The sequence below is a fragment of the Adiantum capillus-veneris genome, chromosome 13 (assembly GCF_014529385.1).
Source record: "Adiantum capillus-veneris isolate H3 chromosome 13, ASM1452938v2, whole genome shotgun sequence".
Taxonomy (NCBI): domain Eukaryota; kingdom Viridiplantae; phylum Streptophyta; class Polypodiopsida; order Polypodiales; family Pteridaceae; genus Adiantum; species Adiantum capillus-veneris.
In genome coordinates, this window is record NC_140943.1 from 154,576,214 (window position 1) to 154,720,392 (window position 144,179).

The window sequence follows — 144,179 nt, forward strand, 5'->3', positions numbered from 1 at the left end:
CTGTTATGCAGAAAACAGTACTGACAAAAATTCTGTACAAAATGACGAAATAGCATGTGCAATACTGCCTATAGACTGATACCAATTGTTGGAATTCGGGTTGCAGAGAAATGCACACAACTTGGAGAAGACGAAGGAAGCTTAGGGCACACAATAGAGAGTGTGTTACTTAGTGTCCAATGGAAAGATTGATAGCCCTAGAGTAATGGACGTATATACAATGCATGGGGAAAAAACCTCCCTAAAGAGGGAAAAAAATGCCCCGACGGTCCTAGTGTATATGGTAACAAAGAAAAGGGCACGTGAGACCTCTTCATGGGTGGAGGTGCTCACCCGCACCAAGAAGAAAGTACCATAAGTGGACGAATGGATCCAAGTGGCAAAAAAAAAAAAGTAAACATGAAACCCTACTCCTACCTCTATCATCAACACACCCATTGAGGACGAGCAAAGGTGGAAGGCATGTGCTCTACATGTATGAGTCATAGGTGCCCATCTCAATAAGGTATCTCCCATGCTTTGTAAATTCTATGATCAATAAGGTATCGTGATAGTGCAATATGTATCTCAGATGGCATTGTGTTGCTCGATGAAAGACACAAATAGTGTAAGTAAAATCTACTGCAAAAGTTTTACGAGCATGATCTATAGCCACTTCAATAGGTTTGGTGCGAGACTACTAAGCCATGAATGCGATGTGCCACATCACTTATGCCACGCATTCATGGCTTAGTAGTCTCGCACCAAATTTTTGAATATATTTAAATTGTAGAGTATAGAGGGGCACAATTGTCACGTACATAAATACCTCTATTTCTTTATGTCAATGTTATTGTGCTTATTTCAGACTCTGCAGAGGGTAAGCAGAGACATCTAGATGTGTTAAATGCTTACACACATGATAGTAAATCAAGCTTGGAAAAGCCAAGGTGATGGTATTCAAGACTACATGTCGTGGGTTAGGAGATCAACACCTATTTTTACATATGGACGAGAGGTAGTGGAGTATGTAGACTCCAATACATATCTTGGTGTTGTATTGGATCTACTCTCTCTATGAGAGGTGCTACAAAGGCGAGATTGAAGAGGGGATATGCAGCATTATGAGGACTTGAGAGGATATGTTCAGAAGTGTAGTTTCAACATCAACACATGAAATCGTTCTATTTGACACTTTGGTCACTTTTATCATGCTTTACGTAGTGCAGATATGGGGGACTAGCCATGAACCAATGATAGATGGAGATCCATAAAGGGACCACTCAGGTTGATCCAAGCAGAAGCCTCGGTGCCACATGAGATTATCAGAGCTGACATGATAGATATGCACAACTAGCCCTTGAGTCATCACAACAATTGGCTAGTGAGGGTGATACTTCATGTTTGTTTGCATAGATCCATGGAGAGACCACTCCAGGCTGATCCAAGCAGAAGCCTTGGTGCCACATGAGATTATCAGAGCTGACATGATAGATATGCACTGCTAGCCCTTGAGTCATCACGACAATTGGCTAGTGAGGGTGATACTTCATGTTGGTTTGCATCGATATCATCATGGCTTGAGCTACATGGATTTAGTATGGACAAGCTGCTCTCTTTTCTCACCAGCTGGAGATAGAGACTTACCAAAATGGAGGTATACCCTCAAAGGAGAGATTGTGCTAAGTTTGCCAAAGAAAGCCAGAGACAGAGGAGCATAATATGTGTCGGTGCACAACATACTATGAGATCTCATTAATTATTCAAAGAGGGCTTTGGGCCCTCCTCCTGCATCATGGACTATAATGGTGACTAGGTCTCTTCTTGTTGGAGACCCGTGGACTTAGAGACAACCCTCAAGAGCAAAGGACCTGCACATAGAGGATCCGTATAGAGAGTTGACTAAGGAGTACATTGAGGCAATACTACAAAGACCCATGAGAGAGTTATGGGATGATCACCATACACCTCATTAGCATGTTATTGTAACCCTCCCCATATGTTTTGAGGTGATGTGTTATGTGATGCTGATGTAGGGTAGACTTACATACCTACCCACTCTAGGTACCCTCATTTATTTTTAATTTTATCTTCCCCAAGCATTGTACTAGTGTCAAACATGGATGTAACCTTTTGGTATCATAGGTCATCTTTTCCTTTTGAAGATATCAATATAACATTTCATTTTCTCTCAGCGCAATTTCCATGTCTTTATATGATACCTCTCTCTACTCTCTCTTTCGATGTATTACATGATTTTTTTCTCTATTTAACTTGTCACCAGGTCGGGGGGTTGAGTCCTCCGTCAAGGTCGAGAGTCGGGGGGTTGAGTCCTCAGTCAACTTGTCACCAGGTCGGGGGGTTGAGTCCTCAATCAAGGTCGAGGGTCGGAGGACAGAGACTTTGAACCGCTCATTTGCAGCTCATTCTGCCCAAAATTTCTGCTGCAGCCATCAGATGCACAGCACGTCAACATACGGAATCCAAGCCATGAGCCTCCAATGGGGTGACAATAGGTCAGCATGCGGAACGTGATGCAGTGTTGACACCTCAGCGTGCGTAATGCCTGCAGCCAATCAATGGCGTCATAATCAATAGCAAGCTCTGAGCGACTGTGCAACTCCCCACCTCATAATCATTGGCCCCCCCACCTCTCTACCATTGACGGTCGGGAATGGTCGCCTACTGATAATCAGGGCTCCCGGCCTCCACCGGTCGCCAATGATCAACGGGAATGGTCAGTAGACGACCATTCCCTACACCATCTACTGTCCATTCTGCACACGATTCCCAGCCTGCAATTGATGGATGGCCACCATGTCAGCACCTGTAATATGTGTAGCGTGCAAGCCAATCATGCCACTCCAGGTGAGCACACATAATGCAACGAGGTGTAGACACCTCAGTGTCTGGAAGCCTGTAAGCCAATGCTAAGTGTCCAGATCAGCGTACACTACTCTACAGCTCTGCATGGCGACTGGATGCTCCCCCTGGTCTATTTACTATCTTTTGTCAATAAATCGCTCGTCACTTTGGTCAATAATCCTACTTCCCTGTCGAGTAAGACGTCTCCAGTTCAGATGGATCTTTGAGGTCTCTAGGGTTTGTTCCTACGGCATTAAAACTTCTCTTCTTCTTTCCCCTGTGTTTGTTTGTCACCTGTCTGTCTACTTTCTCTCTTTTGATGTGCTCTGTACGTGCTAGAGCTTTGGTCATTTGTTTTACCCCAGTCCAAAATTTGATGACTTATATCAATAGCTGGAATGTCAGCAGATTCCTTCGCCCAATATTCTTCCCCTGGAGACCAAAAGTATCATGGGGTAACAGAACGAACTCGGGTGGATTCAGCAACCCTCTCACCTAACCACCCGACCAAGAGTGTTTCTCCATAATGCACAAGTATAAAAAAAAACGATTGTCTGCCCTCCCCCAGCACCTGCAACTCCCTCCGTCCCTTGCCCTGGAGCACATGCACCTCCCGCCATCTCCTGCGTCGCTGCCATGATTCTCAAAGTGCTCTCAATCTTCTTTCTTCAACATAAACTGCAAACCAAGACATGAACTCCAAACCGAAATCGCACCCATAAAACTCAAAGGGAATCTGATGAGTCACCTACTAATACACTCCAAATTAAAATCCTACCCACCTATTTTAGGTGACTCCTAGTGCATAAGCCCGTTCCCAAAAGCTTTGGAGCTTTCTAGTAAACCTCCAACCTATCCAAATATTTTACCTTAAACCAACATGCATATTCAGAAGTAGACCACTGAAACATTAAGAGGTCTCTTTAATAATGGGCAAATGAAACATTGGTATGTGAGTCCAACAGACATGAGCATGGTGAATTCACCATAGTCAACCTTTAATGGGCAAATGAAACATTGGTATGTGAGTCCAACAGACATGAGCATGGCGAATCCACCATAGTCAACCTCAAAGAACAAAACCATCTGTTGCATAAGTATACTTTCCAAGATTTCTTTGTGTTCATGTGATAGAACCACATGCGAGAGCAAAGTACTAGCTAAGCAAGATTTTGTATATGCTTTCTCTTTGTCATCAATCCATAGACAATTGAGCGCCTTGTGACCTGTACACGTCCCTAGTATGCTGGTTTTCATTTCACCCCTGTTGCTTGTATGTGTGACAAAAATATACACCATTAGCTGACAAATGACGCTCAGCAACCTTCATTTGCAGGCAAGAAGTACCTTCACTTTCGAGCTCTACAAAACAGGCTTTGATCTTCTTACCCAAAACTGGTACAATATGTTAGTTGAATTTACTGCTTTGGATCACCCAGCAGAGACGCCTCAATCTCCTCAAGAGACCTGCCTTTTGTTTCAACAATACCTTTTCTGACAAATATCATCCCAGAAAAGCTCACAATGGCAAAAAAAGAGAATAGAAACAAGTCCCCACAGATGTTGAGGACCGGCAGGTACAGCATACCGATCAAGCCGCTGGTGATCTGTGGTTCATAATCATAAGCATAGGTAATGGGTTTCATCTAATCACAATAAAATTACCATGAGGCCCTTACCCAAAGTACACTTAAAGAAACGGCCATAGCTTTGGCACGAATGCGACTCGGGAACATTTCTGGTAGTAAGGCCATAGGAACGGGTCCCACACCAATAGCAAACATGAAAACATAGCTGCCACAGAATTGAAATAGAGATCCATCATCAGATCACACCATGTCATGCCATGCCACACAACCTTGCACTAACATAATAAACTTACAAGATCATTCCAAACAGAAGAACATAGGTCCTCGCACTCTTGAAGATGGGCAGCACCACAGCACATGCTTGGATTGCCATTCCCATTGACTGGAAGATCACCATTTATTGAGTCTCCTTGAGTAAGTCAGATCCTATTTCAAAGCCCCAACACTTACCATGCCCAAGAAACTCCATGAGAGAAGAGTTTTTCTTCCAAGCCTGTCAATAAGGCATGCTGCAATGCATGAAGCTGCGCAGTCATATGAGACACCTAAATTGTGTCAAAACCATATCCCTGAGACTTTCACCTTTCCAAAGTTGGATAGAGAGCAAGGCTCTTACCAAAGAGATTGACAAATCCTATACACACACTTGCAGCAAAACTTGATGTCAATCCAGCATTCCTGAAGATAGTTGATGAGAAATAAAATACAGCATTGCTTCCTCCAAACTGTTGAAACATGAAGATAGCAGCTCCTTTTATAACAACTGCAGATCGACAAAAAACACACTTGCAGATAAAGTTCCAAAGAGATGAGCCTCCAGGAAATTGTTATTATAAACCATTAATAATCTCATTAAAGAGTGTTAATAAGATGCAACGCATCTGGCAACTGCTGTATTCCACAGGCAAAGAAGGCACCTTCAGGTATGTGCATACATGAAGAATTGAGACGTGCTTATATTAACAGAGAACCAAATCTGAAAATGGAGTTACCTTTGACAAATTGTTTACTACATAGCTCAGCATACGTCGCTGGCTCAGTATTTTCTCCTTGGACTAGGTCAGCAATGGCTGCTTTGATATTTCTAGTACCCCATAGCTTTTTCATCGCACTCTCCGCCTCAAACCATCTAGATTGCTGGCACGTCGTACAATCAAGGTTTAGAAAATTCAGAACCAATTATCCCATGTATCTACTACCACATACATACGAACATTTGAGGAGAAGACTTGTTAAATGCTTCTGTGCTGCACCTTCACAATTTCATTTCATTCTATCTCACTGTCCATTGATTCACCGGGTCCCGTACTCACACCCACTACCACATACATCCATGCCTCCTTACACCCCTCTCTCTCTCTCTCTCTCTCTCTCTCTCTCTCTCTCTCTCTCTCTCTCTCTCTCTCTTCCCAATAACAGGTCTTGAGTTCAACTCTCGTGGATAGATCTTTGAGGTCTCTTGGGATAGTTTTCTACGACGTTAAAATCCTCTTCGTCTGACGGGTGTGTGTGTGTGTGTGTGTGTGGGTGTGTGAGTGTGTTAATAAAAAAAGGAAAACGGTATAACCTTTCTATCACCCAAGTGTGGTAGATTGGTTATGCCATTCCCTCTTCAATAACAGGTCCTGAGTTCAACTCAGATCTTTGAGGTCTCTCGGGATAGTTTCCTAAGACATTAAAATCCTCCCCTCTCTCTCTCTCTCTCTCTCTCTCTCTCTCTCTCTCTCTCCAGCACACTCCATCGAAGGAGACTCCAGCAGAGGATCAGAGGCATTCTAGCACGACACTCAAGAGTGTCATTGAGGGCCTACTCTACTTTTTCACATTTCACATTTCACACCTCATTTTCAGTTTTCATTTTTTACATTCAGTGCTTTTTGTACTTGTACTTCAGACATTGTATTATATTCACCACTTTGTATCTGATGGTCTCATAGGTCATTTTGGCCTTTTGAAGACGTTAATATTTCATTTCATTTCTCTCTCTCTCTCTCTCTCTCTCTCTCTCTCTCTCTCTCTCTCTCTCTCTCTCTCTGTGAAAGGGGAGATGCAGGCTCTAATGCAGGCAGAAGTGAATGTAATGGAATGTATTAGTTGGATGAGGCAATTGCTAGCTTTGAATCTTGGAAAACCAATGTGGAAAAGTGCATGAAGGAAAAAGATGCAGTGATTGAAGAACTTTAAGGGGAACTTGAAGCGTGCAAAATTATGCCCAAAACGGAAGGGGGAAATCAGCCCTCGATGTTAAAGGAGCTCGAAGATATTAAGGAGCAGGTGAAAACTCTGCGCGAAGGGGAAGAACTAAACTTGAAAGAGGCTTCCTCATGGGCGGAGCGCCTTTCTAAAACACAGGATATAGTTGACGAAGCAGAAAAATGGATTGAAGGTGCAAAGAAAGGAAAGGCCCGGATGCCAGAAGCCGCACAGACTTCTACCATCATCAATATGACCATTGAGGAGGAACAGAAGAGGAGGACTAGAGCCCTCCATGTGCGTATTACTGGTATCAAAGACACCGAAAATGTAGAAGACGAAGTGAAGGAACTCTTGCAGCGCATGGGCATCCCGGAACCTATGCACACAGGTGCTTGGAGAGTAGGAAAGAAGGGAATGGATTGGAAGGGAAACTTCAAAGAGAAAGCACTTATTTTGCGTTTCCCGACTTTGGAAACAAGGAAGGAATTCCTGAAGAAGAGACCAGCACTTAAGAAAACTGGAATATTTATGGGGGATGACCTTACTTTAGCACAAATAGCACATATGCAAGAGTTGATGCCAGAGATCAAGGCAGCAAGGGAGAAGGGAAAAATTGCCTTTTACAGAGGAGGGAAAGTAGTGGTTTTGGAAAAACGCACAGCATGACGGTGCGAGACGTATGGGACCTCACTCCGGATGGCGGCATGGAATTGTAATGGATCATATAGGCTGGATGTGGGTGCCTTTGAAGATAGCTTCAGAGATAGAGACATTGTCTTTTACTCGGAGACACATCAAAAATCTGGACAGTTGATGCCAAGTGTGACTGGCTATCTATGGGAGACAGCTTGTCGGCAAGACGCTAGATCCCAGCATGGAAGTCAAGGTTCAGGAGGGGTAGCAGTCTTATTCAAGGAAGAGTTGCAGCCGCTATTACAGATTGTCCGGAGAGATGACCAGGTGAGATACATGTGGGTGAGACTGAGAGCTGAGACAAGCAGATTCTTATACATTGCTATATGTTACTTTCCCCCTAGCACATCAGTCTACACCTCACCTAGAGGGCAATCCCCTTTCTCTATACTTGATGATGACATATGGGAGTTCTCTAGAGATGGAGATATCATTCTCTTGGGAGACTTTAATGCCAGGACGGCCAACTCCCAAACGGTATTTTATGGTACCTCGGAGGAGATGCTTAGAGAGATGGATATATCGGAGATGGGACTTGACAGACACTCACCGGATAAAGAGCACACAGAGTATGGGAGATATCTCATGGAGATGACAACTACGCATGGTCTGGCCATACTTAATGGTCTAGAGATTTTTCCTTCGTCTGGGGGATTCACATGCTTTCCACACAGACATGGGGCCAGTACAATGGACTATGTCATGACTTCACCGAGCTTCATCTCTCATATTCAAGATCTCAGTGTGGGCCCTAGGCCTGTTGGAGTAGCAGTGGACCATGCTCTCCTGACTTTTTCAGTCTCTTTCCAGTATAGTGTCTCTCAGACACCACGGAGGATTGCACACACACGGTATACTTTTACACCAGAGACGGATTCAGTTTGTGGAAGAGATTTACAGACGGATGGGGGCAGCCGAGCCTGTATATACAGTGGAGGAGATCACCACTTTATTGACGGAGATCTTGCATGGGGCAGCAGCAGAGGCATACCCACACACTCAACCAGATCAGAGAAGACGTTCTGGGAACATGCCTCAGAATAGTTGGTATGATGAGGAGTGCAGAGAGACGAGAGTTCAGATTAGAGCGAGCTTATACTTGGAGTCATTACATATAGACAGTCTCGGATTGCCCTTCGGCGTTTAGTGCGACGGAAGAAGCGGGCCTTTTTAGCCCAGATGGAACGTGATTTGTATCAGCTCTTTTTGAGCCGAGATTCAGGTGAGGCCTGGCGTCTCTTCCATGAGCACTCACCTCCTCTAGTGATTACCTCTCCCGAGATTTGGGGTCAATATGCAGCATCATTATATACAATACTTGGGCAACCACCATTACCAGACCCTCTAGAACCATGTCCAGCCACTAGTACCTTCTTTACCACTGAGATGGTGAAGAACGCCATTGACAGGATGAGGACTAGGAGAGCATATGATCATGATGGTTTGGTGGCAGAGCACTTGATACATGCTAGAGATTTACTGTCAGAGGTTCTTGCGCGGTTGTTTAACCGTGTCATGTGTGAGGGACTACCCGAGTCCTGGAGATTATCTACTATTGTACCTCTTTTCAAGGCAGGACCCCACGGTACCAGGGAACTACCGTACTATTATGATAGGGCACACATTGGCACGGTTGTATGCATCCATTCTTGAACAGCAACTGAGTAAATGGGCAGAAAATGAGGGCATACGAGCAGCAAGACAGGCTGGGTTCAGAAGGGGTTTCTCCACTTTGGACCATATTCTTACACTCAGAGCCATTATTGAGGAGGGTCGGGCACATGGGAGACGGATGTATTGTTGCTTTGTGGACTTCCGCAAGGCATTTGACACGGTGCCGAGGGCCAGATTGATGCAAGGCTACTGAAGTTGGGAGTACCCACAGAGATCATATGGGGGATCATGGCTTTATACGGCTCAGTGACTGGCCAGGTACGCACTCCTGAGGGGATTTCTGACATTGTTCATTCCACTATTGGAGTGAAACAGGGGTGTCCTTTGTCCCCTACACTTTTTGGTATGTAGTAGATGAGGTCTCTGACTACATTGACAGAGAGGGTGACAGAGGCGCTCAGCTGGTAGGGACATGGATCCCTTTATTATTATATGCTGATGATATTGTGTTAATGTCAGAGTCGCCAGAGGGCATGCAAAGACACTTGGATGCATTGCACAACTTTGCAGAGGATAGTGGACTATCTGTGAACCTTGCTAAAACCAAGGTTATGGTGTTTAACACCACACCACAGTGGGTCAAGAGATCGGCACCTACACTCGTATATGGCCAGGACACTGTGGAGTACACAGATGAATATACATATCTGGGGGTGGTATTCACGGGACCGAGGTTTACCCTGAGGAGAGCAGCAAAGACTAGACTATCCAGAGCCTATGCGGAATTAGGAGGGCTAGAGAGGATGTGTTCGCAGGTTCAGTTTCAAGAACCACGAACAAAACTATGGCTCTTTGATACTTTGGTTGCTCCAGCTATGCTTTATGGGGTCCAAGTTTGGGGACCATCTGTGAATCATGACAGTTGGAGGAACATGGAGAGACCCTTGCTATTTATGATATCCCGGATGATTAGAGCCAAGGCTTCAGTACCACATGCGATTATTCGAGCGGAGGTAGCCGCCCCTCCTATAGAGATTGAGGCTCTTACCAGATCAGTGTCCTTTATGCACAGTCTATGGGATACACATAGAGGCAGATATACTAGACTGGCTCTTGAGTCCTCTAGACAGTTAGCGATGCAGGGAGATGCATCATGTTGGTATGCACAAATGACCTCATGGTTTCAGCATGGATAGATTGCCTCCCTTTCAGTACTCCCTGGACGCACCCTCCCTGCCAGTCACACGGACGGAGATCACTAGACTCATTCGTCAGGATCTTGTACAGTTGGACACCAGGAGGACATGGGTAGAGCCGATACAAGAGTTGGGCACGAAGATGGCTTTCTACAAAGAGCACCTTCTCCAACTTTCAGGGGATGGGTTTGTGACTCGTCCGAACTACATGGACACTCATTTATTTCATGGTCTGCGATGTGCTATTGGTCAGATTCGCACATCCTCACACCAGTTGGAGATTGAGATGGGTAGATTCAGAGGGATACCACCAGAGTCTAGGATATGTCAACTATGCGGTAGGGAGCCAGAGACAGAGCTACACTACATATGCCACTGCACTATGTATTATGAGATACGAGGGCGCTTCCATTGCTTATTCAGGGAGGGTTTTGGACCCCTAGATAGAGTCATGAGATATCAGGACCAGAGATGCCTTGGCTTATATCTACTTGAGCTACACCGACATAGAGACAGTCTGTTGGGGAGACATGGAGTACGACAGTCGCAGAGACAGATCACAGATTTCTTTGGATCGAGGGAACCAAGAGACCAACCACCAGCACAAGGTTGTACCCGCATTCATACCAGAGGCACCCTCATTGACAGGGCGATTGAGCTCGGGAGATCGAGACGACCACGACCGAGACACAGGAGCACACTACATCGACGAAGACTTCAGCAGAGGATCAGAGGCATTCTAGCACGACACCCAGATTGTCATTGAGGGCCTATTCTACATTTTCACATTTCACACTTCATTTCAGTTTTCATTTTTATTTTTACTTTCAGTACTTTTTGTACTTGTACTTCAGACATTGTATTAGATTCACCACTTTGTATCTGATGGTCTCATAGGTCATTTTGGCCTTTTGAAGACGTTAATATATCATTTCATTTCATTTCTCAAATGGCGACTACACATGGTCTGGCGATACTTAATGGCCTACAACATTTTCCTAGAGCGGCTGGTTTCACATGCTTTCCACACAGGCTGGGGCCAGCACAGTGGACTATGTCATGGCACATCCGAGCTTCATTCCCTGCATTCATGATTTCACAGTAGGACCAAGACCAGTGGGTGTAGTAGTGGATCATGCTCTCTTGACACTTTCCGTCTCCTTTCAGTACAGTACAGCCCAGGTGTCAAGAGGGAGGACACATACCCGCTATACATTTACACCAAAGACTGATTGTGTTTATACACAGGAGATCTATAGTCGTCTATGTACAGCAGCCAGGCCAGGACTCTCAGTGGAGATCACCACTTTATTGACTGAGACATTGCATGATGCAGCAGAAGAGGCATACCCACGCACTCAGCCTAATCAGAGACGCCGTTCTGAGACCATGCCTTAGAACAGTTGGTATGATGAGGATCTGTTTTGCAGGCGTAATCGAGGGCGATTATAATACTTCAAGAGGGGGGTATGTCACAAAACGGTGACGTGACTGCCTAGTACACACACACACACACACACTATCTGCCCTGATGATGTGGCTGCCCTGGGAAACCCCCGGAAATGACCTGAAAAGCTGACGTGGCTGGCTGTAAGGCAGCTCCGGAAATTGCGGAAAACTTGCCACGTGTGATGCTGTACGGACGCCCGCGTTCTGCGGCGTAAATTGTGGAAGTGTGGGCTGCTTTTCCTACGCAAGAGGAGAGAGAGAGCCTTTTCTCTTTTTTCTACGCAAGAGGTTCAGAGAGAGAGAAGCCTCTTTTGCTTTATTATTAAAAGCTTTTAATTCTCAGCCTTTTGGGGCTCTGCTTTTAGCATCCCTTGTAATCTTTAAATATACGGGTAGGCCTCTCACAACTCAGAGCATCTAGACGCAGAGTCTGAGAGTGAGCGCCGGCCTGCACTCTTGTACTTTGAACACAGATTAATACAAAAAGAATTATCGAAAGGGGCGCCAATCTTTGGGGCCAATATCTCTAGGCACGGAACTCCGCCGGCCAGTGTCGAATCAATTGTGAACTGTGAACTGTTTTGAAGTGAATTGTTTGGGGTGTCGCGGTAGATTCTCGACTTGGAGTGTCCAAGTCTGTTACAAATATTGTGTTGATCTCTGACTCACCGGAGGGTATGCAGCGACACTTGGATGCATTACATAGCTTTGCGGAGGATAGTGAATTGTGTGTAAACCTAGGTAAAACCAAGGTTATGGTATTTAACACCACACCACAGTGGATCGAAAGATCAACACCTACATTCACTTACGTTCAGCAGACTGCGGAGTACACAGATGCATATACTTATCTTGGGGTAGTTTTCACTGGGCCAACGTTTTCTTTGAAGAGAGCAGCAGAGACTAGACTGACCAGAGCGTATGCGACCTTGGGAGGATTCAAGAGTATGTGTTCGCAGGTTCAATTGTAACAAACTTGGACACCCCAAGTCTAGATTCTATCGCGACACAGCAGAGATTCACTTCAAAACAATTCACAATTGAAGAGAGAGTCGACAGCCCGCCGGCGTAGTGCCATGCCAAGAGAGATTGGCCCCAAAGACTAGCGCCCTTTCGGTATTTCTTTTATATTAATCTTTGAGCAAAGTACAACTGCGTCCAGATGCTCTGAGAAGTGAGCCCCCTTGGGTCACTTATAAACATTACAAGGGGTGCTAAAAGCAGAGCCCCAGAAGCATGAAACTCAAAAGCAACTCAATCCCAAAAGCTTGCAGCCAAATGCAGACAGCGCTGCCTGCGAAAATCCGTAATGTCACGTCAGCACTGTCAGCGCGTTTTGCGGCCATCTGTACAGCAGTCAACGCAAATCACAGCCGTCCGTACAACAGCCATGTCAGCAGGTCCTTCGCTTGAATTTTAATGCGTAGGTGTCCTTAGGCCCCTCGACAAGAGTCCATAAGTTGGAAACAACTTTTGAAGAGGTCATGCTACGTCATTAGTTTGCGACATACCCCCGTCTTGAAAGAAATGTAAACGCCCTCGATTACGCTTGCAAAACAGACAGAGGAAATAAACCCATTCAGTAGACACTGACTCGAAGTACCGACGCACTAGACGCGACACATCTAGTACTTGTACTAAGACAACACTCACATCACTAGACATCACATGACAAATCAATCACAGAAAAATTCATTCCAAATCTCAGACCATGACTGCCAGCAACGTATTTAGCAACCGCATGTAGATCCATCTGGGACCTCATTGATGCCGGATTAACTAATCCTTATTGCGATTATGTCTATAGAGCTTTATGAGACCGAAATGCTACAGTCATTTCGTCTTTCAGTTCCTGCACTCAAACAAGTCAAATGAGAGAGTACAAATCAATCATATTCAATTTCGGGAATTCCGTTCATAAAGTCATACACCAGAATACTGTCAGCCCAACAATATCCCTGAAACCCAAAGAGGACATCAGTGACCTTATTCAATCGAGGTAATCTCTTGGCAACGGAGCGGAGTGACTCCCCTCTTGTGCAATCCCTCTGCTCTAGATTCAACCTTGCTCATCTATGGGATCTATCGGAGTAGACGATGCTAAACCGAATGCTTCAAGGTAAAGTTCCAAAATCTGAGGAGTATCTGCTAGGTCCTCCTCCACCATCCACTTCGCATCTAATGCCGAATAGTTCTTGAATATAGCCAAGAATTGCCGAAAACCTTTTTTTCATTTCCCGAGAAAAAGATCCTTCTATTAGTTAATGAAACTGTCCATAGGGCTACAACAATCAAGATGGGGAGACTCTCCCAATGAAAAAACAGCATATGTACAGTGAGGCTAAATCAAGAGATGGGAGGAGGGAAAAGCCACATAGGTGGACGGTAGTGCCATCTGAACACACCCTGGACCATGGTGAAGAAAGGCCTAGGACGCCAGAGTCGAAGGAAAGCCTCTCTGCGCTCCCGCATGCGGTCGGAACTACCCTGGAGTCTCTCGAACTGTCCTCTAAGAGTATGGATCAGCTCTAGCCAAAGATCCCGAACAGTCTCTGCTGGTGGTACAGGGCGAGCCTCGAAGATGCGGGTGGAGCGGGCCCGCCAGATGAACCAGAGTGTCAAGCCACTGATGAGCTCCCAACACTCCTCTCTCTCACTGCACAACTCCTATGGAGTAAGCTCTATAGCAGGTTGGAGTGTAGGCCGACCCCCCTGCACCACTATCATCCTACTGTGGAAGATAGCTCAAACTGAAGTGCCGGGCCCGTGAGAGTGGACCAAGCAGCTACCCCCCAAGTGTACTACCGAGCTGTGGAAAGAGCTGGCATCAACCGAAGGACACGAAGCCACACCTGCTGTGCCAAAGGACAGTCACACTGACTCCACAGGGTGGTCACAAGCTGCACATGCAGCCAAGAGACCACTATGTACAAGCCAGCTCCCAACTGCTGTAGCTCTGTGTGCAACCAGCCACTGGAACAAAGTGACTTGTCTTGGTTGTCTGGAGTCCCACAACCTCTCCCAAAAAGCTGCCAAGAACTCAGCTGTGAGACCCTCCTGCCAATGAGGTGCTGCAACAGGACGAGCCTCTCACTGTGCTGCCAGTATGTGACGTCCCAATCGAACAATGAACTGAAAGAAAGGGACACATGGATGGTCTACAGAGCAGAAAGGGTCCCTCCAAAGCCACTCTCCAAGATCCCACTGTACTCGTGCCAGTGGACAACTCTCCCAAGCCCGCAGTCTCCAGTGGCCAGTTTCAAGAGTTGCTGGGTCGAGATCTATGACACAAGTCCTCCCACAGATGCCCACCACGTGGATCCTCTGAAAACAGCACTTTGCCACCTGCGGGGCCTCTACTGCAACTCCATGTAAGCGTCCCTCACCCTGTAGCTCGAAAAATAGGGAGGGTATAGTCTCTGAGCAAGCCCGAACTAAGATGAAAACCTCCAGTCGCGTGAAGGCTCCCATTCATTTGGGCGTTGCTGACTCGAGAGGTGTGAGCCACTCAGCTGGTACTGCCTCTGAGATGTCCTGACACATGCTTTGCACCCCTCTCATGCCCTGTAGTTGAATGCCTGAAGCTCCTCTAACAAGCCTGAAAACTGTAACTATACCTGCCAAAGAAAGCCGTGCGGAGCTCCAATGTAACAACTTTCTCCTGATAGACAGGAGGAGAGAAGCAATCTGCTGCAAAGGAGACAAGTCCAAACCAACCTGACAGCCCAAGTACTGAACTGCAGTCCCCGGGGGAATCCACCTAAAACCGTCACCTGGCATCCAATCGGGCGGAGGAGCACTACCAACCGAGAAAGCCATTGTCTTTCTCCAATTGATTAGTGCACCAGATGCACAACAGAACGTCTCAAGAGCCTGCTCACACCTGTGTAGGTTTGCCTCCTGGCCATCCAAAGTACAAGGCTGAGGCATATGCAAACTCAGCGTCTAGTAGCTCATCTCCCCGAATAGGGAGCGCTAAGCCACGTAAACCAACCTGCTCATCGCCTCAGCATAGAACAGAAAGAGGAAGGGGGCAAGAGGGAACCCCTCTCTGACTGAACGTGTGGGCATGAAACGATCACCTCTACCTCCTACAAAAGCACCTAACTGTGTGCCCGTCTATACAAAGTTGACACCCCTCTGATCCAAGCATCTGAGAAGCCCATCTTGTGTAGAGTGCCCTCCAAAAAATCCCAGTCAAATCTGTCGTAGGCCTTCTCAAAATAGAGAAGAAGAAGAATCACCAAATCCTCACCATGGAGCCGCGCGAGGGCAGAAGCCTCCCAAAAAGTAAAGATGTTGTCAAGGATACTACGCTCCTTGACAAAACCTGTCAGAGTCCCATGTATAAGGCTCTCTAGAAGTGGTTGAATCCTCAAACTCAAAGCCTTGGCAAGAATTTTGTAGGCTGAGTTGAGGATGGTGATGGGGCGCCACTTTCGAATCTCATCCAAGGAGCCACCCTCCTTGGGAATGAGGTAAATCAGGCCCTCACTCATGCTGTCAGGCATCTCACCTGTGTGCAGGATGTACTGAAAAGCACTACAGAGAACTGAGCCAAGCAAGTCCCAGTACTCCAAGAAAAAGCTGGGAGTCAAGCCATCCTCACCTGGACAGCTACCACGGGGGAGTGCAGTGTGCACTAAGAGCCGTGTGCAGCTCCTCTAGCTGTAGAGGCAGCTCAAGCCTCTAACGCATCTCCTCACTCACAAGACAAGGCGTGCCCACACCTGCTCTCTGCATGCATCCTGACGCTCTGACTAGGGCTCTGCAGACAGTAAATCACGCTAAAGTCGGTAGCAACTGCACGTATATCCTCTAGCTCTGAAGCAACTGACCCGTCGGGCCTCCTCAACTGACTGACCTTGGCATGCGTATGCCGAGGTCCCACTGCCTCAAAGAAAGCGCCTGTCACTCTGTCACCCACCTGGGTCCCCTGAGATGCCTGTCGATGGAAAGCAAACTCATGGCGCCTCTCCTCTATGCTGACGAGCTCTTCGCGAGCCTGCTGTAACTGCTCCTCCAACCAAGGACTGTCTGTATGCTGCTCATGCATCCTCTGCAAGGAAGAAACGCCCCGTCGCAGACGCTGCTCCTCCTCTCTCGCTGCAGCCAGGCGAGCCGAAGACTCCTGAAGAAAGAGTCGACTAAGTTGAGCAAGTCATGAGGCCACTCTGTCAGCAGGAGACTCCTGTATGTCTAAGCTATCTATCCAAAGAGCCTCCACTAGCTCTCTAAGCGTTGAGTCCAGCAGGACCCTCTCTGGGATGCGAAGCATCGTGCTCCCCCTACTCTGCCTATCAGTCATGTAAGGAGCATTGGAGCATGGTCCGAAACGGAGGTCCCTACCAGAATGCCAACTGTCCCACCCAAGTCACAGAAGTGGTCACTAGTGTAGAAGCAATCTATCCGAGATAGATTCACGCCTCCCACTTTGCGGTCCGAACGAGAGAAGGCCAGGCTGTCAGGGGGCCTCACAAAGTTGGAATGCTGCCACACATCTGAAACCCGCAGTCATACAAAACCTCAACTCCATGCACAATAGTATGGCTACCACCAATCCTGTCAGAGGGTTCCTCCAGCATGTTGAAGTCACCTCCTATGCACCATTGCTCTGCCTGCGGCAGAGACTCAACAATCTGAGACCAAAACTCTGCACGTGCACTCGCCGCATTGGGTGCATAGATGTTCACGAAGCCCAGGAGACAACCCTAAACCTGCACAGTGATCCACTCAACCCTCCCTGGCACAATAATCCCTCTGCCCACAATGGCCTATTGCAAAGAATCCGCAATAGTCATACATACCCCACCCTGGATGCCTCCACATCCAAATGCAGCTGACCAAAAAGTCTCATATTGTCCACGCAAAAGCTGACCACAACGTCTAATGCGGCTCTCACACAGATGATGCTCTTGTAGCATAAGAAGGTCAATCTCTCCTCCCACAAGGAATCGCTGAAGCTCCTGACGCAGTCAGCCCCTCTGACACTGAAATTGGGGCCCGCCTAATCCCTACACGTTCCATGAGACGATCCTCATGGGGAGCGAGAGAGAACTGATGCTGCAGCAGTAGCTAACCGTGCTATCTTCGAGGCTGGCTTGGATGGGGAGTAATCAGCATCCGAGCATCCTCGAGATAGACCCGACTGCAAAGAGTGCCTAGCCCAAGCCCAAGTAGACCGAGCCGTGCGTAGAGCAACCTCCTCTATCCAGAAGTCCTCATGTATGTGTACATAGCATGGCGGGCACTGTGTGTCAGCAAAAAATTGGACCACAATGTGTCTACATCCTGCTGCGTCTGGAGGTGTCACAACAAACTTGGCCAATGGCCAAACAGTCTGAAGCAAGTCTGTAACCCCTAGGTCTCCCATGTGGTGAGGGAACTCTAGGGCCTGTGTCTGCACCCACTCCAACACTGAGTCTATGGTCCACTCTGCCTGGTCCCTGCCGCATAGGGGAAACGAGAATCCAACCGCTGAGTCCAAGGCCCCTATCCCCCTAGCTGCAAGGAACAGCACATGAACTCTGAAGCAGGCTGCCTCAAGGTCTGGTGAGGGGTCGTCGAGAAACCGTGTAAAGTCGTAGGCAAAGAAATCCCAACGGCGACGAATGTCGAAACTCGTTAGACCACGAGGAACTGCTGCAAAGGGAGACATCTGTACCAGAAGAGGGGGTCGCACGAAAGGTTGTCCCTCTCTCGCTAATCGACTCGTAGCAAAGGCGCTGCCAAGAGATCGCCTAGCAGCTGAGGTAGGCCCTGCCTCCTGAGACGGCTGCGGGACTGGAGCGGGAGGAGGTGAGGGAGCACGGGGGGGAGGAGGGGCGAGGGGGATCGATAAAGGTAGGAGGGCAAGATGGAGAGGCAGAGGGAGGAGGAGGGGGAGGGGGGGAAGAGGGGGGGAACTCGGAGGAAGGAGGGGCTGTCGAGGGTGAGGTGGAGGCTGGAGCAAGGACCTCGTCCTACTGAAGAGGATCGAATCGGTTCCCCGTGGGAACCCACTCCTGCTGGGCAGGAGCCTGAGGACCACTCTCAGTGTCAGGTTGGCACGGTGGCCCCTGCCGACGTCGATCACGAACCTGCTGCCCTCCTCCGCTTGAGCCCCAGGCTTCGAAGGTGGCTCTATCTGCGTGCTTTGTGGCTCTACTTGCTGCTGCTGGCTCACCCTTGTTGGCTAGGGCTCGGACTGGGGCTGGGCCTTGGTGTAGGTCGGGGTCGCGGACAGGCCTTCGGAAGATGACCCATCTGTCGACAAATGAAGCACTGATTCGGGAGGCCCGAGTACTCCACGCTCTATCTGAACCAACCCCCACTTACCCGAGCAAGAAGGATAACCTTGGGGAGAGTGTGAGTATCCCTAACCAGAACTCGGACTGAGGGAATGCCCACCGCCTTGGCAGCTACCGGAGCTGCCGTGCGAGGTGTCTCCAGGACAGTCCCAATCACTGAGCCTATCCTGGACAAAAGTGGTAAGTACTCCCTCCTCAAACCAAGAAAGCAGACGGTGATAGGAAGGTCTGTCACCTCTACCAAAACATCTGAAGCTGGGTCAAAACCATGTCTCCACTATCGAAAGTGGGCTTGAATTGCTCGGATGGTCAGGGGGCTCATCGCAATGACCTTGGACAACATCTCGGAGGTCTCAGACTCTATTTGGTAGTAGCCGTGAAACCGGCCCGTAGGGCGGTAGGCGTTGGCTTTCACCCGAAATTCTTTACTTTATACACACACACAGAGCACTTTGCAAAGAGAACCTGTAATGGGAATTAACACTTAATCACACACACAGCTCGGAAGCTAGAATGCTCCGAGCAGACGCCGACAACCTGTAGGCCCCAAAATTGGCGCCCCTTTCGGTATTTCTTTATTCTTTAGGAGGGTAAATTACAAGGTAAGGTCCTGGGAATCCTTCACGTGTATCCACCTAGATACCATTTGATTTGGCCAAATTTCGCCAGCATAACAACCCCAAAACTTGCGCGAAACCAATTCCCCTGCTGGAACTCGCTTGCACTGTCGTATACCCTCTGATTTCTGTCCAAAAACAGTAAATTCAGCACGCTGTATTTACTGGTTTTTGCCCTGTTTTCAGCCCCAAACAGTCCCCCTAACTGTCCTTTGCCAGTGGGGCACAATTCCCAATGATCCTGGCGTCCGTACGGCTGAAAAACAGTGAATTTACAGCGCATACACAGCGCTGATTTTGCACCTGTACGGTGAGGTTATGACCCTCACCAGTGCCTGCTTTGGAGCAGCAGTTAGCTACCCCTGTTCCTGCTCAAGGAGGCTCTTGCCTCAGCACAAAAGCATGAACCCACACAACTGTACATCAGTCAAATGAGTAGCCCTCTTGTGGGGCATCACATAACTGCACGTAGGGGAGAGAGAGAGCAGTGTGTAGTGTGCAGGGCATCACTCCTAGCACCACACTGTACATGAGAGGGAAAGAAAGCACTCCATAGCTCTTAACCTGTGACAGGTTGCAAATGAAGTCTCTCCCAGCTTAAAAATCAGCGCCCATTTTTCTGCAAGAGGAAACTGCATGAAAAGTTGACACTTGGCGCATTTACAAGCATTTGCTCGTTTCGGGTTCGCCGCTTAAAAATATCCTGACCGGTTGCCCAGTTGACTTCACGGCAGAATTGTAAAATGTTCCCCTAGTCATACCGGAGGTAATGACGCGAACACATTTCACGGCCCAGAATAGCAGTTCCCTAAATTTTAGGAGATGCTTCCGTTGGGCTCCCACTGGTCTTCTGACCATCTATCCTCATTGGAGCCGCATCCAAAAGTGCAATGTGGCCCAACTGTCGGATACTTTTTGTTGGTAGTCCCACCTTGACTTTACGCCTTAATTGAGTTCACTTCCTAGTATCCACCAACTTGCTAAGTGCGACGGGGGGACCTATATGATCTTGCTCTGAGCCTAGACATCCACTTACCATACGAATTCCAGTGCCGACCACTTCCCGTCTGCGGGTGAATCTACCGTTCACATTGGCCATACAATGTCCAACCGTTTGCTACTTCAAAAAGAGGGTCTCAAAACAAATAAAATAAACCCCATTGGAAAGAAACCAACAACCAAGGTTAGCAGTTGCCACATCTCTGTGACATGGTTAATAACTGCCACGTCCTCGTGACAAGCCGCGTCCGAGGAACTGAACGTACAAGATCTTGCCCACCTCTACAAGAAGGCGAGCCTAGAGAAGATCACGCAGCTCTCCTCTGCTGGGTCTGGTGTCGAGAATCTTGCAGATGACGGATGTCGAGGCGTTCCACCTCTGCGGCTAGACTCGCTTGCTCTGTTGGTGAAAGAGCAAGTCGAAAGGTCGGCTCAGCGGGGTCGGGCGAGGGGACTTCATTGGAGTTCCTTTGTGGCGGAGCATGAGCCTCCATCTGTGTCTGTTGCTGTGAAGAAAAGGCGAAGAGCGTCGACGAAGGGGGAAACTCCTGCTGGACCGAGCACGTCAAGGATGCTGGTGAGGCCCGACAAGCAGGAGTGGTTGAAAGTAAAATGGAGGCGGGCGGGGCAATGGCTAAAGGTAAAGTGAAGGAAGGGGGGCGCGGCAAAGGGACGGCACGCGGACAGGGCAACGACAGGGGACAGCAGGCAACGGGACAGGTAGCAGGAGAGGCTCGCGACAAACAGCGGGCAAGTGGTGGGCAGCAGGTGTGGCTGGCGATAGGCAGCGGGCAGGCGACTGGAGGGGAGACGGGCAGCAGGTGTGGCAACGGGCTGGACAAATCGTACAGGGGGTGGGCAGGGGGGCTACTACGCGAGGGCAGTAGCGAGCGTTCTCTCTCGAAGTGACCGATTCTTCGAGACTGCCGAGTCACTTTACCTTTCATCTTTCTTTCTTTGTGTGCCAAAATCAGTTCAAGAACGAGTATCTCCTCGCTCTCTTCCACTTCGGGTTGCTCATCAAGATCCCCATCAACTCGCACCTCAGCTTTAAAAGGTTTCAAGAGACTCACATGGAATTGCATTGTGAATCTTCCAAGTATCGGGCAGCTTGAGTCGAAAGGAGACATCGTTTATCTTCTCATTAATCTGGAAAGGGCCATACCTTCAGATCCCGGCCAAGGGGCCTAAACCCTAAGAGAAGCAACAGAAGAAGTTTTACCAACTTGCAAAGTCTTGCCGAGTGGCCTCTGTTTAAAGAGAAGTTTCCACCAACTTATGGAACCCCGTCTGATGGGACCCAAGGGACCTAAAGGCATAAAAAAATTAAAGCGGGACCAACACACACACACACACACAAAGTGTAGCAGATGCTGACGTGGCATATCTATACAGATTTCCACAATTTGTGCTGGCTGTGATTACGTGGCAGTAGTACGAATTTTCACAATTTGCGCTTTTGTGTTAACGTGGCACCTGTACAGATTTCTGTAAAACGCGTTGGCAGCTTTTTGGGTGCAACGCTTTTCAACCAGATGCTTTTGAGTTTACTGCTTTTATGTAACTGCTTTTGAGGTCAAGGGCCTTTAAATATGTGCAAAGGGCTCATTCTCTGGCATTCTTCGGTGTGAAGGTCTGTAGAATTGGAGTACCGGCATTGTACTCAATTGAAGCAATATAAAGAAATACCGAAAGGATGCCCACGTTTGAGGCCAATACTCTCTAAGGTGGAATTCCGCCACTCCGTGGCACGTGTGCTCTCTCTCTCTCTCTTTCAGTTCAATTGTTATTGAAGTGCTAAAAGTCTGTTCAGTCCGTTTTCTGTTGGCACATGGTGCCCGTCTCGTGACATAGATAGATTATTACAATGGGAACAGGGTATACTTATATACTCCTTTGGGGGTCTTAAATACCCCTCACACGAATTGACAAACCCCGATTCATGTCAAATAAGTTAAAAAATACCTAAAATGACAAAATAAATAATAGGATCACATTGGGCATTTACTTGAGATGCATAATTAAACAATACCCCCTACCTCTACCGCCCTGATAGCTCTTATGGAGATAAGATCTTACTGTGTTGATGACGGACACTGTATAAGGAGAAATTTCAGCCTCTTGTATCTGATTAGATTGTATATGTTAGGAGATCTGAGAGGCTGAAAAACAAGAATTAGTCTTGTTTACAATTGATGTATATCGTTTATTGGATTACCCCTCGAATGTAGTCATCTTTGTGTATGTTCTATCTTGGGAAATGTCCCCTCAAATGTTAAATTGATAGAATATTGTGTGTGTGTGTGTGCGCGCGCGCGCGTATGGGGGGGGGGGGGGGGAGGGGGAAAGAGAGAAATGAAATGAAATGTAATATTAATGTCTTCAAAAGGCCAAAATGACCTATGAGACCAAAAGGTTACATGTGGTGAATCTTATACCAGGTCTGGGTACAAAAAGTACAAAGAACTGAAAAGAAAATAGTGGGTAGGGGTGGGGTGAAAGCTGATACAAGGGGAATACAAAAGGTGAGCTGATACAATGGAGCTCTCTGACAGTCGAGGCATTATATACATATACATCAGTATCCAAAAGGCTATAGAGATTCAATGTCCTACAAGGTAGGCACTCTGTCGCGACGGCTCCTATGTCGCGCCAGTATGGTATGGATCGTCTGTCGCAATCTGCGTCGATGTCGAGAGGGCCCCCTCATCCGTGGGCGACGGGACCACCCCAACTTTATCGCTCGATCAAGCAGTATGCCTCTGGTGCCTCTTGTGTTGTTATGTTGTTGGGGCTGCTCGGACCCTCTGTCTGTGACTGAAAGAAATTTGTAATCTTCCGTTGTTGCTGGATCTCTCTCATTGTGCCCCTCTTCAAGAAGTCCTCTCTATGTTTGCGAATCTCCACTAAGTAAAATCCGAGGCATCTCTGATCCTGGTATCTCATGACTCTAGAAAGTGGCCAAAAACCATCTCTGAATAGACAGTGAAAGCGGCCTCGTATCTCATAGTTACTGGGCAGTGACATATGTAATGTAGCTCCGTCTTTGGCTCTATCTGGAACACCTGACAAATCCTGGACTCAGCGGGCACTCCTCTAAATCTGCATGTCTCGATCTCTAGCTGATGTAAGGATGTGCGTATCTGACCAATAGCACATCGTATCCCGTGGGATAGATGAGTATCCATTTATCCTCGTTTGAACAAAAAACCATCCTCCGTGAGTTGGAGAAGATGCTCTCTATAGAAAGTCATCTTCGTACCTAGGCGTGTAGGTTGTATCCATGTCCTCTTCGTATCCAGCTGAATCAAGTCCTCTCTGATGAGCCTAATAATCTCTGCCCTAGTGAGGGAGATGGAGGGTGCATCCAGAGAGTACCGAAATGCGAGTAGCAAATCCATACTAAAGCCATGTAGCTAAAACCAAGATGCCATCTTTGCATACCAACATGATCTACCTCCTTGCAATGCTAGCTGTCGCGAAGACTCTAGTGCTAATCGAGCATATTTGTCTCTAGGGAGAGCCCAAGTGCTATGCATAAATGAAACTCATGGAGTGAGTGCCTCCACTACCAATGGAGGAGCAGCGAGCTCGCAGCAAGCTCTGCCCTAACAATGTCATGTGGTACTGAGGCCTTGGCCCTAATCATCCAAAAATCATAGACGCCAAGGGCTTCTCCATACATCTCCATCCATCAGTACTGCCAGCTCTGCTATGATGATCAATTGAGGGGCCCCATATCTCCACTCCGTACAGCATGGCCGAAGTGACCAAAGTGTTAAAAAGCCAAAGCTTTGTGCGAGGTTCCCGGAACTGAACCTGCGAACATATCCTCTCAAGTCTTCCCAATGCTGCATAGGCTCTGGTCAATCGCGTATCTGCTACACGCCTCAGAGAAAATACTGGACCACTGAAAACCGCCCCAAGATAAGTGTATGTATCTGCATACTCCACAATCTCTCGATCGTATGTAAAAGTGGGGACGAACCTCCTTACCCACTGCGCTATGGTGATAAACACCATTACTGTCACGAGGACGTGGCAACTGCTAACCTTAGTTGTTGGTTTCTTTCCAATGATTTTTGTTTAATTTTTGAGACTCTCTTTTTGAAGTTGCAAATGGTCGGACATTGTATGGCCAATGTGAACGGTAGTTTCGCCCGCAGACGGGAAGTTTGTCGGCACTGGAACTTGTAAAGTAAAAGGATGTCTAGGCTCAGTTCAAGATCATGTAGGTCCCCCCGTCGCACTTAGCAAGTTGGTGGATACTAGGAAGTGAACTCAACGAAGGCATAAAGTTAAGGTGGGATCACCAACAGAAAGTACCTGACAATTGGGCTACATTACACTTTTGGATGCGGTCCCAATGAGGATAGATGGTCAGATGACCAGTGGGAGCCCAACAGAAGCATCTCCTAAAAATTAGGGAACTGCTATTTTGGGCCGTGAAATGTGTTCGCGTCATTACCTTCGGTATGACAAGGGGAACATTTTATTACTCTGCTGCAAAGTCAACTGATGCACCAATTGAGAGATTTTTAAGCAAGAAGCCCAATGCGGGGAAATTGCATGTATGAGTGCCAAGTGGCACTTTTTGGTCAATTTACCAAGTTTGGGAGAAGAGAACTCGTAACTGACTTTTTGGAGCAGTTTTGGAGGCTGTTAACTATGATTATCAGCCATTTCTCTCCATTTTTGAGCTTCCCATGACTCCATCTAGGACCAAGGAGCTCATTTTCAGCATTGGAAGGCATCATATGCGTGTTTACAGGGCTGTTTTGCTACGTTTTCAGCGATACGCAGGTTTTGGCAGCCATGGAAATCTTCCCCTTTTTGCATCTATTTGTTCACAGATGCATTACAGGTTAAGGGCAGAAGAGGGGCCGCTCGATTTATGCTTGGGGGATGCTTCATTGAGAACCTGTCACACAGGTTAAGAGCTATGGAGTGCTTTCTTTCCCTCTCATGTACAGTGTGGTGCTAGGAGTGATGCCCTGCACGCTACTCACTGCTCTCTCTCTCCCCTACGTGCAGTTATGTGATGCCCCACAAGAGGGCTCTTCATTTGACTGATGTATAGCTGTGTGGTTTCATGCTTTTGTGCTAAGGAAAGAGCCTCCTTGAGTAGGAACAGGGGTAGCTAGCTGCTACTCCAAAGCAGGCACCGGTGAGGGTCATAACCTCACCGTACAAGTGCAAATTCAGCGCTGTGTATGCGTAGAAAATTGACTGTTTTTCAGCCATACGGACACCAGAACCATTGGGAATAGTGCCCCACTGGCAGAGGACAGTTAGGGGACTGTTTGGGGCTGAAAACAGGGCAAAAACCAGTAAATACAGCAAGCTGAATTTACTGTTTTTGGGCAGGAATCAGAGGCTTTACGCCAATGCAAGTGAGATCCAACAGGGGAATTGATTTCGTGCAAGTTTTGGGGCTGTTATGCTACCGAAATTTGGCCAAATCATGAAGTATCTAGTGTGATACAGGTAAAGGATTCCCAGTACCTTACTTTGTAATTTACCCTCTCAAAGAATAAAGAAATACCGAAAGGGGCGCCAATTTTGGGGCCTACAGGTTGTCGGCGTTTGCTCGGGGCATTCTAGCTTCCGAGCAGTGTGTTCAAGTGTTAATTCCCGTCGCAGGTTCTTTTTGCAGAGTGCTCTGTAAAGAATTTCGGGTGAAAGCCAACGCCTACCGCCCCACGGGCCGGTTTCAATTACCTTGGTCTTACCAAGGTTCACAGACGATCCACTGTCCCATGCAAATCCATGCAATGCATCCAAATGACGGCGCATCCCCTCTGAAGAATTGGAGATCGGCACAATATCATCAGCATATAATAGCAACGGAATCCATGTCCCTGCAAGCTGGGCACCTCTATCACCCTCTATATGTACATAATCTGAAAACTCATCTACATATATCCCAAAGAGAGTCGGAGATAGGGGACAACCTTGCTTCACCCCAATGGTGAAGTGAACCATGTCGGACATGTCCTGAGTAGTGCGTACCTGTCCTACCACTGTCCTGTATAAAGCTAAGATCCCCCAAATCAACTCTGTGGACACCCCCATGTCTTGCAATCTACGTATGAGTCTGGCTCGTGGCACTGTATCAAAGGCTTTGCAAAAATCCACAAAGCTACAATATATCCTCCTGCCATGGTGTCTACCCTCCTCAATAATGGCTCTGAGTGTCAAAATCTGGTCAAGAGTAGAGAAACCTCTCCTGAACCCTGACTGTCCTGCTGCCCGTATGCCCTCTCTCTCTGCCCATCCACTCAGCTCATGCTCAAGAATTGATGCATATAGCCTAGCCAGAGTGTGACCAACCATGATGGTTCGGTAATTCTCGAGAAGCATAGGATCTCCCGACTTGAAGATAGGCACAATAGTGGACATACTCCAAGTCTCAGGGAAACCCTCATACATGGCTCTGTAAGCATAGCTCTGGCATGGATAAAGTGCTTTGCTACCAAACCATCATGATCCTGTGCTCTTCCAGTCTTCATCTTGTCAATGGCTTTCCTTACCCTCTCAGCAGTAAAGAAAGTACATGTTTCTGGGCATGCCTCTGGAGGGTCACGCAAAGGTGGCTGCCCCGATGTTGTGTAGAGAGATGTAGCATATTCCCCCCATGTCTCTGTGGAAGTGATGGCTGGCGGTGGAGAGTGCTCATTGAAAAGCCTCCATGCCTCACTAGAGTCCTGACTCATAAACAATTGATACAGATCACGCTCTAATTGAGATAGGTAAGCCCTCTTCTTTCGTCGCCCTAGGCGGCGTAAGATAATCCGTGGCTGTCTATGTGTAGTAGTATCAGTGGGTGTCCATGTATCTAGGCCTCACACAAAACCGTCCCCAGTGAGCTGGAGCGGTCAACCAAGGTGAGACAAAAGGCCCGGCTCCGGTATTTCTTTTTATATCAATCTGTGTTCAAAGTACCAAGAGTGCGGGGACACAGCCGACCCCTCTGACGCTAGAGGTATGGCGACTCTTTCATGAGCACTCCCCTCCAGGGAAGAGAGGAATACCTAGGTTTAGTGTAGTCCCCCCTCCCCCCCCCCCCCCCCCCCAACCCACACACACACGATCCTCATCTCTCTACACTCCTCATCATACCAATTGTTCTGAGGCATGCTCCCAGATCGTCTGTCTGTAAGCTGGTTGTGGGGATATGCCTCTGAGGCTACATCATGTAGCGTCTCTGTCAGAATTTGGGTGAGCTCATCTAGTGGTCGTCTTGGCTCCTGAGTGCATAGTTGCTTGTATATCTCATCAGTGTACACGTGATCCGTCTCCCTCGTGAAGGTATACCGAGTATGTGCGGAGGCCTCTCCCAATGGAGCTGTGCTGAACTGGAATGATATAGTGAAAAACAAGATAGCATGATCGACTGCTATCCCAACCGGCCTAGTTCCCACCACGAAATCCTGAAAGGAAGGAATGAGTCCTGGCGGAGCCATAACATAATCCATTGTACTAGCGCCATGCCAGTGTGGAAAGCGTGTAAAACCACCAGCTGCAGGGAATCTCTGTAGGCCATTCAAAATGGCCACAGTCCCCATATCAATCAATTATCTACCATACTCAGTATGCTCCTCATCCTGTGATAATCTAGACAGGCCCATTTCTGTAATATCAAGCTCCCGCATCAACTCCTTTGAGGTATCATAGAATATTGTCTGGTGATGGGTAATCCTAGCATTGAAATCCCCCAAGATAATAATGTCGCCATCTCTGGACAACTCCCATATATCATCATCTAAAATAGAGAAGGGGGACTGTCCTCTAGGTGATGCATAAACTGACATACTAGGAGGGAAATAGTAAATAGCGATGTAGAGATATCTGCCCCCTCCGAGCTATATGTATCAGAGACTGTAGCTCCTTCCTGAATAAGACTGCAACTCCTCTTGAACCTCGTCCACTGCGCTCTGATAGAGTCTCCTGTCTACAAGTTGTCGCCCATCTGTATCCGCTCACATGAGGCATGGACTGCCCCGGGGCCTGATGCGTCTCAGAGTAGAAAATGATGTCTCTCCCTGTGAAACTATCCTCAAAGGCCCCTACATCAAGGCGCAAAGATCCATTACAATTCCATGTAGCCACTCTGAGTGTGGTCCCATAGTTCTCGCACCGTCATGCGAGACGCTTCTCCAGAATAACCACTCATCCATCTCTGTAGAAGGCCACTTTCCCCTTCTCTCGAGCTGTCATTATCTCGGGCATAACTTCTTTCATATGAGCAAGCTATGTGAGTGTGAGGTCATCTCCTAAAGGGGAGGATCCGGGAGCACAGCAGAAGCGGAAGAAGAAACGCACACACACTCACCACCATAGCCACACACAAGTTGGAGGGGAAGAGCCAACACGTACTATATACCCCCTTTCCAAAACGCTGGGTACAGCCGTACGGTACGGTTCCGTACGTACGAATAGATAGTGTTCGTGGTTTTTTTTTTTCTTTTAAAGAGGTATCTTGCCCCATTGGGCAATGACTAAAGTTTATTGTATTATATAGTGTATTCCCGTTTTTCTGTCTTTTTGATGGTAGAGTCTAGACTGGTCACTATAGTATGATGTATCCATCTTTGTATGAGGATTGATAATCAGTCCTCAATCTTGACTCTTGATGTTTTATGTATTTTGATTCCGGTATCATGGTATGTTGAAGTTCTAAGTTTTAACTTTTCACAATCGTGACTCATGTTTAGTGCTATTGAAATTTGACTAAGTGATGTATTCTAAGAGTTAAGTACAGATAACATTTGAAGCAGTATCTAATGGACATTGAAGCAATATCTATGTCTAGACTCTATGTAGTTCCTAGTATGTATAGGTTGAAAAAGGCTAAAGTCACTATTCTTTTTGTTGTTACAAATGTTACGTACTGGCACGTACCTTAAAGGCCGATCCGTACAGAAGTACGTACCTTACGTACTGATTACGTACCGTACACTCCATACCTTTCCACCTTGATGCTTCATTACAGTTTCATGTACCTTTGGAGTTATGGTCAGCACATAAATTGTCTTATGAAAAACTCCGCACATTTGGCTGTGAAGCTTATGCACATGTAGTATGTACCCAAGGAGTTGCGTGCTAAGCTAGATCCTAAGTCCAGGAAATGCATCTTCATTGGCTATGGTGTAGATGGTCAATTTGGCTATCGTTTATGAGATCCAGAAAGTCGATCAGTGATCCATAGCAGTGATGTTGTCTTTAATGAAACTAAGATGCATAGACAACCAGTGAAAGAGGTTGAATTTTGGAAAGTGACATTTTCCAATGTATCACCTCCTATCCACACAGCTCCCGAGCCAATTACTACACAGGCTAGTACGAGTTCTAATTAGCCGCGGAGATCTCAAAGAGTCTCACATCCGCCAAAACGTTTTGTTCCAAGCGTGGATTTTGTTTTGCTGACAGATAGTGGTGAGCATTCTTGTTACAAAGAGGCTATGCTAGCCGATGATAAGGTTCAGTGCGAAAATGCTATGAAGAGGGAGATGTCCAATATTGCAAAGAACAAAACATGGGAACTTGTTCCATTGCCAAAAGGTAGGAAAGCATTGCCTTGTAAATGGGTTTACAAGAAGGAGATTGACAATTACAAAGTTCGTATAGTGGCCAAAGGTTTCAAGCAAGAATATGGTGTCGATTTCCATGAAATCTTTTCTCTAGTGGTCAAGATGACCACACTGAGAATGTTACTTGCTTTGGTTGACATTGAAGATATGGAGCTTGATCAAATGGATGTCATTACAGCTTTCTTACATGGTGATCTCGAGGAAGAGATTTATATGCAGCAACCTGAAGGGTTTGTGCTAAAGGGCAAGGAACATTTGGTCTGTAAGCTTCTGAAAAGTCTCTATGGCTTGAAGCGATCATGCAAACAATGGTATCAAAAGTTTGATGCATTTATGCGTTCCATAGGCTATAAGCACAGTAATGAGGATCCATGTCTTTACGTGAAAAGACAACCAAATGGACAGCTTATTATGTTTATCCTTTATGTAGATGACATGCTTATTGCTGGTCATTCCAAGAAGGATATTACTGACTTGAAAACCAAGCTGAAAAGTCAATTTGACATGAAAGATTTGGATCAAGCCAATCACATTTTGGATATGTGTATTACTTGTGGCCGTAAGAAGAGGTTGTTGTACCTTTCTCAAAAAGAGTATGTGCACAAGGTTCTTGATCGTTTCAACATGCAGAAGGGGAAGGCTTTGAGTACTCCATTGCTTGCATATTTAAAACTTAGCAAGAACGACTGTCCCAAATCTGCTGAGGAAAAAGCTGCAATGGCTAAGGTTCCTTATGCTTCAGCTTGTTCAGCCCAAAACGCTTGCAGTAAATTAGCTTGTGATAGCATAGACATAATCCGGTCTTGCATGGGCCTATTCATTCGTTCCGCAACACCATTTTGTGCAGGGGTATAAGGAGCTGTAAACTCACGCTTAATTCCCCTACTTGAACAGAAGTCTGTAAACTCTTTGGAGATATATTCTCCACCATTGTCTGAGCGCAAAGCTTTCAACTTATGTTCAAACTGAGTTTCAACACTAGATAAGAACTTCTTGAAGCAAGAAAAGGTCTCATCTTTAGACTTCATGGCGTAGACCCAAACATGCCGTGTTGCATCGTCAATGAATGTAACATAATAGGACGCACCATCATGGGATTTAGAAGGCATAGGCCCACATAAATCACTGTGCACAAGCTCTAAGGGTTTTCTTTCTTTGTCAAAAGAATGTGTCTATGTTTGCTTTCCATATTGACAGTGCTCACAAAAGGGACAAAGACAGTAAGTAGCCCAAACGAGAGAGTGTCTCCATTCCCTTCTTTGACATATGTCCTAACCGGCTATGCCATAAAGCAACGGTTGGCAGCTTGGTTACAGAAAGAACACTGTTTTTATCAGATACATAAAGAGAATAAAGTGAACCAACTTTAGAACCATGGGCTATATAAGATGACCCTTCGCAAAACGCCAAGACTGTTGATGAAAAGTGACTTTGTAACCCAAGTCATCAAGACGTCCAACCGAAATCAAATTGCGTATCAAGGCTGGAACATAACGCACATTATGGATGATAAACTTCACCCCATTTGCCATAGCCATGGCAATATCACCTACGCCAACAATGTCACAAGAGTAACTGTCACCAAGTGTAATAGCCAATGGTTTCCTCATATGTAGTAAACCAATGCCTATGAGGTGTGGCATGCAACAAAGCACCCGAATCAAGAATCCATGTATGGGATACTTCACTACTAACAAGAAGTTCAACTAGCATAGAACTCTGCAAAGATAGAGTTTCTTGTGCATCATAAAAGACATCATTATTTTCAGTCAACATATTAATGTCTTGCGCATCACTGTCATCTTGAACTATGTTCAGTTCTTCAATCTTAACCGAACTTTGGTTTCTCCTCTTTATCATCTTGATCTTTACCTTTATCTTTGCCATTCTCTTTGTCACGCTTCCAAGCATAGCAATCCTTCTTTATGTGACCAAACTTGTCACAATAATGGCATTGAACATTGCGACGACCACAAGACTTTGATCTACCCTTTCATGCATCTCTATTGCCCTCTTCTTGGACTCATGTTGCGAAGAACGGCCCTTACGTTGCTTATCATCCCTTTGCACATAATGAGCTTCGTCATAATGCGAGCTAGTCATGGTTTTCCAACGCATCTCCTCTGACAAAAGAGCACTAGTAACATCATCGTACTTTAACGTACCATTAGGAGCAGAGTTATTAACAGTTGTGCAAAAGATATCCCAAGAGGGTGGCAACGAACAAAGCAAAAAGATTGCTTTCATCTCATCATCAATGGTCATGCGTTGTGCACGAATCTCAGCAAAAAGAGAATCAAAATCATTGATATGGCTGGCAACACTAGCTGACTCCTTCATACGAAGGTTGAAAAGTTTTCGCATCAAGAAAACCTTATTGCTAGCCGTATCCTTTTCATAAGTGTCACATAATTTCTGCCAAAGCATAAACAGTCTCGCATTCTAACACTGAAAAGTACACCGACTCACCAAGGTACAGTCTAATCGTAGACCTGCATAACTCATCAAGCTCCTCCCACTGAAACTGAGTCATGTGCATATCTTCAATTCTAGCCGCATAGGCAATAAGCAACTTTTGTTTCTTTTGGACAAGCACATCATGCATTTAATTCTTCCAAAGCTGAAAATTAGTGCCACCAAACTTCTTTATGTCATAAAGGTCACAGTCTTTGCTAGTAGACATGGTGACAAAACTACCAAAAGATTCTGGGAAAATTTCGACAAAGTCTCCTTTGTATTTGGGACTATGTCAACCAAAATACAAGACAAAATGACCAAGTATGTCACTCACAAAGCATAAAAGAGGACAATGCCTCTCAAAAGCACACTGTATAGAGACCAACTAAGGCGCATAAACTGTCAAACTAACCATAGACCTCCTTCCATTGCGTACCTTCGTTGAGGAACATTTGAAGAAGGTTGGCCTTCTCCTTCCACCATCCTTCCATCTCTGCTTTCCATTCCTTCATCTCCCTTTCCACACACACAGAGAGAGAGAGAGAGAGAGAGAGAGAGAGAGAGAGAGAGAGAGAGAGAGATGGCCATATTGCCACCTCTAGCTCATGCACGCTCAAAGTTGTTGTCCCTACTCAAGGATGCTCTGCACACTCGCATTCTCCCTTGTTGTGGGACTACTGTTGTCGTCGTCTACTTTGTTCGCGAATCCTTCGACAGCAACAAGTCGCTCCTCCCCTGTGACTCTTCTACAATTGGCTAAGGGCATCTTGTCCTACGACATGGATCAAGGGGTAAGCCTCCATGGGCATACGTACATGTGATATACATTTTCTAGCAAGAAGTCTCCATTGGACAAGAGCAAAAGAGGGCTCAATCCCCAACATAGACTTTCCTTGTTTCAGAGTGTTCTCGCTCGAATTAAAGTTTGACTACAATAAAGTTGAATAAACAACCAAACTTTGACTTTCTCCAAAAATGGCAACACTACATGTATGGTTCAAGAAAAAGACACATAAACAACAAGAAAAGAATATTAACATAAACATTTCAACCTACCTTATACAGCCATCTAGGGCTTTCCGGACAAAATTCCATGCCCAAGAGGAGAAGAGCAGCTGGTATTGAAGATATCCAGAAGCATGCACGCCACCTGAGCCAAAGAACCAAAAAATAAGAGCTGTCACAAAAGCTGAGTGAAAATTCAACTTCTTAGCTGAACATGCGCTCATCACCAGCCAGTGATAAACGCCACTGGTAGCCCAATAGCATAGGAACCTAGCAAACCAAGGCATCCGGCAATTTGGCAAATTGCTCCAAAAGTTCCCCTTAATGGTGCTGGTGAAATCTACATGACTCAAACAAAACTTCAAGGAAGAAGAAAGGAACTTGCTTAAAATCATCCACCAAAAGGTACAACTCTTTTCAATGTACCTCTGAAATGTACAGGGTGGTCGCTGATGCACCAACGCCTAAGCCAATTCCCACCAGAAAACGCCCAAAGATCATAATTTTCAAGCTTCTTGCGACTGCACTGGAAGTTGAAGGAAGAGAGTTTATAGGAGAGCAGCGCAAACCTTACGACATGGAAATAGCACTTGCTTTTTCCATAAAAGGGAAGAGCTATAGGAAAAAATATATTTTTTCAAAAACAAGAGCCACAAATATTTGCTGTACCTGCAATAGATGAGCAAAAGATGAATAAACTTGTGCACTGTCATAAGAAACACAAGCATATGAACCTGACATGTTTAGCTTAAAATCAAGCAAGTAAACCCTCATCACCTGAAACATCCTCCTACAATAATAGGGACAGTGCTGAGTTGGGCAGCACGACGCCTTCCCACCTCATCTGCAAATGTACCACTCCAAATGCAACCAAGCAAGCCCCCTACAAGGCATATGCTTACAATCCAACCTGAAATTTATCTGCTCAGTAAGCACACTATACTGCATGTTGCTGTGTCCTAAGTGGTATATTAACAAAATCCGCACCTTGAGCAAGAGCATCATCAACCAGACCAAGATCTCTTGCAACGAACTGTAAGGTAGCATTCAACACCCTGTCAAACAAGAATTACAGATATGGATCAGCCTAGCATGTCCTTGTTAAGAATCTGGCTTAGCTTACATCCCATCTCGTATACTACTATTAGTCAAGTTCTGAAGGCTGGAGATCTACAGCCTTTTGGGCAGCATAGCACAAGGTCACTTCGAAAAAGTGAGGCTTGGTGGTGTGCTCTTACTGGCATCCTCTTGGCCCAGCAGTAAGATGTTGCCAGAAGTAAAAACTTCACAGCTATTTACCCGAGCCCCACCTTTGGTGGTAACTAGACTTGAGCTTGTCGATCTTTCAGGCATATATGGACTGGTAGGTTACCTATATATTTATTGCGGGAGAGGACATTCCAATCGTGTGGTAGGTGGCCTGGTGGTGTGGTCTTACTGGCATATCCTTTTGGCCCAGCAGTAAGTGAAGGAGTCCGAGTGGAAGTGCGACGCGAGAGAGCACGACGATATGGTGAACTCGCTCTACTGTAATGTGTAGAGCATAGCAAGTTCTTATTAGGTTTTTACAAAAGAATATGTGTACATACCTGGCGGCCCGCCCACTTACCTGGGCGACCACATTGGCCTTTATACCCCAACAACCTCCCACGTAAAGTCTAATGTGGTACTTTAAGTGTGAGAGAAGCTACTATACAAGCTAATATACAAGAGAGGTAGAGAAGTGATGTACTACCCTACACCTAACTGCTTGCGAAAATGCGCAAAGCTCTCTGAGGGAAGTGCTTTTGTAAGTAGATCACCAGGATTTTCTATGGTGTGAACTTTGACAAGCTGAAGTTGCTTATCCTCGAGCATTTCCCTGATGAAATGATACTTCACATCCACATGCTTTGTCTTTGAGTGATAAACTGGATTGTGAGCCAATTGTATAGCACTTTGACTATCACAATATAACACAGGCATCTCTTCTTTGATTCCCAAATCTGTTACTAGTCGATTAAGCCAAATTGATTCTTTGCATGCCTCTGATGCTGCAACATATTCAACCTCTGTAGTAGACTGAGTAACACAATCTTGTAATCTAGAACGCCATGATACTGCTCCACCAACCAATGTAAAGACATACCCTGACGTAGACCTTCGGTTGTCTAAGTCACCTGCATATTCCGAGTCTGTAAAACCCTTTACACTTAGCTCCTGACTCCCATAGCATATGCGCATACTCTTTGTAGCTTTCAGGTATCTCAATATTCCTTTCACTGCCTCCCAATGTTTCTTGCCTGGGTTTGACATGTATCGACTTACTACTCCCACTGCAAATGCAATGTCTGGGCGAGTAGCAATCATTGCATACATCAAACTACCCACTGCAGACGCATATGGAATCTTATCCATTTCAGCATGTTCTTCCTCAGACACGGGACAATCTTGTTTGCTAAGTTTCACATATGGTGGCAATGGAACACTCCATGCCTTTCCCTTCTCCATATTGAAACGTTGCAAAACCTTGTCAATATACTCTGTTTGAGATAACCAAATCAACTTCTTTGATCTGTCTCTCTCAATGCGCCTACCAAGTATATGACTTGCCTCACCCATGTCTTTCATGTCAAACGATTTTGCCATCTTTGACTTCAAAGCTGAAATTTCTTCCAAGTGCTTGCCAGCAATCAACATGTCATCCACATACAAAATAAGGATCAGCCAACTGCCATCCTTAGCCTTCTTTGTATATAGACAGTGATCGAACTCACTACGTTTGTAGCCTTCAGAAAGCATAAACTTGTGGAACTTATGGTACCATGCCCTCGGTGATTGTTTTAAGCCATAAAGACTCTTTAACAACTGGCATACCAAATCTTCCTTGCCTTTCTCAACAAACCCTTCTGGCTGTTGCATGTAAATTTCCACATCTAAATCACCATGCAAGAACGCTGTCTTGACATCCATTTGGTGCAACACCAAATCTAATATGGCAACCAATGCAAGAAATCATCTCAATGTAGTCATCTTGACCACCGGAGAGAAGACTTCATCAAAGTCAATGCCTTGTTCTTGCTTAAAGCCCTTGGCAACAAGCCTTGCTTTGTACTTTGGCTGACTATCATGAGCGGTGATCTTATACTTGTAAACCCATTTACAAGGTAGAGCCTTTTTGCCCTGTGGTAATTTAACTAGCTTCCATGTCTGGTTTTTATGCAGAGCTGTCATCTCTGACTGCATGGCCAATTGCCAATTCCCGGAGTCCTTCATTTGCACTGCTTCCTTGTAACATGAAGGCTCATTGCAATCAGTCAACATGACATAGTTCATAGATGGAACAAACCTATCAGGAGATCGCGTGATACGTCCAGATCTACGCACAATAGGTGGCTCAAGTTCAACCACAACCTGTGGTTCCAATCTATCCTGTCCTTGCTCCTCTTGAGCCCTGACATTTTGTCTTGCACGTGGAGGTCCATCTTCTTGGAAGACAACTCTTCTAATCTCCTCAACCCTCTCTGGTTTAGAATGATATTTGGCTTCATTAAAGTGAACATCATTGCTGCGGATAACCTTTCTGGATTCGGGATCCCAAAGTCTGTACCCCATCTCACCAGAATTACCATAGCCTAGAAAGATGCACTTTCTACTCTTTGGCTCAAGTTTGTTCCTAAATTCCTTTGGAACATGAGTATATGCCTCACAGCCAAAGACTTTGAGATGCTTGTATGAGGACATTTTGCCTGACCATACCATCTCTGCCACCACTGAATCCTTCTGCAAAACCTTGCTAGGAGATCTATTTATAAGATGAACAGCTGTTGATACAGCTTCAGCCCAAAACCCATTTGGCAGTTGTGCATTAGACAACATACTTCTGACCTTCTCTTGTATGGTCCTATTCATCCTCTCAGCAACACCATTTTGAGGAGGATTGTAAGGAGCTGTAAGTTCACGTTTTATACATTTTGACTCACAAAAGTCCTGAAAGGCCTTTGAAACATACTCTCCACCATTGTCAGTACGTAAGCATATAAGCTTTTCGCCACTTTGATTCTCCACAAGTGTCACAAACGTTTTGAAAACACTAAACGCTTCATCCTTGTGCTTGAGAAAGTAAACCCATACTTTCCTCGAGTAATCATCTATAAATGTCATAAAGTAAGAAGCTCCCCCTAGAGATAGGTTAGGCATAGGTCCACACAAATCACTATGAACAAGTGCCAACTGTGTATCTCTTCTACTACTTCTATGCTTATGTGGCTGCTGTGTTTGCTTACCATACAGACAATGTTCACAGAATTCAAAATCATTAAATGAAAAGCCAGGCAAATAACCAGAACGAGACAAGATTTCCATTCCCTTCTTGGACATATGTCGTAACCGGCTTTGCCACAAAGAAACGTTCGGCTACTCGGTTACATTGATTACATTTTTAGAGACATTTGATACATAAATCATGTAAAGTCCTCCAGACTTTACTCCATGTGCTACTGTCATAGAACCCTTGGATATCTTCCACATGTTCTCTCCAAAAGTGGTGACGTAGCCAGCATCATCAAGTAAACCTGTGCTGATCAAGCTCTTTGTAATTGCGGGAACATGTCTCACATTCTTCAGCGTGAAAGAAGAGCCATTCTGAAACTTCAATTGAACATCTCCAACACATAAGATCTCACATGTCTGCCCATTGCCTAGCCGAACATGATCTTTAGTGGTCACATAAGAGGTAAATCACTCTTTGTTTGGAGACACATGAAGTGATGCCCCTGAGTCTATAATCCAGTCACTCAGTGCATTTCCATCAGATGCTGTAAGAAGAGCTGAGTCCATTGTATTCTTCAAGAAGTAGATGTCTTCTGACACTAGACTGTCATCCTCTGCAACAATGTTTGTCACATTTATTTCTTGAATCTTCACTGAGGACTTGTTCTTCTCACCATGGTCTTCAGCTTTCCCTTTGCCTTTTTCTGCTTTCCATTCTCTGCAGTCTCTTTTCATGTGACCCTTCTTGCCACAATGGTAGCATTCTATGTCACTCTTACCTTTAGCACTGCGGGACTTGCTACGAGACTGATCCCTTTTTCCACATTTGTACTTTTCTTTGGTCCCTCCCCTGACAACTAAGGCTATTCCTTTGCCTTTGTCCATTGCCTTTCTATTGGTTTCTTCAGTAAGCAGAATGCCTTCTACACCTGCTATGGTCAAACCATCTGGAGGTGCAGAGTTACTCAAAGCTGTGCGAAAAGTGTCCCAACTTTCCGGCAATGTGATCAACAGGAACATAGCTCTAACAGGTTCATCAAACTTGACACCTTGAGCTGACAGTTGACTGTAGATGGTGTTGAATTCATTCAGATGATTGGACATAGGTGTCCCTTCTTTCATCTTCAAGTCAACAAGCTTCTTAAGCCAGTATACTTGTGAAGCTGCACTCTGCTTCTCATAAAGATCACTTAGCTTTGTCCATGCTTCATAAGCCGACATCTCGTCTGCTACATTGAAGCAAACGCTTTCTGCCAAAGTCAGCATAATGGTAGAAAGTGCCAATTCACCCATTTCGCTCCATTCATCTTCGTCCATATCTTCTGGTTTTATCCCCTTGAGCTTTATAGGTTTTATCTGCTTCTTTTTTACCAACACGTGCCAAATATGCTTCTTCCACAATGGGAAATTGGTTCCATCAAGCTTCTTGATATTGTAAAGAGCAGTGTCATGTGATCCAGCCATGGTGATTTAGATGTGGAAATTTACATGCAGCAGCCAGAAGGGTTTGTTGAGAAAGGCAAGGAAGATTTGGTATGCCAGTTGTTAAAGAGTCTTTATGGCTTAAAACAATCAGCGAGGGCATGGTACCATAAGTTCCACAAGTTTATGCTTTCTGAAGGCTACAAACGTAGTGAGTTCGATCACTGTCTATATACAAAGAAGGCTAAGGATGGCAGTTGGCTGATCCTTATTTTGTATGTGGATGACATGTTGATTGTCGGCAAGCACTTGGAAGAAATTTCAGCTTTGAAGTCAAAGATGGCAAAATCGTTTGACATGAAAGACATGGGTGAGGCAAGTCATATACTTGGTAGGCGCATTGAGAGAGACAGATCAAAGAAGTTGATTTGGTTATCTCAAACAGAGTATATTGACAAGGTTTTGCAACGTTTCAATATGGAGAAGGGAAAGGCATGGAGTGTTCCATTGCCACCATATGTGAAACTTAGCAAACAAGATTGTCCCGTGTCTGAGGAAGAACATGCTGAAATGGATAAGATTCCATATGCGTCTGCAGTGGGTAGTTTGATGTATGCAATGATTGCTACTCGCCCAGACATTGCATTTGCAGTGGGAGTAGTAAGTCGATACATGTCAAACCCAGGCAAGAAACATTGGGAGGCAGTGAAAGGAATATTGAGATACCTGAAAGCTACAAAGAGTATGCGCATATGCTATGGGAGTCAGGAGCTAAGTGTAAAGGGTTTTACAGACTCGGAATATGCAGGTGACTTAGACAACCGAAGGTCTACGTCAGGGTATGTCTTTACATTGGTTGGTGGAGCAGTATCATGGCGTTCTAGATTACAAGATTGTGTTACTCAGTCTACTACAGAGGTTGAATATGTTGCAGCATCAGAGGCATGCAAAGAATCAATTTGGCTTAATCGACTAGTAACAGATTTGGGAATCAAAGAAGAGATGCTTCACAGTAGTTTACTTTTCTGCGAAAAATTCAGCAGAGTTTCCCCTGTAAACTGACCTCTGAACCAATATCAACCTGTCAAATGAACCAAGAAAGCTTCAGATTCTGCATAAATTTCGGCAGAGTCTCCTTTGTAAAATGGCTCTGGTGTACTCAAAACAAACCAAAAACAGCTTAAAAAACCACTGTCTCTCTAACACTGTAAGCTATGGGTAAACTTGTCCTGCACCTGTACTGTCTCTCACTGTCCTGTCAACTGTCCTGTAAGCATAGACTGCGACAATGCCTCAACGGCAGTAAAGCAAAGATGCAATCCCAACTGTCTAACTCACAGTCAATACATCCTAGCTGCCTATCTAAGGGTGCTCGAGGGATCGCTCCAAGACCTATATCACCGAAATGATCTCAACATTCGAGAATCCCCCAGCTCAATAAAACCTCACTCGACCCTCCACAAAGGCTGCAGTAAATTTGACAGTACATAGACTTCCCACAAAGTCATACATCCACAAATTTCCCACTATATGCTGTAACCGCTGCGGCGGTTGTTTGCTGCGTGACTCACAACCAGCAAACCCTCAACAGACATACATCATCTCTGACAATACATCCCATGTGGAAGTACTTGCAATGTCACGATGAAATCTGGAATATCAAGCAGCAAACACAAGCTACCTGATGAACGGGTGGATGTCGCCTACAGTCTTTGTGTAGGTGCGCCCGTGTCGTATGTGACACGCCTCCAAGAACTGTAAGCCGTTCTTCGTTGTGTAGATAGCCACAAATCAGCACTCTGGAAGTGCAGATATCCTCAGCACTTGCAGTCGTAGGCCGAAACCCCAAAATTGTAGAGTCGGATTTGCACCCGCCGAGACCACGTAGTCGAAAATGGCATGCGCAGAACTTTGTCGAAGCCGAACGGTGGCCGAGGTGACCTCAGAATGAAATTCTGAGAACACTGAGGCCTTCGGGCTCACCCACAGGATTTGGGGCCGTGTCTTCGCCTGTCGAATCTCACTCCAATCTGAGCAGGTGACTCTGGCTACCTGCAAATGCTGCCCCGAGCCTCGATCTGAGCTCTGATACCAGTTGAAGGAGTACGAGCGGAAGTGCGACGCGAGAGAGAGTGCGAGAAGAAGAGCACGACGATATGGTGAACTCGCTCTACTGTAATGTGTAGAGCATAGTGAGTTCTTATTAGGTTTTTACAAAAGAATATGTGTACATACCTGGCGGCCCGCCCACTTACCTGGGCGACCACATTGGGCTTTATACCCCAACAATAAGATGTTGCCATAAGCAAAAAATTGACAGCTATTTATTTAAGCCCTGCCTTTGGTGGCAACTAGACTTGAGTTCGTAGATCTTTCACACATATAGAGACTGATATGTTGCCTATATAACTATTGCAGGAGAGGAAATTCTTATCTTGTTTAGGCTCTCTATATAAGTTTCATGCACAAGATATTGGTGATTGAGGAAACAAGCTTTCTAGAACAAAAACGACCATCTTTAGCCATGGAATGAATTTGAAGATGATTATTCGCATTGGCGCACACTCCTCCATGCACTTTTAACGCCAATCAAGTTATCAACCCTTGGTCAAGGTTGGCCAACGCAAACCTATCAAAAGGGGTCAAACCTGCTGCATTCTTGCTTCTTTCGTCCTTTGCTATCATGTGTATATCAAGTATATATTTCTCTACCAAAAAACTTTTCGATTTGTTTGCTTCTCTCTCTCTTGTGAAGAGATAGAGAAGGAGAGATCTTGAGCTCTTGCAAGCACACACCCTCACAACCAAGAGAGCACACAATGGAGATGGAAATTGAAATTTGACTCTTTCTCTTCACTACTCAAAAAGATTAGATGGTCTACAAAACATAAAAAGAGAAATACAACATAGAACGATAACTATGTACAACGGTCAATGTGATACCGCTCGTGAGTGCGCTAATAAGATAAGTCTCATACCACTGATAAATGTGGGCAAGAAGTCATCAAGGCATACCATGTGTTGAGCTTAATAGATCAACACTCCCCCTCGAACCCAACACCGTCTCCGGGTATCCAAGCATAGCTCAAAAAACCTCAGCTTCTGTTCTCCCACGGCCTTCGTAAAGGTGTCTACAACATGTCCATCCGTCCTCATGTACCTAAGCTCAATGTCACTAGCCAAGACCCTGTCTTTGATTGAAGTGGTAGTGCACCTCAATTTACATCCCCGCATGGAATGTTGGGGGTAAATACCCAGAGGTCACTCCCGATCTCCTCCACACCGTTTCCAGCGCATAGCTCTGCTTGAGAGCTTCGCAAATATATTTTTTGTATATTTTCAGCCCACCATTTTAGGGCATTATACTTCATTTTTTGGCTTTTGGGCCACTTGGACTATTTTTAAAGGTTTCACATTGTCCAAGTGGCCAAATGGCACATTTAAATAAAAGAGTCCCAAAAACCTCATCACTTGAGTTTTTGGACTTCTAAAAGCTTACGTGGCCTCTTTGCATGCAACCAACGCTTCCTCTCTCTCTCTCTGCACACCACCTGCGTGCGCACGCCCTGCCGCCCAAGCTCACCCAACCTGGGTTCGCGAACGTCCTCCTTCAATTGGTATCAAATCCTCCTTCAATTCCTCGCGAGAAGTTTGTCGTGAACAGCTGAATATTTCAGTCCTATACCCTCGAGAAGATTTCTCTCCCATTTTAGGAAGTTTTCATCGCGGGAAGTCTCTCTGACAAGGAAATTTGTGAACAACATGTGATTTTGTCCATTTTGGACAAATTTCAACAATTACAGGTCAATTTCAGCAGTGAAAATTGGGCGTTTTGATACACATAGCTGCCCCATGTATCAATTTGTGATTTGCATCGTGAAATTGTGAAAATCCCCAAATTTTTGGGCAAGAAATTCGAAAATTCAGCGTGCTATAAGTTTTCTGCACAAAATTTCAAAAATTAGTAAATTTCTGCAAATTTTTCAGAATTTTATGAAACTCATAAGGGAGCTTTTAAAAGTGTTGTATTATCTTTGTGGCACTTGTTTTTGCAAAACTTTTGCAAAATTCATTGAAAATCTCTTTGAAATCAACAGATTAGAAGGCACTTGATTCGATTTGTGGAAAGAGAGAATGAAGGGCATTCTTTTCTTAAAAATTGCGATGGTGCACTGCAAAATGCAAAGCCTGCAGCTATGACAGATGAGGCGTGGCTTAATTTAAACAAAAAAAGCTATTGCGTATGTAAAAATGGTTGTTGCAAATGAAATTTTGGTAGACCTTAAGGATCTTAACACTGCCTATGTTGTGTGAGACAAGCTCAAGGCTACTTATGAAAACAAGACGCCGCATTTGATGCGTAAATTGATGCATATGCAATTGGATACACTGAGCACATTCGTGCTTTTACGGGTGTTCTTTCCCAATTGCAAGACTATGGTTTGCTTGCTTTTGATGATAAGTTAAAGGACATATTTTTGCTTATGACCTTGCTTGATTCTTAGGAGGCCTTGGTGATCTCATTATCTAATAATCCGAACCTTACCTTTGATGGAGTAAGGGGTTCTATCCTCAATGAGGAAATTAGTGTAAGGAAAGTGGTGAGGCTAATGCTTCGGCTCACATGGTTAGAGGCAGGACAGAAGAAAGGAATGATAATGTTGGTCAAAGCAACAGGAGCAAGAGCAAAGGAAAGCAATCTGATGTCACTTGTTATCAATGTGGTCGGTAAGGCCATAAGAAGCCAGATTGCAGGTACTTTAAGAAAGAGCAAAAAAGGAAGAAGAATGCGGGTGACAAGCAAAAAAAGCATGACAAGGCACATGTATCTAATAGTTCCAAGAACAAGGAGAAGGTCAATGCAACCTCCAATGTGGTGATTGAGGAACTGTCTGACATAGATGATATTCTGTGATGGATGCCCAGGTTTATAATGCACACGACATGTAGATCACCAACGGCGATGTCATTGACGCTTTGTTGTCTATGAGTGATGGCTTGTCCTAGTCCTGGATAGTGGACTCACGTGCCTCTTTTCAAGTGACCATCTTGGGAGTGTTTTGCCACTTTTGATGTAGGCAATTATAGGAAAGTCTATCTTGGAAATAATCATGCTTGCACGATTGATGGAATAGGCACTATTCATTTGGCCCTTGATAATGGGCAAAAGCTTCTTTTGCATGATGTCAAATATGTTCTTAGCATCAAGAAGAGTCGGCTCTTTGTTGGACACCTTGATATGCATAGTTACAACACCATTTTCAGTGGTGGTTCTTGGAAGCTCACAAAAGGTGTTATGCAAATTGTCAAGAGCAAAGCCTTGCCAGGCAAGTTTGTAGCTATAGCTTGGGGTGTAACAAACTTGGACACCCCAAGTCAAGATTCTACTGCAACACAACAGAGATTCACCTCAAAACAGTTCACAAAGACGACACGGCCCGGCGTAGTTCCGTGCCAAGAGGTATTGGCCCCAAAGATTGGCGCCCCTTTCGGTATTTCTTTTTATATTAATCTGTGTGCAGAGTACAAAGGAAGCCCGCGGGTGCTTACTCTCAGATGCTCTGAGAAGTGAGCCCCTAAGGCCACTTATAAAGATTACATAGGGTTGCTAAAAGCAGAGCCCCCAAAAGTTCAAACTCAAAAGCAATCATCTCCAAAAGCTTTAGTGCTAAATACTGCCAACGTGTTTCGCGGAATTCCGTACTGTCAGGCCACGTCAGCAACCAGCGCGTTTTGCGGTCATCCGTACAATAGCGAAAATCACGGAAAATCGTACGGCAACCACGTCAGCATATCCTGCGCTTTATTTTAATGTCCCCGGGGGGCCTCGTCCTCTGGCCATAAGTTGGGACAACTTACAAGGGTGCCACGTCACCAGTTTGACACATACCCCCCTCTTGCAAGAATTGTAAACGCTCAATTACACTTGCAAAACAGACAGAGGACATAAACTGTCTTAGTAGACACTGACTGTTAGTACCGACACACTAGACACAACACATCTAGCACTTGTACAAATCCACAGTCACATCATTGGACATCACATGACAAATCACATACAAATTCATTCCAAATGTCAGACCATGATTAATCGACAACGTATTTAGTAATCGCATAAAGATCCAGTCAAGACCTCACAGATGTCCGATTAACTAATCCTTATTGCAATCATGTCTATAGAGATTTAAGAGACCGAAATGCTGCAGTCATTTCGTCTTTTAGTTCCTGCACTCAAACAAGTCAAGTACAAATCAATCATTTTCATTTTCATTTTCAGAAGTTCCAGTTCATAAAGTCATACAGCAGAATACTGTCAGCCCATCCGTATCCCTAAAACCCAAAGAGACATCAGTGACTCTATTCAAAATCCGGGTAATCCGTTGACAAAGGAGCGGAGTGACTCCCCTCTTGTGCAAACCTGCTGCACTACATTCACCCATGTTGAAATCGGGGTTCTATCGGAGTAGACTATGCTAAACCGAATGCTTCAAGGTAAAGTTCCAAAATCTGAGGAGTATCTACTAGGTCCTCCTCCATCCACTTCGCATCCAATACAGGATAGTTCTTGAATTAATCACTTGATCTTTAATCTTCCTATCTTCGTGTGCCAATATATGTTCTGGAACGAGTATCTCCTCGCTTTCCTCCACTTCGGGTTGCTCATCTGGCTCCCCATCATCGGGCACATCGCCTTTAAAACGCTTCAATAGACTCACATGAAAAGCATTGTAAATCTTCCAAGTATCGGGCATCTTCGGTCTAAAGGAGACATCATTTATCTTTTCTTTTATCTGGAAAGGGCCATAGTATCTCATGCTAAGCTTTGGAAAAAGCCGCTCCTTTCCCCTTTTTCTTTCTAAGGCATGCCTTCTCAAAACGTAAGAGCACCCAATCGTCTTCCTTTAATTTCAAATCGCGACGGTGTCGACTGCTGCCTTCTTGTGTCTTTCCTAAGATTTCGCTAAAGCCTCTCGGACCTTGGCAAAAGCAGTGTCCAAGTCCCTCGTGTACTTGTCGGCTTCAAAAATCTTATCTTTCGAGCTAAGGAAGGGTGGAACCTTCGGAGCACCTTCAATGATCTCAAATGGCGCCTTCCCCGTCGAAGAGTGGATCGTGTTATTGAAGGTAAATTCCACCAAGGACAAAAAAATTTCCCAATGAGTCCTATAATCAGAAATCTAAGACTTCAATAAATCCAGTACGACTGAATTTGCAATCTCAGATTGCCCATCTGTCTGCGGGTGGAAAGATGACGAGAACTGCAACCGTGTGTCAATGTTCTCCCAAATAGCCTTCCAAAACAAACTCGTGAATCGGGGAGCTCTGTCAGAGACAATTGTCTCAGGCATGCCATCTAATCTGAAAATTTATGCAATGAACAGTCTCGCATGGAATATCCCGCTACTACCTCCCCATTCTATATTCGAGTGAATACATCCGAAAAATCTGGATCTGTGGCGTACTGATCAACCATGTCCTCGAAGCTTCTATGATGAATTGCGGAAATAGCCAAGACTAACGGCTTCCGGGACAAAGCATCTGCCATCAGGTTCTTCTATACCTGAACATAGACAATCTGGAGGTGAAACTGTGACAGGATGTTAGCGTAAACTCTGATGATCAGTAAAGACCGTGAAATCAGCTCTGAGTAGGTAATGTCGCCACTGAATAAGAGCATGGATAACCGCCAAAAGCTCTTTCTCATAAATCTGTGTTGTCAATTCCGGCCTTGAAAACAATCTGCTCTCATAGGCAATGACATGGCCTTCTTGCATTAAGACCGCACCTAGACTACGACCACAAGCATCACAATACACTTCGAATGACTTTTGCAAATCCGGCGAAGTCAATATTGGTCCCGTAGTCAATTTCTCTTTCAGTGTCTGAAAGGCAGTCAATTCTGTGGGTCACCACGAGAAAGGGACTCCTTTCTATGTCAGAATGTGCAAAGGGGAAGCTACCTCTGTAAACTTTCGAATGAATCGCCGGTAGTAAGAACATAAGCCCAATAAGATTCTAACTTCATAAACATTCTTCAAATCGGGCCAATCACGTATAGCCTCAATCTTGGCCGGGTCCATCTGTACTCCTACTAAGCTAAGACGATGTGTCCCAAAAAGTGTATCTCCAACAAGAAAATTTCACTCTTTTTGGCATTGATAACTAACTTGTGATCTCCCAATGCCTGAAAGACCTGAAGCAGATGGTGTCTATGTCCTGCCTCATCCTTGGAGAAGACTATAATGTCATCAAAGAAAGTGCCGACAAACGATCTGTACTCTTTGAAAATCCTATCCATCATTCGGTTAAAAGTCGTTGGAGCATTGGTAAGGCCAAAAGGCATCACCAAAAATTCATATAAACCGAAGCTCGTCCGAAAGGCTGTCTTGTAGACATCTCCCGGTGCAATTCTGACTGATGATATCCGCTTTTCAAATCAATCCTACTAAAACAGGAGGATCCCTATAGTCGGTCGGTCAAGAATATCATCGATCCTTGGAATTGAAAATTTGTTCTTGATGGTGACTTTATTGAGAGCTCTATAATCAATGCACATTCTCCGAGATCCGTCTTTCTTTAAAACCAACAACACCAAAGAGCAGTAGAGTGAAGTACTCAGCTGGATAAGACCCTTTTCCAAAAGTTCTTTCACTTGGTTCATAATGGCTTCATTCTAGGCTCGGCTAACACGGTAAGGTGGCCGGTTCGGTGGTGTGCTTCCAGGTATCAAATCAATAGTATGATCCTCAAGACGAGATGGTGGCAGCTCGCCTCGTAGGCCCTCACAAAAACAATCGGCATGAGTGTAGAGAAAATCTTGGCGTTCTTTATCAAGTTCAGACATGTTTGTTCTGTATTCATCATTTAACTCTTTCAAGTAGATCGAGTAAACAAAGAGACTGGATTTCCTTGATTTGGAAATGGCCAAAGCCGATACAATAAGAACAGACTCGCCCTTCAGTTTTACATCAACTCGCCCTTCAGTTTTACATCAAGTACAATTTTTCGGCCCTTTTCATTTGTCAAAGTCGCTTTCTTTGCCCGATAATCGACCACGGCGTTGTTCCTATGGTACCAAGGGACTCCTAGGAGGACGTCACAACCTTCCAAGGGCATTATATAAAAGTCCTCGTGCCCCCAATACCCCTGACAATGCAACCGAAGTTTGCCAATGACAGGTGTAATGGCTATGTCCCGTCCGGATGCCGCTAGAACTACCTCTGTTGGTGGTCCCATCCGATCGGGTGTAATCTCGAGCCGCGCCGCCAATTCGTGGGTGAAATGAAGTTGGCCCTGGCTCCTCCATCGAAGAAAATCAGGCCTTCTTGATCTTTCACTTTGCCCCAAGCTCGGCAAAGTTTTGTACTTTCATCAATCATGCTTGGGAGTCCTACTTTCATCTTGCCTTTTCTGCCATGTTCCTTTGCTGCTCTCGAACTCTCTGGCTTGTCTTCATGTTGTTCTTGATGTGCCCTTTTGGGGCACTTTGTGGAGAGGTGCCCATGTTCCCCGCGACCAAAACACTTCCCTTCTTTGATGTAATTGGCCCTCTCTCGAAGAGTGAGCCGCCTCGTGTATCCTTGTCTTTCTTTTCCTAGAAACTCTTTCTCTTTCTACTTTCATTGTGAGAGGTCTGTTGGGTTCTCTGAGTCAAGATCTCATCAGTGGGGTAAGTCAAATTTTTCGAATGTATCGCAAAACCCCGTTTCACATGATCCATCACTTCTTGAATAGAATTTGACTATTGTTCCAGGCAGTAGTCTCGGATCTCTGTAGGGAGTCTGCAACAAAACCGCTCAATCTGTTCCTTAAAAGAGACCTTCTTAAATAAAGACGTTGGTAGAAAAGAGTTCCAAAATCTCTCACAATAAGCGTCCAAAGAATCTCCCTTGGTCATCCGAAGATGATTCCAAGCGGTTCGTATATCTTGTTCGTACTCTCGAGTCAGCCAAGAAGAAATAAAGAGCCTTTTGAATTTCAACCATTTAACTAGAGCTTCCTTCCTCAGAAGAAGAGTGGACCACCATGTTCGAGCATTTCCGTTGAAGAAAAATGTAGCCCTCCTAATCTTGGAGTGCTCTGAGTAATGCCCTCCAGAGAAGGCTATGTCAAACTGCTGAATGAAGGCCAAAGCCCTCAGAGCATCTCGGAACCCAGAAAAGGATTCAAATTTAATCGATTGTCTACCTTCTTTGAATTCTTTTACTTTCTTGCTTTTACCTTCGAGAAAGTCATATTGGTTGGCTCTATAAAAATGGTTCTTCTTTGCATAAAACATGTGTCATCGGAGTCCAAACTGTCAGAGGATGACTCCACTGTAGTACTGTCAGAAACTTGGTGAAATCTGGGTTTCTTTGCCTTTTCCTTTCCCTTTTCAAAGCTTTGCTTTTTGCTTCGCTTTTTGCCTTTTCTGTCCTCCTTGCTCAAGTCAGAAGAGCTAGAAGAACTGTCAGAAGAAGAAGAAGAAGAACTGGGTAGTCCTTCAAATCGTACACGCTTCTTCTCCTTTCTTGCCGATGCAAAAGAAGATTGACGACCCAAATAACCACGGAAGTCAGTTCCCTTCTTGTGCTTTTTCTCTTGCTTTTTGGATTGGTTGTTTGCGTCCAAAAGCAGACTCATCTGTGTCTGAACCATCTCTCTTTCTCCCCTACGTACAGTATGTTATGCCCCACTAGTGGGTTTCTCATTTGACCTATGTACAGCTGTGGGGAAATATGCTTTCATGCTGAGGCAAGAGCCTCTTTGCACAGGAACCGGTGTAGCTAGCTGCTGCACCAAAGTAGGTCCACGAGAGGGTGATAACCTCTCGATTGCGCAGTAAATTCAGCACTGTTTGCTTGCTGTTTTTACTCTGTTTTGAGACTGTTTTGCTTCCAGAATCAAGGGGCACCAAGGCCAAGGTGCAGGGAACAGTGTAGGGACAGTCGTGTGCCCAAATCAGGTCAAAAACAGGGCTGAACCAGAAATTACAGCGACCTGCAATTTACTGTTTTGTGCTCCCGATTGAGGGAATGTGTCCGTGGAACAGAGGGCCTACCTTAGAAACTGATTCGGATTGATCTCGGTACCGTTATGCTGCCGAAATTCTGCCGAATCTGGAGCGTACTAGCTGGATGCAGGTGTTATCTTCCAAGGACTCTCTTTTTGTAATTCCCGCTCTCTAAATTAAAGAAATACCGAAAGGGGCGCCAGTCTTTGGGGCCTACAAGGTGTCGGTCTCGTGTGCGCAGTGACATTCTAGTCGCTGGACGCAACTGTGTTCTCTTCCCTTCTCAGTGCTCTGTGTAAAGTTAACAGGTAATTGAAATAGTACCGCCCTCTACGTTGTATAGGCCGGTTATATGGTTCCATCGACGGGATAGTCACTTTTTCTTCAAAAAGTGCAGCGTGGATTGTTGTGGGTGAAAGCAACACAGAGCTTGTCGATATGGCAGAGAAGAGAGACCAAGTACCTGAAGAGGGATCTTCCTCACATGGCATAGAGAAAATTCCTTCAACTCTTCAAGAAGAGGACAGGTTGTTTAGAACTCAACTGCGTTGTTGCATGGACATGTTTTAGCAGTTGGCTAACAACCCAAGGATGAAGGAATTCTTACAGGCTCCGACACAGGGTTTTCAACCTCCTACACAGGGCATGACTGAGCCGTTGCAGGAAAAGGAGATTTCCAATGCGCAGAGGACTCATGATGCTCGAGGGAAAGCCCATGTGGTTGAGCAACTAGCGGTGTCCAATGATCCAAAGCAACTTGCTTTAGCTGGACAGGAACCGTTAGTGAATGGTCAAGGGAGTAATGAACACGCTATGTGTCAGACCCTTCCATTACCTAATACTTATCCTGGTTATTTTGGAGGTGGTTCAGTGTTTCAAGCTATGGCTGGACCTTCCACAGGTTATATGCCAGGGAATGTGTTCGGGACAATGCAAACAGGCATGGGTAACCCTATGTACGCGAACATGGGTGTCCAACCAGGTTTTCAGAGTACCTATGGCCAGTTTCGAGTGCCTGGAACACAATTTGGTATGGCTGGTTTTTCGCAGCCATACATACAAAATGCAGATATGACAGGGAAAACAGTTGATGCGAGTGCTCGAATGAACACTCATGGAGCACCACTGTTACACGCACCTGTTTATGATAATGTGGCTCCTTTGAGTCAGCCTAAGGATTACAAGGAAGGTGGGCAGGGAGTGAAGTTTGAAACTTTCAGAGGAACTGAGGACCAATTAAAGGCTTTGACCTTCATACAGCAATTCGATGCAGCTTGTGCTGGAGGCAACTTCACGGAATCTTCAAAGATACGAAAGGCTGCCACTTTCTTGAAAGGGAATGCGCTTCAATGGTGGACCGCATTGCTGAACCAAGGTCAAGCCCAACAACGTGGGTCCAATTCAAACAACTTTTTGCGCCTGCATGGTTGACAAACACCTTTGAAGTGGATGTGATGACGGAATGGCACGAGTTGAATGCTAAACAGTGTGCGGATCTGGAAGAGTACAATAAACGGTTTTGGGCCGCACTGTTGCCAGTCACCTCTCACGAGTCACAGGTTTGTGCCTTTGTCAGAACAAATTGAGAAGTACTGTTGCGGATTGCCCAAGAAAATCAGGGACTACTGTACAAAGACTACTGTCATGAATATGTTTCAATTGATAGAGAATGCAAGAGTGGCCAACAATCTGTCGAAGGGAGATTCCGATGGATTTAATAGCCACAAGAAAGGGGCCCAGGGCAAACAGTTTTCAGCCAAGGGCAATGTTGCAGCAAAGCCTTCTGAGTCTCCTGCAAAGAAGCCCTCCACTGAAGAAGCTGATACGTCCAAAAGCAGTCTAAATCTTCTTCGGAACAAGGACAAGGACAAAAAAGGCATTTTTCTGGCAAAACTTTTCAAGAAAGGAAAGCTCTTAGGGAGGCCAAGAAATGCTACATTTGTGAACAGGAAGGACACTTTGCAAATGAGTGCCCATAGAAGAAGTCACAGGATAAGGATGACAAGTCAGACCATAAAGGGAAGAAGCCAAAGCCGAGTGCAGGACTTGTTCCAGATTTGGTTGGAGATCAGCCAAACACAGATGCCACGGAGCTGTGCAAAGCTTGGGGCAAAGTTAGAGACCAGACAGTGCTGGTTTTCTTTGATCCAGGAGCCCGTGCAAATTTCATATCACCAGAATTGGCATCAAAGTTGGGCATTCGTGCAGAGGAGATGGGTATGACAGGCGAAGCAGGTTTGGCATGCCCAGGACATTCAGAGCCTGTTACTCCCATTCTGGGAAAGCTTCGTCTGCACATTCAGAGCTATGTGGATGCGGAAGAATTTCATATTATGCCGCTTGAGGGCTGTGATGTGTTATTGGGTATCCCATGGTGTTACAGGTTGCATGCTATGGTGGATACTTGCAACAAAAAGATTACCCTTGTACATAGAGGAAAGACTCATGTCCTTGATGTAAAGCTTAAAGGCGAGTGTGTTCCAGTTGTTTCTGCTTCTGCTATTTCATCTATAATAAAGAATCATCTTTCTGCGTACTTGATCTTTGCAAAAGAAGTACCTCAAGTTGTATCTAACTTGTCTACCTTAGATAAAGACAGGTCAACTTTTTTGAGTGGTTTCAGTGATTGTTTTTCGGACTCTTTGCTAGGGGAGTTACCTCCTGAGAGACCTGAGGATCATACTATAGATCTTGTGCCACGTTCTAGTCCACCGAATAGACCACCATACAGGGTTAGTGCAGCCAAGCAGAAAGAGATTATGGGTCAGGTCAACGAGCTTTTAGAGAAGGGGCTGATTCAGCCCAGTTCATCCCCTTTTTGTTCGCCTGTACTCTTAGTGCAGAAGAAGGATGGTTCATGGCGCATGTGCATTGACTATCGCGCCTTGAATAAGAATACCATCAAGAACACGTTCCCCATACCGAGGATAGATGACATTCTTGATCGGCTTGAGGGAGCGTCATTGTTTACAAAAATAGACCTAAAGAGCAAGTATCATCAGATACGCATTAGACCAGAAGATGTCCATAAGACTGCGTTCAGGACAACATTTGGTCTCTATGAGTTTCTTGTCATGCCATTTGGTCTCACAAATGCTCCTGCCACATTTAATAGAATGATGGACAGAATTTTTAGACCACATAGAAACTTCGTGGGTACCTTCTTTGATGACATGATTGTCTCCTCAAAGTCTGAAGAGGAGCATAGGGATCACTTGACCGCAGTTTTCAATGAGCTACGCAAGAATAGGCTACTTATTAATGCGAAGAAAAGTGAGTTCTTTTTGCAAGAGATTCACTTCCTTGGGCACATTGTTTCAAAGGATGGGGTACGCATGGATTGTTAAGTATGGAGCCTGATTTACCCTTGTAATTTTCTGTGGTAAAAGCGCACATTTGTAAGGCCCCCATTATGAGGAGAAGCCATTGTGCGTGAAGGAAAATCACTCACCGAAAACCAAAATTTTCACGGACAAGAATCAGGGAATATTCTTTTTCGCCGGAATATTATGGCCGGACGACGGCCGGAAAGTGGTCGGAAAACAACCGGTCGGTTGGCCGGTGGCCGGTAGTCAATGGCCGATGGCCGGTGGTCGGAAGTCAATGACCGGTGGCCGCTGGTCGGAAGTCAATGGCCGATGGCCGGTGGCCGAATTCAAAAGCGGACTTGTCTTCTCAAGGGCGGCCACACATGGGCGGATTGGAGGGTCCGATTTGGACTAATTCGCACAAGGGCGGCTACACATGGCTGTCTCTCATAAGAGAGGGCAACCCTTTTGGCCTATAAAAGGAGGCCATTTCTACACACATTTCATAGTGTGAAGTTGATGCAACAAGGTGAGTGCGAGGTGGTGAGAGTGAAGCAAGGCGGGAGCTCCATTAAGGGTATAATCCCTTTATAACCTACTTCTTGTTTTGAAGTACTAAAGCCATTGAGTGGCTGCTTTCCCATGGACGTAGCCCACATTGGGTGAACCACGTATATCGTGTGTACACTCTCTCTCTCTCTCTCTCTACTCTATAATCTCGTGTATATAAATCTGTCTCTCTCCATTAAGTAATCTACTCAATTATCTATTTAGCTACATCTTATTTCCTAACAACTGGTATCAGAGCAAGGTTTGCTCGTAGCTAAATTATCTCAAGGAAAGGATTCCTTGAATTGAGTGGGAGTTATGACGGAGGAAGGGAAGCTCAAGATTGAGAAGTTCAACGGCAAAAACTACCAACATTGGAAGATGCAGATTGAAGACTATCTCTACCAGAAGGACCTCTATTTGCCACTAGGCGGTCTTGCGAAGAAGCCCGCAACAATGGCAGATGAAGCATGGATTGTCCTTGATCGAAAGGCACTGGAAACAATCCGGTTAAGCTTGACGTCAACGGTGGCCTTCAATGTTTCGGAGATGAAGACCACGGAGGACTTGATGAAGTCACTTGACGACTTCTACGAGAAACCATCGGCATCCAATAAGGTATTTCTTATGAAGCGCTTGTTCAATCTAAAGATAGCAGAGAATGGTTCAGTTGCAGAACACCTAAATGACTTTAACACAAACATAAGTCAACTTCGATCAGTGAAAATCGATTTCGATGACGAAGTGCGAGCTCTCCTTATACTATCATCTCTACCGAATAGTTGGAACAGCCTTGTGATGGTTGTAAGTAATTCTATCTCTGGCACAAATACTCTTAAGTTTGATGATGTCGTGGGTGTTCTCCTAAGCGAGGAAATGCGAAGGAGAAGCAAAGGAGAATCATCAAGTGCTGCACTATCAGTGGAAACAAGAGGAAGGCTTAAGGAGAGGTTCAAAAACCAAAAGGGTCGTGATCGCTCAAGACGGAGCAAGTCACACACAAAGTCAGTTCTTGAATGTTGGAACACCACACAAGCAACATTTCCAAGACTACACCAAAGGTAATTTTGGGTATGTATACTTGGGACATGATGAAGCTTGTGAGATTGTCGACAAAGGTACAGTTTCTGTCAAAACTGCTAACGGAAATGAATGGAAGCTTAAAGATGTTAGGCATGTTCCTTCTCTTCGCAAAAATTTGATCTCTACAGGACAATTGGACGATGAAGGTCACAACATTGCATTCGGAAACAAACGGTGGAAGATCTCAAACGGATCTTTGGTGGTTGCCAAGGGTGAAAAAGTCGGTACACTTTACTTGTGTACTGTTAGCACGCAACCTTCAGCTTGTGCAACAACTACAGAAGTTGACAGTGCGGTGTGGCACTACCGACTTGGGCATATGAGTGCCAAAGGAATGCAAATCCTTCAAACAAAGAAGCTTCTACCAGGTTTGAAAGAAGTGGACTTAGAGTTCTGTGAAGATTGTGTTTATGGTAAACAAAAGAGGGTAAAATTTCAAAAATCAGGAAATGAAAGAAAAAATAAAAAACTTGAGTTGGTTCATTCTGATGTTTGGGGTCCTGCAAGTACACCATCACTTGGTGGCTCATTGTACTATGTAACATTCATAGACGATGCGACTAGAAAAACATGGGTTTATGTCATGAAGAATAAATCCGATGTATTTTCCATATTTCAAAGGTGGAAAGCCTTTGTGGAGAATGAAACAGGTACCAAAGTTAAATGCTTCAGATCCGACAACGGAGGCGAATATTCCAGCCAAGCTTTTGAAAGCTTTTGTGCTAGCAATGGCATTCGGAGGCAAAGGACAACCCCAAGGACACCTCAACAAAATGGGATTTCGGAAAGGATGAACAGGACAATCATGGAACGAGCACGAAGCATGTGGCTACATGCAGGCCTACCGCTTGAGCTTTGGGCGGAAGCTGTAAGTACGTCTGTGTACTTAATCAATCGGTCACCCTCAACGGCATTGGATGGGGGAGTTCCAGAAGAGGCATGGACAGGTAAACCGGTGAATTATGCATTTCTCAAAGTGTTTGGGTGTGAGGCTTTCATGCACATAGATAGAAGCCTAAGATAAAAGTTAGATACAAAGTCCAAAAAGTGTTTCTTCATTGGCTATGGAGAAGGAGACTTTGGGTATCGCCTATGGAATCCTGAAGATGGTAAAATCTTAAGGAGTAGGGATGTAATTTTTAACGAACAAAATATGTACAAAGATTATTTGGAAAGAAAACAAACAAAAGAAACAGGTGATCAATACATGGAGCTTGAGGACGGTGAAGACTCAAGGACTGCAAACGGTGACAATGTGCAACAACGTCAACCAAATGAGGAGCCTCAACCTATTCCCCGAAGATCTACAAGAGCAAGTAGACCTCCAGAAAGGTTTGTTCCTTCCTTCAACCATCTCTTGATCTCAGATTCTGGAGAGCCGGAATCATATGAAGAAGCTATGCAACATGAATCCAAAGAAGAATGGACGAAGAGCATGCAAGTGGAGATGGACTCACTACATCGCAACCAAACATGGGAGTTGGTTGAGTTGCCTAAAGGTAAGCGGGCACTTCAAAACAAATGGGTGTACAAGCTAAAGGAAGAAGAAGGTGGGAAGAAAAGGTACAAGTCTAGGCTTGTGGTAAAAGGTTTTTCTCAAAAGAAAGGTATTGACTTCAATGAAATATTTTCTCCTGTTGTAAAAATGAACTCAATTAGGCTTGTCTTAAGCCTTGTGGCTGCTCATGATCTAAATCTCGAGCAAATGGATGTAAATACGGCATTCCCTCACGGTGACTTAGAGGAGGAAATCTACATGCTTCAACCAAAGGGGTATGAAGTAAAAGGTAAGGAGAAAATGGTTTGCAGATTAAAGAAGAGCTTGTATGGTTTAAAGCAAGCATCAAGACAATGGTACTTGAAGTTTGATCGATGGATGTTGGATCATGGATTCACAAGATGCAACTCGGATCACTGCGTCTACACGGAGAATTTGGGAGATGGAAAATTCATCATCCTAATGTTGTATGTTGATGACATGTTGATTGCAAGTGCTAACATGCAGGACATCAAAGACCTAAAAGAGGAGCTGTCCAAATCTTTTTCAATGAAAGATTTAGGTGCTGCAAAGAGGATACTTGGTATGAAAATATCAAGGGACAGGACGAAGAAGACAATAAAGCTATCTCAAGAAGGTACTAGAAAGGTTTGCAATGCAAAATGCAAAACCAGTTTCTACACCTTTGGCTGGTCATTTTAAACTAACGAAGGATATGTGTCCAAAGACACAAGAGGAGATAGCCTATATGTCTAAAGTTCCATATGCTGCAGCGGTAGGTTCTCTAATGTATGCTATGGTCTGGACAAGGCCAAACATTGCACATGCAGTGGGAGTTGTGAGTAGGTTCATGGACAACCCAGGTAAAGAGCATTGGCAAGCTGTGAAGTGGATACTTAGGTATCTAAAAGGGACAACAACAAATGCTTTGTATTTTGGAGGAACTGATATTTTTCTAGAAGGGTATGCTGATGCAGATATGGCAGGTGACAAAGATACTCGAAGGAGCACTACTGGCTATGTGTTCACGGTTGGAGGCACAGCAGTAAGCTGGGCTTCAAAGCTGTAGAAAGTGGTTTCACTTTCTACCATGGAAGCAGAGTATGTAGCAATGACGAAGGCAAGCAAAGAAATTCTGTGGCTTCACAGATTCTTAGAAGAGCTTGGATTCAAACAAGACAATTGTGTCTTGTACAGTGATAGCCAAAGCGCTATCCATCTTGCGAAGAACTCAGCCTTTCATTCAAGGACAAAGCACATTGAGGTGAGATATCACTTCATACGCACTCTTTTGGAAGAGGGACAACTAAAGCTAGGAAAGGTGCATACAAGTGAAAATCCTGCAGACATGTTTACAAAGGTGGTCAACAAGGAGAAGTTGAGCTTTTGCTCATCTTCAATCGGCATTCAAGGATAAGAAGCCAGAATGGAAAGCAGTCACAGGTTTGGTTTGGAGATCAGTCTCCAAGTGGGAGATTGTTAAGTATGGAGCCTGATTTACCCTTGTAATTTTCTGTGGTAAAAGCACACATTTGTAAGGCCCCCATTATGAGGAGAAGCCATTGTGCGTGAAGGAAAATCACTCACCGAAAACCAAAATTTTCACGGACAAAATCAGGGAATATTCTTTTTCGCCGGAATATTATGGCCGGACGACGACCGGAAAGTGGTCGGAAAACAACCAGTCGGTTGGCCAATGGCCGGTAGTCAATGGCCGATGGCCGGTGATCGGAAGTCAATGGCCGGTGGCCGGTGGTCGGAAGTCAATGGCCGGTGGCCGGTGGCCGAATTCAAAAGCGGACTTGTCTTCTCAAGGGCGGCCACACATGGGCGGATTGGAGGGTCCGATTTAGACTTATTCGCACAAGGGCGGCTACACATGGCTGTCTCTCATAAGAGAGGGCAGCCCTTTTGGCCTATAAAAGGAGGCCATTTCTACACACATTTCATAGTGTGAAGTTGATGCAACAAGGTGAGTGTGAGGTGGTGAGAGTGAAGCAAGGCGGGAGCTCCATTAAGGGTATAATCCCTTTGTAACCTACTTCTTGTTTTGAAGTACTAAAGCCATTGAGTGGCTGCTTTCCCGTGGACGTAGCCCACATTGGGTAAACCACGTATATCGTGTGTACACTCTCTCTCTCTCTCTCTACTCTGTAATCTCGTGTATATAAATCTGTCTCTCCCCATTAAGTAATCTACTCAATTATCTATTTAGCTACGTCTTATTTCCTAACATGGATCCCGCTAAAGTGGAAGCAATTAGGTCATGGCCAGACTTGAAGTCCGTACATGACATTCGAAGCTTTCTAGGCTTATGTTCCTATTACGGGAGGTTCATCCGAAATTTTGTTGAGATTGCTTCTCCACTCCATGCACTGCAAGGAAAAGGAGTTACTTTCAAGTGGACAGCCAAGGAAATTTTAGCGTTCAAACACTTGAAAGAGAAGCTGACTTCAGATCCGGTAATTATTTTGCCAGATCTTTCTAAACCTTTTGTGGTTCAATGTGATGCGTGTGGCCATAGTCTTGGTGCAGTTCTAATGCAGAATGGCCGAGTAGTCGCATATGAGAGCAGAATTCTTTTGAAGACTGAAAGAAACTTGCAAGTCTATGAGAAAGAATTGCTGGCAGTAATTCATGCTCTCACTAGTTGGAAACACTATCTGTTAGGGGCTGATTTTGTTGTCCAAACGGATCATCAAACCTTGCGATATTTTCTCACACAGACGAAGTTGTCTGAGAAGCACATGTGATGGGCAAACATCTTGTCAATGTTCCATTTTCAGATTGTGCATGTGCAAGGGAAAAAGAACGTGGTGGCTGATGCATTGTCACGAAAGCCCCAAATTTCAGCAGTGTCAATTCCGTACCATTGTGAACTAGACGAAATGAAGACACAATATGTTGAAGATTCAGATTTTGCAAGGATCTATGACCAGCTTGTTGATGGGCAACATCATGAGCACTATATGCTTAAGAATGACTTTCTCATGATGCATGGAAAGTTATGCGTTACTAAACAGTTACGGCCAAAGATTTTGATGAAAAGTCATGCTCCACCTTATGCTGGGCATCGTGGAATTGATGCGACAGTGAAAGGGGTTGAGGCATTCTTCTATTGGCCAGCTTTGCGTCAAGATATTGACACATTTGTAAGATCATGCTTAGTATAACCAAAAAGTCAAATTTGACAGACAAAAGCAACCAGGATTGTTGCAGCCATTGCCGATCCTTGATAGGCCATGGGAAAGTATAGCAATGGACTTTATCTTTGATCTTCCAAGGACGCAAACAAGAAATGATGGGATTTGGACTATCATTTGTAGGTTCAGTAAGCAGGCCCATTTCATTCCTGTTAAGAAGAAGATACAGCCAGGACACATGGTCAAGATATTCATGAGCAATATCTTTAAATATCATGGGATGCCTTAGTCAATTGTCAGTGATAGGGATCCACGTATGACGAGTCTTTTCTGGAAGGCATTGTTTGAGAACATGGGCACTACGCTCAAGTTCTCTTCTTCGTTTCATCCGCAAACTGATGGACAGTCAGAAGAGGCAAACTCTACTGTCTTGGATCTGCTCAAATGTTATGTCTCAGAGCACAAGGCAACTTGGGAACACCATCTCCCATTGGTTGAATATGCTTACAATAACAATGTGCATACGTCAACAGGTAAGGCACCATTTGAGATAGTGGAAGGAGGAAAGAAAGTCCCGCCCATTTTGCAAACTAAGGACAAGATATTTGAGGCAGACAAGTATGTGCAAGATATGGATGAAACATACAGGAAGATAAAGATTGCTCTTGAGAAGAATCAGGCTAAGCAAAAGAAAGCTGCTGATCGTCACCGTCGTGAACTTGTATTTTCACTTGGTGATTGGGTACTTTTGCGCTTTGAAAAGGCCAGGTTAAGGAAAAGGAAAGGCAAGGAACGCTTGTTTCCTAAGCTCAGTATGCGATATTATGGTCCTTTTCAGATTTCAGAAAAGATCAGCGATGTAGCTTACAGGTTAAAGCTACCAGAAGGCTGGAAAATACATAATGCTTTTCATGTCAGCCTTCTAAGGCCCTTTGTTGGTGATGTGCCAGAGAATATGCTTGATGAGGAACAACACGAAGTGGAAGAATTGGATGAAATCCTTGTTCCTGAACACATATTGGCACATAAAGAAAGAAAGGTTAGATGAAATCCTTGTTCCTGAACACATATTGGCACATAAAGAAAGAAAGGTTAGAGGAAAAGTTGCAAGACGCTATTTGGTGAAGTTCAAGAACTATCCATCGTTAGATGCCAAATGGATGGAAGACTCTGAATTGGTTGATTCACCTCAGCTATTGCAATTGTATCTTGAAGCCTTTCAGATGGAACCCACAGTGACTTGATGCAGCCTTTTTGGAGCAAGGCAAGAGCATGGTTCATGATGCTCAAGAGAGTAGTTAAGCAATTGTATCTACTCTTTCCATACAGAATTTACCTAGAGAAGTTTGTGCTCAAGAGTACACTAGAAGACTTCTATGCTTGATATATGTGTCGTAGCCAGGTTGGTGGGATTGTTTAATCGTCCAACGCTACATTTCCGGAAGCATGTATATCTTGGATTCCCATCATAGAATATATGTGATATCAGGAGATATCCGCATGTATTATTGGCATGCAAGCGAGGTCGCTTGCAGTATTTCAAGGGTGGGGTGTGTCACAAGGAGGTGTATTTTTCCTGTTGCCTTCCGTAAATAAGTATTAGATATATTTATTTTATTTTTACTTGTTTGTCCCGGAACCCTTGAAAAGGTGCAAGTGGACATTGCATGGCTAGTGTGAAACGGCTGCAGCCAAATGGGTTTCTCACATCGGGGATCTAGGTCGGTCAGACAGGGCCTGCCCGGGCCAGTTAGCACTGAATTCTGATGAGTATGGAAGCTCGTGTGCGCCAAACTGGAATTTGGGCCACTCGTCAAGTCACTGCAACTTTATAAGTTGAAAGGGGCCAGTAAATTAACCCACATTGTAGATGTTGGTCAAATGGTAGTCTTCAATGATGGTCAAGAGACCGATAGGGACGCCATGGAAGCATCTCCTAAAATTTAGGGAACTGCTATTTTTGACCGGAAAATGTGTTCGCGTCATTAGCTCTAGAATGACAAGGGGAACATTTTATTGCTCTGCTGCCAAGTCAACTGACGCACCAGTTGAGATATTTTTAGTAGGGAAAGCCCAAACTCGAAAACTGGGCGACGTGTCAGCTTGTGAGCAATTCTGCCACTCTGGGAGGCAAAAACGAGCTGCATATCAACAAAGGGGGCGCCATTTTCAGCCTCAGGTGGATTGTAGTAGGTACAGAAGCTATGGAATGCTTACCTTGCCCTCTATGCACAGTATGGTGACGGGAGTGATGCCCCGCACGCTACATACTACTCTCTTTCTCCCCTACGTACAGTATGTTATGCCCCACTAGTGGGTTTCTCATTTGACCTATGTACAGCTGTGGGGAAATATGCTTTCATGCCAAGGCAAGAGCCTCTTTGCACAGGAACCGGTGTAGCTAGCTGCTACACCAAAGCAGGTCCATGAGAGGGTGATAACCTCTCGATTGCGCAGTAAATTCAGCACTGTTTGCTTGCTGTTTTTACTCTGTTTTGAGACTGTTTTGTGCCCGGGATGCTTCCAGAATCAAGGGGCACCAAGCCCAAGGTGCAAGGAGCAGTGTAGGGACAGTCATGTGCCCAAATCAGGTCAAAAACAGGGCTGAACCAGAAATTACAGCGACCTGCAATTTACTGTTTTGTGCTCCCGATTGAGGGAATATGTCCGTGGAACAGAGGGCCTACCTTAGAAACTGATTCGGATTGATCTCGGTACCGTTATGCTGCCGAAATTATGCCGAATCTAGAGCGTACTAGCTGGATGCAGGTGTTATCTTCCAAGGACTCTCTTTTTGTAATTCACGCTCTCTAAATTAAAGAAATACCGAAAGGGGCGCCAGTCTTTGGGGCCTACAGGGTGTCGGTCTCGTGTGCGCAGTGACATTCTAGTCGCTGGACGCAACTGTGTTCTCTTCCCTTCTCAGTGCTATGTGTAAAGTTAATAGGTAATTGAAATAGAACCGCCCTCTACGTTGTATAGGCCGGTTATATTTGACCCCCTCTTTGCAATACATTATGTTGACAGATAAGGGAGAGCCTCTTACGTATAAAGAGGCCATGTCATGTGATTCTAAGAGCAAATGGGAGCTAGCTATGCAGGAAGAAATCAAGGCACTACATGCCAATGATACTTCGGATTTGGTTATGTTACTCAAAGGTAGGAAAGCCATTCCTAACAAGTGGGTGTACAAAATCAAAACTGTCAATGGGAAACCCAAGTACAAAGCTAAGCTTGTTGCCAAAGGATCTTACCTAGGAATGGAATAAAGTCACTAGTTTCTCCATGAGATTTTAGGGATATTGAGAAGCTGACGGTATTCTGTTGAATGGCTTTATGAAAAGATGTACATTGAACTGGGAATTCCTATATATATACCTTCGTAAGTTCAGAATAGTCTGAACTCACGAATTATAAGAGGATCCAAACTGACTAAAACTTGAAACAAGTACTCAACTTTAAACTAACAAGGATAAGACATCTCAAAGACTTAATCCCAGAAATCAAACTCCACACAACAACTTCTAAAGGAGCACATTCTTAAGTCCTAATGTTAGCTAAATATTAGAAATGAATACTATAAACCTACAAAGAAGAGGCTGAAAATAACCAAAGAAGTACGAAGATCCAAACTTGATAATATGTGACCTCAACTTTGCTGCTTGTCCAAACAGGAAGAATAAGATTATCACCTTTATCGTGCATAGCTTGGACAACAACTATGACATCCCTACTCACGTCGTCAGTGCTCTCTCATATGTGTGTATTGGTTGAGTACATGTTGAAAAAGATGAAATAATTGCAGCATTTTATCTCTTTCACCGGATGGGTGATATGCATGTGATAGTAACTAGATTTAGTGGATCAAGTGAAAGATCGGCGCGGTCTAGGTGTGATTGTTAAATAAGTTACAATGATCATGATTCTCGTCTAAGATCTCGACGGGGATATTGATGTGAATGTTCGATGGTTGTCATCTTTGTTAAAGAGTTGGATGTGTGCAGTCTAGTGCACAGGTACATAGAGTCAATGTCTATTGAGCTAGTTTTTGTCCTTTGTCTGTTTTGGAGGCGATCATTGTTCTTTCAAGAGGGAGTGTATCCCACGAGTTAGTGACATGGCAAGGCCCTTAGGGGTTTAGGGCATTAAAAACCCTACTACTACTCAACGACTGAGGAGCCTAAAACCTTAAAGAGGAACTCCTGATGTGGCCAGAGGTACGGACACCCGCCAATCGCAAGAAGGACAAGCTAACGTGGCACAGAAAGGCCAAAAACACAGAAGTCTGATTACGGCGTCAACTTTTGATTCTAGAGCTTTTCATGTGAACTCCTTTTAGACCAAGGGCCTTTAAATATAGCCTTGGAGGGCTCACTTTGGCATTCCACTTGTAGAAGCACAGGGCACGCCTATTGTACCTTTGTGAAACAGTAAAGAAAAAAGTACTTCCTTTGGGGCCACAGCATCTGGGAGTGGACCTCCACCACTTTGTATGGACTCTCCTCTTTTCTCTCTGTCTATTTCAAGTTCTATAGTTCTAGATTCTCATGTGTGTTGCTATTGATTTCTCGCTTGGAGTGTCCAAGTCTGTTACGGTTGCCCTTCCGAGAGTGCATTTTAGCTTTCATCAACTTGCTGACTTCCAATTCAAGAGCTTCATCAAACTCTACCTGTGAATACATCTTCTACTTCTTTGCACCTAGCTTTGCCTTGGTCTTCATTGCTAACTTGGGCAAAGTGTGGACAGCCTTCTGCCATCTATAGTAAACCTCAGCAATTGGATGACTCTCAAATACTTCGCATAATTCGGGTCCTTGGAGCATTTGACAAGGTGCCTTGCACACACGTGTCAGCATGAAGCTATCGCTTCTACTCAGATCTGTTGAGATCCCCTTGCTGAAGGCTTTCCATGGTCCTCTCCTCATGCTTCAAAAGAAGGACCATCCTCGTTGGAACCTCTGTTGGTTCTCTTTAAGTGCCACAGAAGTCGATCAATTTTTTTGTAGGAGAAGAATCGTTATACCACTATAACAAGTTTGAGCACCCAAGCAAAAAATCGATAGAAACACACGAGCAGAGCAACAAATTGAATTGAAGAGAGAGAGAGAGAGAGAGAGGAGTCAACACAAAGCAACAAAGTTCCACTTTTAAATGCATTGGCCCCAAAGCCTGGTGCCTCTTTTGATATTTCTTTCTTTATTGATGATGACAAAGTACAACTACCGAGAGGACCTCCTCTGAGATCTACAAGTTGTAAACTTGCAGAGAGGGCCCCCAAGGCTCATCTATTAAGGCCCAAGGCCAAAAAGCATCAGATATGAAAAGTTGGCACAGACGGGTCAAATCTCTCTCTCTCTCTCTCTCTCTCTCTCTCTCTCTCTCTCTCTCTCTCTATATATATATATATATATATATATATATATATATATATATATATATATATATATATATATATATATATATATATATATATATATATATATATATATATACACACACCTAGATGAATCCAAGATAAGCCCAGATTCACCCTTGAAGGAAAGTGCAAGGTATAGACCCATGGTAGTTACCCACAAGACAATATAACCATCAGCTCCATCGTGCATAGTATTCACTAAATACCACGACATCATCACTAACGTCGTCAGTGCCCAATAGTGGATGTAGAACTAGGTACTAACATATGCTCCCAAACACAACACACATCACACGCACAGACACATGAGCATACATCAACACAAAGTTCAGCATACTGGGTTTCTGTTATGACTTCGGAGATCAAGGGCAGACTCAGCCATAATGAAGCCTAGCACTAAAAGAAGCATGAAATCGAAAAAATATCTATATATAGCTCTTTGCAAATCATCTTCTTAATCTAGCCAAGCAAAGTTCTCTCTTTTCATTATAATTGTTCCATTAAAGCATCCCCTTTAACTAGCAGTCAGCGCATATGTGCAAATGCCACTTCAACATCATGATTCCCCCCACAAATCACAGGTCACTCCAGTCAGGTTCGGGCTCTTGAGTTCTATTCCAGTCTGTGTGTGTATGTTGGGGGACAATACCACGTCCTATTTTTATGACATTCTCAATCTCTCAAATTGACTACATGTACATTTTTATTATGTCCGACAGTTGAAAAATTATCCTCACAATAACATGTGCATAGCAAGAGGAATCTCATCTCTAATTGAACTCCATGTAGATACAACACTCCCGAGAGCCTTATGAAGTCCTAGAGAAGTAGGTTATATAGTTGGTTGACAAAGAGAAAGGCCTTAAGAGGTCGATCCTATAGAATCGGATCCCTACTTCTATAGGGTAAAGGGGCCAATAAGGAACCACCCCCCAAAAGGAAGATGGCTCCACCCCCAAAAGAGAGACAAAAAAAAGGAATATGCTTGGAATCTTGCTTAGGTGTCCACATTTGATTTGCTAAAAAGTGTACTACTATTGGGACTTGAGTGTCTCTGTTTTCTAAAAAGCCCTCAGAATTACTCTTTTTCAAATAGAGTGCTGAGGCAAAATCAAAAAAATATCAATCTTGATATCATCTAATGCGTCTTTTCATGAGGAATTGAATGCACTCATCAAATTTCAAATCTGGCCGAATATGAAAAATCCCCCCCAAAAATACTATTTTTTTCTTACATGTTCTCATATTGGCCCCTTTACCCTACACCTACAAAACCTGAGGAGTCTCTACCTTTGTTGCTTTCTCCTCCTTTTCTTTGCTTCCCTCCTGCTAGAGCTCTCAGCATCTGACCTTCTAGAACTTGAGATACTTGTTCTTGCCTTTCTTGAAAACTGTCTCTTGTCTATACTTAGGATACTCAACTCACAGCGTGCATCCAGCTACCATATCTTCTGCTCTGCGCCAAACAAAACACTTCCTTGGGATAAAGATGACTCTCCCTTGAATGTCCCCTCCATGAATAGTAGGGAGAGAGATAACCCAAGGAGGTTTCTTCATGAGAAGGGTGAAGAATCAATCACAGAGTGGGCGGACGGTGCACCATCCTCACTCAATACATGCCACAGACTACTACCAATCTTCGAGATATCAATCTAGCTCTCTTTTTTTCTTTCTATAAAGGCAGGTGGGAAGTTGGGAACCACCAAATGGAGGAGACTATTGTCAACCTGTAGACGAGGCCCCCCTCAATGGAGAACCTATTTGTATGCCAAAAGGTTACATGGCTCTATCCCTCTTTTGAGAGAAAGAGGAAAATGGAACAAGCTAAGGTTAGAAGAGCAAGGACAGTGGAAAATGGTTAGTGCTTATAGTGGGGAAGGCATTCAAATCAACCGAAGGAACCAATGCCCTACTAATAGTACATTTGGTTACTTAGTCCCCACCATGCATATGGGTAAGAGGGGACAAGTTGACGCTCTTTCTATTTCTATTTTACTTAACGCTCTTTTTATTTTACTTAATAATTTTGCCTTTAGCACCCTAAAAGGAAATGTATGCCGCCCATTTTCATTTTTAATATCCACAACAACAAAAACAAAACAAATGGGAGTATTGGAGCATACCCAGAGTGATATCCGTACAGAAAGGCCCCGATGGACGCAATGCAGACATGAGGCAAGCAGGATCGCCATGGAAGTGAAGCTTCAGAAAAATTGGGTGTCTCAGGAATCTCAACTGTGAGCAAGAAAGGCGCTGGTACATCAGATGGAAGAAACATTGCATATACAAGAGCTGGAAGCTTACATGCAGCTGCAATCTGCGCGAGCTCCTTGTCCCCGTTAAGCAGCAAAGGAACGCGATGCTCCCCCATCGGTAAAGCCGGAAGCTAGCGTGATAACATTGACCTGTTTCTTAAGAGTAACCTTGTAGTTACAACTTCCATTGCACTTGCTTACGTAAAGGACTTCGTTGTCGGGCCATTTTCTGTAGGTACTCGGTACCCTTCATGTGTTTCAAGAGCTCCCCTCCCCCACCACTATTTCACACAAGTGGGATCGACAATGGTGAACACGGGATGGTGGCCTGGTTTACTTTTTAAGGCCGAGTTTACTTTTTCGAGATGGAGTGTTGGACAACCAAACCCACGCGAGAGTGTGCTCAGCACACCAGCCTGCCAACATGGAGGTCGTGAAGGAGTACGAGCGGAAGTGCGACGCGAGAGAGAATGCGAGAAGAAGAGCACGACGATATGGTGAACTCGCTCTATTGTAATGTGTAGAGCATAGTGAGTTCTTATTAGGTTTTTACAAAAGAATATGTGTACATACCTGGCGGCCCGCCCACTTACCTGGGCGACCACATTGGCCTTTATACCCCAACAACCTCCCACTTAAAGTCCAATGTGGTACTTTAAGTGTGAGAGAAGCTACTATACAAGCTAATATACAAGAGATGTAGAGAAGTGATGTACTACCCTACACCTAACTGCTTGCGAAAATGTGCAAAGCTCTCTGAGGGAAGTCCTTTTGTAAGTAGATCACCAGGATTTTTTGTGGTGTGAACTTTGACAAGCTGAAGTTGCTTATCCTCGAGCATTTCCATGATGAAATGATACTTCACATCCACATGCTTTGTCTTTGAGTGATAAACTGGATTGTGAGCCAATTGTATAGCACTTTGACTATCACAATATAACACAGGCATCTCTTCTTTGATTCCCAAATCTGTTACTAGTCAATTAAGCCAAATTGATTCTTTGCATGCCTCTAATGCTGCAACATATTCAGCCTCTGTAGTAGACTGAGTAACACAATCTTGTAATCTAGAACGCCATGATATTGCTCCACCAACCAATGTAAAGACATACCCTGACGTAGACCTTCGGTTGACTAAGTCACCTGCATATTCTGAGTCTGTAAACCCTTTACACTTAGCTCCTGACTCCCATAGCATATGTGCATACTCTTTGTAGCTTTCAGGTATCTCAATATTCCTTTCACTGCCTCCCAATGTTTCTTGCCTGGGTTTGACATGTATCGACTTACTACTCCCACTGCAAATGCAATGTCTGGGCGAGTAGCAATCATTGCATACATCAAACTACCCACTGCAGACGCATATGGAATCTTATCCATTTCAGCATGTTCTTCCTCAGACACGCGACAATCTTGTTTGCTAAGTTTCACATATGGTGGCAATGGAACACTCGATGCCTTTCCCTTCTCCATATTGAAACGTTGCAAAACCTTGTCAATATACTCTGTTTGAGATAACCAAATCAACTTCTTTGATCTGTCTCTCTCAATGCACCTACCAAGTATATGACTTGCCTCACCCATGTCTTTCATGTCAAACGATTTTGCCATCTTTGACTTCAAAGCTGAAATTTCTTCCAAGTGCTTGCCGACAATCAACATGTCATCCACATACAAAATAAGGATCAGCCAACTGCCATCCTTAGCCTTCTTTGTATATAGACAGTGATCGAACTCACTACGTTTGTAGCCTTCAGAAAGCATAAACTTGTGGAACTTATGGTACCATGCCCTCGCTGATTGTTTTAAGCCATAAAGACTCTTTAACAACTGGCATACCAAATCTTCCTTGCCTTTCTCAACAAACCCTTCTGGCTGCTGCATGTAAATTTCCACATCTAAATCACCATGCAAGAACGCTGTCTTGACATCCATTTGGTGCAACACCAAATCTAATATGGCAACCAATGCAAGAAATCATCTCAATGTAGTCATCTTGACCACCGGAGAGAAGACTTCATCAAAGTCAATGCCTTGTTCTTGCTTAAAGCCCTTGGCAACAAGCCTTGCTTTGTACTTTGGCTGACTATCATGAGCGGTGATCTTATACCTGTAAACCCATTTACAAGGTCGAGCCTTTTTGCCCTGTGGTAATTTAACTAGCTTCCATGTCTGGTTTTTATGCAGAGCTGTCATCTCTGACTGCATGGCCAATTGCCAATTCCCGGAGTCCTTCATTTGCACTGCTTCCTTGTAACATGAAGGCTCATTGCAATCAGTCAACATGACATAGTTCATAGATGGAACAAACCTATCAGGAGATCGCGTGATACGTCCAGATCTACGCACAATAGGTGGCTCAAGTTCAACCACAACCTGTGGTTCCAATCTATCCTGTCCTTGCTCCTCTTGAGCCCTGACATTTTGTCTTGCACGTGCAGGTCCATCTTCTTGGAAGACAACTCTTCTAATCTCCTCAACCCTCTCTGGTTTAGAATGATATTTGGCTTCATTAAAGTGAACATCATTGCTGCGGATAACCTTTCTGGATTCGGGATCCCAAAGTCTGTACCCCATCTCACCAGAATTACCATAGCCTAGAAAGATGCACTTTCTACTCTTTGGCTCAAGTTTGTTCCTAAATTCCTTTGGAACATGAGTATATGCCTCACAGCCAAAGACTTTGAGATGCTTGTATAAGGGCATTTTGCCTGACCATACCATCTTTGCCACCACTGAATCCTTCTGCAAAACCTTGCTAGGAGATCTATTTATAAGATGAACAGCTGTTGATACAGCTTCAGCCCAAAACCCATTTGGCAGTTGTGCATTAGACAACATACTTCTGACCTTCTCTTGTATGGTCCTATTCATCCTCTCAGCAACACCATTTTGAGGAGGATTGTAAGGAGCTGTAAGTTCACGTTTTATACCTTTTGACTCACAAAAGTCCTGAAAGGCCTTTGAAACATACTCTCCACCATTGTCAGTACGTAAGCATATAAGCTTCTCGCCACTTTGATTCTCCACAAGTGTCACAAACGTTTTGAAAACACTAAACGCTTCATCCTTGTGCTTGAGAAAGTAAACCCATACTTTCCTCGAGTAATCATCTATAAATGTCATAAAGTAAGAAGCTCCCCCTAGAGATAGGTTAGGCATAGGTCCACACAAATCACTATGAACAAGTGCCAATTGTGTATCTCTTCTACTACTTCTATGCTTATGTGGCTGCTGTGTTTGCTTACCATACAGACAATGTTCACAGAATTCAAAATCATTAAATGAAAAGCCAGGCAAATAACCAGAACGAGACAAGATTTCCATTCCCTTCTTGGACATATGTCGTAACCGGCTTTGCCACAAAGAAACGTTCGGCTACTCAGTTACATTGATTACATTTTTAGAGACATTTGATACATAAATCATGTAAAGTCCTCCAGACTTTACTCCATGTGCTACTGTCATAGAACCCTTGGATATCTTCCACATGTTCTCTCCAAAAGTGGTGACGTAGCCAGCATCATCAAGTAAACCTGTGCTGATCAAGCTCTTTGTAATTGCGGGAACATGTCTCACATTCTTCAGCGTGAAAGAAGAGCCATTCTGAAACTTCAATTGAACATCTCCAACACATAAGATCTCACATGTCTGCCCATTGCCTAGCCGAACATGATCTTTAGTGGTCACATAAGAGGTAAATCACTCTTTGTTTGGAGACACATGAAGTGATGCCCCTGAGTCTATAATCCAGTCACTCAGTGCATTTCCATCAGATGCTGTAAGAAGAGCTGAGTCCATTGTATTCTTCAAGAAGTAGATGTCTTCTGACACTAGACTGTCATCCTCTGCAACAATGTTTGTCACATTTATTTCTTGAATCTTCACTGAGGACTTGTTCTTCTCACCATGGTCTTCAGCTTTCCCTTTGCCTTTTTCTGCTTTCCATTCTCTGCAGTCTCTTTTCATGTGACCCTTCTTGCCACAATGGTAGCATTCTATGTCACTCTTACCTTTAGCACTGCGGGACTTGCTACGAGACTGATCCCTTTTTCCACATTTGTACTTTTCTTTGGTCCCTCCCCTGACAACTAAGGCTATTCCTTTGCCTTTGTCCATTGCCTTTCTATTGGTTTCTTCAGTAAGCAGAATGCCTTCTACACCTGCTATGGTCAAACCATCTGGAGGTGCAGAGTTACTCAAAGCTGTGCGAAAAGTGTCCCAACTTTCCGGCAATGTGATCAACAGGAACATAGCTCTAACAGGTTCATCAAACTTGACACCTTGAGCTGACAGTTGACTGTAGATGGTGTTGAATTCATTCAGATGATTGGACATAGGTGTCCCTTCTTTCATCTTCAAGTCAACAAGCTTCTTAAGCCAGTATACTTGTGAAGCTGCACTCTGCTTCTCATAAAGATCACTTAGCTTTGTCCATGCTTCATAAGCCGACATCTCGTCTGCTACATTGAAGCAAACGCTTTCTGCCAAAGTCAGCATAATGGTAGAAAGTGCCAATTCATCCATTTCGCTCCATTCATCTTCGTCCATATCTTCTTGTTTTATCTGCTTCTTTTGTACCAACACGTGCCAAATATGCTTCTTCCACAATGGGAAATTGGTTCCATCAAGCTTCTTGATATTGTAAAGAGCAGTGTCATGTGATCCAGCCATAGCTATGCTTCACAGTAGTTTACTTTTCTGCGAAAAATTCAGCAGAGTTTCCCCTGTAAACTGACCTCTGAACCAATATCAACCTGTCAAATGAACCAAGAAAGCTTCAGATTCTGCATAAATTTCGGCAGAGTCTCCTTTGTAAAATGGCTCTGGTGTACTCAAAACAAACCAAAAACACCTTAAAAAACCACTGTCTCTCTAACACTGTAAGCTATGGGTAAACTTGTCCTGCACCTGTACTGTCTCTCACTGTCCTGTCAACTGTCCTGTAAGCATAGACTGCGACAATGCCTCAACGGCAGTAAAGCAAAGATGCAATCCCAACTGTCTAACTCACAGTCAATACATCCTAGCTGCCTATCTAAGGGTGCTTGAGGGATCGCTCCAAGACCTATATCACCGAAATGATCTCAACATTCGAGAATCCCCCAACTCAATAAAACCTCACTCGACCCTCCACAAAGGCTGCAGTAAATTTGACAGTACATAGACTTCCCACAAAGTCATACATCCACAAATTTCCCACTATATGCTGTAACCGTTGCGGCGGTTGTTTGCTGCGTGACTCATAGCCAGCAAACCCTCAACAGACATACATCATCTCTGACAATACATCCCATGTGGAAGTACCTGCAATGTCACGATGAAATCTGGAATATCAAGCAGCAAACACAAGCTACCTGATGAACGGGTGGATGTCGCCTACAGTCTTTGTGTAGGTGCGCCCGTGTCGTATGTGACACGCCTCCAAGAACTGTAAGCCGTTCTTCGTTGTGTAGATAGCCACAAATCAGCACTCTGGAAGTGCAGATATCCTCAGCACTTGCAGTCGTAGGCCGAAACCCCAAAATCGTAGAGTCGGATTTGCACCCGCCGAGACCACGTAGTCGAAAATGGCATACGCAGAACTTTGTCGAAGCCGAACGGTGGCCGAGGTGACCTCAGAATGAAATTCTGAGAACACTGAGGCCTTCGGGCTCACCCACAGGATTTGGGGCCGTGTCTTCGCCTGTCGAATCTCACTCCAATCTGAGCAGGTGACTCTGGCTACCTGCAAATGCTGCCCCGAGCCTCGATCTGAGCTCTGATACCAGTTGAAGGAGTACGAGCGGAAGTGCGACGCGAGAGAGAGTGCGAGAAGAAGAGCACGACGATATGGTGAACTCGCTCTACTGTAATGTGTAGAGCATAGTGAGTTCTTATTAGGTTTTTACAAAAGAATATGTGTACATACCTGGCGGCCTGCCCACTTACCTAGGCAACCACATTGGGCTTTACACCCCAACAGGTTGCAGGTTCAAGGCCTAGCTGGGGAATGAGGAATCAACATGGTCGACAATTTGTGGGTCGTCCATCCCCCTCGAAATCCATACAAATTCCCGCCCGTAGTCAATCCCATCCCTCAAGCTCCATGTGTTGCCCGTTGTGATATAGTGTTGTGGCTCCCATTGTTAAGGTGCTTATGAGGGCCCTCCATAAAATATCACTTTGGGGCCATACTTGCCTACTAGTCACCGATCTGTCTATCCTCCACACATGTGCGTATCCCACCCCCCCCAAAACGCATGCACATACACATTCACATAGTGGACGCAAAGAAAAAATCAACATTTCAACTTTAATGGAATGTTCATGTCAAAGACTAAGAAAAGTTTTTTTTAACAAAATAAGATTTTTGGCATGCTAAAGGCCTTAGTATCTATATGGGTGAAGGTCGTTCAATTCTACTAGTATGTGACCCGCGTGTTACCGCGGCTAGAAAATGCATGTCTTCTATTCTTACAACTACAAAGGTGAAAGATTATATAGATTCTATTTTTCTACATGTATACACTCTTTTGCGTTTCCAAAAAATGATTCACGTCATCTCTCTCTCTCTCTCTCTCTCTCTCTCTCTCTCTCTCTCTCTCTCTCTCCCCCCCCCCCCCAAAAGAAAACTTTAAATACTAAATACCTTCATATTTTGTAGGTTTCTTACGTTCTAATTTATAATTTAGAGGTAACATTTCAAAATTTGTAGGTGACGTTATACTTTCTTCTCAAGCTTTGCTCCCAAGTGAGTTCCAATGTTTATGGTGTTTGTTGTACACTGCACACAAAGAGAGAGAGAGAGAGAGAGAGAGAGAGAGAGAGAGAGAGAGAGAGAGAGAGAGAGAGGGAGAGAGAGAGAGAGAGAGAGAGACTCTAATTGTCTGAAAAAAAAGAGAGCTACATAGGGCTTTCCAACTCCATGATGAAGGAGAATTTAACCTCAAATAGCTTCTCAAAGGAGCTTTTGCACATCTTTGGCCAACATGGAAGACAGTCATGTCTATGTGTACCACATCTGAGAGATCCAATTGACCATGGACGTGCAGAAGATGTGTAGTGTCATCGCCACCCAATGAGCCATCTTGTGAGGAGTACCATCGCCACTTGGTTGCACTCACATCGATCTTGTATGCTAAAAATGGATGATTCCAAGCCTTTAGAAGAGGTGAAAAGAAGCATAGCTCATGTTTCCTCATTGGATGACTTATACATCAGACTCCACATTCTCGAGTCCATGGGATTGGCCCCTAACTTGATGTAGGAAGAGATGAAGAATGGTTTACAGACATCGAAGCATGTTGTCGGGCCGCTAGCCTTCAAAGGATCATCTCCATATCCATCCCACATTCAAGCAAACCAATGCTCAAGAAACCATTAATGTGTTAGCCATCATGCAAGGTCTAGGTGAGGGAGAATTTGCCTCTTCACCATCATCATTAGATGTTGGATCAATGGCACCTTCAACAAATAATGTGTAAGGCACTTCGACACCTTCCCCTCCCTACTAAAAGTCTCAAAGCTTTCATCTCTTGTAGCATTGATTTTGTGTATTCCAATGCTAGGAAAAGGGCTAGGTTTAGTGCAATCACACCTAGAAATGTATTTGAGTGGACGCTTATTGTAATCATATGTAGATTTCTAAGTTTTTTGGAAAAAATATTTTGTACTTGAGTGCTAAAAAAAACCTAGGTTTATTGTGATTCCACCTGCAAAATAAAACCTGCAATTATAGTAAATTTGCCTTTAAATTTTCTCATAAGTAGGTTTTCCAAGCTTTTGGGAGAAAGTATTGGGTATCTGAATGCTTGAAAACAAAACTATTCTTTTAGTAATCTAACCTACAATTTTTGAGATTTACCTCTAAATTCTAGATTTGAAGGTAAGAACTCCTACAAAATTTAGACAAATTTAGTGTTAAAACCATCAAATACTATAAATTTGCCTCTAAAATTTCTCATAGGTAGGTTTTTCAAATTTTTGAAACAACAGTGTACTTATTGCTCGAAGAAAATCTAAGTTTAATGTAAATATAGTAAATTTGCCTCCTTGAGCGTGACCCTAAAGAGTAAGAACCCCTAAGAATGGGGGTGCCAAGGGCCACATAAGTGCATTCTAAGAGGCTACATTTAAATTGGTGTACATGTTGATCAAAACATTTTGAAACATGATGGTCTTTTTAAAGAGCCCATCGATAGTCATTTTAGTTTGCTTATGCCAAATACTTGCATGATGCCACATGCATTTAAGATATAAGGATACAGAATTGTATCCAGACACAAGCCGCCACCTTGTCTCATGTGAAAACTACTCACAGCTTCATTACCCTCACCCTTCTCCTTCCATACATATGCACCATCCTAAACTACAAACATTAATACTATCGAGCTTGTTGTGTGTTTTTCAGTACATGATCACACTTAGTGTATATGTTGAGTAAAGCATTTCAACCATAATCTTTTTTTTTCGCTTCTCTAAGAGCCCTTGATAGGAATATCATCACGAGTTCTTTCATTATTGTCAACTTCTTAAATGTTGGCATTGGATAATACTAACATACCTTCAAGGCACAAGCCAATGTTGACATAATTTAGGCCATTTAATAAGCAGGAAAAAATATAGTTGTGCTGGCACGTGAAGAAGATGACTTGAATGTAAGTTTCTAGGAAGGGAAACTATGAGTGATGACTTCTCAAGTTCCTTAGTGAAAGCAAAAGATTGACACCAACAAAACACACTCTAGAGGGATCCACAAGGTAGAGAGCTTGAGAAATGCAAGTTTTTCTAGCTTCGGGACCAATTAGTAGGGATGAATTACAAATTACACAGGAGGCATTCAATCATCATCATACATGCAAATTAAGAAAATCAAAGTTGAAAACCTTCAAATATAGTAAATTTTCTTCTAAAATTTCTCATACATAATAATTTTTTGTAGGATTGGCCTTGATGGAAACCTCTAAATTTAGTAAAAATCTTCAAATCTTTAGATGCAAATCTCCAAGATTTTAGAGGAAATTTTTAGGAAAATCATGTAAGAATCTTCAAATATAGTGCTTTTGGCTCTAAAATTTCTCATATGGAGGTTTTCCAAGTATCTTGAAAAAAGCACTATATATCTAAGTGCTCGGAAAAAACATAGGCTAAGTGTAATCCCACTTACAAATTTTGAGGTTTACCTCTAAATTCTAGATTTGAAGGTGAGAAAACCAGCAAGTTCATAGAAATTAGCAGGATGAACCACAGATCAAAGGGGAGGCATGCAATCATCATCATACACACACAAACTAAGAAATCCAAATATAAAAATCTTGAATTATAGTAAATTTGTCTCTAAAAGTTTATCATATGTAGGTTTTTCAATTTTCAATTTTTTGTGGGACTCCAAGAGCCCATCTGTCCGCTTCATATCATAACATGGAAATCCAAGGATATGGCATACCCTTGAATTTCCAACGATAGAGATTTACCTCTAAATTCTGATTTGAAGGTGAGAATGCCTATGAAGTTAATAGGGAAAAACCTAGGTCTAGTGTAATCCCACACCAAAATTTTGAAATTTACCTTTAAACTCTAATTTTGAAGTTGAGAACACCTACAAAGTTCAGAGAAAGTTAGCACAAAAACCTTTAAACAAAGTCAACAGTTTACTCTACCTTCTGTCGTTGTTAACTTGCAATTGATCGCCACTCGTCCTAGATTTTATCCCTGTCGTGGATTCGTCAACTTGGGCTTACTCGCCTTTGTTCATGATTGGCTGTGGGACTAACTGCTCTCTCTCTCTCTCTCTCTCTCACACACACACACACACACACACACACACACACACAGCGACTGCAGACAATCATTATGCTATCATCACAATAGTAACCAGACATCAAATGCAACAAAGGTCCATCAGACCAAGTCTCTTTTTATACAATGACTCCAATACACCTTTACCCAAAAAAAAAAGCACCAAACTATATTGTACAGCCCGAAGACACAAGGGGTAAATTAGACTTGCACCCCCTTTCTTCTTTCTCAATGTATTAGACTAGCCAGTAAGTAGATAAATCCCCGGTGCATCCAACCCTTCAATGGCATCAGCGGCTCAAACCATAGTCTGTATCCTAAAATGGTGAGTCAGTTAAAAGAAAAATGAGCCAATACTTAGGCCTGAGAAGCTTTATCAAGCTTATATGTGAAGTGCACGGGAACGACCCAGTGCCAAGTATCTTTATTCATCCAAAGATGGCCACAATCTTAGTTTTTACAGAGTACATGCCCCACCCAAGTAAACAATTAAAATCTGGCAGTTGACCATCGGACAAGTACCTATTGGGCACTTAATGTGCACCTCCCCCTTTTTTTCACAGTTTCTAAGTTAGCCCATAACTATGTTTAAGTTTGCCAACGACAAGGGTTTACCCCTCCAATCCTCATTCATCTGCTCAGACCAAATGACTTTTATGCCCAAAGTTAAAACAAATAAAAAAACCACTATTTTTTTACCTGCATCGACTAAAAAGACTAGAGAAAGCACGTAAGTTAATAGACTAGCTTGTTTTAATGCTCATGGCTGCTAAATCTCAAGCCACACCATCTCTCTTGATTTAGTTTAGAAATTTCCCTGCAAACCATATAAACCAAAACGTCTGGTGGGAAAAACCCAGTAAAATACTTTTACAGAATGCAGACCTGAGAAGTACCATCTTTTTCTACAAGCTCCATGGTTAGACAGTAAGCAAGCTTACAGGAAAAGCCCTCAAATCTCTCTTTACTCCGACACAAACACCACGCAAAAGACTAAGTGAGGGGCTCAGGGCCAACCTCACCTTTAAACAGTACTTCATCAGTGGAAAGAGTGATGATGCAGACTTGCATATTTGAATTGTGCTCGATGTCCAAAGCGTCAGGCTACAAGCGGCAGCCGCCATATGCCCATATGGAATTAAGTGGGAGAGAAGAGAGAAAGAACATCATCATGCAGCGTGCAGGTGCACAAAGCTCACATGGCAGTAAGGTCGTGAGGTAGATACTGTAAGCGACAAGCGTGAACTACTTGATATGCACAAAGTTATTTAACTCAGTATCCAGAAATGCCCGCCAGTTACCATTATTTTAGGGTAGTGTCCCATACTTCATACGCCTTTGAGAGGCTAAAAATTTATCAAAGTGATGCTTGAGGGGCCAATCCCAAAAGAGGGGGGAGGGGGGGGGGGGGGGGGGGGGGGGGGGATTTTTTTGTTTTGAGGGGTTGTGGGGGTAAAATTTTTTATTTCATTTTTAATCCTTAACCAAACCGGGTAAAGTGACGACTTTTGTACTAGGTTAAATACTAGATGTATAAGTACTTAGGTGTGTGTGTGTGTGTGTGTGTTAATAAAAAGAGGAAAATGGTAACCTTTCTATCACCTAAGTGTGGTAGATTGGTTATGCCATTTCCCTTTTGGATAACAAGTCTTGAGTGTGTGTGGGTGTGTGAGTATGTTAATAAAAAGAGGAAAATGGTATTACCTTTCTATCACCCAAGTGTGGTAGATTGGTTATGACATTTCCCTCTTGAATAACAAGTCTTGAGTTCAACTCTCGTCGGAGATCTTTGAGGTCTCTTGGGATAGTTTCCCATGATGTTAAGAATCATCTTCTTCTTCTTCTTCTCTCTCTCTCTCTCTCTCTCTCTCTCTCTCTCTCACACACACACACACACACACACACACATCTCTCCATTAAAGTGTTCGAGAAAAATCATTTTTTTAGACATACAAAATTCCTTTTCTTGAATTTTCCAAGAGGAAATTTTAAAAAATTAGATTTATTTTTCATGTTTTTAAACTATTTTTCTCTATTTTGGGACAAAATTTCTCATTTTCCCTTGCTCTCAACCGGCATTTTTGAAATTGAAAACAGCACGATATTAAGTTTACACATTTTTTCCAAACATAGAGGTCCATTAACATGTCAAATGTGTTCTAATAATCACTCAATTTATTACCAAAACAAGGTGAAGAATCACGGTGACCTGCACAAAGTTAATGGAGGCTGGTCGAGTGTGGAATGTAAATATTAAAGGTATTAACATGGGATCATAATGTAAGTTGAGGAGTGATCTGACCAGTACATGAAGTTTGTTCATGTTTCATAGGTGGAGATTGTGGAGCTAGCCCAAATGTGATCGAGGGATGATTCGTGTGGATAGTTGTAACATCTTTTATTAATTGGTTGATGCCCCATTTGTTTATTGTGGAGGAGAGGCGGTTGTATGAAGTATTTAGGGCATTAATGTCAATGTTAAAGTCACCCAAGATAATGATTGGAATTTTTGTATCACGGTTTTTGAGAATTAGAGATAATGCATTGATCAAATTGGAAAGGGGTGTTGTGAGGGAGTTGTAAAGGGAAGCAATCTCAATGGTTATGGTGCTTGTGAATTCGATAGTTGTGTGTAATATCTCTACCCTTGGATGAGAGATACAGGTAGATTCTGAGTGGGGTAGATTATGTCGGTGGAGTAGAGAGACGCCCATGTTTGCATTGAATTGGTGTTGCAAGTAGCCTCGTATGGCATGTGGCAAATCATTTGTTGGTCTTGTTTCTTGCAAGAAGAGCACGTGTGATGCCATTAGTGTGGAATTTGTCATAATCTTTGCAATGTGTTTGTTGAAAGACATGACATTTAGTGATCGAATGATGAGATGTGTGTTCCAGTAATCTTTCAACGTCTTCAGGGTGGAGATCCATTTGGCTTGTACTTGAAGGTGATTTAAATCCTTCTAGCACAATCTGGTCAACTTATGGGAAGCTTGTAGTCTTTCGAGCAGGTGTAGGTTTGTTGGGTCTCGGAAAAGTGATAGTGTTGTGTATGCGAGGCCATGTGTTCACATGTGTCTGGGATTGAAAGCTAGGGTTTTCAATGTCAGGCCTTGCGAACGGTGGATTGTTCGTGCACTAGCTGGTTGTAGTGGGAACTGTGATCTTGACATCGTATTTAAAATAATTTAGAAAATAGGAGAAATGGTATGCAATCAATCACTTATTCTTCTGTAATGTTACCTCACGATTGTAGCCCAAGCTTTTAGTCTGAACTTCAAACAACTAGCAATCTCATGTCTCAATCACACACTATAAACCAACATCAAGATTGTAATATCCAATACAGACAAAGTGTTGGGTTTACCAAGGAATGGGCCAATATTCCTTGCGACGCACATTACAGGACCATTTCAAGAAGTACTCGTATCTTGCATTCAGGGGAGAAGGTAAGAGACACTGGGAAAGGTTGTACGAGTCAATACAATTGTGGCATCAATGTACAATGAGAACAATGCAGAGCCTCCATATGTCTGATTTTTTCACTTGACAATAGGGTTATGATAAGAACAAACTCACCTGGGTGACGGTTATCAACGTAGAGCTCTATGTATGGATCATTGACCACCACTGTAATAGTATTGTTGCATTCTATATCAACTAGGTCAAACTTTAGGAAGCAGTTGTATCTTGATTGATCAAGCCCAATTTTGTAGGTACCATACACATTCAATACCTTACCCTCAATACAAAATCGTGGACTTGAGTCAGAGATATCATCAATCAAGAATTGCGGGAGAAGATTCAAACCAAATGGAACGATACTAAGATTGTTACTCTCGCTATCTAATTGAGATGATTGACCCTTATCATATTGACTGTAAGGCTGGACACTTGGCTCAATTCTAGGTTGGACACTAGGCTCAATTTCAATGGAACTAGGATCATTGGTAGTGTTTAGAGGTATAATATTGATAGGATCTAGCAATGTTGTGGCTTGTTGTGGTGGGAAAGACTAAATATGTAGATCTTCTGGTTGATTCAATACATGAATTGGAATATGCAATTCAATACGTGTGCCCTTCTCAACGTTAATGCACTCTTCCACCACTCCCTTTGCTGTGAAACACAAAGGAAAAAACAGATAAGAATACACCTCTATAGCTTTATGAAACAAAGCTCACATACAAAATCTAATGATAGCATTGATATCTCACATGGAAAGTTCATGGATTTCTCCAAGCTAAATAATTCACGTGCAACGTCCTTGCAGGGCTTCTGATGTTGTTGCTTTGAACTTTTCCATGCCATGGATGAAGTGAGAGAAATCAGAGATTCATCAATAGACTTTCCACTTCACTGAGAAGAGCCTTCCGTGATCCTTCGGAGCTCTGTATGACGCAAAAAGCAAACAGAGAATGTCTTCTCAAACCAATCAAAAATTCTAACAAAGAACTTAATCACTCAAGCTGATAGAAAATTCAGACAAAGCACAATGATGCAAAGTTTTTAGTCACACAGATTTGTCAAACTTTAGCCTTCAATGGAAATCTTGAAGATGGCTTGGAGATGTATCAAGTAGAGAGGGGCTACAAACTATGGAAGAGCTTGCAAATGCTAGATCTAGGCAACTATTTGTTCTACCAAGTAGCACACGCCATCAATCATGTTGAGTAGGCAAGCTTAGAAGAATATCTTGCCATGTAGACATAGCACATGGATGTCTTTGTAGGGGGCTTTTACTTGGTCCAAAGTACAACTCACACTTCAGTAAAAGCACGCCATTGGAAGGATGGCTTTGGAAGACAAGTAATGCAAGTGGGATTGAATTCACTCATTGGATTTGATGAGGCATCTCATTGTTGCAACACCGTTATAACATCTAGCACGAATAGGTATGCACACAAAGTGAAGACACACATGTGACATAATTACTCAAACAAGTGAGGGAAATAGGTATAGCCATAAAGCAAGGCATGGTAGGTAGTGATTGGAGCAACAATAGGGTCATTCTCATCTCTAACTCTAGCCACCTACCCTCTATCCTCCTCCTCCTTGCTCAACAATGGTGGCATTGGCATGTAGTGTCTTGCTCAATTAAAGCTCTTGCCCTCTTTTGATTTCCAAGTCCATTGCTAAACCCTCTACAAAAATTGTAGTCACGTGTAGAGATGAGGATGTTCCAAACTCATGCAAGCATTGAGAAATCACTATAATTGATGGTACTAATCATGATCAACAAGTACCCCAATTATGACCCCACATTCTTTGAAAACTTCAACATTAGTGATATGCACTCTAGTATGTAAAATAGAGGCATCGATGCTTAGCACAAAAAAAAAGACTCACAAAGATGTTACCATGCAACCTATGCAACATGGCATTTGATCGAACCAAATTTGGATCACCAAAATTTAGCTAGCACAACCTCCCCCTCTTAGGAAGATCACCATGAGACCTTGCAACAACTCCTCTTGAATCTGCAAACAATGTCCCAGAGAAATGCTCCTAGCCACCCAAGCACATCAAAATTATTACTCTTTTATTGCAAAAGAGGCACGTGAAAAACAGAAAGGGATGAGCTCAACGAAGTAAAATACCATTCCACGATCACATTCATCTGTTGTATGATTTATTTACATCATCTCTTTTTAGAAGGCCAACAAAGACCAAGGATGCGAGACAATACAAAGAGGGATCATTTTTTAGAGATAATCTAAGCTTGCCATTGAAACACCTTGTTATCAATAGGCCCCTAGCTCACCACAAAGGCTTGTAGAAATAAGCTCATTTTCAAGGCTCCCATTAAAGCTTAACACCTAGATGTTAAACAGACTAGACTAAAAGCTCTTTGCATCATTGGGCAGTATGCTTGCAAGAGCATGCACCATCGATTTTATGGCTTTCCTACCATGACAAAATATCCATCACAAAAAGCCCATAAATATGACTAAGAGTAAGCATGAACTGTAAATATTGTGAATGACCATTCAAATCAAGTAACGAGTAGAACATAGATCTTATTTAGTGCTTGACAGACTAGATTAAAAGCTCTCTCCATCATGGAGTAGTTTGCAAGAGCATGCCCCATGGGTTTTATCGCTTTCCGGCCATGACAAAATATGCATCACAAAAAGCCCATAAATATGACTAAGAGTCAGCACGAACTATAAATATTGTGAATGACCATATCAAGTAACGAGTAGAGCATAGATCGTAAATATAAGAAACACAATGAAATCCAATGGAAATCTCTAGCAGTTTACAACAGCTCACCCTCTTCAAAGTCCATGCTCTCGGCCTCCGCAAATTCATTACTACTAACGTACCACTCCTCAGGAGGAGTAGCACGCCGTTTAGAATCCATTGCCACACACTTTACAAACACAGAATCTCTCAAGTTTGCATTGAAGGTTTACACAAAAAAGAGCAAGCAGTTTCGACACTTATATAGAGTAGGTATACATATATTTAAAGTCACATAATCCAATAAAAGCTGCCTATTCATAGTGAAAATTTGCAATTCCACCAACAATATAGCACATTGAAGAAAGTCCAAAAGGCTAGACAACATCATCATCGCGCAAAGATCACATATTACAATAAAAGTTGCCTTTTCATAGCAGGCTGCAAATTTCCACTGCCACCAACAGTACATTGCATTGAATAAAGTCCAAAAGGCTATACATCATCAGCATTGCACTACTGCATTCATTGCATTACAAAGCCTAGCCTTCAAACTCTCCAATCAAACTGCTAAGACTGCATGCACATCAATTTCATTACCTGCATCACAAATTCAAAAAGCATCATCATCCCTTGCCCTGCCCCACATGTGCTTGGACACTTTTGACACGGACCCTCTCTCTACAAATGAGCACAAGACCAAAATTGATGGCATTGCCCAAATTCCCAATGCGCACAATACATCAGCATAATGCTACTTTATTACCTCATTTAATGCATACCAAAAGGTTGGAGACTCTCTCATCGCACTGTGGACAGGGACATCAGATGACGACCTAAGAACACATTGTAAACCTGCCTTCAACACTCCCCCAATTGGTTCAGAGAGCAATTCACAACTTGCCCCACTTTGCACGGGTGACAATACTCCATAAAAGACTGCAACAATGTCAATTTCACAAACATGAAAAATTTTCCTTTAGAATACATTCGAAGAAGAAATTTTTCCAAAAAAACAGGCTAATTCTGCAATTTCCCTGTAGAATGGATTTAAAGAGGAAATTTTCAAAAAACTTATGCAAATGAACAATACATTCTTAAAATTTACAAGACGATTTTCTTCTCTTCCCATCCCTTCAACCTTTTGTTTTGATTTTCAACTGGCTCAAGACGAAGCTGAGCCACGCTTTTTAAAGCCGCTAACCTGCAGCGATGACCCACCCTCCTAAACCCTTCTACGACCCAAAAATTCCCTCCGAGATAGACTCAAAGATTCTCTTCAGCATAGATTTATCATGGCAACATTTCTTTGACAACGGCTACTCTATCTCCCTTGCCCGTTCTACTACACCAAGTAGTACTTATCGTCTTGAAATTGCTCAATCTTAGCTCTAGCCAACAAGTAAAATCATAGCAAAGAATTCCTTGATGAAAGATTTGACTCTTGATGGTACATCCTTTGTTAAACTATGTTGGTTGCATTAAGAGGTAGGAAAAATCACCCACGGAGCGAGACATTCATAGCTAGCAAGGTCATCCTATGCTGTCGGAAGAAGGCTCTGCATGCACTGAGGCGACCCCTTTCACCTCCTCCCGTGTGAGAAGTGATGGCCATGTTGAGCATGTCACCATGATCTATGCAGCACTGACATGTTGTGCATGACACCAGGCAAAGTTGTGCTCTCTACCGGCCTACGGACAGGCAATACCGTGCTGATACCCCCACTTAGCCCCTCCGCCCTATCGTCAATGTCAGTGACGTGCTGCAGGTCTAGCTGTAGCCTCGTACATGCAGGCACACACACAAAATAATGCAGAAGACGACAAATACCTGTGTTCAATGCGCAAATCTTGTTGTAGCTCTTACAACTCTACATTCGGTGCTTGCATTCGATGCATGCCAAAACCTGTTGTAGGTCGTACAACCCTGCATTCATGCAGAGCTTCTCAGGTCACGCCATGGGAAAAGACCTAAAGCATTAACAAAACCCTTTGGCTACACACGTCAAGAATCCAATGGCTCTACATCAACGGCCTAGAAAGTGCACCGATTCTCCACCCAATCTCCTATGGCCTTCTGTAGGCCAAAAAAATTGTTGCCTTCTTGAGGCCATCGTGAAGTCTTCACCTTGTTTTTAGCATGATGGAAAAGGCTTTAGAGAACAAAGGAGTAAAGATTGTACTCATAGAAGTTTGATCCATGATGTAAAATATTGGTTCAATATTTTTATTTTATTTTTTGATTTATATAGAGTTCTTTTATTTAAGGACTTCACAAAAGATTCATTATATTAAATTGTTTTATTATTCTCTATGCTTATTAAATCTATTTTTTATTAAGACATTAATATTATCTTTTGTTTTGGTTTTTCAATGTGTCTTTTCATTTTATTGTTTTCATTTTATTTTATTTTCAAATGATAATGTTCACCTTTCACCTTATTATTTACGTGAAGCTTTTTCTAATATATAAACCACTCAAGATTAATGGATATATAATGAATAATATAATAAATATATTTTATTTTAGTATTTTTTTCAAATGATAATGTGCAATGTGTACCTTTCACCTTCTTATTTAAGTGGGTCGTTATTATAAACCATTTGTGATTATGTATGTATAGTGAATAATATAACTTTATATTAAAACACAACAAAAATTCCATGTGATTGTAACCACTCATTTAAACTTACTCTCTATAAATCTCATCCCTTCTTCACTTAGCAGACCTTCGTGCCTCCTCATCTTGTTTGAACTACAACATGGAAATGTTTTAGGCTTTCACTCAAAAGTTACATTATTTTATTGCGAAAAATCCTTTGGAATATGTTTGAGTAGCACTCCTAGTTGTGCTAATTTAAAAAGATTAAGTTATACTTTTGAGAGAAACAAAAAAATTTAAATTGGAGAAAAAAGGAAATACAACTCAACGTCAAAAAATTATATTTTTGGATGTCTACACATTTTCCTCAAATATATTATTGTTACCAAGTCAAAAAAAAATTATAGTGACAAATGAATCCAAGTTCTTACTTCAAAAGCATGAACCTAATATGGGTAATAAATTTGTATCAAGTAATCGGATATAAATTGTGTTTAACTCTTGCCATTCATGTGTTATTCCTATGATCTTTATTGATCTTTGATGACTTCCCATGCCCGTTGTCATCCCTTCATAGAGAATTTAACAATAAGCTTCTTTATATTTGAAAAAATGTTCAAAATTTCACAAACCATTGTTTTAACAGCAAGAAAAAGAGACAACATTGATCAAGGCTTCAATTTATGAAGACATTGGGGGGGGGGGGGGGGGGGGAGAGAGAGAGAGAGAGAGAGAGAGAGAGAGTCCTTAGATATGAGTTGTTGTCTAACTCTCACCATACATGCATTATCCCCATGATTTGTATTGCTCTTTGATGACTTCCCACTGCCATCCCCACTCAGCTGATACTGAATCTTATTCAAAGACTTCAACAATAAGCTTCTTCATACTTGAAATATGTTCACAATTTCATAAGGCATTCTTTTTACTGCAATAAAAAGAGACAATGTTAGCATATAAATAGTGATCAAGGCTTCAATTCATGAAAAGAGAGAGAGAGAGAGAGAGAGAGAGAGAGAGAGAGAGAGAGAGAGAGAGAGATTATCATGATAGCCACTCTATAAAGCACAACACTTGCATATTATATGATTAACATGCCTTTGTGTTTGCCTCATTGCACTACAAGTACTCACAACCATGAAAACTCTCTCAATTTCCAATGCAAACTTAAACTAAGGAAGAGATTATTTAAATGCTAGTATCTATACGAAGTTTCATTGGCTCAATATTTACATTGACTTATAATGCACTCTAGAGTTTGGCAATTGAAGATTACGCCAATATACCATGATTAGATTCAAACTTCGTTCTCCTTGTTTAAAACATAAAACCTACAATTGTGATCTACATTTTAAATAAGAGATTTCGGCCACCAATCAATTTTAAAGATACAAGATTCAATGCAGCATACACTCCATCCCTGCCACAAAGAAGTATTACCAAAGGAAAAGAAAAATACTCCATTTAGCTATTGAAGACAACACAAGATTTATCAGTGTATCAATCCAAGCTATACTAAGTGAAGGACCTCAAAACCCTCAATAATCATTAGGAAGAGAATGACCTCTTTATTTGGTAGTTAAGGAATGGCTAATTTTTTGTTAGCACTAATTTGAAATCCTTCTCTCAAGAAAAGAGGTGAGAAGTAAAAGAAAAATAAGAATCTTTCCATGGTTTTTAAAAAGTCAAGGCTATAGTTTGAGCGATTTTTCATTTAAGATATTCAAAAAGGGTGGTTTCCCTCTTTAAAGGTTCAAATGGAAAGTATTTTAAATGAAGACTCTTGGAAGATATTCTTGAAGAGCTCCACAAGGTGTGGAAAGTTGAGGGGACATCAATCATTATATAAAGGTGGACGGAGAATTATGGCCTCTTTCAAAAAAAATATAGTTGTTGGAGGAACCTAGAAGTAAGTAGGGGCATGTGGGAGGGCGCCTGAGATTAAGGGCCCTTGATCTAGAAAAGATCAAAGGGTTGGGATTGATCCCTTTAAGGAAAGCCTTTTCACAAGGGCCCTTGAGCTTGCAAAGATCCAAGGGTGCAGATTGTCCCCTCTCTTGGATTAAGGATCTTGGACCTCAACCCTTGATCCCACCACCATCCAATGGCCAAATTTGAGCTACCTTCACACTTATTTTAATAAATCTATGATGGCCCTTTAAAACAACTAGGAGTGGTTTCCCCTGCCCATAAATAAAATGGAGGTCCATTTCTCTACAAACTAGGCTCCTTTTGGCATCTTCTAAACCCTCTACCATACCCACCATTTTGAGACACATGTCAACCTTCCATCTGTTCTCAAAATAATTGAGGCAAAGATAATTGCAGGACCTAATATAAAAAATGGGATCTTTATTCCAAGGATAGACTTTGTTTTTGGAATTCCCATTAGCTTCCATTTCAAATGAAGCGGCATTCATTTTAAATCAAGCTAGCTTTTGGGATGACAATCAATAAACCAAAGGGATGGACGCTAGGAATCTTGGGTTTATATCTTGCAACATCGATCTTCTCTAATGGACAACTATATATTGTGATGCCATGTGTGAGATTGATGCTATAAAGATCGTTGTCTATATTAGCGACACTTAAATGGACTCATTTCACACTCAAATATTGTATTGAAGAGTATTGATATGCACTTTGATACTCTTTATAACTCCATACATTCTTTGCAATGCATACTTGATAAATCTAGCCATATCCTTATTTTGACAAGCAAGTATTGCTTTCTCTCTAAATAATCTTGCACGATTTTGCATATGATGCAAATCCTCGTATATTCTATATGTTGGAAGCAACATGTGTGAAGGTATTCTCACTCTATCCAAAACTCCTCCATCATGCATGTCATACCATTGCCAATGTAACATTTAATGATCTAGTATCTTGTGTGTAGCGGAAAATAACATGAACATAGTGAGCATTTCATTAATGACAGGTTCCTAATGATCATAACAAGAGCGCTTGGGTGGAGAGAGAAACAAAAAGCATCCTAGTTAGATAGGCATGAACAATACTTCAAAAGAGAGAGAAATTAAGCTATTGACAACAGTTGAGGACCAGATTTATATGGAGCCGGTGCCCCCTTCAAAAGGCTTTGTATTATAGGTTTCCTCCATCAAGGGAGACATTTTACAATACAATTCTTTGTGTTCCTTCAATAACAAGCTAGTGCAATGAAGATCGAAGCTTCAAGCACTAAGAAAAACACTTATAAAACACAACATCAATTCCCTCACTGTCTCATACCCAAGACCTCACACACCTTCGAAGATGGTGAGAGCTAGTGGGGTATGAGAGTAGATTGAGAGGAAGGAGTAGTCTTACGAAAAAGAAGTACATCTCCTAACATAATCACTCATAATAGCTTAGCATAGCTTAGTAATTAGCATGGTAGAGGAGATGAGCATGCATTGAAGCTTGGCTCTTGGTTGGATTTACATCACAAAGCCAAGAGTTGTTGGTGTAGGCCTCGCTTCTCACAAGCTTGGAGTAGATGATGAATTTCCATTAAAGCTTGAGAAGGAGAGAGAGTCTCTACTTACTTCACACATGAGCTAGTATGAGTGTGTGTGTGATAATGCCTTTGAAAAATCAGCCCCCTCTCTCCCTTGGTCCATCCTGTTAAGTATGGAGCCTGATTTCTCCTTGTAATTTTCTGTGGTAAAAGCGCACATTTGTAAGGCCCCCATTATGAGGAGAAGCCATCGTGCATGAAGGAAAATCACTCACCGAAAACCAAAATTTTGACGGACAAGAATCAAGGGCAACTTAAGAGGCCTCGGGGGCGGAGGCCCTCGAGACTTTTTTTTCGCCGGAATATTATGGCCGGACGGCGGCCGACAAGTGATCGGAAAACAACCGGTCGGTTGGCCGGTGGCTAGTAGTTAATGGCCGATGGCCGGTGGTCGGAAGTCAATGGCCGGTGGCCAGTGGCCGAATTCAATGGCCGGTGGCCGAATTCAAAAGCGGACTTGTCTTCTCAAGGGCGGCCACACATGGGCGGATTGGAGGGTCCGATTTGTACTTATTCGCACAAGGGCGGCTACACATGGCTGTCTCTCACAAGAGAGGGCAGCCCTTTTGGCCTATAAAAGGAGGCCATTTCTACACACATTTCATAGTGTGAAGTTGATGCAACAAGGTGAGTGTGAGGTGGTGAGAGTGAAGCAAGGCGGGAGCTCCATTAAGGGTATAATCCCTTTGTAACCTACTTCTTGTTTTGAAGTACAAAAGCCATTGAGTGGCTGCTTTCCCGTGGACGTAGCCCACATTGGGTGAACCACGTATATCGTGGGTACACTCTCTGTCTCTCTACTCTATAATCTCGTGTATATAAATCTGTCTCTCTCCATTAAGTAATCTACTCAATTATCTATTTAGCTACGTCTTATTTCCTAACAACTGGTATCAGAGCAAGGTTTGCTCGTAGCTAAATTATCTCAAGGAAAGGATTCCTTGAATTGGGTGGGAGTTATGGCGGAGGAAGGGAAGCTCAAGATTGAGAAGTTCAACGGCAAAAACTACCAACATTGGAAGATGCAGATTGAAGACTATCTCTACCAGAAGGACCTCTATTTGCCACTAGGCGGTCTTGCGAAGAAGCCCGCAACAATGGCAGATGAAGCATGGATTATCCTTGATCGAAAGGCACTGGGAACCAGCCGGTTAAGCTTGACGTCAACGGTGGCCTTCAATGTTTCGGAGATGAAGACCACGGAGGACTTGATGAAGTCACTTGATGACTTCTACGAGAAACCATCGGCATCCAATAAGGTATTTCTTATGAAGCGCTTGTTCAATCTAAAGATAGCAAAGAATGGTTCAGTTGCAGAACACCTAAATGACTTTAACACAAACATAAGTCAACTTCGATCAGTGAAAATCGATTTCGATGACGAAGTGCGAGCTCTCCTTATACTATCATCTCTACCGAATAGTTGGGACAGCCTTGTGATAGTTGTAAGTAATTCTATCTCTGGCACAAATACTCTTAAGTTTGATGATGTCGTGGGTGTTCTCCTAAGCGAGGAAATGCGAAGGAGAAGCACAGGAGAATCATCAAGTGCTGCACTATCAGTGGAAACAAGAGGAAGGCCTAAGGAGAGGTTCAAAAACCAAAAGGGTCGTGATCGCTCAAGGCGGAGCAAGTCAGGCACAAAGTGAGTTCTTGAATGTTGGAACTGCGGCAAGAAGAGCCACATCAAGAAGGATTGTTGGTCCAAGAAGAAGAAGGAGACAGAGTCTCAAGACAACAAGCCAACATCGGAGGCCAATGTGGCAGGTAAAGTAGAGCAAGATGCTCTAATTCTCTCATTAGACAATGTGTCTAATTCCTGGATAGTAGATTCCGAGGCTTCATTCCATGTGACACCACACAAGCAACATTTCCAAGACTACACCAAAGGTAATTTTGGGTATGTATACTTGGGAGATGATGAAGCTTGTGAGATTGTCAGCAAAGGTACAGTTTCTGTCAAAACTGCTACCGGAAATGAATGGAAGCTTAAAGATGTTAGGCATGTTCCTTCTCTTCGCAAAAATTTGATCTCTACAGGACAATTGGACGATGAAGGTCACAACATTGCATTCCGAAACAAACGGTGGAAGATCTCAAATGGATCTTTGGTGGTTGCCAAGGGTGAAAAAGTCGGTACACTTTACTTGTGTACTGTTAGCATGCAACCTTCAGCTTGTGCAACAACTACAGAAGTTGACAGTGCGGTGTGGCACTACCGACTTGGGCATATGAGTGCCAAAGGAATGCAAATCCTTCAAACAAAGAAGCTTCTACCAGGTTTGAAAGAAGTGGACTTAGAGTTCTGTGAAGATTGTGTTTATGGTAAACAAAAGAGGGTAAAATTTCAAAAATCAGGAAATGAAAGAAAAAATAAAAAACTTGAGTTGGTTCATTCTGATGTTTGGGGTCCTGCAAGTACACCATCACTTGGTGGCTCATTGTACTATGTAACATTCATAGACGATGCGACTAGAAAAACATGGGTTTATGTCATGAAGAATAAATCCGATGTATTTTCCATATTTCAAAGGTGGAAAGCCTTTGTGGAGAATGAAACACGTACCAAGGTTAAATGCCTCAGATCCGACAATGGAGGCGAATATTGCAGCCAAGCTTTTGAAAGCTTTTATGCTAGCAATGGCATTCGGAGGCAAAGGACAACCCCAAGGACACCTCAACAAAATGGGATTTCGGAAAGGATGAACAGGACAATCATGGAACGAGCACGAAGCATGCGGCTACATGCAGGCCTACCGCTTGAGCTTTGGGCGGAAGCTGTAAGTACGTCTGCGTACTTAATCAATCGGTCACCCTCAATGGCATTGGATGGGGGAGTTCCAGAAGAGGCATGGACAAGTAAACCGGTGAATTATGCATTTCTCAAAGTGTTTGGGTGTGAGGCTTTCATGCACATAGATAGAAGCCTAAGATCAAAGCTAGATGCAAAGTCCAAAAAGTGTTTCTTCATTGGCTATGGAGAAGGAGACTTTGGGTATCGCCTATGGAATCCTGAAGATGGTAAAATCTTAAGGAGTAGGGATGTAATTTTTAACGAAAAAAATATGTACAAAGATTACTTGGAAAGAAAACAAGCAAAAGAAACAGGTGATGAGTACATGGAGCTTGAGGACGGTGAAGACTCAAGGACTGCAAACGGTGACAATGTGCAACAACGTCAACCAAATGAGGAGCCTCAACCTATTCCCCGAAGATCTACAAGAGCAAGTAGACCTCCAGAAAGGTTTGTTCCTTCCTTCAACCATCTCTTGATCTCAGATTCTGGAGAGCCGGAATCATACGAAGAAGCTATGCAACATGAATCCAAAGAAGAATGGACGAAGAGCATGCAAGTGGAGATGGACTCACTAATCGCAACCAAACATAGGAGTTGGTTGAGTTGCCTAAAGGTAAGCGGGCACTTCAAAACAAATGGGTGTACAAGCTAAAGGAAGAAGAAGGTGGGAAGAAAAGGTACAAGTCTAGGCTTGTGGTAAAAGGTTTTTTTCAAAAGAAAGGTATTGACTTCAATGAAATATTTTCTCTTGTTGTAAAAATGAACTCAATTAGGCTTGTCTTAAGCCTTGTGGCTGCTCATGATCTAAATCTCGAGCAAATGGATGTAAATACAGCATTCCCTCACGGTGACTTAGAGGAGGAAATCTACATGCTTCAATCAAAGGGGTATGAAGTAAAAGGTAAGGAGAAAATGGTTTGCAAATTAAAGAAGAGCTTGTATGGTTTAAAGCAAGCATCCAGACAATGGTACTTGAAGTTTGATCGATGGATGTTGGATCATGGATTCACAAGATGCAACTCGGATCACTGCATCTACACAAAGAATTTGGGAGATGGGAAATTCATCATCCTAATGTTGTATGTTGATGACATGTTGATTGCAAGTGCTAACATGCAGGACATCAAAGACCTAAAAGAGGAGCTGTCCAAATCTTTTTCAATGAAAGATTTAGGTGCTGCAAAGAGGATACTTGGCATGAAAATATCAAGGGACGGGACGGAGAAGACAATAAAGCTATCTCAAGAAGATTACATCAAGAAGGTACTAGAAAGGTTTGCAATGCAAAATGCAAAACTAGTTTCTACACCTTTGGCTGGTCATTTTAAACTAACGAAGGATATGTGTCCAAAGACACAAGAGGAGATAGCCTATATGTCTAAAGTTCCATATGCTGCAGCGGTAGGTTCGCTAATGTATGCTATGGTCTAGACAAGGCCAGACATTGCACATGCAGTGGGAGTTGTGAGTAGGTTCATGGACAACCCAGGTAAAGAGCATTGGCAAGCTGTGAAGTGGATACTTAGGTATCTAAAAGGGACAACAACAAATGCTTTGTATTTTGGAGGAACTTATATTTTTCTAGAAGGGTATGCTGATGTAGATATAGCAGGTGACAAAGATACTCGAAGGAGCACTACTGGCTATGTGTTCACGGTTGGAGGCACAACAGTAAGCTGGCCTTCAAAGCTACAGAAAGTGGTTTCACTTTCTACCACGGAAGCAGAGTATGTAGCAATGACGGAGGCAAGCAAAGAAATTCTGTGGCTTCACAGATTCTTAGAAGAGCTTGGATTCAAACAAGACAATTGTGTCTTGTACAGTGATAGCCAAAGCGCTATCCATCTTGCGAAGAACTCAACCTTTCATTCAAGGACAAAGCACATTGAGGTGAGATATCACTTCATACGCACTCTTTTGGAAGAGGGACAGCTAAAGCTAGGAAAGGTGCATACAAGTGAAAATCCTGTAGACATGTTTACAAAGATGGTCAACATGGAGAAGTTGAGCTTTTGCTCATCTTCAATCGGCATTCAAGGATAAGAAGCCAGAATGAAAAGCAGTCACAGGTTTGGTTTGGAGATTAGTCTCCAAGTGGGAGATTGTTAAGTATGGAGCCCTATTTACCCTTGTAATTTTCTGTGGTAAAAGCACACATTTGTAAGGCCCCCATTATGAGGAGAAGCCATCGTGCGTGAAGGAAAATCACTCACCGAAAACCAAAATTTTCACGGACAAGAATCAGGGGCAACTTTAGAGGCCTCGGGGGCGGAGGCCCCCGAGACTTCTTTTCGCCGGAATATTATGGCCGGACGGTGGCCGGAAAGTGATCGGAAAACAACCGGTCGGTTGGCCGGTGGCCGGTAGTCAATGGCCGATGGCCGGTGGCCGAATTCAAAAGCGGACTTGTCTTCTCAAGGGCGGCCACACATGGGCGGATTGGAGGGTCCGATTTGGACTTATTCACACAAGCTCGGCTACGCATGGCTGTCTCTCATAAGAGAGGGCAACCCTTTTGGCCTATAAAAGGAGGCCATTTCTACACACATTTCATAGTGTGAAGTTGATGCAACAAGGTGAGTGTGAGGTGGTGAGAGTGAAGCAAGGCGGGAGCTCTATCAAGGGTTTAATCCCTTTGTAAACTACTTCTTCTTTTGAAGTGCTAAAGCCATTGAGTGGCTGCTTTCCCGTGGACGTAGCCCACATTGGGTGAACCACGTATATCGTGTGTACTCTCTCTCTCTCTCTCTACTCTATAATCTCTTGTGTGTGAAATCTATCTCTCTCCATTAAGTAATCTACTCAAAAATCTATTTAGCTACGTCTTATTTTCTAACAGATCCCTCTTGCTGGCTTCCCATTGGACCCCTCCAGGCTTAGCCAATAGGATTTAAGAAGCATGACATGTGTCCGGCTTTTCCCTTTTGTGAGAGCTTCAGGTAATTAAATAATGCAACTAAACTCCTATTGGACTCCTTTGTCTTCTGGCCAATAGGAATCAGGCAAGCCATTGGGTTGTTGAGTGCTCATTGGAACCCTTGGGAGATTGTCCAATAGTCTTCTAGAGAGCTTAATTCTTACTGGTTCTTTTATTAAGTGTTTTTTAATGAATTAAACTAGATTTGGTCTAGCCTGATTCTCATTGGTCCACCTCTATCGCCATCCACCAATAGGATTGGAGTGCACCTTGTGGGAAATTGGCCTAGGGAGCTGACACGTGTAAACGGAGCCAGTGTGTGTGTGTGTGTGTGTTTATCTCTCATCCCCTACTTGTTTACAGGGCTTTCCCACTCCTATGTAGGAGTCATGAAGACTTTTTGACACACTCACTAAGCATCCAATTTAACTAAACTTGACCATTGGACACAACCTTTGAATTTTGGAAGTCTTCATGGGCTGAACCTTAAGGTCTTTAAAGCCCATTGTTGCACATTTCTCTTTTGCACATGGTCGCCCTTTGGATCCCTATTTTCCCTCCTTTGATCCCTACTATGGTTGGTCTGCTAGCTTAACCAATATTCTAGCTTTTTCTCCCCTAGCACTTCCCCATATTAAATGATCAATTTAACATGAGAAAATCATTTAGGAGAATTAGATATTAGTTTTTATGACATTACCTCTCTCTTGAAATCACAGTTGTCCTCGACTATGGGGTAGAGAAGATAAAATCAATTCATTAGTCCTTTTTCTAGTTGGTAGAGGATCCCTATCTTACCCTACGACATCATTCCAGAATGGATGACTAATCCATTTGGCGCTTGAGAGCCTAAGCTGTCTCGCAAGCTGTGTGCACATTAGTCGTATCAATCTTCCATAGTAGAGTGACAAGCTCTACTTGGTGTTTGGGAGACGTCGTCTCTGCAATCTTGATTCTAAGCATGCATACCACTTCACATTTGTGCACAATAAAGAAAAGAGAGTCTTATAAGACTAAAACTTTGTTCATTTTAAACATTTGTACATTTGCTTACTCTAGGGAAGCATTGTAAGCATTGACAAGGTTTAGGTTATCCTTTAATTGTATGCCTTGCCCGTGGTGTGCCTTAATCGAGCCTTGGGAAATTTAAGTAAGACCCAATCATTTTCTTTAAAGGCTTGGGGTCTTCTTGCTTATCAGTAGTAGCCTTTTGCCTTTGCTGTGAGATAGAGATAGCATCCTTAATCTTTTGGAAAGATTCTTGTAGGTCTTGGCTATACTCATCTACAATGAAGATCTTCCCGTGTACCTTAAGTAGCAGGGGACTTTTTGATCTTCCCTCAATTACCTCGAAAGGTGCTTTTCCCGTGGAAGTATGTATAGTGTTATTGTAGGCATACTCCACTAAGGGTAAGTACTTCTCCCATTGGGATCTTTGATCTACTTCCGTTACATAGGCTTTTAGTAGATCAAGAATTGATAGGTTAGCTATTTCACTTTGTCCATCCATTTGCAGGTGATAGGCCGAAGAGAAATTTAGCCTTGTCCCTAAATTCTCAAAGAGACCCTTCCAGAAATTACTGGTCATTCTAGGATCTCTATTTGACACTATGGACATTGGCAAGCCATGATACTTGAAGATTTGTGATATGAAGAGGGTTGCCATTTGATGGGCTTTGATAGTCTTTTTGATAGGTATAAAATGAGCTTGTTTGCTGAACCTGTCTACTATCGTCTATATTTCCGTATTCCCATGGATAGACTTAGGCAATCCAAATGTAAAATCCATGGATATGCTCTCCCATGGTGAATTAGGGATTGGCAAAGGTTGAAGCAATTTAGGTTGCTTTCCTTTATCAAACTTCTTCTTTTGGCATACCACACATTTAGAAACATACTCTTGTATGTTTGCTTTCATGGTAGGCCAATAGAAATATGTTTCAATCCCTTTTAGGGTAGACTGAATCCCCCTATGCCCCGCATAAGGAAAAGCATGAGATTCATACATTACTTTCTCATGTAGTGAGTAAGTAACGCATAGTCTATTGCCATACAGAAGATAACCATCTTGTAAAGTAAATGGTTCCTCTTTCTTCCCTAGTGTAAGGGCTGAAATAACATCTCTAAAATTGGATCAAAAGCATACCCATCTATCATAGAAGGTAGATCATTGTGAGTTGCTATGGAAACCTCATTCACTCTCGGCCGTCTTGAGAGTGCATCGACTACTTGATTATGCTTGCCAACAATGTGAGCAATATGAAAATGAAATTGCGAAAGGAAATTTGTCCACCTCATTTGTTTGTCGGAGAGCTTGGTTTGCGTCGTGAAGTACTTAAGACTTTGGTGATCCGTCTGCAGAATGAAAGGAGTCCCCAATAAATAGTGCTTCCATGAGTCTAAGGCATGTAGAATTGCGAAAATTTCCTTTTCATATATGCCTAGATCTTGCTCAACAATGTTGAGCCTTCGACTTTCATAGGCTGTGGTGTGCCCTTCTTGGAGCAAAACAACTCCAAGACAATCACCACAAGCCTCACATTGGACCTCAAATGGCCTTGAGATATCCAACAGTGTAAGCATAGGTTGAGAGATCAACTTTTCTTTAAGCTTTTTGAAAGCATTGCTCTCCTTGACAGACCATGTATACCTAACGTTTATCTTTGTTAGGTCTTGTAATGGTCCTCCAATTTGTGAGAACTTTTCATGAAGTGTCTATGGTATGCACACATACCTATAAAGCTTCTTAGGTCATGAAGATTCCTTGGTTTAGGCCATCCTTTTATTATCTCTAACTTTGATGGATCCATTTGCATGCCATCTTGAGAGATAATGTGACCTGAACACCGAATCTCTTGCAAGAAAAATTCACTTTTCTTTGGATTAACATAAAGTTTATTCTCTCTTAAGACTTGAAATATTACCTCGAGGTGTTGCTTATGTTCGTCTAGTAAATTAGAGTAGATGATAATATCATCAAAGAACACTCTAGTAAAGGTTCCGTGAGGCTTGGATAGCTTCTCCATCAAGCGGTTGAATGTGGCTGGTGCATTGGTCAAGCCAAAAGGCATGACAATGTATTCGTAAAGACCAAACGCAGTGCGAAATGCGGCCTTCACAATGTCTTTATCAACTATCCTTATTTGATGGTAGCCACGTTTTAGGTCAATCCTAATGAAGTAGGTGGACCCTTGTAGCTTATCAAATAGGTCTTCTACTCGTGGAACGGGAAACCTATTCTTGATAGTGATCCTATTTAGTGCTCTATAGTCGACACACATATGATATGTGCCGTCTTTCCTTTGCGCTAATAACACGGGTGAGCAAAATGGAGATGAGCTAGGCCTAACCATGCCCTTCTCAACTAACTCATGCACTTGCCGCATAATCTCCTTTAGTTAAGCTTGAGAAACTCTATAAGGAGGTTTATTTGGCGGTGAACTTCCAGGAAAAGTTCAAAAGTTGGTTCAAAAGCATCTGTAGAACTTAATAGCAATTGAACTTCTTCCTGCAAGTTCACCGCCAAAAGAAGTTGGTTCAAAAGAACCCTGGTTCAAAAGTTGCACCATTGCTTTCTTTAGAAGATGAACAATTTGAGGAAGATGGAGAGGGTGACCTCTTTCTCGCCTTTTTCTTGCCTTTGTCCTCCTTGTCTGCACCATCACTTTCTTTATAAGAGGAAGAGGATGAAGAAGATGGAGAAGAGGGTGTCCTCTTTCTCGCCTTTTTTTTCTCTTGCTTTTTGTCATCCCTCTTTGAATTATGGTGTGGAGAAGTGTGCGATGGTCTTCTTTGTTTAGGAGGTGATGGAGAGCGTTTTTCCCGCCGTCTTTGTGGAGACATCTCCGCCCAGGTGGCAAGAGACTCACTTCTTTCTCGTGCCTTCGGTGGGCTCTCTTGAGTTCTCCTTGAGAAGGAGACGCGTCATCAAGAAGTAAAGTTTTGAGCCCTTCGTATGGATCCTCTTCTTCTTCCCGAATTAGAGAGAGGCCTCTTTTGGAAGTCTCACAAGGAGGCTTCCTAGGTACTCTCTTGTCATGGTGGGGAGTTTGGAGAATCCCATGAGCACGAAGCTGCCGTTGTACTTCACTTTGGAGGGATGGATTGCCCATGGCTTGTTGAAGCATGGAAACAAGGTAGTTAACAAGCATAGGGGCATCATTAGTAGCTTGCTCATTAGCAAAATCAAAGCTATCAACATTAATTTCACTCTCTTTACTGTTGTCAGCCATTATAACAACTTTTAGGTGTAAACTTTTTTAGGTGTACTTTGGTACTACAAGCCCTAGTTGCTACTCCTCTTTACCCCTTTAGAAAAGCACTCAAGCTACTGTACCCGTGGCTAGAATACCATTAATTGTAAGGAATAGAAGAGAGGGTCTTCAACACCAAAATAGCACCGGCTCCTGTCAAGCTTCTAATAGCTTAATAGTGGTTAAAAGCCATAGGCAAGCCCCGTAGGACTCCACTATTAAGACCATAGCTCTCGACGGTGATGCCCTGTTATCTGCATGAAGGTAGGCGCATTGCAAGGCTGAAAAATCCCTATTCTACTTACTCAATTGCAATTAATAATACCAACCATTTATAGCTAGCTTTAGGACCTCCCTTCTTGAGCAAGAAAAGAGAAACCTTGTGCTCTGATACCAATATAACATTTAATGGCCTAGTAGCTTGTGTGTAGCGGAAAATAACATGAACATAGTGAGCATTTCATTAGCATAGGTTCCTAATGAGCATGTCAAGAGTGCTTGGGTGGAGAGAGCAACAAAAAAGCATAACACCTAGTTAGATAGGCATGAACAATACTTCAAAAGAGAGAGAAATTAAGCTATTGACAACAGTTGAGGATCGGATTTATATGGATCCGGTCCCCCCACCAGAAGGCTTTTATTATAAATTTCGCCCATCAAGGGAGACATTTTACAATACAATTCTTTGTGTTCCTTCAATAACTAGCTAGTGAAATGAAGATGGAAGCTTCAAGCACTAAGAAAAAAACTTTTAAAACACAACATCAATTCTCTCACGGTCTCAGACCCAAGACCTCACACACCTTCGAAGATGGTGAGAGCTAGCGGGGTATGAGAGTAGCTTGAGAGGAAGAAGGAGTAGTCTTATGAGAAAGAAGTACATCTCCTCACATAATAACTCATAATAGCTTAGCATAGCTTAGTAATTAGCATGGTAGAGGAGATGATCATGCATTGAAGATTGTCTCTTGATTGGATTTGCATCACAAAGCCAAGAGTTGTTGGTGTAGGCCTCCCTTCTCACAAGCTTGGAGTAGATGATGAGCTTTCCATTAAAGCTTGAGAAGGAGAGAGAGAGAGAGAGAGTCTTCTTGCTTCACACATGAGGTAGTGTGAGTGTGTGTGTGATAATTCCTTTGAAAAATCAGCCCCCTCTCTCTCTTGGTCGGCCCCTCTTGCTAAATCCTCTTGCTGGCTTCCCATTGGACCCCTTTCTCTTCTGGCCAATAGGAATCAGGCAAGCCTTTGGGCTGCTGAATGCTCATTGGACCCCTTGGGAGACTATCCAATAGTCTTATAGAGAGCTTAATTATTATTGGTTATTTTATTAAGTGTTTTTAAATGAATTAAACTAGATTTACTCTAGCCTAATTCTCATTGGTCCACCTCTATGGCCATACAATAGGATTTGAGTGCACCTTGTGGGCAATTGGCCTAGTGAGCTGACATGTGTCCCCTATTCCCTTTGTGTAAAGGGAGCCTGTGAGTGTGTGTGTGTGTTTCTCTCGCATCCCCTACTTACAAGGCTTGCCCCCTCCTATGTAGGAGTCATGAAGACTTTTTGGCACACTCATTAAGCATCCAATTTAACTAAACTTGACCATTGGACACAACCTTTGAATTTTGGAACCTTAGCATTTTGGAAGTCTTAATGGGTTGAACCTTAGGGTCTTTAAAGCCCATTGTTGCACATTTCTCTTTTGCAGATGGCCCACCCTTTGGATCCCTATTTTCCCTCCTTTGGATCCCTACTATGGTCGATCTGCTAGCTTAACCAATATTCTAGCTTTTTCTCTCCTGGCACTTCCCCATATTAAATGATCAGTTTAACATGAGAAAATCATTAAGGAGAATTAGATATTAGTTATTATGACAGCCAATGTCAACCACCCAATGTGAAAAAAATTATTGAAGCATATCTATACAATCCTCATATTTATGGTAAGCCTCAATACCTTCATACTTTTTCGTACATAAGAATGTACAATGATTCACTTACAATGTCTACACAAGTACCTTTATGTACAACATATAACATTTGTTTTAAGTTGTCACCTAACAAAAGAACTTTGCCACCGGAAAAAGTGTCTGAACACCTCAACCCTTAATTGTTTTTCCAATGCCAATAAGTAAAGCTACTTTCCTAAAAAAATTTGTAAGTTGACTATTTACCTTTACATTGCAAGTAGCTTTGGAACTAGATCCACATATATTTGAATTTAGAATGAGTGTGTGATCCTTGATGCACGTATCCTATAAAAATCATTAATTTGGTTATGTTACGTGGCAAGTGCTTGGTGGCAACTATGCTTGCGCATGGGAGCATGACTACACATGTACTACAACAAGTGCTTGATCCACTCTATCCTAGCTACTATACTCATGAAGCGTATACCTATGGTGTAGATGCTTCTTCTCAATCCTACTTGATATGCTAATTGGTTGACCAAGTTTGACCAAACACTAATTGAAATGTGTGCACTTATCAATGCACAACTCCCCCATGTCTAACGAGTGTCCATCCCTAGAGAATTCATTGTATAGGGTGACAAGGTGAATGGGTGAGCATATGGAAGGGTTGTCACAATGGAATTTCCAAGACAAGCCGGTTGCTTAAGAGGGTTGCTAAGAAGCCACTCCATACACACTCTAACAATTTTGTTCTCATCGATATGGAGCAACTTCTTAGGATTTCATGCACTATCCTATAGTGCACCGTCATGTGGGTGATGAGGCCCTTGCTGCTGTGGGTGAAAAGCTTTTAGCCTTCATGCTATTTTTTTCTTTATAGATCATTTTGGTCCTTTGAAATTGAGACCTCTTTTTAGCTTGAACATTATTGTGTTTAGTTTGACTTGTAGCCAAATTTTCCCATTACTTATATAGTATCCGTGTGCAATGAGAGAGCCTTAGTACCCACCTTTGCAATGGTTTCTTCAAAGGGTGGTGGTGGGATTTTTGGAGTAATTGTGGTAGTGTTACTTGATGATGTAGGCTTGTGTTTCTTTTGTCTTGATTGTCTTGAACTTTGTTCAAGTTTAAACCCTTGTTTCTTTCTTTCTTGAGTAGTTTATGGTGGCAATTTATAGCTTGTGATTCATGGAATTGATAACCACAAAGTTTGTTGACCTTCATAGAGTCCAATGAGTTCTCAATGATTTCCCATCCTTTAGGTATATTCTCTTTTGTTGCTTTCTTATCCACCCATCTCCATTCATCACCATCACTTAACTTTTGCACATAGGGTTGGCTCTTATGGCACTAGGATCTATGATTGATGTCTTTGCTCTCTAAGTGAGCAATAATTTGGTTAGAACACCCTTGGTTTTGTCTTGTCAGCTTGGGCATTAGAAACCTTCCTCAATGAGAGTATATCACTTGGATTGATCGACAAGGATGCACAAAGAATTTGAAAGTCAGAGGCAAGATGGAGCTCCACTTCTACTTTGCCTTGGGCCTTGGATTGAGCAAGGAGCTGTGATTGAGTAGTCATTGAACTTTTTTTGATGGTTGATGCCATTGAGCCTCTTGAGCTAGTAAGGAGTGCTTGGGTACCCATGTTTTATACTTTTTAGCTCTTGACTTTCAGTTGGAAGGGTATGTAGCTTTCATTGTTCTTGGGGTGCTTGTGGTGTTCCCCTAGGATTTCTTCCTGGCACTTTTGGTTGCCTTGTTAGTTTATAAAAATAAAGGGATAAGAGGACTTTTACCTTTTCCTTTAGGGTCACTAGTAGGTTGGAGAAATTTTTCATGATCACATTCACTAACTTCGAAAACTCCTCATGCGATTGCACTACATTCATCCTAGGCAAGAGGTTAGATAGCATAAAATCATTGGCATTTCCCTTCCTATGTGCTTTGGTCCTTGGACTTGAATTTTCCAACAATACAATGTCATTGTCATCTTCATCACAAAGTTTTATCCAAGACTACATGCATCTACTATATCTAAGATGTGCATCCAAAACAAGATTGGCTAAATCATTAGTAGGGAACTCTTAAAATACATAATAATCCTTTAAAGGGATATTCTTGCTTGTTTTAGATGTCATAAAACACCAGGTCCCCTTCTTTTACCACAAATAACCAAGGATTGTCCTCTCCCTCATACTCTTTCTCTTCCTTGGTGGTAGGTAGGGAGCTTACAGACTCAAAGCCTATCACAATGATTCGTGCTATAACTCTATGATTATAGGTAGCTAGGTAGACCTTTGTGTTACCCCATCATTCCAAAGGTGAAGTGTGTGAGAGGGAGCGTGTGTGAGTGTGTGCAATGATGGAGAAGAAATGAGACCTTGTGTTTGCAAGGGCTAAAAACAAACTCTCAATATGTGAGCCCCCTTATTCTATTATGTACATAGTGAATAAGTATAGTGGGCGAACGCCTGGCCTAAACAGCCACATAGGGCTTTACCCCAACAACCTCCCGCGTAAAGGCCAATGTGACCGTGAGAGAGAAAAGAAAACTGTACAAAAGTTGTACAAGCTCATCCAAGTCCTCCCACTCATCGTGAGTCATAGACTCTACCCTAGCATCCATGCCATCTTATCTCCCAAACCACTCCTTTATGTCTTGCATCAATCCTATGCTCAAGATCTTGCTTTTATGCATCTTTTGAACTTTTGTGCTTGCTTCCCATGCAATTGTAGGAAGTCGATGTGAGGGGTTTTGACGCATCTTTATCATGTACTCCACAACCCTCTCCATGCCCATAACCTCAATCGGAAGAGATCCCGACTCAAGAAGTAGGAGAGTATATGGTGTTTGTGTCTTAACTTGGAGAAAGTTTGTAAGAAAATGCTTTTGGACATTCTCAAACTCTTTCCAAGTAGACTTTGAGATGCTCCTGCTCCACACTTCAACTCCATAAAGAAGAACCGGTGTCACCAATGCATCAAAAAGATATTTCTTGAGAACTCAACACTTGATGTTTCTCACATTATAGATGTTCTCAAATGCATAATATGCTCTCTCTCCCGCTTCCAAACGACACATAGCACTTTCATGCCACTTGTGATTGGACGGAACCTCAAGGCCAAGATACTTAAAGCTCTCAACAAATTCAAGTGTCTTATTGTTGTACACAATGCATGACTTCTCCTTATGGTTGGTTTTCACAAGCATAATCTTTTGTTTTGGATTCATTCACAATCAGCCCACTATGCAAGCAAAAGTTCTCAAGGACAACCATAAGCTTTTGTGCATCTTCTAAAGTGTGTGCTAGAAGCATGACATCATCCGCATACAATAAAAGCATGATTCCACATTGCAAATAGCGACCTCTTCAACGCCTTCTTCTTGCATAAAGTCAAGTACCATTTGTTCCAATTGATCGATGCATAGACCAAAGAGAGTTGGTGATAATGGACATACTTGTTTAACCCCAAAAGTGCTTACAATTTATTTTGAAATTTCTCTTCCCATGCGCAATCGACAAATCACCTTTTCATAAATTTGAGAGACTGGAAGCATAAACTCACTTGGCACTTGGAATTCTTCTATCCTTCTCCACAAATTGTTGCATGGAATTGTATCAAAGGTTTTCTTAAAGTCCACAAAACAAAAATACAATCGCTTGCCTTTCAACCTACTTTCCATGAGAACACGAAGAGTGACAAGATGATCAATGGTGCTATGGCATCGACAAAAAACTGCTTGTCCTTTTGCACGCTTGTCATTCTCTTTAGTCCAATCACTCAATTTCATCTCCATTATACACCCAAACAACTTTGCCATAAGAGACCCAATCATTATAGTCCGTTTACAATCTTTACATCGCCTCCTTTATGCAAAGGCTTAACCCAAGTAGTACTCCAATCATAAGGCATACCATGTTGAAGTGAAAGATTGAACATATCACACATTAACTCATGGGTAAAATCTCCTGTCCATTTGATAATCTCCGGCTTGATACCTTGAAGATCTCTCACTTTGCAAGTGGCCAACTTTTCAAGCCCACCACATACATCCTCAATAGTAAAAAAAGAGGGCATACATGGGAGTGAATCATAAAATGGGTTTTTTTAATCATTTTCTTGCTCATATAATTGCCTACAATGTGTGTACATATCCACAAGACTCAACTTACCAAAATTCTCAACCCGCTTGCCCCTCAAGTTTCTCCAAAATCTTCCACATGCATGTGCCTTTTCTTGGACTTGAAAAAGTTGTTGCTTTACTTCCCATATTCTTCTCTTCTTTTGGATTAATGCCTTATATGTATGCAAATGACTTTGATAGTTGTCTTTGTCCATAGTTGCATCAAGCTTTATCAAGGACTTTTGAGCAGCTTGACATTTTTTATCAAACCACCTTTTGCGTGATCTATCTTTGTTGCTACCATGGAGATGATATATGGAAAAGTATTCTTTGGCACAATAACAAATAACTTTCTTGAAACCTTTCTAATAGTGAGTCATATTGAAGCTTTATCATCTGTTAGCGGGTCGCCGCGACGGACGTTTGCAGCATAGCTTTCTGGCACTAACATAATGTCAATACTCAGGGAAAGTGACTCGGATGGGGCACGGAGACTCTATGAGATCGTCAATCTCACGAAGTGAACCTTAACAAGCAAACACACTAGCTCAACAAGCAAACCAACACTCAATGATTAGGGAAATCTGCCTATGTCCTTTCTCACAGCTCTAGGTCATCACGCCATTTTGACACTCGAACGGACTCGAAATGCAACGAAACTATAGAAGGAGGTCTAGGACACCTAGGGGCACTATCCTAGCAAGTCTAGTCGCAATCCAACAAGGTACCCAAATCACAATCCATCATGAAAAAGGTCTTGAAAAATGTAACAGAACTATCCAGAAAGGTCGCCCTATGGTCTAAGAACACTCTCCTATGGTCAAAATGACTAAAAATAGGATTTAAGCACTCAAATCTGCAATTATAGCTCACAGACATGTAGGCGTGAACCACGGCAAAAGTGAAAATGCTTACACTTAAATTAAAGAGCAAAGAAAGAGGAACACAATGTAAGTTTCGAAATCGAAAACGGATTACCCATTCATTAACTGCGATGATTACAAGGTTGGGGCAGCTCGTAGCTTGAGCGTACGCTTTTTGAGCTCCCAGTTCTTCTAAAGATAAGCCTTAAGGTTATTGACCTTTATACCTAGGGTATTCTAAATGGCCAGTGGCCGGTTTACATGGACCTTACAAATATATTTACAACATCACAACTCAGGGAATTGATCCATTACCCTCACAGAGTATCACTACACTAGCTCGGACAAAATAATAGACTACAAATGTGGTGTACGACTACGTGTTCGACCAGTTGGACGCTCGTTTGATTTATCCTCAAACATTCCCCCCTTCCTAATTTGTGTCGTCCCTTGACACGACCTTGTGCAGTCTTTTCATAGGGTTGTCTTCAGCTTTGTCTTCAAGGTTGGTCTTCAACTTGGAAGTGCTTTGTCGTTGATGACACTCCCCCCTTCCTTGAGTGATTCATATCTTTCGTGTTGTTGATATGTGATTTGAGCTTGATTTTTAAGGCAAGTTTTTTTCTTGCTGCCAGTCGTGGCCACCATGATGGATGTTGATGTGTCTGATCTTGTAGAACTAATCCTCTTTGTGGCGTGGACTTTATGATGGATTTTCTTTCAAGGTCTAGTGCAATTTGAGTTTTCCACAATAGATAGCCGGTGTTGCATTGTGTGAGCTACTTTTGATTGTTGTTGATGACTCTCTCATGAAATTTGTCATTGCTTGTCGTTGTAGGCCATTCTTTGACTTGCCATTGTTGATGGAGCTTTGTTGTTGCCCTTGAAGATAAAAGATGCTCTTGGAGACCTGCAGTTTTTGCTCCAAGTCGTCGTTGATTGATTTGGGTAGCCATTTCCTTATTGTTGATGTAGAAGGAATATATACAAGAAGTCAATGATGAGGTTTAGATTAGGGTCTTAAAACCTTGATGACCAAAGGGAAAAAACCCGATGGGGAAAAAGTGCCTTTGGTATACGCTCTTATTGGAGTTGAGCAAATCCACTTGAAGTCATGCAAGGTGAGTGCTTGGGAGAAACAAAGAAAGAGTGCCTAATGCAAGTGCCAATTATGGGACACTGTATATGCATATGAAAGATTTATCAAACAAAAGCATGCAGTGTAAGAGATGGAGATGATGGGTGCTTCAAGGAACAAATGTAGCACATGTGACATCAAAGGACGTCTCAATAGCTTCCACGTTTGCAAGAAGGGTTTTTGATGTAGAAGCTTCTATTGGAATTACGGTTGCAGAGAAACACACACAGCTTGGAGAAGACGAAGGAAGCTCAAGGCACACAATAGAGTGTGTTACTTAGTGTGAAATGGAAAGATGGATAGCCCTAGAGTGATGGGCGTATATACAATGCACGGCGGAAAAAACCTCCTAAAGAGGGAAAAAATGCCCCGGCGGTCCTAGTGTGTTCACACACATCACTACCACATGTATATGGTAACAAATCCCCCCTGGAGTGATGCTGTGAACGAGAGCTGGCACATGAGTAAAGGGAAGTGCCATGCCCTGAGGACAGGATCAGTCCACAAAGGGGAGTAAGCCCAAAGCTTTGCGGAAAGCTTCAAGCTTCTCACGAGACAATGCCTTTGTGAAAAGATCTGCAAGGTTGTCCTGTGTTGGCACATAAGCTAAGCCGATCTCTCCTGTTGAGAGCCTCTCCCTGACATAGTGGTAATGCACCTCAATGTGCTTTGTGCGAGCATGAAAAACTGGGTTCCTCGCAACTGCCAATGCGCTTTGACTGTCAGTGTAGATAGTGTTGGCAGTGTCCTGTCCAACACCCAAATCAGCCATAAGGCGTCTGAGCCATACACACTCAACCGTAGCTGTGAAGACTGCCCTGTACTCAGTCTCACAACTCGAAGTGGCCACAGTAGGTTGCTTCTTGCTCAACCATGATATACATGAACTGCCAAGCATGAAACAAAAACCACTTGTGGACACTCACGTGTCAAAACAACCAGCCCAGTCTGAGTCCGACAAAGCATGTAAGTCTGGCGGCAATGATCCCCCCTTGGGATAAAACAAGCCAAGATATAAAGTGCCACTAAGGTAGCGAAAAATCCTCTTGACAGCCTGCCAATGCTTAGACCCTGGGCTATGCATAAATCTGCTGACCTGTGAGACTGCAAACTGAATATCCGGCCTCGTGTTGCATACATAAATGAGGTAGCCAACAATAGTTTGGTAAAGAGTGACATCAGCAGGATCGCCAGCATCATGTAGATTCAACTTCAAACCTGTTTCCATGGGAGTTGCAATAGGTTTGCAATCCTCAAGTCCAAACTTACATAGCAATGTCTCTATGTAACTTTTCTGACACAAGGCAATACCACCATCACATTGCTTAAACTGTATACCCAAGTAATGATGCAACAGCCCCAAATCTTTCATCTTGAAAGTAGCATTCAAATCAGCCTTAAATTCAGCAATATGTCTCTCATTTGGTCCAATGATCAGCAAATCATCAACATAAAGAACCACAATGAGAAGTACATCACCCTCACGCTTTACATACAATGTGCTTTCTGTTGGACTGTTACGAAAGCCTTGTTTGACCAAGTGAGTGTCAGCTTTCTCATACCAAGCACGAGGAGATTGCTTCAACCCATACAAAGCCTTGTTACATTTGCACACTTTGTCCTCTTGTCCTTTTATGACAAAACCGCGAGGCTGCGTTACATAAACTTCCTCAAATATGTCACCATTCAAGAAAGCAGTAACAATGTCTGATTGATGTACATCCCAACCAAAATGAGCTGCCAATGCACATAGAAAATGCACAGTAGTAATACGACAAGTGGGAGCAAAAGTCTCTTCATAATCTATGCCGTTTTGCTGTGCATAACCTTTTGCAACAAGTCGAGCCTTATGGCGATCGATCTCACCATTCGGCTTGCGTTGGCTTGCGTTTCAACTTGTAAACCCACTTCCTACCAATGGCCTTTTTGCCAGGAGGCAAATCACATAAAGTCCATGTGTCATTTTCTATAAGTGCATCATATTCTGATTGCATGGCAGCCATCCAATTTTGTGAATTTTGTGCTTCATCAAAAGACAGAGGCTCCTCAACATCATGTAAGCTAGACACACCCAAAGCATAACGATCTGATGCATAAGATGAATGGCGAGAGCCTGAGCGAGTACGACTAGATAAAGGTGCATCCAATTTACTGTCACGCAAAGTGTGCACCAGTCATTTTGGCATACCTCTAGCCTGCTCATTTTCACCCCTTTCCTCATCAAGTACATCATATACATCTGCATCAGTAATAGGCTGATCTAAAACATTTTCAGAAACCCCCATAGGCTGTACATTTGCCTCATTGGAACGGACATTCGTATTTCCACCACTGAAAAGAGGCAACAAAGTGTCATAAATGTCCTGTGAGCTTACATTACTGTCTCTAGTACATGACGGCAAGGGCTGAACAGAATCTTCCACAAACACTACATCCCGAGAAACCAGAATACGTTTTGTTTGCGGATGATACAACTTGGCTTACATTACTATCTCTAGTACATGACAGCAAGGGCTGAACAGAATCTTCCACAAACACTACATCCTGAGAAACCAGAATACGTTTTTTTTGCGGATGATACAACCTGTAACCTTTGCTTTCAGCACTGAATCCATTGGTTCCACTCCACAAAGATACACCATTGGCAATGAGCATACTCGTGCTATTTACACATGTTTAAAAGTAATTTTCCATAGTGATCCGACTCTTTCTCATCCATTGAAGTACGATCATACAAGTGAACTTCCTCCAACGCTCTTGAAATGTATGGCATATCAAATTGTTGAGTATCATGTTGCAAAATTTTTGTGCGAGCATTCATATCCCCAAATACAATAACATCACCTTCACCTTTGACATAAGAAATGTCCTCTTCTAAATAAAAAAATATTTGATCTCTATCCATGCAAGCATAAAAGGGGAATCATGCTGAGGAATGTAGCAACCGGCTACAAAAATGGGTGCTCTGTTTGGTGTCATAATTTTCAGCCATACATAACGTTTGTAATTGTCATCTTTCACAATTGATACAAAACCTTCCAATCCTTTCTTAACCATACATGCTATCCCTCCTTGCCCTCTTCGTTGCTTGAGATTCTTTGACCACATCAATGTATGTACATTTAATCCTCCAAGCCGTTAATCTTTTGTGTATCATGCTCCCAAGTTTCAACAAGAAGTACAACATTGGTTTGCTTGTTAGTTCATCAATGCCAACCCCCACATTCCATGGGTATCCATTACAATTCCAAATGAATCTTTTTAATTGTAACTCGGTCTCATAGGTCATGCATTCCTATTTTCTCGAGGGACTTGCCTCCTCCTTGGGCACATTTTCTTCGTGAGAGATCTCCCTGTTTTTCTTATTCTTTTTCTCATATTCCTTGCGACACATCTTTTGTTGCTTAATAGTGCGATCTTCACATACAAAAAATTTTGTATCTCTCAAATAGATCCAACTATTATCAAGGATAATATTTAGTTTGGTCTCATTCGACATGGTGCATATTGTTGGCCGTTCTCTCGAGCCAGGAGCTCCTTGCTTCCCCACTCTATGTGCTCCATAGACCATAATTCTGAACATGCCAAAGTGAGTTTTGAAGAAATCTTCGATAACAATGGCAAGAGAAGGAGGTGTCTCTAACTTCTCTTTGAAAATTCCATGAATAAAAACGTTCTTGGAATGTCGCTCCCGTTCCTTCAACTCCTCCACATCCACATTCTCAACATTCTTTGTTTGAACCATAGCTTGCATGAGTGAGGAATTAGGAACCACATTGTTACCACACACATCAGCCCAAGATTTGTTTGTGCATACATTTTTCATGTCGCATTCATCACCGCTCATGGTGTCAAATTTCTCCTCTTTCAATACATGGTCATGCTCTACTTTGCTCATGTGCTCCTTCAAAGCATTCAGGTCCACAAGAGAGCGTTTACATTCCTTGACTTCCTCTTCAAGTTGCATCAAACGTGTTATTTGCATCTCAAGTGTCCTCTTGAGATTCTCATTCTCAACCACAAGTACCCTTGTGTGCCATTCTCCATTGCAAGTGCTCATAAGTCTTCGCCTTGTTTGTTTACGGTCTCTTGCAAATGATACCAAGTATGCCATGATCATGGTTTCCGATGTCGTTGGTTGTGGGTGGTTGTGTTGCTATCTCCACACTTAGAGGATTTTGGATCATTTTCCACAATGGTTTTGGATCTTGTTGAGGAAGAAGAACCCTTGCGAGTGTTGGAAGACATTGTATGTAAATAAGAGATGAGAGTTAACTTTCTTGAACCAGGTCACTTCAGAAATGCTGCTTTAAAAATGCCTTCCATAACTCTGAATTTTTTTGTCTTTACATCAATGCATAGAGGACATCATGCTCTTCGATTGAGGCTATAGATCACCCAAATCAGAGTTCGGATGAAGAAGTTATGATCAAAAGAGAGAACTGTTGTCTACTAGGTCAAAAAATGGTTGCGTTTTTTATTGAAGGTGAGAGAGAGAGAGAGAGAGAGAGAGAGAGAGAGAGAGAGAGAGAGAGAGAGAGAGAGAGAGAGAGAGAGGGAGAGAGAGAGATCCATGGTGTGCAAACAAAGCTAGTCTTCCACATGAAGGCTAAGATTACAAAGAAAATTGTATTGAAGTTGCAATATCAGAGTTGCAAGCATGTAAATCAAAGTTGAGGGCTAGAGGCTCGTGGACATGCACACCATTGTGAGAAAGCTCACAAGCCTCACATACCAACAATGTAAGCACAAGGTTTTAACAGATGTAGACTGAGCTAGCTTTTTGCAGAGGTGATGGTATGCTCATCTTTGTGAGCGAAAACATGCAACTTCCTAGCGAGGAGCACACTGTCAAGTCCAGTGAGATGTTTCATTTGCTACCTAATGGAACAACAATATTTTATGTTCACATGATATCTTCCAATTGAACTATTACTAGAACAGGGTTTGACATTGAGCCTTAGTTCTAGACATGGGTGGCTTGTTATGGTGGTTTTGATGATGATAGCCTCTTTTTTTTGGCACATCCTGCAGTCACTGCAAGCTCTTCATCCGTCTCTTCTCTGCATAGTGCTCCATTGTGACCATCCTCTTCATCAACAACCTTACCACATAAAACAACATGGGTCCATTCCATTTAGATCTTTGCTCGGGTTTTTGTTTGCTCAAAAAATCTCGCTCGGGCTAAGGTAAGACTCTTTTGCACAAATTTTTGGGTTTTGATTAGCTTTCAAGCTTTGACCATCAAATTTCCTATTTGTCAGAGTTATGGCCTTACTTACCAAAATATGGTTTTGTGTAGTTTTTGCCCTAGACTTTTTAGTCCACTTGATGGTTATAGTTGCTACTTATCCTACTCCCAAGTGCTAAAATGAATCTAGGAACAAAAACAAACAAATAGTACAAAATTGAAAGTGGAATGGATAATTGGCATAGTACTTTCAAAGCATCGAGAAAAAAGCAGAAGGAAATTCTCACTCGCAACTCTCTATGCCTATCAAGAGTAGATCTAGCAAGTTTTTGACTTTTAACCTCTACCAAACACTAAACCCCATGTCTAGCTGCTTGATTGCTAAAGAGTGAATGTAATGGATATCAAAGTCCATAGATAGGAAGGCTAGTCTGCAACATAGCTATCTAGCAGTAACATACTGTCAATACTTAGGAAAGCGACTCGGATGGGGCATAGCCCGAATCTTTGAGGGTGTTAAACTCAAGAAGTGAACCTACAAAATGAAGCTATCTATAGCACTAACAAATCTATCACTCTCTACTCAAGCAATCTACCCATGTCCCATCTCACTGCTCTAGGTTGTCTCGCCATTTCAGCACTCGAACGGACTCAAAATGCAACGAAGCTTTAGGAGGAGGTATAAGAGTTCTAGGGACACTATCCTACCAAGTATGGTTGCAATCCAACAAGGTACCAAAATCACGATCCATCATGATCAAGTTCCTGAAAACTGCAACAAAACTCTCCAGAAAGATCACCCTATGATCTAGGATCACTCTCTTATGGTTGAAACGTCAAAAAACATGCAATCAAAATGGTAGATTTAGTTCACAGATGGGTGGTCGCAAACCACATAAAAAATGAGAATGACTACACTTAATTCAAAGAGAAAGAGACAAGGACCACAATGCACTTGTCAAAATCAAAATTTGATTCCTAGAGCTTGAGTAAAATGGATTACCAGGTGCTTTTGAGAGTAGCCTCTCTCAGTTGTATGCTCAACAACCTTCCAAAACTTTAGATAATGATACAAAGGTTGTGTTAAAACTTAAAAATTTGGACTTTATATCTAGGGCTCTTTTGGCCAGTGACGAGTCTACAAGGCTCAAAACTCAGGACAAAGATTACAACTTAGATTTTACAAAGATATGGCTCAGTAATCATCCAACTCAATAATCATAGTTTTTGTTTTTTTACAAGGCTTTCTCAGAAAAGTTAATAGGATTAAAAAAATTGATGGCTTGTGAAGAGGTGACTTACTAGGAGGGTGCCCGTTTGGTCCATATGCTAACAATCCTACACTCACCATCTCCATGCAATGTGCAAACCACTCTGAGGATAGGCTCATCATGAGAGCATCTACAATGTATTCTGTATGAACCTTGAATAGCTCAATGTGCTTGCTAGCCAATATGTCGCGTATCACATGGTAACGAGCTTCTATATGTTTTAACTTGGAGTGAAACATGGGGTTCTTTGCTAATACAATCACACTCTAACTATCACAATGCAACACTCGAGTTTGAGTAATGCTAAGATCTCCCACTAGGCGAGCTAACCACACAACTTACTTGTTGCTAGCATCAGAAACTATCGCATACACTACCTTTGTGGTGAAAGATGACATATAAGCTTGGAGACATGGTCTCCATGATACGATTGCTCCAACAAATAGAAAAACATAGCCATATGTGGATCTTCTAGTGTCAACACAACTTACTTGTTGCTAGCATCAGAAACTATCGCATACACTACCTTTGTGGTGAAAGATGACATATAATCTTGGAGACATGGTCTCCATGATACGATTGCTCCAACAAATAGAAAAACATAGCCATATGTGGATCTTCTAGTGTCAACACAACCTGCATAATCCGCATCCGTGTAACCCGCAATGGATGCATCACTATCCCAAAGTCTAAGCACTCGTTTGTTGTACCTTTCAGATATCTCAAAATGTGCTTCACCACTTCCTCGTGCCTTCTACCAAGATTTCCATAAATATGCTAACCATTCCCATTACAAATGCAATGTCTAGAATGGTGGCTACCATGGTGTACATAATACTGCCAACTGCTGAACAATATGGTACCTTGGCCATTTCTTCTTTCTTAGCATCAGACATCAAAGTATCATTCTTCCTAGTTTTTCATACACGTGCATTGGGGTAATCCATGTAGCCTTCCCCCCTACGTATTTTAAAGGAAATCATATACTTTACACTTTGGATTTGGTCCACCTTCAGTTGTGCTCTCGAACAATTCAACATCTATTGGTTCATCCCTTAATGATGCTTCTGAACAACCTTTTGTGCTCCTAAAAAGAAAATTAGCATCACAATGGGTTTTCCCTAGCTTATGGAAGATCTTGAATTCAAATTCCATTAAAAACATCATCCACCTGATCAATCTTCCCTAAATAATGACCTTGTTGCTTGGGAAAAGCAAAGCCTGATGATCTACGTAAAAGTGAAACAACATTTCTAGTAAATAATCCCTGAATTTGGTGGCACTGAACACCATTCTTAGTGCTTCTCTTTCAATGTAGAGTATCCTTGTTCATCCATGGTAGACCTGATCTACTGACAAAGTAGATTAGGGAGTCTATCTTCCCATTAGGCTGAGCTAGTATAGCTCTCATCGCCATTCCAGATGCATCAACATGCACATGAAAGATCACATCCCAATTTGACTTACAAAGAACTGGCTTCTTGTTGATCGCATCCTTTAAACACTAGAGACTTTGCTCACATTCCTAGGTCCAAATGAACTTATTTCCTTTCTTGGTTAATTCCTGGATCCAAATGAACTTATCGATTTTCTTGGTTAATTCATATAAAGGAAGTGATTTGGATTAAAAAATATAATTAAAACCCGATCTTCAAGTGCTATCTTGAGTTGATTGTAGCCAATGCATCCATCCATAAAATTGTACATTTTGTGGCTTGCAATCTTGTTCATTAACATGTCTATAAACAGTAGTGGAAAAGGGTAGTAACATGTCTGTAAAGGGTAGTGGAATGGTTTGAGCATTTAACCTCTTGTAATCCACACATACCCTCAATTTTCCATTCTTTTTAGGGTCTACCACTATTGGAAATCAAAGATAAAGTTAATGATGCAAAAGAAACCTATCAAAGAGGGCAAGAATAGAAGAGACATATTTATGGACATTGCCTTAGAATCTATAAAAATTTCAAAAAGACTAGTGATGTACCTTCCACTAGAAGTGCTCCAATTGATAGGGCAAAGATCAACAGTTAGGCTTTGAGATGATCTAGTAGATCCTCACATCCATTTGATTGGTTTTAGCTAGGTTAGGAATAATAAAATGTAGTAAGCTATCTTGTTATAAAGAAACCATGCAAATGGATTAAAAGGTCAAGTGGACGTAGGCCATGCAAGTAGAGGACACTCGATTGCCAACAATGAGACATGGGACTTTGTTGAATTTCCAAATGGCAAGTAAGCCTTACCTTTCAAATGGTTTTACAAGAAGAATTTTACATATGATTATCCTAAGCCTAAATACAAGGCTAGATTGGTTGCTAAGGGATTCAAGCAACAATAGGGAGTTGACGTTGATGAAATCTTCTTGCCTGTGATCAAGATGGTTACACTGCTCACAGTTCTTGGCTTAGTATCTATTAAAGACATGTAGCTTGTCCAAATGGACTTGAAGAAAACCTTTCTTCATGGGGATCCTGAAGAGGATGTTTAAATGAAGCAGCCTAAAGGTTTTAAATAGCCTAGCAGGGAGGAACTTGTATGCAAACTCAAGAAAGAACTTTATGGCCTAAGGCATGGCTTAATGGAGTGGTATAAAAATTTTCATGATTTCATGATTTCAACAATCCCAAGGATTTAGAAGGAGTCAAGAGGATCACTGCTTGTATACATGGGAACTCATTCATGATTCTTTCATCATACTCATTTTATATGATATGACATGCTCATCACAGGAAAGTCCACTGAGGAGATTGCCGAATTGAAGCAAATGTTGAGAAAAAAATTTGAGATGAGGGATTTGGGTGAAGAAAATCATTTTCTTTGTATATCGAGGGAGATTCAAAAAAGAAAATTCTTGAGTGATTTGTATTTGAAACTAAGCAAGGAAGATTCTCTCAAGTCAAATGTTGTGAAAACTAAAATGTCAAGTGTGTCATATTCTTTAGTTGTGGGTAATCTTATGTAGGCTATGGTAGCTACGAGGCCAAACCATTAGGAAGAGAATAGGGTATATGAGGACCTCTTTATTTGGTAGTTTAAGGAAATACTTAAAACTTAATCAAGCTGTAAACAAAGGCTAGAATGGTGAGGTAGATAGTCTAGACATGCCTTTATAAAAATATATAATTTTTTTTGAAAAAGTATATATAGATTTTACTAGATCTGGTTGGACTCTCCCCCCCCAAAAGTACCCTTTCGATTTTCAAATATTAAAAGTTTCCCTCTCTTATTCCCTCTTTGTCTTCTCTCTCTTCTTATTTCTCCCCCTCCAAAAGTGTCCCAAGATCTAGCTCTCTCTCTCTCTCTCTCTCTCTCTCTCTCTCTCTCTCTCTCACACACACACACACACACACACACACACACACACACACACACACACACACACACTCTAAAACACGAGTCGTTTCTCAAGATTCACCACTTTATTTAGTTTGAAAGTAACTTGGTTTTTTTACAAAAAAACCCCCCTGGCTCTTCACCTTTACATGTCTAGTAGACCATCCATGACATGATCGCACAAACAGCTGTCACAGTAGTAACAAGTGTTTGGACGTTCGGACAATGGTAGCATTTGAGTTGATAAGATTGCACCATACTCCAAGGTTCGTGGAGTGATATTAAAATACCCTCTGAGTGGCTGGCCATAGCTGCGATACAAGAAAATCTTTCACGATGGTAGAAACTGTGCTAGCAGATATAATCGTTCTGAAAAACCTCGCTTCATTGAGTATTCTACATAATAATATCGTGGCCCTATGCCCAATGCTTCAGTTACCATCGCCAGATGGATGTTATTCCGAAAATGCTCTCTACCCCAAAGGGTCACCCTGGTCACTCGGTTCTGATATGTCCACCACTTCGTCTGGGTCACCGAAGTGACTAATTGCGGAAATAAAAGCCGTTCATAACGGAGGAGTGTGGCTCGCTTAGTAGACTCACTTGACTGCTGAAGATGTGCAATAGATATTGCTAGAACCTGATCCCCATTAGGAGCCATAACAGATTAATATGTAGATTGCACCTGATGACAATTGGTAGATGTCTGTTTTTTATCTCTCAATCAGTTACTCTCGACTGGGGCTAGGCACTAGTTTGTAAAAAAGTTGCTCGTCTTATATATAGGCTTTTTGGTGACTGAGCCCAATTGGTTATATATTTAACAATAGAAAAAAAAAAACACTTTACTTCGTATACCTCATCTATTTTTACTTTAGCTTCTGTCTCTTAATCTGTCCGAGTAAACGGAACCTTTTTTTCATAAGGGATAAGGTGGTATGGTTTACTGGCAGTTTATATCTACCTTGGATCGAAAGCACTAGCTCGTTTGAAGACCGTATATCGGCTCTGACGACTATAAGCGTACATACTCATGCTATATACTGCCTCTTACATTTTGACACTTAAATGATTAGGTGGTTTATGGTGATATTTTGTTGGGATGGTGGGACTGCCGTGTACATAATGGGATTACCTACCTGCTATAATTCTCACCTGAAAGTCATATCGTATTCTCTGTGTACTCGGTTGTGTGTAGCGCGCAGTGGAGTTCTGGCGCTTGTAAGGTAGACCTGTGCTTGATGAACTAAGAGGTTTTATGCGCTCTCCACTGGCTTCACAGTCCCGGATCTGGTGCTGAGTGTGATTCCGGAGAGAAGGGTCTTGATGGCCGGCCTCGAGGGGCGAAGCGTGCAGGCTTCCTGACCTTCTGAAGCATGTCAAATTGCTCGCCTATAAATGGATCGTAAGGTGAGCGCCTATGCTCACTTAGCACTGTGATTTGTGACCTCTGTGCTGCATTCCATTTTGCATTGCTGTGTGACTTCATCATGCCGAAAAAAAGTGATAAAGATATCATGGAGGCTTCTGCATCGAATTTACAGGTTATATTTCTGTTGATTTCCAAAAAAATAAAAAAAGGGGGATACTGTTAATCTAATTCTGCCTGTTTGCGTAACGAGAAATAATGCTTCAAGATTGAGTTATCAGGTTACATTAGTCCGACTCGCTCAATTGGATCTGGTGCTTGAGGAATTGTTTGAACTGGTTACTGAATGGCATTGTGGAAATCATGGATAGGGCATTTTGCTTCCAGATGATTGTGACTCGAGTTGTTAACTTTAAGGGCAGCCGTGTGGGATTTCATATGTTGTGTGTATTGAAGTTAAGCTATCATTAAATGATTGTAGATTTGAAGCACTTAAAAACTTGTAAATATCTGCTGACATGCCTTTTGGCCGGGGCTGGTGCTTACTAGATGTAATTTGTTGGCCAAAATGGAAACTTTTTTAAGTAGTGTTGTATCTCACCAACGGTAAGAAACCCTAAAGAATGGTTATTTCTAAAGTGACGTACTCCTTTTCGCTTGATTCTGGACTTGGAATTATTAGCTTTCACCTGCAAGGATATGGTTGTTTTTTTCTCTCTCCAGCTTACTATACAGACTGAAGGTAAGTATTCTTTTAAAATTCTTTAAAAAAAAAAGGGTGCCCTGTTCCGGTACAGATTTGTCTGGTATAGCATATTATGGTTTAGGTCTACCTCTGGTCTATCGGCAGATATGGGCTTCGTAGACTAATGTTGAGGATTTTCGTTTTACAAACAAGTTTGTGGATACAATTCCACGTTCTGTTAATCAGGAAAATTTTTCTTGGGTTTTCTGATGAGTCTAACTCTGCTGGAAATTCCAGCTCTCTTATTGATAGATCTGTATAGATGTTTTGTGGTTTGGTAGGCATTCTATCTAGTAATGAAAGAGTAGTTCTGACTGGCTGAGGTTGCTTATTTTCTGAATAAGGTAAGTATGGATCTGATACTGCAAGGATTTGAATCAAGCTGATGTTTTTTATATAAAAATTATTATATAAAGTAGGTTTTTGCTCAAAACGGTGAGCTGAGATTGTCGGATTCCCTGATAATGGTGTAAAACAAAAAGTACGGTTTACGATGGGTACATTTACTGACCTCAGGCTGAATTTTAGCCTTAGTTGCGAATAGTCTAGAGAGTCTCTGACTGAAGTGAAAACTTTGCTCCGAGTTGTTGCCTAAATTTGGTTGATGCTCGGAAAGTTGAAAATGACTTCACATACCCTATTTTTGGTGAAAATTGGTTCTATCTCGTTTGTGTTTACCATAATGCTTCACATGATGGGTAATGTATTGAAGGGTCTGCTTGGCGATTCACTGATTCAGATTGTCAGTGGTTTTCTTCTAGCTTTGACTGTTTTTTTACCTGGAGTTATACAAATATTCATTTCAGCTTATGACTCGCTTCGTATATGCTCTCCCATAATTATTTGAACTTTTCTTAGCCTACTAGTATGCAATATATACTATGGGAAGTTTATAGATGGTCTTGGCTTAATACGTTTACTTCAATTATATTTCGGGAATTGTTTGGACTTGCTCCTTTGACTGAGCTGTCAAAAATACTGTGGTTTGACAGCTGGTTTTATTACGAACTTAGACAAAAGTGTGTCTGTCATTGCCTAATGACAGATGAAGTTTTTGATATTAGTTGGGTATATAGCTGAAAAAAGGCTTAGAGTTGTAAATTAGATAATGAGTTATCTCTGTTTTTTTAAAAGAAATATATATATATGGAAAGTTTTTTGTGGATTAAATACTGGTCCGAAGGTCTGAAAATTTTTTAGACTTCTCCTTCCAAATAAGATGTTGTCTGTTACAGTAAATTGGCCTTTGATGGCATTTAGTTTGTAGTTCTCTCTTGTCTAAGTAAGAAAGTAGTCGGGCGGTGATAGTATGTTTTTTTAAAAGAAAACCGGCAAGGGTGTTCCAATTAAAAAGTTTTAAACCCAGAAAATAAAAACAGCTACACTATGGTGTTTTTACTTTCCTTATTGGATTGGCAATAATCCAAGGATCTTTTTTTCATTAAAAACAAGACACTGGCTAAGAACTGTATGTTTTTTTAAAAGTGACATGGATAACAACTGGGATGCCCAGCATCACCTGCGTACAGTCACGTGCTAACGAACTGTTTTCTTGTGGCTATGGGTGCAGGTGAGGGCTACCTTCTTTGATTAAAGCATTCAGTTCTAAGTTATTGATGACTGTGGATGTTCGCTTAACTTGAAGTTACATTTCTCCGAAGTTGGGACGGCTGCATCGCATGATTTACATTGATATCTTTACTTCCTTGTACAAAATTTATTTTCAACTGCAAATAGATTTTTGTACTATTCCATTGTATTGTCCTAGGATTAGTGGTCTGTGAACTATAATGTTCGTTTGCGTATATATAGGATTTATTTATTTAGTACTGCTACACACACCATAAACGCATAGGAGAGAATGACATGTAGGTTTTTCTCTCTCAAACCCTAGTTCTAGTTTTAAACGCCCATTATTATATAATGTATTATATGATAATAGGCTGGGGTGCTATCACACAGTCACCGTGGTCCTCATTGACTGGACTAGTGAAAGGTTGCTAGCACTACCATTCCACTCTATATTAACACTTTTTAGAAAAATTTCCCCTATTTTCTTACTTTCCATTTCACTAGTTTATTACCTCTGTCTACCAGGTTACTGGAAAGCTCACTGCAAGAATATCGGTCTGTTCTGACCCAGAAAAAAGAGCTCTGATTTCGAATAAACTACAGCTCGCTAGAGAAATTGAAAGCTTCTTTCCTTATGTCTCTCATAGAATTCGGCCTTATCTGCACAGGGCTGTAAAATTCAAAAAGAAGTGTAAATCTGTATAAGGGGTTCTGGACCACACAACTCTTCCTTACGATGTAATCTAACTAATGTTCTTGAAAATCTTTGCAGATTGTTTCCTTATCCCAAGGGCTCTCTCTTCCTATGAAACCCCTTTCCGTAGCTTCGTTACTTGTGTTAAAGTGTATACAAGATAGTGAGGCTTCTGCCTTAATTTGTGATGCCTCGAAGGGTTCTAGTCTGTCTCTTGTCCAGCTTATTTCTTTTGACCAGTGGATGAAGGTTCTTGCTCTCCTTGTTAAGGATAAATCAGATGGTATCAACCTATTGCTGGAGTTTGCTTCTAATCTGGCTGGTATCTCCAAAAATCATATGCTAGACTTAGCTTCCTTCTCGTCTAAAGGATTTGAACTATCCAATCTCCTCAGAAAGTTTTGCGGGCTCAGTCCCATCTTTATTACGGCTCAGTCCCATCTTTATTTGCGGGCTCAGTCCCATCTTTATTACGGCTCCCTCCACTCCTATAGTCCCTCCTCCTAACAACCTATTTTGTAGGGATGCTGCTGCTCTGGAAGCAATAAAAGAGTTTCATAAGGACCTTTTCTCACTTAGTGAAGCGTCCTTGTTGGATATGGTGCCGAAAGTATCAAGGGTCTTTCCTTTTTTACCTTCACGTCAGATTGAGGTTGAATCCTTGGGGGTTGAGCACAAACTTTGGCTGTTCCCAAATAAAGGGTTTATTGCACCTATTTCGATGGAAACTTGGGTCTTCCTTGCCAACTTGGCGCCTTCTACTATTGAGGAATGCAAACTCAAAGTCCTCAAAGGAATTCAACTTTTGGATAAAGGTGATCTGATTAAAGCTCCACTCAATATAAATTTCCTAGATGAAAAAAAGTGCAGTTCAAATACTGGGTTATATGCAAGAACCAAAGGTGTGATGACTTTTAGTAAAAACAATGCAGATTACTATACTGAAACAGTATGGAATGTTTTCAGGACTTACCTTAAGTGTGCATGAAGATTTTTAGACCCTAAAGCTTCTTGCGAGTCAAGCATCATCTGGTTTGACCATGCAATTTGGTTTGCTCTCAACAATCTACCGAGTATCTTTCTTGACAAAGCTGAAGAATTCCATCTCTCCCTCTTTTGCTCATGGCTTGGTGGTTACGCAAGGGAGCTTGTCCTTGCTCAGATTGCTTTTATTCAATACAGATCTATTATGTGTGACACCCTCCAGGAGCTTGGGTCCGATGAGTGTGGCACTCTTCTAAACACTTATGGCAATTACAAAGGAATAAAGAGTATTGTGGGGCAAATCAAGCCTAATATGGATGATGATGAAACTCAAGTCTCCAAACGCCCTAACACTCTCATCTCTCTGACTGCTTCTTACACCTCTTTTTTGACTCCCTCCTCGAGTGATGCTGTTTTTGGAAGAGGGAGGAGTAGAAGTTATGTTAGAGGACGGGGAAGAAACCTACCAATCAGAAATCTTTTGGATATGTAATTTACAGGTACAGAGGAACGCCTGTGGCAGACTTTACCTACCGCCGAAGGAAGAAGCTTGCAATAGAATATTTTCACATTGCTTGTTTACTAGCAAGATTTTGGATTTCTTTACTCCCCAAGCTATCTTTTCAGAATGTTTTGGACATGTTTTTGGATCAACTCTATTACTTAATGATGTGATGTTTGGTTGGAAATACTTGCCTCCTATTAAGAATCTTTTTTATTCGAATGAATTCTTGCATAATGAGATAGTTCCTATCTGCTCTTGTCATCTTTTTCCAAAGTTTTGTAAGACTTTTGCTAATTTTGGCTCACATGTGTGTACTATTGAGATTGGGGTTATTTCTGATATTCCTATAAAGGTCCTCTTGAAAAAAGGCTTGAATCATATTCCCCCTTTTCCACTAAATCCTCAGCTAGCCTTAATGGATCTACTTGAATGCCTGGCCGACTTGGCCTTAAAACTCCAACTGGAGGAAGAAGCTAACACTCTACTTACCTCTACACTTAAAAATCTGTTTTGGAATAAGATTAGGCTTATGCCGCAAGAATGGCTTTGCTCTGATACTACCTGGCTTACCCCTAAGCTTAAGACTTCCATTTCAGAAGTTAAGGGGAAATGGTTCATTGTTGGACTTGATAAAGCCTCTAATACTACTTCCTTTATTTGTAAAAGGTTAGCATTTGAATCCACATATTCTAGGCTCAACGGTCTTGAGTTTGAAAAAATGGACACTTCTCCGTTGGACACTGCGACACTTTTAAATATTGAACTTTCTGGACTAGGTTATTGTCCTAACTCTATGAAAATTCCTGTTCTCTTCCCAACTTATAAAAATCATAAGCATAAGTTTAGATGGATTTCTGATGCTTCCAATAGTCTTTTTTCCCAGATTACAAATGATATCACTTACTGCTTAAGTTTTATTTTGGATGAAATTGAAGATTGTTGCTCCATCAAGCGCAATGATCTCAAAAGATTCAGAAATATAGATTGCCGCCCTTTTTGGATTATAAAAAACGCGACTGAGGTTTCTATTAACCTCCCTGAAAACATCTTTTCTATCTTTACGGCAGACATAACACAATGTTATGAGAATATTCCTTTAAGTGGACCTGATGGTCTGTTTAATATTCTTTCTGTTCTTATAAAGTTAGCTTTTTCTCACAGAAAAAAGTCCGGATTTACATGTATCTCTACTAAAATGCATAAAGGTTGGGTAAAAAAATCGAATAAATCCGCTCCTTTCGTTTTTAAAGAGGATGATTTGTATGAACATATATATCTCTTGGCTCCTTAATAACTGTTGCATCCAAGTAGGTGCTACCTGCTACAAATAATTTTTAGGTATCCCAATGGGATTTTCATGCTCTCCGATTATGTGTAATCTTTATCTATGTCACTACGAATACCAATGGATCTTGAAAATGATTAGTAACCCAAATAATATGTTGACACTTACACACTTTCAGCACTCCTTCAGGTTTATGGATGACTTATGTAGCATTAATAATCCAGTGTTCAAGGATACACTTAAGGTTATTTATCCGATTTGTCTTAACATCGAACCTACTTACTCGGATAGAGTTTTATGGCAAGACAAATGGGTCGTGTCCAAGACTCACTTCCTGAATATGCAGTTTACCCTTACCTTCCCATTTGTGGGAAATTTTTATACAAGTTTCTTCTGGAAAAGGGATAATCTCAAACTCTTATCCTCTGAATTTACAAAAAGAAAAAGCAATAGACCTTTTAAAAACTCACTACATACTTGTCTTGGTATGCTCTTTCTTATTGTGTATGCCTCGTCTGACAGCTTTATAGCATTTGAAGGAATCTCTACCCTTATTAACAAATTTGTTAATAACGGGTTTTCAAAAAAAGACCTTGTCGCTTGTATCTGTAACTCTTTAAAAAAACATAACTAGACCGGTCTTAAATATGACCTACAGAATTTGATTAATCTTATTAAATCAGAATAAGATGCATCTTGTGAGGTAGTAGGCCCTTATTCTATGGGGCTACTACCTCATAGAATATGGTGCCTGGGAAAGGGCGGGTACACACACACACACACACACACACACACACACACACACACACACACACACACACACACACACACACACACACACACACACTCTAAAACACAAGTCGTTTCTCAAGATTCACCACTTTATTTAGTTTGAAAGTAACTTGGTTTTTTACAAAAAAACCCCCCTGGCTCTTCACCTTTACATGTCTAGTAGACCATCCATGACATGATCGCACAAACAACTGTCACAGTAGTAACAAGTGTTTGGACGTTCGGACAATGGTAGCATTTGAGTTGATAAGATTTCACCATACTCCAAGGTTCGTGGAGTGATATTAAAATACCCTCTGAGTGGCTGGCCATAGCTGCGATACAAGAAAATCTTTCGCGATGGTAGAAACTGTGCTAGTAGATATAATCGTTCTGAAAAACCTCTACATAATAATATCGTGGCCCTATGCCCAGTGCTTCAGTTACCATCGCTAGACGGATGTCCGAAAATGCTCTCTACCCCAAAGGGTCACCCTGGTCACTCGGTTCTGATATGTCCACCACTTCGTCTGGGTCACCGAAGTGCCTAATTGCGGAAATAAAAGCCGTTCATAACGGAGGAGTGTGGCTCGCTTAGTAGACTCACTTGACTGCTGAAGATGTGCAATAGATATTGCTAGAACCTGATCCCCATTAGGAGCCATAACAGATTAATATGTAGATTGCACCTGATGACAATTGGTAGATGTCTGTTTTTTATCTCTCAATCAGTTACTCTCGACTGGGGCTAGGCACTAGTTTGTAAAAAAGTTGCTCGTCTTATATATAGGCTTTTTGGTGACTGAGCCCAATTGGTTATATATTTAACAATAGAAAAAAAAAACACTTTACTTCGTATACCTCATCTATTTTTACTTTAGCTTCTGTCTCTTAATCTGTCCGAGTAGACGAAACCTTTTTTGCATAAGGGATAAGGTGGTATGGTTTACTGGCAGTTTATATCTACCTTGGATCGAAAGCACTAGCTCGTTTGAAGACCGTATATCGGCTCTGACGACTATAAGCGTACATACTCATGCGATATACTGCCTCTTGCATTTTGACACTTAAATGATTAGCTAGTTTATTGTGATATTTTGTTGGGATGGTGGGACTGCCGTGTACATAATGGGATTACCTACCTGCTATAATTCTCACCTGTAAGTCATATCGTATTCTCTGTGTACTCGGTTGTGTGTAGCGCGCGCTGGTGTTCTGGCGCTTGTAAGGTAGACCTGTGCTTGATGAACTGAGAGGTTTTGTGTGCTCTCCACTGGCTTCACAGTCCCGGATCTGGTGCTGAGTGTGATCCCGGAGAGAAGGGTCTTGTTGGCCGGCCTCGAGGGGCGAAGCGTGCAGGCTTCCTGACCTTCTGAAGCATGTCAAATTGCTCGCCTATAAATGGATCGTAAGGTGAGCGCCTATGCTCACTTAGCACTGTGATTTGTGACCTCTGTGCTGCATTCCATTTTGCATTGCTGTGTGACTTCATCATGCCGAAAAAAAGTGATAAAGATATCATGGAGGCTTCTGCATCGAATTTACAGGTTATATTTCTGTTGATTTCCAAAAAAATAAAAAAAGGGGGATACTGTTAATCTAATTCTGCCTGTTTGCGTAACGAGAAATAATGCTTCAAGATTGAGTTATCAGGTTACATTAGTCCGACTCGCTCAATTGGATCTGGTGCTTGAGGAATTGTTTGAACTGGTTACTGAATGGCATTGTGGAAATCATGGATAGGGCATTTTGCTTCCAGATGATTGTGACTCGAGTTGTTAACTTTAAGGGCAGCCGTGTGGGATTTCATATGTTGTGTGTATTGAAGTTAAGCTATCATTAAATGATTGTAGATTTGAAGCACTTAAAAACTTGTAAATATCTGCTGACATGCCTTTTGGCCGGGGCTGGTGCTTACTAGATGTAATTTGTTGGCCAAAATGGAAACTTTTTTAAGTAGTGTTGTATCTCACCAACGGTAAGAAACCCTAAAGAATGGTTATTTCTAAAGTGACGTACTCCTTTTCGCTTGATTCTGGACTTGGAATTATTAGCTTTCACCTGCAAGGATATGGTTGTTTTTTTCTCTCTCCAGCTTACTATACAGACTGAAGGTAAGTATTCTTTTAAAATTCTTTAAAAAAAAAAGGGTGCCCTGTTCCGGTACAGATTTGTCTGGTATAGCATATTATGGTTTAGGTCTACCTCTGGTCTATCGGCAGATATGGGCTTCGTAGACTAATGTTGAGGATTTTCGTTTTACAAACTAGTTTGTGGATACAATTCCAGGTTCTGTTAATCAGGAAAATTTTTCTTGGGTTTTCTGATGAGTCTAACTCTGCTGGAAATTCCAGCTCTCTTATTGATAGATCTGTATAGATGTTTTGTGGTTTGGTAGGCATTCTATCTAGTAATGAAAGAGTAGTTCTAACTGGCTGAGGTTGCTTATTTTCTGAAGAAGGTAAGTATGGATATGATACTGCAAGGATTTGAATCAAGCTGATGTTTTTTTATAAAAAAATTATTATATAAAGTAGGTTTTTGCTCAAAACGGTGAGCTGAGATTGTCGGATTCCCTGATAATGGTGTAAAACAAAAAGTACGGTTTACGATGGGTACGTTTACTGACCTCAGGCTGAATTTTAGCCTTAGTTGCGAATAGTCTAGAGAGTCTCTGACTGAAGTGAAAACTTTGCTCCGAGTTGTTGCCTAAATTTGGTTGATGCTCGGAAAGTTGAAAATGACTTCACATACCCTATTTTTGGTGAAAATTGGTTCTATCTCGTTTGTGTTTACCATAATGGTTCACATGATGGCTAATGTATTGAAGGGTCCGCTTGGCAATACACTGATTCAGATTGTTAGTGGTTTTCTTCTAGCTTTGACTGTTTTTTTACCTGGAGTTATACAAATATTCATTTCAGCTTATGACTCGCTTCGTATATGCTCTCCCATAATTATTTGAACTTTTCTTAGCCTACTAGTATGCAATATATACTACGGGAAGTTTATAGATGGTCTTGGCTTAATACGTCTACTTCAATTATATTTCGGGAATTGTTTGGACTTGCTCCTTTGACTGAGCTGTCAAAAATATTGTGGTTTGACAGCTGGTTTTATTACGAACTTAGACAAAAGTGTGTCTGTCATTGCCTAATGACAGATGTAGTATTTGATAGTAGGTGGGTATATAACTGAAAAAAGGCTTAGAGTTGTAAATTAGATAATGAGTTATCTCTGTTTTCTTAAAAGAAATATATATATATGGAAAGTTTTTTGTGGATTAAATACTGATCCGAAAGTCTGAAATTTTTTTAGACTTCTCCTTTCAAATAAGATGTTGTCCGTTACAGTAAATTGGCCTTTGATGGCATTTAGTTTGTAGTTCTCTCTTGTCTAAGTAAGAAAGTAGTCGGGCGGTGATAGTATGTTTTTTTTAAAAAAAACCGGCAAGGGTGTTCCAATTAAAAAGTTTTAAACCCAGAAAATAAAAACAGCTACACTATGGTGTTTTTACTTTCCTTATTGGATTGGCAATAATCCAAGGATCTTTTTTTCATTAAAAACAAGACACTGGCTAAGAACTATATGTTTTTTTAAAAGTGACATGGATAACAACTGGAATGCCCAGCATCACCTGCGTACAGTCACGTGCTAATGAACTGTTTTCTTGTGGGTATGGGTGTAGGTGAGGGCTACCTTCTTTGATTAAAGCATTCAGTTCTAAGTTATTGATGATTGTGGATGTTCGCTTAACTTGAAGTTACATTTCTCCGAAGTTGGGACGATTGCATCCCATGATTTACATTGATATCTTTACTTCCTTGTACAAAATTTATTTTCAACTGCAAATAGATTTTTGTACTATTCCATTGTATTGTCCTAGGATTAGTGGTCTGTGAACTATAATGTTCGTTTGCGTATATATAGGATTTATTTATTTAGAACTGCTACACACACACAGCTATTGGAAAGTGCAGATCTATAATATGGATCCTCTCTCTCTCTCTCTCTCTAAAATGCCCTACCACCTCTTTCTCTTCCTATTCTCATGCTAGGGAACCTTTTTGTAAAGTAGTCTACCACATATCATTTTAGCTCTGTAACATCTTCTTCTAGATTTGCAACCTCTTCCTCCATAGCTACATCATCTCCTTCTAGACCTGAAACCTATTTCTCCATAGCTACAACATTTCCTTCTAGATTTGCAACATATTTCTCCATAGCGTCAAAATGTTCTTCTAGATTTGCTATCTCTTTCTTCATAGTTCCAACATCACCTTCTAGATTTGTAACCTCTTTCTCCATAGCTCCATCATCTTCTTCTAGATCTGCAACCTTTTTCTCCATAGCTCGAAAATCTCCTTCTAGATCTACAACATCTTTCTCCATATCTTCTATAAGGATTGAGTGAAATGAGGGAAAAGGTGGAATAGTCCGACATGTAAAGGAGTCAAGTTGTAGAGCTATTTAAAGCTCACTTTCATCACAATTCAAGTGCACTACATGCTTGTCTATGTTAAGCCTGTGCTAAGCTAAGTCAATACTCAAGATTGTGTTTATGAGTCCAACCTAATCTATCTTGGAACCTAATTAGCTAGAGTAATAATCTTGCTCACACACACTCACACACTTGCACTATGTTTCCATACCACCCACCTTAGCTAGCATGATCCCATTCCCATCAAGTGGCATCAGAGCCATGGTGTGCTATCTAGGTTTATTGCTATGCATTTGTGTTAGTGTGATTAATATTCTTTAATTATCATTAGCATCTCCATTAGGTTTCTCTCTCCTTAATCACTAGAATTTCTAATAAAGCTTGGGCATGTTCTTGGCAATACCAATGAGCCACTACCCTTCTTAATTAAGTGATTTGTGACTAGTAATCTTCTAATAATTGCACATCTTTCCATAATTTTTCAATTAGTGTGCAATTTTTTGCTCATTTTGAGCCCATTTTGCATTCTTAGTGCTATCATCAAATTATTCAATTGCTTTTGCATTTTGTGTGTGCACAAAGTTCCCTTTGAGGCTTTTTCATAAAGCCCTCACTTGCTTTGATTGGAGCCATCTACACCAAGATAGCTTCATTTTCAAGCTTGGGGAAATTAGCGTGGTTGTCACTCTTTTCAATAGCTCTCTAATGAGCTCCTAATCACCACATTCCAAGATCATTAGCTCTCTCAACCTTTTGCTAGCTTTAGTGTGTGTGAAGCCCTACAAGAACAAGTTTATATTTCCTATTCTTGGCTCTTCTCACATGCAAGGCCTCGAGGGCCATTGGCTAGCATACTAACTATATTGTGCTGACCAACAAGGTTCTGGGCTCAACTCACGGGTTTTGTGGAAAGTGAGCAACGTGGACAGACGTGAGGTGACTTCTCAAAACAATTTACTACTTCAATCGGGTCCATTGGGACTTGTTCTTGCAGGCACGTGCACTGTCGTTGGTGGATGCCAAGCAACCCCATAAAGTCCCTTTTAATCACCGTTTGTCTCCACAAGCTCCCAGTCCCACTGGTCGCCCACTGTCCACTGCCCACGTCTTGACCTCACCTACCCAATTGCCCGCTCTGCCCGACTCTTATTTGGATCGCCCTTCCTGCGGCCAGTGTCCCAAGCCTTTGGACACCAAAGACTCCCCAAGGCAAGGAGAAACCTTGAGCACACAAAGAGAGCATAAGCATCAAAGGCTTCAATCAAAGAGGCAATTAGTGAAATATGAACCCTTCAAATCTTCTTTTGAGCTCGCAAAAGAGCTTCCGTGGGTGCATACAATGTTTTGCATCTCAAAATTGAACACCAATGGGAATCCAATAAATCAACCAAAGGAACTATTGTGAAGAGGGGCTTCACTCCCGTGAAGAGGAGCTTCAAAAATTTCAAAAAAAATCTATCTCTCTCTCTCTCTCTCTCTCTCTCTCTCTCTCAACTTGCAATGTAATGAATCCATCCAAGCACAATAACTTTAAATAGATTTCAATATTTTAAGGGATACTTATGCTCATGTAAAGAGGTAGACACCGGCTAGGAGAGTCTCCTAATCTAAGATCCCTTTCTTAGCACAAATGGGGGAGAAGGGCACAAATGGGGAATAAGGGAATAGAAAAGTACAATAAGGAAGGGTTTCACACCTGGAAAACAAAGTTAAGGGGATACCTCATGAAAAAATGCTTATGGTTATCAACACTTCCTTAGAACAACAAGCCAAAACCAATGGAGTGCACCTAGGGCATCTACACTCATAGCAAGTGCACAGAATTTGGCCAAGGACAAACAAGCATTAGGAATTATTATCTCTTCCTTAAATGACAACTATGTGTATTTCATAGACGAATGTAAGCATGCACATGAAGCAGGTCCTAAAAAGTAATTTTGGAGCCAGGGCTAAAGAAGTAAGGTTAGTCTCAAGAGACAACTTTAGAAGCTCACTATGGTTGAAGGGGAGGAAATTGCTAGCCTAGTAACTAGGCTTAAGAGCATTGTCATGCAGCTCACTTACATCCAATGCGAAGTACCAGAAGATGACAAAGTGGCTGTGATTTTGAGTGGACTTCCACCTTTTATGATCACCTAGTCACTATTCTTGAAGAAAAAGAACTAGATCCACCTTTCCAAGATGTCATTAACTCAATTCAAGCAGAAGAAAGAAAGCAAAAAGACTCATTAACATCATCAAGAGTGGCTCTTGTCACGTCATCCTCAAGAGAAAGATATTCACCATTGACATCATCAACTGGAAGAAAGTGTTATGAATGTGGAATGGGACACATAGCAAAATATTGCTACACAAACAAACCTTGCAATAAATGTGGTAAGAAGGGACTCCCTCCTTCTCAATGCTACTCACATGGAGGGAGTAGCAGTGGAGAAATTAGCAGTAGTAGAGTAGCAACAATAGAAGCTACAAAGGGAAGGTACCTATCAAAGGATCATCTCACATGGTAGAGGAAAAAGAAGAAGACAAAGGCAAGAATAACCTTGTTTTATATGATGTTTGAAGGTTGCAGCCTCTCTACTTGTAGGGGGGCACTTTTATTTTCTTGTGTAGACAAACCATCCTATGTGGATACCATTTTGTCATCCTTAGTGGGTAATGCATCTTCAATGTATCTGTCCCAGTCCAAATCCCAAGGGGAGGATTGTAAGGTGGGTTTTTTCCTAGACTCTGAGTGAATGAGGGAAAAGGTGAAATAGTCCCACATGTAAAGGAGTCAAGCTGTAGAGCTACTTAAAGCTCACTTTCATGAATAAACAACACAATTCAAGTTTGCACTACATGCTTGTCTATGGTGAGCTTGTGCTAAGATAATTCAATACTCAAGATTGTGTTTATGAGTCCAACCTAATCTATCTTGGAACCTAATTCACTTGAGTGATAATCTTGCTTACACACACTCACACACTTGCACTATGTTTCTCTGTCACCCACCTTAGCTAGCACGATCCCATTCCCATCATCTCCAACATCTCCTTCCCTGATCAAGGTTCCCTAGCTCACTTTCACTCTCTTCACAAGCTTGCATCTTGATTTCCAGTTCCGTAACCTCTTTCTTGATGTGCGACATCAACTTTCCTACTACAACATTTCTTTCCATAGTTGCTGACAATATCTCTTTCCTTACTCCATCTCTCTCTCTCTCTCTCTATAAAATTTCTTTCCACAATTGTTGACAATACTCTTTCCATACTCCTTCTCTCCATCTCTCTCTCTCTCTCTCTCTCTCTCTCTCTCTCTCTCTCTCTCTCTCTCTCTTTGTGTGTGTGTGTGTGTGTGTGTGTGTGTGTGTGTGTGTGTGTGTGTGTGTGTGAGAGAGAGAGAGAGAGAGAGAGAGAGAGAGAGAGAGAGAGAGAGAGAGAGAGAGAGAGAGAGAGAACTATGCACTATGCAAGTAATTTCTAGTAGGATTGTGCTTGGTCATAGCTAGCAAAGGATTACAATGGAATTAAGATCTAATGTACATGGTGCCAATGCAGGAGTGTGCTAGCTCATACGAAAGGATTACAATGGAGTAAAGATCTACTATAAATGGTGCCAACACAGTGGAATGCAAGGGATGTAAGGATTATCTAGGGTCACACATTTTCAATGTTGGAAAAGGAATCTTAAGGAAGTGCCAATTTTTGCAAAGCATGTGTGGTTAGTTTATTTCTTCCATGAATGACTTATTGGAGATTTTTTTTTGAATCTAGAAGGGTTTCTTATTATATAATCTCTTCTTTTAGCTTACCTTGTATTTATATTTTGTGTATGTGGGACGCATGTCTAACCTCACCATCCTATTTTACTGCAGTATTAGCGAGAATCACGATTAATTTGTCAAACCATGGGACGAAGTTGACTTGACTAGTGCATAGAGGCTACAAAAGGTTGTCAATCTCTTGGAAAACAACTAACAACTCGCATCTAACTCAAGCTACACTCAAGTGACTGAAATCACCAAAAGCCAATCGCTCATCGGCAAGCAATCACATCCGTTACAACATCAAATGACATCCAAATGTAACGAAACTTCTAGGACAAGTTTATAAGACCTAAGCACACATGCCTATGGCCTCAAACCCCACTTTTGGTCAAGTTCCAAAATCGTGATTAGTAACAACAGTGGATTTTTGACATAGTCTTTTTCGACCCAGAATGCATCTAAATGCTTAGCAATGATGCCCCAATACCCCACCTAAGTGTAGTTTTTGATTTAAAAGTGTAAATTCCTAGTTATTATGAAATTAGGCCGCGGGTCGGCGACGCCAAAAGCTACGAAATACTGTGAATGGCCTACGTCAATGTGTAGAGCTCTTACCTGCGGTTGCAATGTAACAAACGTAATCGCAATGTGACAACCGGGGAGGGAGTAGGAAGCGTGAGAAGGAGAGGAGTGAGCGCTGTTAGCTCACGCTGTGTATTTCTTATCCAAAACTTATAAAAAACTTACAAAAATTGGCTTTTATATCTTAGCCAAGGTTTTTGAGTGGTCAAAACTAATAATATGGAGTTCTACCAAAGCTGGGAATTGACTGGCTGATACAATCTGGAAGCTTGTAGCCCTGGCTCATTAATTACAAAGATTACCAAGAAAATAGGAGTTACAATATTACCGATTTATCAAAATAATAATTGTTTTACAAGGAGAACTTTGAAAATGGTGTCCACGTTAGCTTGCTGCTAACATTCCCCCCCTCCTCGCCTGTGTCGTCCCTTGACATAGCTTTATGGACTGAAGTAGTCTTCGGGTTGACGGCGGGCGAGGCGGTCTTTAAGTGCTTCCAGTGCCTTTTGGTATCTGATTCTTTGTTCTTTGTCAGGCACTTGCAAAAATTGCATGGTGACTTGGTTTTTCAGTTCCACCGCTGAGTAGCCTACAAATCTGGATGTGAGGTTGCTTATCACCGGTGCAAATATCCTCGTTCGCCAGGTGAAGAATCCAGTATAGAATGCTTCTTCAAAGGCTAACATATTATGCGAGGTTAGGAACATGCATCTGGCATAGAATCTGTAAAGGATTGCTTCTGAAGGTTGCCCACTCAGATCATAACATAAGCCTTTGTTTCCTTCCAAAGAATGCGAGCCATGGGGCTCCTGTCTGCTCAGGCTCATGGAAAACTTGTATGCATGTGAGTAGCATCCTGCAGATCTTATATAGCACTGCACAAGAGAGATATGGTAGAATCTTGAAGAATGACATGGCGCCCGTTAGGGTTTTCACCCATGCATTCCTCCGTCACTTGGGCTCTCTCTGGAGCTGGCAGCCTGGGAAAGTTGAGCCAAGTTGGCCTCTTCTTCTGGAGTGCTTCATGCGCTTGCCATGTCCTTACTCTGAGTACATGACAGAATGTTGGATCTTTTTGTAAGGCTACAGGTGCTCTTGTGAACGGAGTCAGGTATCTTGGATTCTTGTTCAGCGAGCTTAACCTCCACTTCGGGTGGTCTTTATCTGCGCCATCTTCTTGCATATCCTTGTACAACCTTTCTTTTACGTGTAAAAGTTCTACCTTGATGAGAGGGTACGGTAGGGATAGTTGGTGCCATTGAGCATTGATTTGATTGGGAGTGAGTTGATTGACATTGATAGAGTGTAAAACTCTCAACTCCCAATCCATAGCAGCCCTCCACTGCTCATCCACCTCTAAGGTGATCTTCTCCTTCAATGCGTCTTCTTCAACTTTTGACAGCTGGACCATTGGCAGTCTTCATCACAACTCGGCTCTGCTGTGGACTGCGTCTCAAATTCAGCAAAACGAGACCGAGGGAATGTCTATTTGGGACGGCTCTGAAGTGCCTGCCTCTTCCTGTGTGTCGGGCTTTCCATCTCTGAGGAGTTGATTTATGTGCTTGAGTTCTGCTATCTCCTTTAGGAGCTCCTCCTCTCTTTGAACCCGCATAAGTGCCAGGTCTCTGCGCTGTGACTGTTTGAGCTTTAATTCCAGTTCTAAATCTTTGTTTTTCTTTTCAAGTGCCTTGTACACTTCATCTGTTCCCTTGATCGATGCCACGGCTGGATTTTCTTTGATTTGCTGCAAGAAAATGGCATGATCATTGATTCTCTGTTCAGAATATTGCAGAGAAGCGTTGGCTACATCTAACTGCACTTGAATTTTGTGAGCTGACAGAGAGGTGGTAAGAAGTTCATTCGTGACTTGTGTCAGATGCTCGTCTTTCACCTTACAGGCATCAGATAATTTAGTGAGGATGTCACCTAACTCCTCCATTTCCTTTTGTTGTTTGTCCCTGGCTATCTGATGCTATTCCACTTTTGTCTTTAGCTCTTGCACTTGCCTTTGGAGACCAGTGATGATAATCATCCTGTCTTCGAGCTCTCCTTGAAGAGCATCGATGACCATTTCTAGTTTCTTGGCCTTTGTGCTACGATTTAAGGCTGCCGAGCGGAGTTTCTCCGTCATGTCTTGCATCTGCCTTGCATACTCATTTACTTGTAAAATAACTTCGTCATTGGACTGCCACTCCTCCTATCTTGCTAGTTGGGATGTGCCTGCAGCCTCTTTTGTTGCTTCTTGCTGTGTTGTAAGTGCTGGTGGTTCTGTAGAGGTAGATGGTTGTTCTTCTCCTTGGCCATCCTGAGGCTTTGATGCCTTGACAGTTTTTGGCTGAGTGGAAGTAGATGGTGTGGTCTCAACCCTTACCGTCTCTTCAGGTGCTAGCCTTTCTGCCTTCTTTGGCTCGGGCTCCATCTCATGTGTAGTGGTATGCTCTTTTTCTGTATCTACTTTCTTATAAGTTTCTTGCACCAGCTTTTGAGTTTCTTCTGCTGCCTGCTACGGTTCCGGCTCGGCTTCTTTTTCCTAATGTCCTTCGGTGTGGTCAGCTTTTTGTGTAGCTTCTGTTCGTTGGGTGAATTCATAATCTTTTTCTTTTTCAGTCTCTGCTTCTTCATTGGTACCTTGGCATGGTGGTGGGCTAGGCATGGGATGGTCCTGTTGTTCTGGTGGTGGCGAGGTGGGTCGGAGAGATGCTATTGGGGGGTTGTCGCATAGCTCAATCCACCGACATAATGTCAGACCAATGGATCGATAACCCGGCTAGTGCATGAAGGCATGGAATCATTAGAAATGAAAGAAGAGGATCCTAATCAAGAGAGTTAAGAAGAAGAGAAAGCTATGGAGAAGGCTAATCACTCAATGCCTACTCTCTAATCTTCTTTAATCTCAACAATCAAGAGGACAATGGGTGCACACTCTCATCAATCACACACACACATCAATCAAAAGCTCAATGAGCTCACAAATAATGTAAATATGAAGATAAATGAGAGAGGGAAACACGAATTAGAGACTAATCAATGCTTAACTACACACCGAAAACACAATTGACAAAGAGAAAGAAGAACAAGAGCACTTAGCTTTCCACCATGCCATAGAAAGTAGGTGAGCACAAGAGGAATCTCTAACTCCAAACATCTTCACCTCTATCTTCTCTACAAGCTTTCCATGAAAGCTTAACTCACCTGAGGATCCCTAAAAAATGACCTAACTTTCACTTTTATATCTAGGGCATAAAAAATATGTCCGACCGCCCATGAGATGCATAGAATTGTGTGCATCTCTATAGCTCCTAGGCATCATGGTAACATCAAATATACAAGCTGGAACTCATGTAGAGCCCATAAATATGTCAAAAGTACATATACAAAATGATGTGTCTGTCAAAAAATGAAGCAACGTATGCTAATACATCATAAACATATGCTAAAAATAGCATAGCTGAAGGTCATCTGCTACTTTGTGTTTGCAGAAGATAGAGGTGAAGATGTTTGGAGTTGCAGCTTCCTCTTGTGGTCACCTACTTTCTATGGCATGCAATGAAAAGATAAGTGCTCTTGTTCTTCTTTCTCTTTGTCAATTGTGTTTATGGTGTGTAGTTAAGCATTGATTAGTCTCTAATTAGTGTTTCCCTCTCTCATTTATCTTCACTTTTACATTATTTGTGAGCTCATTGAGCTTTTGATTGATGTGTGTGTGTGTGATTGATGAGAGTGTGCACCCATTGTCCTCTTGATTGTTGAGATTAAACAAGATTAGAGAGTAGGCATTGAGTGATTAGCCTTCTCCATAGCTTTCTCTTTTTCTTAACTCTCTTGATTAGGATCCTCTTCTTGCATTTCTAGTGATTCCATGCCTCCATGCACTACCCGGGTTATCGATCCATTGGTTTGACATTATGTCAGTGGATTGAGCTATGCGACAACCCCCAACATTGGCGCCGTTGCTGGGGATCGATTACCTAAGCTACAGGAGTCATTAGCGTGCTGAAGAGTCATTAATCATGTTAGTAGTTTAGATTATGCGTTAGGTGTTGGTGATGGTGAATTGTGGATTTATGGTGAGATTTTGTTAAGAAATTGTGAATAATTTGTATGTTTTTCTCTCTTTTTTCACTAATTATTCACTAATTTTCTACTAATCCGCTAACAATTGGAGTGCTTTATATGTGTGTATGCCTAATTAGAGGCTTAAGCATCACTCTTTTGATAAGAAATTGCAAAAAAATTTGAGTGAAATTGAGTGATTTTTGAGTGTGTAATTAGGGATTTTTTTCTAATTAGGCTCTCTAATTACTCTCTAATCACACGTGATTTTTGTGTTACACATAGCTAAATCATTGATTTGAAGTGTGATTATCATTCTTATGTGTTTAATTTGATTGAAAATGATGCTGCACATGAGATTTTGTGCTTGATTGATTGTAGGTGAATTGCGGTTAAGCGGTTGCTAGTACACACACATGTGTGTAGGCGTCAATTCGAGTGGAAAATAGACGCGATGCTTATGTTATTGTGAGTGCATTAACCCATTCATTTTCTGATTTGATTTGCAAGTTTGATTAAAGATAAATTTCACAAAAAATTAGTGCGAATCTAAGTGCAATTAGTGTGCCTATGTGTAGGCAAAGTGTACATTTATTAGTGCAAATTATGGTTTAATTGGTGCCAATTGGGTTCATAAAAAGCATTGGATTGCTTGATGTTGTTATGATGATTATGGATCAATTTTTTCATTGCTAAAATTGCGTCAAAATGCTGCCCAATTTTTGCTAGATTGTGTGTGCATTGATTAGCGATTAGTGCTTGATTATGCTTGTGTGTGTACACTTAATTGGGCTTGTAATTGATTGCAAATTGATGTGAAATTGGTTAAATTGTAAAGTTCAAAGTGTGCTGATCAATTGTATATGCTTAATTTTATTGCTAATTATGCTAATTTTTAGTGAAAATTAAGCAAAAAAGAAGCAAAAATCGACCTAATTTGGATGCAAAATACATACAAATTTGATTTTGGGTGTAACTTTGAAGTGTTAATTTCAAAAAATGCTTTACAAAATTGAGCGTGTACGCACTTCACGATCTATTTTTAGTTTCGCACGCGCATACGTCTCACTTCTCGTAACAATGTGTGCACTTACTTAATTTAGGTGTGTGTATTTACTTAATTTAGGTGTGTGTGCACTTACTTGATTTAGGTGTGTGTGTGCACTTACTTGATTTGGGTGTGGTGCATTTACTTGATTTAGGTGTGTGCATCATTTAAGAGGGGTGTGTACCATCCTCAATTTGGGTGTGTGTAAAGTGTAGTGCACAAGCAAACAAAGGGGGTGGGAGGTCAAGCACATGTGCATGCTTGTTTTTAGGTGTGTGGAAAGGGAGTAAAGTCAACAAAAGACAAGGCATATGAGAAAAGAATCTAGGTGAGAGAAAGAGAAACAAAGTCAACAAAGATAATAAAAAGAGTGTGTGCATGAGCGTCCGAATTTAAAAAAACCCAAAAAAAGAAAAAAAAAGATTTTTTTTTTAAATTCTCTTTTTTTGTAGGCGTCCCATGCATGTGCACATCTAGTCGGCCTCTTTCGGACCCTGTATTACGAGGATCTCTCTCTTATACTTTCTCTTATATACCTCGTTCACGCGCGCATTTATGCACGACTAGACACTGAGAGTACATATGTCCGGAGAGTCGTTTGCCTGATTTGCTTACTTGTTTGACATAGCACACTGTAGGATTTAGTGGACCCTCGACACATTGATATCATTGTGATGTGAATTATGAGCCACTATTATCATGCATGATTGACTATAGGTCACCCGTGTGACAGTTTCATTTGATCACACCATTCACATCACGATCTTGCCATACACTTATTATATTGCTTGCTATTCCTTGAGAGATCTAGATCAGTCATAGTGAGCTTCCACATGATCATTGAGTATTTACACTCTCTAGATTGATGACGACCATGGCCCTGAGAGGTTCCGATTTGGTGTTGCCATGGTTAGTAGGAGAGTACGAGAGACATTTATGTTATCGAGATTGTTATACCGATCGCTATTTTGTGAGGCTTCAGCCTCATGATCATTCTACTTATGCTTTTCAGTCAGTTAGAGCCAGAGCCCACCCCACGAGGTTTGATCATCTCATAGATTTCTTAGATGTACTCTATCGAGTACAAAATATCCATTCTAGACATGAGATCCCAGTACCATCCCTAGAGGATGTTGCAGACAGTCCATTTGCGGGGTATGCATGATAGTTTTTTGTATGTTGATGATGATGCACGCATGTATTTGAGAGAGTCACAGATGCCTGTACCAGAGCCTCAGGTAGATTTTGGTAGATCCATGGGTAGTAGAACCTATTATGGCCTTGATGATTATAGTACCTACACGATGATTTTTGGCCTACCTTATCGACCTATCCCTAGCCCTAGATCACCTACATCTAGTATCGGCATTGAGCTTGAGTCCACATACACAGCGAGATCACCCATTAGACCACCTCCAGGCTTTCTACCTAGACCTATTGCTCCACAGGACTCTATCGATGACCATAGATCTAGGTTGACACCAGAGATTGACGAGTCTCGAGAGCAGTTATTGAGAGAGCCACGCATAGAGACCGAGACGAGATTGACATCAGAGTCGTCACAGACACCACATAGAGCTAGATTCGGCATGATGAGCACTTCACAGTCTATGTTTATGATGAGATCAGAGCCACCACGAGTCATCGAGATGAGAGCACCCGCCGTGAGTGCACCACACATAGAGCCATTGACTATGAGACGATTACATTGGGGACCCATGGGAGAGCATCCATAGCCTTTGGTGACGGAGCATACCATGCATTTACCTAGAGAGGTTGTTACGACCACAACATTGAGCCATATTGATGTTTCAGGATCACATGACCATGAGAGAGTTATGTCACATGGGGCTATAGTTTCGACGAGTGACACAAGTCCTACGATGAGAGATGAGCTACACGAGTTTTATAGCCACTACTCCGCGGACAGATAGACCTATGCTAGTCTTGTGTGGTGAGAGGATGGGATTATGCATATTTCATGATCTGAGCCGATCGAGTTTCTTTCAGAAACTCAAGCGCTTTGTTCAAGATCCTCCCACACATCAGTTAGTGTGAGTTATGCCTAACCCAGGCATGCCAGGATCTTTTAGAGACGAGTATGATGCAATGTACTTGTCGATGTTTGAGATTGACTTACAGACCATAGAGACTTTATCATATGACGAGTCCCTAGATACGCATACTCATCCCACATTGGTAGAGTTGTATAGACTTGAGTAGACAAAGACATATGTTGACGACTGTGGACGTAGATACACACAAGAGTCTAGCACATCTAGTGAGTTATGTCAGAGAGTGACTGCCATGATTTCGTTTGATTGAGATCCTCAAGAGCGTGTATATAGAGGCACTGATCATGCCATCTATGTGCTGACTATTGGAGTGAGATACACACCTAGATCATTGATCGATCGAGCACATTGTAGCACTAGACTACCTACTACAACTTTAGCCCACCAGTCTGGTCATAGATCACCTCCTACACCCATGAGTGATTGTGATCCTCTACGAGAGATTACTAGGACTATGCCACCCCTAGATGGAGCTCTTGAGCTTAGCCTACCACAGAGTGAGCTTCATAGCTTAGATCAGCATGAGACCGATGACATGGAGCTAACATGTGTTGCTCATCATGATGATGTGCAGCAAAGTGACACATTAATGACTGATTCACCTACAGAGCACCCACATCACATAGATGTTGCCATAGAGCCATCTATTCTTGCAGAGACACGATCTCATTCCTCGATCATAGAGCGAGCATATACAATTGCAGAGACATTGACACATGAGGTTCCTCTAGACCACCACACAGATACCACACATATAGAGGTCACACCACATATCATTGAGCCTACACAGACTAGTATGACCTCTAGACATTTACATCATGAGGATAGACGAGCACCTGCGAGATTCTATTGGAGACCACAAGGATTGTCTGATTCTGAGCGAGCATTAGGGCCTTCTCTAGATAGAGTTCAGAGTAGTGCTACCAAGGAGTTACCCCTTCCACATCAGATATATAGATCTACACCCAGAGCTTCCTATAGGACTCGACGAGTATATGTTCCACGGAGAGAGATATTGATGAGACCATTGCCTAGGGATGACACTTATGTGTGGATAGAGAGCCGGATTACACATGATGGATTATCACATGGTTGGCTCACATCTAGACGATCACTAGAGGCACAGAGTTATTATGAGGAACATAGACAGATTTGGGTTCCCAGGTTGAGAGTTGTAGCACATAGTGAGCATTCACGACCACATTTGATTACGAGAGACTTGAGAGAGATTTCTAGACCTTCTAGAAGATCTCAGAGATCATTTTTAGAGAGACCACAACCACAGAGACTGTTTCAGAGAGAGAGATCTTTACATTCACATGTGAAGAAATCTCCCAATGACCTCCTCATGAGATTGAAGGGATTGAAGAATTGGCTACCAAAGAGCCGACCACCTATCACATCACAGGTTGACACTAGTCACAGCTTGTCTGAGGTTTCCATTGACCATGTTGTTGACTTAGAGCTTGGCAAGAGTCAGCCATTCAGGGATCTTGAGCCACATAGTTCATTGACCACACAGTCACAGATTGATGTTATCCCTAGATCCATTAGTTGTGCTATAGATTCTACCATTGACATGGAGCTAGGTGCTAGCCAGTTGATGACCATTATAGACAAAGCTAGAAGACTACAGGTTTTATTGTTTGGAGAGAGTTCTCTTATCCCTCCTAGTTGCACCAGACCCTTGACTTGTACAGATTGACTATGGTGCACTAGATACGTGCGCATATGCTAGAGGCACTTTTTTTCCTTTTCGGTTTTTTTCCCTCTAGACATCCAGGTTTGAGACCTTAGTTTAGGATTTATTTTTATTTGTGTTTAGGTAACAAAACTTCCAGTTCTATGCTGACACACCTTTCTAGGTGGTAGTGTTTTGTTTATGATTTTGCAGCATAGATGGACTGTAGCTTGAACACAGCATGGACATCTCGAGTTCCAGCTTCACATGTTTTCTTCCTTGGCTATTGAGGATATGCAGCACATATCTCCAGGTGTACTACTTTCCATGATTTATGTTTGTGGAAATTTATGTTTGCTGATTGTTGTATTCCATGGTTTGATCGAGTGCATTTAGATATGTTTTGTTATCTGCCATTAAAGATGTATAAACTTGTCTTTGCTTTAGTTAATTGACCTTAAGTTTAATCTTATTGATGAGCGTTGGTGTTAGGAGACTGTGACTTTAGATTAACCAATTCACTTGACCACTAGTTTTAGTTGGAAATATTATTTGAGTGTTTGAGACCTTAGGAGTGTTTTAAGCATAGAGAGTCTTGCTCACTCAAACAATAACGACCGCTAGTGAGAATACAAAGGAAATGGAAGCAGAAGTTGGAAGAGAAATCCCAGCTTCATTGTATTGCCTATGGTATTAGAGTCCTAGAGGTTCCCAGTGTGGGCGCTTTTCTTTGAGAAGCAAAAAGCCCCAGGCATACAAAATAAACACACATGTTTTAAAAAAACAAAAAAAAGAAAAGAAAAACAAAAGAAAAATGAAAAGAAAGAAAAAAAGACATGAAAAAAACTTCCATTGAGCTTCAAGTAAAAATTCAAGCTTTTGTTCGGAGTTGTGAGAGTTAGTAAGCTAATCAAAGCTGAAAAACATAAATAGGGAATCTTACATTTAGATAATCTTTCTAACTTACCTAGTACTAGAGTAATTGTTTTAACCCTTAGTTGTAGTTAACTAATTGATAGACTCATCCATAAGCCCAAAACTTTTGATTAATTAATTTCAGCAAAGTGCAATTTATTTGTCCTTAATGGCAGTGTAGCATTCCATAATTATTTGTATTCATTCATTACCACATACATGATTTGCCTTTCCTTTATGCTTTATTGCCATATGATTCAGCTTGCTACCTCATTGCCTTTTTCTTTTTCAGGTCAATTCTTCACATAGCATCTACCACGACATTACACTCAACCGACTCTCGACTAATTCCTACAGAGG

At 42.4% G+C, this 144,179-nt stretch overlaps 1 protein-coding gene and 1 pseudogene across 1 annotated transcript; both read right to left on the reverse strand.

The window, feature by feature from the left end:
- Positions 1-3,732: 3,732 nt before the first annotated feature.
- LOC147445131 (putative plastidic glucose transporter 3) lies at positions 3,733-67,762 on the reverse strand. Its single transcript, XM_086527601.1, has 15 exons — positions 67,509-67,762; positions 67,328-67,439; positions 34,529-34,596; positions 34,319-34,451; positions 33,968-34,067; positions 33,769-33,881; positions 33,593-33,686; positions 5,426-5,570; positions 5,050-5,196; positions 4,884-4,957; positions 4,727-4,815; positions 4,524-4,638; positions 4,312-4,451; positions 4,234-4,239; positions 3,733-4,108 (listed from the first exon to the last, which is right to left on the reverse strand). Exons 1-15 carry the CDS (start codon positions 67,573-67,575, stop codon positions 3,733-3,735), a joined length of 1,779 nt encoding a protein of 592 aa, XP_086383727.1. The 5' UTR covers positions 67,576-67,762.
- A 61,603-nt stretch (positions 67,763-129,365) lies between these two features.
- On the reverse strand, positions 129,366-129,668 carry LOC147445132 (uncharacterized; annotated as a pseudogene).
- Between the last annotated feature and the right edge of the window lie 14,511 nt (positions 129,669-144,179).

What these genes read in the sequence shown, in the direction of transcription:
- LOC147445131 (XM_086527601.1), bottom strand. Translation starts at nt 67,575, where the DNA reads ATGGGGGAGCATCGCGTTCCTTTGCTGCTTAACGGGGACAAGGAGCTC. An exon ending in CGCGCAGATTGCAGCTGCAT is followed by an intron (nt 67,440 to 67,508) that starts GTAAGCTTCCAG and finishes TCTTGCTCACAG; the next exon opens with TTGAGATTCCTGAGACACCC. An exon ending in TAGTAAACAATTTGTCAAAG is followed by an intron (nt 5,197 to 5,425) that starts GTAACTCCATTT and finishes GTCGATCTGCAG; the next exon opens with TTGTTATAAAAGGAGCTGCT.